Source organism: Lampris incognitus, chromosome 2 (genome assembly GCF_029633865.1).
Source record: "Lampris incognitus isolate fLamInc1 chromosome 2, fLamInc1.hap2, whole genome shotgun sequence".
Lineage (NCBI taxonomy): Eukaryota > Metazoa > Chordata > Actinopteri > Lampriformes > Lampridae > Lampris > Lampris incognitus.
Window position 1 is genome coordinate 14,738,273 of NC_079212.1, and position 117,540 is coordinate 14,855,812.

At 44.2% G+C, this 117,540-nt stretch overlaps 3 protein-coding genes across 3 annotated transcripts; all 3 read right to left on the bottom strand.

The window, feature by feature from the left end:
- Positions 1 to 8,517: 8,517 nt before the first annotated feature.
- On the bottom strand, positions 8,518 to 21,661 carry rbm39b (RNA binding motif protein 39b). Its single transcript, XM_056273236.1, has 15 exons — positions 21,514 to 21,661; positions 20,642 to 20,696; positions 19,083 to 19,129; positions 18,788 to 18,973; positions 14,159 to 14,212; positions 13,900 to 14,017; positions 13,651 to 13,803; positions 12,094 to 12,231; positions 11,909 to 11,974; positions 11,592 to 11,796; positions 11,237 to 11,323; positions 9,622 to 9,718; positions 9,365 to 9,470; positions 9,125 to 9,203; positions 8,518 to 8,985 (listed from the first exon to the last, which is right to left on the bottom strand). The coding sequence occupies exons 2-15, from the start codon at positions 20,690 to 20,692 to the stop codon at positions 8,885 to 8,887; spliced, it is 1,488 nt and encodes a 495-aa protein (XP_056129211.1). The 5' UTR covers positions 20,693 to 20,696; positions 21,514 to 21,661; the 3' UTR covers positions 8,518 to 8,884.
- Positions 21,662 to 23,370: 1,709 nt separating this feature from the next.
- Positions 23,371 to 25,213, bottom strand: rh50 (Rh50-like protein). The gene has a single exon (XM_056275075.1). It carries the CDS (start codon positions 25,211 to 25,213, stop codon positions 23,789 to 23,791), a length of 1,425 nt encoding a protein of 474 aa, XP_056131050.1. The 3' UTR covers positions 23,371 to 23,788.
- Positions 25,214 to 47,298: 22,085 nt separating this feature from the next.
- On the bottom strand, positions 47,299 to 101,634 carry slc12a5b (solute carrier family 12 member 5b). The gene is made up of 26 exons (XM_056275332.1): positions 101,562 to 101,634; positions 98,498 to 98,598; positions 96,945 to 97,085; positions 91,058 to 91,204; positions 75,902 to 75,956; positions 71,945 to 72,075; positions 67,187 to 67,434; positions 66,791 to 67,002; positions 66,455 to 66,622; positions 65,415 to 65,513; positions 65,114 to 65,171; positions 64,711 to 64,885; positions 62,120 to 62,238; positions 60,892 to 60,990; positions 60,158 to 60,277; positions 59,756 to 59,860; positions 58,155 to 58,323; positions 55,679 to 55,874; positions 55,272 to 55,441; positions 54,333 to 54,464; positions 54,019 to 54,126; positions 52,868 to 52,984; positions 50,923 to 51,155; positions 50,702 to 50,716; positions 50,458 to 50,591; positions 47,299 to 47,390 (listed from the first exon to the last, which is right to left on the bottom strand). The coding sequence occupies exons 1-26, from the start codon at positions 101,632 to 101,634 to the stop codon at positions 47,299 to 47,301; spliced, it is 3,417 nt and encodes a 1,138-aa protein (XP_056131307.1).
- Positions 101,635 to 117,540: the final 15,906 nt, after the last annotated feature.

Below are 117,540 nucleotides of genomic sequence, written 5' to 3' on the forward strand. Positions count from 1 at the left end.
AGAGGGAAGTCAAACAGATGCTGTACAAAGAGTCCAGAGCTTTTGCTCATGATGAGGGGGACATTGGGTCCATCCCGAGTCTCCAAATGACCATCAACCTCAGGGATAATGTCCCAGTTCAGCGCTCGTATGCCTCGGTGCTGACACCACTCTACCAGGAGGTCAAAGAGTATATCCAAGACCGGCTTGTTAGAGGATGGATAGTGAAGTCCAAGTTGCCATTCGCTGCGCCTGTGGTTTGCGTCAGAAAACGGGATGGATCTTTAAGACTGTGCATCGACTACAGACTGTTAAGTCAAAAGACCGTGCTGGACCGCCACCCACTGCCTTGCATCCAGGACCTTATAGACACTGTAGGAGGCCAGAGCTGGTTCAGCATTCTAGACCAAGGGAAGGCCTATCCCCAGGGTTATATGGCTGAAGGGTCCCGACATATGACAGCTTTCATCACCCCTTGGGGGCTGTATGAATGGGTGAGGATCCCATTCGGTCTCTCCAATGCTCCTGCTGCTTTTCAGCGCAGCATGGAGGAGATGCCCAACTCCCTGCGTGATAACTGCTTCATCCCTTATCTGGATGACGTCCTATGCTACGCCATATCCTTTGCTGACCATGTTAAGGGAGTATGCCAAGTCCTGAAGGCGCTATAATGGCATGGTGTCAAGCTGCGACCCACAAAATGTGAGTTCTTCAAACAGGAGGTCAGGTACGTGGGGAGGCTAGTCTCGGCTAATGGCTTGAGGATTGACCCAAAAGACATCGAAGCTGTCCTGTCACTGAGGGAGAAGAGGCCCAGCACCATCGGGAAGTCCACAGGCTGGTCGGGTTCCTAAGCTATTATAGAGCGTATATTCAGGACTTCTCCCGCATAGCAAAACCCATCTACGAGCTGCTGCAGGTGAAGGGGAGGCCCGAGGAGACGCTGAAAAGGTCTAAGAAGGGGAAAGGAGCTCAGCTGCCCTCTAAGACCCCTGTCCAGTGGGACGATGGACACCAGAGAATTCTTGAGCAGCTTATCGACATCCTTTCACATCCACCAGTGCTGGCTTACCCAGATTTTGAGCTACCCTTCGTGCTTCACACAGACGCATCTGAGCAGGGGCTGGGCGTGGTGCTCTATCAGCGGCAGGAGGGGAAACTGCGAGTCACCGCTTATGGTTCCAGAACTCTGTCCCCCACTGAGAAGAATTACAACCTTCACTCTGGGAAGTTGGAATTCCTTGCCCTGAAGTGGTAGGTATGTGAAGAATTCAGGGATTATCTGTTCTATGCACCTCACTTCACCGTGTATACGGACAATAACCCCCTGACCTACATAACCAGTACTGCAAAGTTGAATGCGGTGAGCCACCGATGGGTTGGGGAACTCACCGACTTTCAATTTGACGTCAAATATAGGCCCGGAAAGAGCAACGTGGACGCTGACACCCTCTCTTGCCTCCCTCTCAACATGGACAGCTACGTCGCTGAGTGCACTGAGGAGCTTACCAGAGACACCGTACAAGCCGCATGGGACGGTAGTGAGGCTGCCGAAAAACGAGACGTCACTTACATCGCTGTCCTTAATCTGGCGCAAAGCCCAGAGCCACCCGTAACTACATCACTACCCACCATTGACCACCATGAACTAGTCAGAGCTCAGAAGGAAGACAATGCTATCAGTGCGTTGGTCAAGCTGAAAGAGTCCAAGCCTGTGTTGATGAACGAGGACAGGCGAGGAGTGAATGGTGCTGTGAAGAGATTTATGCATGAGTGGGATAAACTGTATGTCGAGGATGGATTGCTGTACAGGAGATCTGGCCAGCGACGACAACTGGTCCTGCCAGCGGAATACCAGCCTCTTGTGCTCAAGTGTCTCCATGATGACATGGGTCATGTGGGCATGGAGAGAGTAACCAACCTGACATGCGATCGCTTCTACTGGCCCTTCATGAAACGACACATTGAGACCTATTTCACTCAAAAGTGCTCTTGCATTAAACAGAAAAAGCCAGTGACCCACATCAGGGCGCCAATGGGAAGTATCCCAAGCAGTGCGCCACTTGAACTCGTGTCGATCGATTACATGCTTTTGGAACACAGCAAGGGTGGTTATGAGTATATTTTAGTCATCATTGACCACTTCACGAGATTTGCTCAAGTGTACCCAATGAAAAATAAATCTGGTCGAACCGCTGCCGAAAGAATATTCAACGATTTCGTTCCTCGTTTTGGGCACCCTGCCAGATTGCACCATGACCAAGGCAGTGAATTTGAGAATTCCTTGTTCAAGACTCTACAACAGCTGGCTTGAGTGGGTCGCTACAGAATGACCCCATACCATCCACAGAGAAACCCGGCTGAAAGGTTCAACCGGATGTTACTCCAAATGTTAAGAACCCTGGAAGAGAAGGAGAAGAGTTACTGGAAGGAGCACTTACCTCAGGTTATACATGCATATAACTGCACTAAACACAAGGCAACAGGCTTCTCTCACCCAACTATCTCATGTTCGGTCGTCAACCCCGTCTGCCAGTAGACCGGGGAAGCTAAGGTCCTTTTGGGAACAGACAGTATATATCATCACAGAATGAGTTAAAGACAGTCCCATTTACAAAGTGTCTCCAGAAACAGGTGGTAACAAAGTCCGTATTCTCCACCGAAACCTTCTGCACCTTGTAAACGACTTAACTGTGAACTTACCTCAACAGCAAAAGAATCTGACACCACCTGGAGAGAAACAAAGGACAAAGGTCAAGGCAGACAACACAGACAGGTTGAGTTGTCTCAAAGCAGTGAGTCCTCAGACTCTGACGATGAAGTGCCCAGAGTACAATACTGGTTAAGAGCACCGACACAGACTGAGCCTCAAATACCAAGTGTGAGACCGACCTGTGAACCCCAAATGAGCAAAGTGAGTTTCCCAGATCCAAGACCATTTGGACAGTCAAGGCCTACAGCACCTGCAAGAGAGGCCAGACCGGTGCCTAGTATAATCATTACAGCTGAAAGAGCAACCACTCCAGAACTACCAGAGAGACAACCCAACTATGAATCCGTGCCTGTGGAACCTGATAATACTGGAGAACATGAAGACGAACAGGTCGGATGTGAAGATAACAGTAATGACAGGCGTGTGACTCCTCCGAATTAATCAGTTAGGAGATCCACGTGTGACAGAAGACCCCCCCCCCCAGACACTGACATATGAGTCTCTGGGTCAGCCGTCTTACCAGGCACACTCATTCAATCCCGCCAGACTCTATGGAGTACAAGCCTTACCAGTCTGGGGAATGCAGCCAGTCCCCATGCCACACTACGCACCTTATCAAACAGCACCATACCAGCCACTTCCATAGACTACCCCATACACTACCATGATGCAATATGCTTTCCCTACCCTTGTGTATTAAGATGCTCACACACTTAAACAGCCACACCTTCTTCATACTGTAATGCAGTGATACTCAAAGTGTGATCCGCGGGCGAGCGCCCCCAAGTGGTCCGCGGGAGGATTGCAAAAAAATCGTGTTTCTCAAATCACCTTCATCTGCGTTCCAATGCAAAGTTACGAGTACAGCTGTTTTCTAAATGTTTTCTAAATTAAAAGTGAATCAAAATGTAGCCTAAATAACCCTAAGAATTTTGTTCAATTTGTCTAATGCAAACCTGCGTTTTGAGTCATGCCTCTTCAGTTAGCCTGTGTTACCTAGGTTACCTAGTTAGCTTCCATTCCAATAACAGGATTTTCATATCAAAGACCTCCTGACTATTGTGAAAATTAAGTAGAATCTAACAAAGAGTGAAGTGAACCGTTCAAAATACAAACATCATGGATCGGTGGCTGAAGAGAAAATCCGGAGGAATGACGAACAATGTAAGCAACAAGGTGCGAAGACTTCCTTCTCACATTGAGCGCGTCAGTGTTAGCATGGAGTCCCATAGTGCTAACAGTTTGCAGCAGGAGCTAGCTAGCACAACACTCTGAAAAAGCCACTGCAAAAGTGAAACGTAAATACAGTAGCGATTACATTCAATTTGGATTTTTCTGGACTGGAGATGCTGAGGATCCAAAACCTCATTGTGTTGTGTGCTCTGACATATTAGCTAATGAAGCAATGAAACCTGCCAAACTCAAGCGTCACTTCGAGTCAAAACACAAGGAATACACCTCGAAACCTGTGCAATGTTTTGAGAGAAAACGTGAAGAGCTTGAGCGACACACGAGAAAGGAAGCCACACAGTTTTTTATGCCGCAGGGGAAAACGCGAAAGCCACCGAAGCCTCATACAAGGTCTCCCTACTCATTGCGAAAGCTGGCAAACCTCACTCAATCGGCGAGACCTTGGTTAAGCCAGCTGCAAAGGTTATGGCCAACATAATGCTAGGGGAGAAAGCGAGTGAGGAACTTTACAAAGTACCTCTGTCCAATGATACAGTCAAGCGGCGAATAACATCCATGGCTGCAAATGTCCAAGATCAGCTGGTGACACGTCTGCGTCAGAGTCTTTCTTTCTCTCTCCAACTGGACGAGTCCACGGACATCGGTAACGAGACTATTCTCCTCTGCTTTGTGCGGTACATACATGCGGGTGCTGTTCACGATGATTTTCTTTTCTGTCAATCCCCACCAACCTACACCACAGGAGAGGCGATATTTGAGTCCCTAAATAACTTCATTGTGCAGAATAACATTGATTGGAAGAGGTGTGCTGGCGTGTGCACTGACGGTGCCACGGCGATGACAGCCAAACGCAAGGGCCTGGTGACGCGTGACCGCGCTGTCGCTCCCTCTGCCGCATCGACGCACTGCTGTATCCACAGAGAGCAGTTGGCAGTAAAAAAAAAAAAGCCACCCTGTCTTAAACAGGTTTTGGACGAGGCCGTAAAAATTGTCAACTTAATTGAAAGCAAGGCACTGAACTCACGTCTTTTTAAAGTTCTGTGTGAAGAAATGGGGAGTGAGCACACAAGACTTCTTTTCCACACAGAAGTTCGCTGGCTATCGCGTGGTAAAGTTCTCACCCGCCTCTTTGAACTGCGCGATGAAGTCAAGCTGTTTTTGCATCAAACTAATGAACTTTATGGCAGAATGCATGACTTTCAATGGCTCGCAAAACTAGCCTTTCTTGCTGATGTGTTCAGCACACTTAATAACCGGAATTTAGCACTGCAAGGAAAAGCGGTCACGGTTTTTACAGTGCAGGACAAAGTTAAAGCCACTCGCATCAAAATGGATCTGTGGTGCGCGCGTCTTGATCGCCAGGAGTTTGACTGTTTCCCAACTCTAGCCGATTTTGTCCTCGAAGCTGAAGAGGTTCTGGATAGCAACACGCTTGCAGCCTTCAAGGAACATTTGCAAGGCATTCACACGCAACTGGGAAGATACTTCCCAGAATTGGATGTGGACCTTGAATGGATCAGAAATCCATTTGGAGACCAACCTCACATTGAGCGCGTCAGTTCCAAACTATCAGCACGGAAGGCGGATAGTCTTGTGGACGTTGCATCAGATGGAACACTGAGAATGGCGTTCAGAGAAAAATGCTTGACAGACTTCTGGGTTCTCGTCCAACCTGAACATCCTGAGCTGGCTGAGTCTGCTTTGCAAGTGTTAATGCCGTTTTCAACCACCTACAACTGTGAAGTTGGGTTCTCCACACTGGTTGGTTTGAAAACCAAGCAGAGGAACAAGATCGATGTAGCCCCCTGTATGAGACTGAAACTCTCTAGTGTGGAGCCAGATATTGAGTCAGTGATGCAACAGCAAAAGCAACAGCATTCCTCCCATTAGTTGTTGACTGCTGCTACCTGTATAGCTGTTATGCTTATTTGAAATGTGTAATTTCATAGCTTCACAAGAGCCAGTACAAAGATTTGATTCCTATTAAAACGAATTTTTGTTAAATTAACATTAATAGTTCACTCTTTTAATGATGAATTCACATTGAGTTCACCCTGACAGTGGTATTTCAAATAAATTCCCATGTTTTATTCATCACATCACAACCAAAGGCAATAGCTCTGAACAAAATTAATATGAAACAGTAATTACACATACGTACATCTCACAAAAATCAAGGTCAAGGTATATGGTAGAAGCCTAGCCTAATTTTGCTAGTAGCCTATTTATTATATATTTTGTATTGTAATATTCTGCAGACATAATTTGTAATATAAAACATATGCTATTGTAAGCCTAATATAGACTGTTTTAAAAGGTTTTTTGGGGCGGGGGAGGGGGTGGGGTGTTGGCCGGCTGGTTAGGTGGTCCACGGAAAAAAAATTATGATCAAGTGGTCCTTGGTGTGAAAAAGTTTGAGAACCCCTGCTGTAATGGATTCAGTGAGTGTCAAACTGACATTTCAAAGGTTTTCTGAATGTCGGGAGCCATTTTATTTTGTCAGGGAGCGTGTGACGCAAACAATATGTGGTCACATTTTGTATGTGTCTTATTAAATTCCATTCATGGGAGAATAATAATAAGTTGGTTAATATTGATTCACTGTCCCTCCCAGCCAGTAGGGGGCCCTGACTTTGGAACGTACGCAGCATTGGAGTGAATGGTTGTTGCTCGGCCATCGCTAGCTAGGGTTCGTCATTCTATTGAGAGCAACGTCTGAAAAGCAGTATACGTTTCTCACAACTAATTTCTCCCGTATTACAGGTCAGTGGTTTGCACAAACATACTGTAACGTGCATGGATAAGTAAACGCGTTGACCCTTGACTAACGGGTCGGACCCTTTAGTCGACTGGTTAACGTCGCTTGCGGAGTGGGAGACACAGGTTCGCGTCCCGGCTGTGGCGGTTCCTGGACTTCCCTCCGAATTCGCTACATTGGTGTCAGAAGTGGGATGGTGAGACCGTGAGGTCATCGGAAGCAGGTGCGCCCAGAGGCGTGAGGGAGCCGATATGCTGAAGCGCTTCGCGAAAGAGGGGGGTAGCGTGGGTGATTGCTCGTTGCAAGAGGTAGACAATAGCTGTTAGGAGGAAGGAATTACAAATAACCACCAGGCTTTGCTGCGGACTGTCAGACCATCTAGAGGGCTAAAAAATTCCATGGGTGTGTATGCACAAATTTGTCCATAGTAACGATTGATACATGAGGCCCCAGGTGCTTTAACTGTTCAAATCCAGTCTATTTCTTGTCCGCATTTTTATTTCATGGCATTCAATCTATTTCCACGAAGGCAAGGCATTGTATTTTAATTCTAAAGGCCTTTTGGCAATCTATTACAAGTTGGCTTCATTTTGGGTTTCATCCTCTCGTTAGGCAATCGACCCACTACAAATGATTATGATGCAGTCCTACTCAACCATCACTGTAGCCTTACCTTTTCCATAACGGGTTCATTAAACAGGACAAAGTAAAGAGTACATCCATTTATCTGGTCAAAGGAGAAGACCATCAGCTGCTACCTGCTCCTTCTGGATCTGACTTGATTCAGGATAAACATGGACAATCAAAGCATCTCTCCACCTTGGGCACCTCATAGTCCAAGAAAAAAACGATTAAAATAACCAGGCATTGGGGGATGTTTAATATTGGACAGATTACAAGGAAAATCCCAGTAATGTTTGTGAGGCCTAGGTGCATAGCAGTCCCATTTTAATTAAAACTACCCGTTTTATGAAAATATTACCGTTAAAATATTGAAGGCTTGAGCACAGAGCAGAAGATAATTGGGGATGAAATTTTTGAACCAACATTCAAACGGACTTTTGGTCTTTAGACATACATGATAGGGTTAAAACTCGTCTGTGCCCCTGACCAAGGCAACTGGAGTTGGTCCCTGGGTGCTTCAGCTGCTCCCTGTTCCTACACAATAGGATGGGTTAAATGCAGAGAACAAATGTCATTGTAACCTACAGTGGCAAAATAAAGTGGCTTTTCCGGCTTGGTCGGACGTCCCTACAAACACAATTAGCCATGTCTGCGGGTGGAAAGCCGGGTGTGTCCTGGTCTAGCGCCAGCAGTAGCTAGTCTCACACTAGCGCCTCCTCTGGTCGGTTGGGTGCCTGTTCGAGAGGGGGGGAAGGGTAAACTGGGGGGAACAGCGTGATCCTCCCACACGCCACGTTCCCCTGGCGAAACTCCTCACTGTCGTGAAAAGAAGTGACTAGCAACTACACATGTATCGGAGGAGGCATGTGGTAGTCTGTAGCCCTCCCCGGCTCGGCAGAGGGAGGGGAGCAGCGACCGGGGCAGCTTGGAAGAGTGAGGTAACTGGCCGGATACAATTGGGGGGGAAAAGGAGGGAAAATAATACAAAAAATAAATAAAGTGGATCTTTTTTTGTGGGCAATATTTGCTTTTCCTAAACTAATATTTTTGCATTGTACATGTGAGCTATCGTTCCTACCTCCCCTCCTTCCATTAATGTTATGTTGCTTGTTAAACACACCAATCAGGTATTTGTCGGTCTTGTCAGCTGAGTATTAACTTGCAAAGTAAGAGGGCCAAGTGTAGTAAATAGGGCTGAGTAAATACAAATGCATAGAGTGATAACCCAAACGTTAAAAAGAGGACAGAAGGCTTAATTATACAAGTTTTATTTGCAAACAGAAGTATTAACTCTTTACATAGTTAACAAAAAACTGCTTTTGGTACTTGAATGCCTATTTGTCCAGATTATACCTATGCCATCGTGTTTATATATCTAAAACAAAATGGACAAACAAATTTAGACTGCTAAAGAAACGGCCATTAACAATTGCATTTAAAAACATGGAAATTAAGTGTCTGCAAATTGGTGGTCGATTGTTACCAAGAAAGTTTAGGTTCAACAAGGAGCTGCATCATTCTCTTGTTTATAAACAATTCACAATCAACCAATGGTTAACATGTCCATTTCAGTTTATGAAAAATGTACTGTATATACAGTCAGACAATGTTGTATTGACCTATCGACGTGTTGGCATTAATAGCTGCTTTGCTGTTACTGAGTCAGGGAAAAGGTTATGGTAGGTTGGTAAAGGAACGTAGGCAGCTGTGATCATTTTGCCTAGGAGTGAAGAAACAAGACATTAATTTAAGTTATGTTCAGCCAGTATGCATGCCAGTAATTTCCACTAGTTTTTATTAAGACTGAAAAATACATGTATTTGAAATATTTAGACATTAGCTAACAATTGTGTATATACCTGCAAACCAACGTCCATGAAGGGCATTTACAGTAGCCATCGCTGCTGGTATTGAGGGACATTTCACATACACATTACCCTGTATTTGGAAAGACAGTTAACATGGAGGAATTTATTTATTTTGGGATGTTTTTATTATTTTGGGAGTAATATTGGTCTGCTTTATGAGCCAACTTTCTTGTTACAGAAAGATCTAACCATATCCAAAGAAAACAAATAGTTTGTAAAACCCCAACGCACCTGAGTGGAGTTCTTGTCAACATAAATGTGAACAACTCCTCCGTGTTTGTTGCATTCCTCAATCACATCATCTTTGATCTCATTATCCCATCCGGGATCATTTTCCCTAGAAAACAAAGGCGATGTTGAGTAATGCTAGAAGCCAAGTTGTTTCAGGAACTAAAAAGACTGTCAGTCTCATGGAACACGGGGAGATCTAAAGCAGTGGTGCCAAATTAAAAAAAAAAAAGGTCTCAAACTACCAAAATGAAACTTACGACTGTGGGTTGAACAAGTTGGACAGCTGAAGGCAGTGTGTGGCCAGTGGTTGAGATGGGAGGTTTGCAGCTGGGTTCTGCACAGGAGTCGGAACAGCTTTGAAAAAAGAAAATAAAAGGTTGTTGATAATGATGTAAGTCTATTAGGCGTACATGAAGGCTGTGGAGCTGAGGATAACCAAGGGAGTAGGGCTGGGCAATAGTGACAAAATCGTATATCGCCATCTCATTTCGATAATGTGATGATATTTTGGGGATGACTATTGGTGTCAAGATATTTACAATCAAGATTCTGAGAAGTGATATTAACAGCAATAGAGCAAGTACAGGTATTAATTGTTCATTTCAATCAACTAAAACAGCAGTAAGTTCATAAAATTGTACTGCTTTATTCTTAACACAGCCTTTAAGAGCACAGAGAATCAATGTCTTTATGCATACTCAATAATCCAGGTAAGAAAATCATGGAAGGTTGAATTAGTTCATCGTCACACGTTTATTGGGAGAAACATTTCATCACTCGCATCCAAAGCCCTTTCACACAGGCCAAAAAACCCACTAACACCCGCTAACATCCGCCTTTGGTGGTCATTGTAAATGTGTACAATCTGCATTCACTCCCAGGTCAAATGACTCTGCAGTAGTCACGGGTATTTATCGGCTCCACCTCCGATCGGCATTGATGTAAACACGAAACCCGGGTGGACACGCTAATTTGCTCAATGACGTAGTGCCATTGTCCGCGTGTCATAAAATCGCGCCGGCAACTGAGGAAAAACCTGTTTGTGGGTACTGCGTCTTTGTTCAAACAGCGCCCGAACATCGTTCAGTCTGCGTAGTTTGTATGGTTTGAAAGAGAGACTAAAGTACAAGATATAAAAAAAGTAACATTAACCACCATCTCTGGCTTCCATGCTGCTTTCTACTGTTTGCTTCCCTGATTTCCGGCGCGTTCGTGATATCACGAATGTCATGACGTCAAAGACGACGCTACAGGAGAAAAAAAAAGAAAGGCAAACTCGTCTGCTGGCAGTCAGACCTGGGTCTGCTGGCACTGTGAAAGGAGTCAATTGCCTATCTTTAGCGGGTTTACCTGCATTTAAGAAACCCGCTTATACATACTATTTTGGTGTAAAAAAGGGTTCAAGTGACCTCAGCCTCAACTAATAGCAGGTATGCCCACCCTTATAAACACCACAGTTGCATCACAGTTTGCATTTGTATGCAAATTGCCATGACCATTAACTAAAGTTACAATGGCAATGTGTAATATTCAAAGGGGGATTGGGGAATAGTTGCAATCAACATTGTAAGATGGTGACTCTCAGAGGTCGCTTAGAGCTGAGTGATGAAACATTTCATTCAATAAACATGTCCAGTTGAACTGATTCAACTTTTTGTGATTTTCTTACCTGGGGATACCTGCAGTCAGTTGAGACTAAGGTGGTCATTTGGATGCGTGATAAAATATTTCTCCCAATAAACACTGTGTCCAGATGAACTGATTCAACCTTCTGGGATCATAACATCTAGTCTCATGATGGATATATATGACTATACTAGCCAGCTCTGTAAGGGACCACAAACGGATGTTGTATAGCATCTAAAGGCAGACCTGTTGTAGCTGGCATATTTCCAAAGGGGATGGTTCCACTCATTTGTAAGGCCTGCTGTGCAGCAGGAGGAATCTTCAGACCAGTGCCTGTATTAAGAGAAAAGCAACAGATTTACCACTGTTGTCATTATATAAAATAGAATATCAGTGAATTGGAAAAATAAAATGTTGAAAATCTGGCACTTCCGGGCTATGTGACACAACTGCAAAATTTTCCGATACTGACATTGATCTTCACACAGTCAGAACTGCAGAAACTAACAGAACATAAACATATATTTTGAAAAAAAAAAGAAAAGAAAAACGGAGGCACATTTGTTTTTCATAAATTGTGAGAAGTTATAACGCATGTAACCTTCTGCTAGTCTGGCCATGAGTTGCAGACGCCCTGTAGTGCCAAGGTCAATGCCTGTCCTTTCTAGCTCATCGTTGTCCAGGAAGGAACTAGCCGTGGATGCATCAGAGCGCTCTGTAACATGTCCTACTTTCATTGGCCGCCCAGCTAGTTCAAAGCCATTCAGTTGCTCCAAGGCCTTTTTGGCACACTCTGCATCTGCAAACTTCAAAAAAAAGGAAAAGATGTTTCTGTCAAGAAGGGACTTTTCTATGCCAGAAATGCAATACTGTCATCAGATGTAGCTAAGCTGTACACATTTAACATGTGACATTTACCGATATAAAGCCATATCCTTTGGATCGCCCAGTTTCACTGTCCATCATGAGCTGTATGCCCTCAATCTGTTGGGAACAAAACACCCCCGTGCAGAGGATTTTATCATGAATGCATTTGAATGTAATGAAAGTTCTAAAAAGTTAAATTTGCAGTTTGCTCATCACATTTGGTTTCTGATACTCACCCTTCCAAAAGGTTCAAAGATTCCACGCAGCATGTCCTCAGTAATATTGAAGTGCAGTGAGCCAACATAGAGACGCATTGGTCCGGCACTGCCTTTTTGTAGGCTACTGGCAGCGGCTGCAGCCCTGTTCTTCTCTGCCTGCAATTATAAATACACAACAGTACTGGCTGAAAAGAGGTTTCCACTATGAATGATCTGCTTTACATAATGTTAAGTGGGTAAATTATGTGTCCTCTCTAATCAAAGTGGGGGGGGGGCAATCAGACTTTATTTGTATAGCACTTCTCATAAACAAATGTAACACAAAGTGCTTCACACAATAAATAAACCCCCCACCCCCACTCACAAAAAGAACAAAAACAATTAACTCTGAGAAACTCTTACATTTGAATAGCAAAAAAACTCTATACTTGTTTTTTTATATTTAGTAGTTTTCTTAAGACAATACAACACTTCCCTCTAAAACTGAAATTAAAGAAAAGATGCATCTCCAAATGGAATAACATCTACAAAGTTCCACAGCGCATTCAGTGCTACGACATATAGTTCTGACAATGGGAAGGAAATAGGGTGGAGTTTCAGACAATCTACAACCAACTAGTTAGTGACTAAGGGGTCCAAGGATAGGGAAGATTGTATATTGCACTGATTGTAAAGCCCTTTGGGACTACCTTGCAATTCACTTACTATTCAGCATTAAAAAAAAAAACCCAAAAGGTGTATTGCAAAATGTTGACTGATCAGATAATGCCGAATAATATGCGTCTCAACTCTTCCGACACACCCGCTTGACACGTTATGTAACATGTTCCTTCTGTTTAAGCGTTCTAGCACCCCCTATATGCCATTAAGTATAATGCAGCCCATTCCTGTTATTTTAGATGTTTGTGGTCTAATTGGTTGTTTAGAGTCACGTTATTGTTGGTAAGATGATCGGTTAAGAGTTTAGCAGCCATTTCATGTAGCAAGCTAGAGAACGGCATAGTATAAAATCTCTGTTTTCATCTGGCTAATGACTGCTGAGATAGGCTCCAGCATCCCTGCGACCCTGAGTAAGGATAAGCAGGTTGGATAATGGATGGATGGACGGACGGGTTTGAAAAATAATATGTTCCGAAAAAAAAAAAAAAAAACTAGTCCCCAGTCCTCTGAATAGTACACATGGCCATTGCAACTTTAGTTAAGCTCACGGCAATTTGCATATGAAACCGATTGTTGTTTTTGATCATTATGCAACTGTGCTGTTTACAAGGTTGGGGATACCTGAAGTCAGTTGAAGTCACTTAGATGAGTGATGAAAAGTTTCTCCCCCTAAGCTTTGCGTCCAGATGAACTGATTCAATTTTCTGATATTTCTACAATTGGATTATTGCGCATTCATCGAGACAAATCAAAAGTATCTCTGTGACTTCTCCATTTAGGAATTGAGAGGATAAACCAATCTCATCAAGGTTTTGTTTTATCACTGTATATTCCTGGATGAGTGACATGAATCTAGCGACAAATTACAATAATCCAGTTTCACTTTACATTTTGATGCAAATTATGGCCACTCACCTGAGAGGCCTGGACAATGATGGGCACTCCTAAGAGCCTCTGGCCAGTTAAACCAATGGCCAATGGTACAGAACTAGCATCAACAAATTCAATGTAGGCAATCCCTTTTGACCTCCTGGAATTTCTGTCTGAGATCATTCTCACATCTCTCACCTAGAGACAAAAAGAAAGTTAGCCAATAAAATGATCATTCCTGAGTAAATAAGACATTAAGCCATGGTTATGATATAATGTTGAAAATCAACTGACTTTTCCCACAGCTGAGAAAAAATCCTCAAGATCTCGTGCTCTTATTCTTGCGGCGAGCTGCATGCAGAAAACTGTGCGAGCATCCCTCTCCTCTGGCGTCAAGTTGTCAATTGGTTGCCTTAAAATGAGAGCACAGCATGTTCAATAATTGTAGAGATAACAGAAGAGACAGGCAATATCAGAAGTGATAGGCAGAGCTGATTATGTTTGTGGTCATGTTTGGACCCAAAAAGTAGTGTCAGTAAATTGCGTTTCTCACCTAACAGGACTCCTCTCTTTTTTGTGAGGGCTGTGGGTTCTGGAACGTTTTCGGCTGAAATGACAGAGCAATTGTCTTTATGAATACTCAATAATCCAGGTAAGAAAATCAAATAAGGCTGAATCAGTGCCAGTAGGATTGCCATGACTTATACATCGGGGAAACTAAACAAGACACTGGACAAGAGAATGGCACAACACAGGAGAGCTAATGCGTCAGACCAGGACTCTGCAGTCTACACCCATCTACAGGCCAGTGGCCACTCTTTCAAGGACGATCCTAAGAGGGAGGAACGCTGGGCCCATCTATGTTAAGAGGGAACGACCATCCCTGAACCGGGGGGGGGGGGGGGGCTAAGAGTACATCTGCCGCCATCTTACAATGCTGTGATTGCAAACATTCCCAAATCCTCTGAGTAGTACACATGGCCATTGAAACTGTAGTTAATGGTCACGCCCATAGTTGCATATGAAACTGGTCGTTGGTTTCAGTCGTTATGCAACTGTATTGTTTATAAGGGTGGGGATACCTGCAGTCACTTTAGACTGAAGATGTCACTTAGATGAGTGATGAAACGTATGTCAATAAACATTGTATCCAGATGAACTGATTCAACCTTCTTTGGCAGAGCAATCGTTTTAATATTTCAACCTGACACAAGTACAAGTTAGTTATTTTGGTAAAAAACTTTGGTGGGTCCCATACTGGCCTCTCACGCTACTATCCTTACAACAGTCAACCTGTGTTTAGCGACAGCCTTTTTGCTGTCAGATTGTCATTGTGCAATTTCCTAAATCAAGGTCTTTTCACTCACTGTTAATAACTATAGATAAGGTGGCCAGCTAAATGCCTAGATCTAAACTACTTGCATACAAAAACAACCGATTCCAACAAAGTGAAATTCTCAGCATTAAATAGGTGTTCCATACTCGACCTTCAGTAACTGCAAAACGACATCTTAATCACAGAAAGTTGAATCAGTTGATCTGGACAACGCTTATTGAGAGAGAAACGGTTCATCACTCAGTGTGTTTACATGCACAGTTAAGTCGAGGTATGGTTATAGCTCGATTAGGCCATGTAACTGGACTACTGTCATCGTTCCAGTATACAAGAACCAGGGGAGAATTGTTTTTTTGACGGAAGTATGTCCGACCCCGGTACAGTAGGTGGTGATATGCCCCCTTTCAGCTGGTTGCCATTGGACCTTCTTCCGGTTGACCTATTGCGTCACATACCAAACAAGCGACAAACAAGTTAGCAAGAAGATTTGCTTGGGGGTTCTTTTAAATCCCGCTTTGTCCAACTGTTCCGCCACTGTCTTAAATAGTTCGTCATTCCGTGTTCTCCTTCCATCCATGTACTTTAAGATATGCAACTCCTTCAGCTGACACAACAAAGTATGTCTCCTGGTCTGTCCAGAAATGCGTGGTTCTCGCTCTAGCACTCGCCATGTTGATACTACGCCGTTCAACTTCCAGGTGAAAGACCGCCGTAGGAACTATGGATCATGCACAGAACTCCTAGGTCAGTTCGGGGACGATTGAAGCGTATACATGCCAGAGTAAATCGATCCGCATTATCCAGGTGTGTTAGTCCAACTTTGATAAATTCCATTTAGTACGATTTCAATAGGGCTAACACATTTACATGTATTCTAAAAGTCCAGTTTTAGTCGGACTAATGCAATAAATCAACTTTTTCTAACATCATATAAACGTAGTCACTCATCTAAATGACCTCTTCAGTCTCAACTGACTGCAGGTATCCCCACCCTTATAAACAATACAGTGGCTTAATGACAAAAAACGATTGGTTTCATATGCAAATTGCCATGAGCATTAACTAGAGTTTCAATGGCAATGTGTACTGTTCAGAGGATTGTAAGATCAGGGATCAGGAACCAGTACGTTTACATGCACAGTTTAGTCGAGCTATGGTTATAGCTCGATTAGTTCATTAGTCCGACTACTGACTTTGGTCCCAGTATACATGCGCGGGAAGGAAATCGATTTACTAAGGAAGTCATGTGGGCTCCGATACGATAGGTGGCGATATGCACTCTTTCAGCTTGTTTGTATTGGGCCATTACCGGTTGACCTATTACGCCACACACAATCGTCGTAGTGAACTAGGAAGTTAGCAACCCCTCTGAAGACGAAGAAGTTAGCGACCCAGAGCTAAACTGGCACAAAGATGTACGTGTTGCACGCTCTACTTTTTGCGTAGATGAAAAGCACCTTATCCCTCCTGGTTATGGTGTTATCCAAAGGCAGACGTCATCGTCGTATGCTCTTGGTCTACAGCAACAACGCCACCGCACGTCTTTTCTATTGTGTGCCCTTTCTACTATCCACGACTTAAGGTGCTTCCACTGAACGCGGATCTGCGCCGGCGTCCTTTTAAACCCTGCCCCGACCATCTGCTCGGCTACTTTTTTTGATTAAGTCGCCATTTCTTGTCTTCCTCCTGTCCATGTATTTTAAAAAGTTCAGCTCTCTCAACTGAGTAAGCATATACTCCGTCTCTTCATCCGTCCAAAAATGAGCTCTCGGTGTTTTCGCCATGTTTGCAGTTACTGGCTTCCTCTTCTTCCGTTTACGCTGTTCGACTTCCGGGCCAGACTTGGCGCGCGAAAAGTTAGCACGTGCGCAGATCGCCTCGACCAGCTCCAGTCCGACTAAGGTGTATACATGCAGAAGTAAATCGACTTCCAATCGCATTATCTGGGTGTGTTAGTCCGGCTATTACAACTTCGATTTCAGTCGAGCTAACATGTTTACATGCATTTTAAAAGTCCGCAATAATTCGATTTTTTAATTGTCATGTCATTTCATGAAATATCATTTCCCCCAGCCCACAGCATTACAACACAAAGACAAAAGCACATATGCAAAAATTACAAGAACATATATAAAACTACAAAAAAACAATCACTTTCCAAGAGAACAAACGCGGGTTGACTGTCAAAACTGCTGGTGTGCATGGGCTAACAGTTAGTTTAGCCTGCCCCGCTTCCGCGACCTGTCAGACCGCCCTCAAGGCCCAAACATATTCGGGCGGAACGTTCGCGGAGCGGACTCCGCCGGACTAAAAGCGGACCTCCGCAAGCCCTGTGCGCGCAAAGCTCAGATTTTACGACCGCGATGAGTCCGCGCCGCGCACCAGTGTCACACAAAAGACTGCTCGGCATGTATTTTTCACATCGACCTCCAATAAATGTCACACTGATCTGCATTTTGGATTTGCCGCCATCGCGGAAGTGCGCTCGACTATGGAAGCCCAAATGACTGCGGACATTCTTCGCGGAGTCCGCTCAGACCAGGCTCCCCCTGCCAGACACCCTTGAAACACCTCCCTGCACTCCACACGACGACACCAAAAACACCAGTCAACGTTAGGCGAGGCTGCTGTCAGACCGCCACGGGAACTGCCGGTCTGCACGGGCCAGTCCAGCCTGCCCCACCTCCACCAGACCGCCCTCAGTGCTCCCCCGGACAGGGCCGCAGTCCCTGGACCCACAGGACGCAGCAGACCAAGCTCTCCCAGCCGATACAGCACCGGCTCCCCCAGCCATCAAATGAGGACACAAACCCAGAAGTACACAAAGACACTTGGATGGACAGCACTGGGTGAGGCTGCCGCAAACGTAAGTTCACACCACCATCTTCCCACACCGGAAATGGACCTGGTGATGGCGACAGATGTACTCTTAGTGGAGGATATCTGGGAGCTGAAGTCCACAAACAGGGCCCTTGCCTATGTCCCTGGGGAATCGAGGTGTTGGAAGAGGGAGTGCAATTCCATGTTAAATACATCCTCCCTTGACCCGTTTGCTCGGTAAGCAAACTGTAGGGGGGTGGTCAAGCAGGGGTCCTGTGATTTCCTTCAGGTGGGCCAACACGAGTCTCTTGAAGGATTTCATGACCACAGATGTTCGGGCAATGGGCATGTATTCATTTAATCCTGAGATATGGGGATTCCTGGGGACCCGGATGATAACGATGGCACCAACGCTGTGATTGATGAAACATTTCTCTCAATAAATCAATTTCTCTCAGAGTCCAGATGAACTGATTTAACTTTCTTCGATTTCCTTACCTGGATTATTGAGCATGCATAAAAAGATATCCCAAATTATGAAATCTTTGTCCTTCATGCTAGAAAACAATGGAGAACCTATCTCAAGACTAAACGGACTGCATTTATATGGCGCTTTTCTAGTTTACTGAACACTCAAAAGCACTTAACAGTTTATGCCTCACATTCACCCATTCATACGCTGATGGCAGAGGCTGCCATGCAAGGCGCCAACCTGCTCATCAAGAGCAGTTAGGGGTTCAGTGTCTTGCTCAAGGACACTTCAACGTGCTCTCTGGAGGAGCCGGGGATCAAACCAGGAACCTTCCAATTACCAGATGAACCGCTCTACCTCCACCCCATAAATGTTAAATGTTTGATGAGTATTAATGTTAAATATTTGATGAGTATAATTAGCACTGGCCAAGCAAGTTAGGGAGTAGAAAATCAACAACCACAATGTGTCAACATTACATTCCTTAATAAATAAAAACAGTAATTGATTTAAACCCTCTTATGATATGCCATTATTTTTAAGTGATCACATACAAGGGACTCTTGCGTGCTTTGTACCGCCCAGGACGTTCCTTGCTACGGGAGCGACTGTGACGACGTTCTTTGCTGCGGCTTTTTTTTCTCTCACGGCTCTTGCTTCTTCTTTTGGTCTTCTTCCGGTCCCGGCTTCTGCTTCTTTTTTTGGTAGAGCCTGGGCTCCGACTCCGACTCCTCTTTTTCCTGGAACAAATCATGACACTACTGTAGACATTAAACAAAGCATTAAAAAAAAAAAGACCACATGTGCTTCATTATTTCAAGGCAGGTATATCAGAAATTCCAATCTTACTTTTTGCTGTGCTCGTGTCCATTTGCATGAGGGGACTTGATCTCATCCTAAGCAAGGTTGATAGAAGAACATCATGAGGACGTAGATGAAACATTTCAAGTCGTCATGGTAAAGGGAATGGGGTGGGACAAGAGAAAATGAAAAATGCAGAATACATTAATACTACTTGCAACTTCATACTGTCATGTGAGGAGATAGTGCCACAAAAGTGGCACAAACCCAATAGATTCCCACCCCAGAAGGTAAACTAGATTGTTCTGTGCTCAATGCATCCATATAGTAAGATTTACGGGAAAGTATCCAACATTTAAGCACAATTCAGTAGGTTTTGACAACAACTTTGCCAGCACCACTCCTCTCCATCCATTAAGTCGTACCAATGCCACTATCTGTGCCTAAGCCTCATGAGGCCATGCATGGCCCACAGCAACTAAAAGAGATCCTGTGTGGTTGGTGTCAGTCCTGTGATCTTCACCCATTTTCGTTCTTGGACTGTAAGAGCTCGATGCCACCTCTGTCACACATCTCGCCCTGAAGCAAACAGGGATTTACACTGCTTAGTAATATCGACGCCAAAAAAAAAAAAATATTGGAAAGATAGAAATCCACTATTTCAGCCACATGTTGACTAATTATATCTTTTGCTTGTTAAGTGAACTGACGTTATCCTTTTAGGCTCTTGATACAAAAGAGATAACTTGATGTCGAAAAGTTATTGATCTAATGATAAATTGAAGCTGAATAGCCTTATCAATTTGGTTAGCTGTCAGCTAAATGCCTTATGTGAACTTATATCTTACTGTCAGCCTAGTAATATATCATCTGTCATGTAGCATGCAAAGTCAAGATGCTGATTCACAATCTGACAGAAATGAAAGAGGACTATGGCAAAGAGGCAGTATTCATATTTCAGTTTAAGTGGAATTTTACTTCCTAGGACTTTCATGCCTGCAGGATGAAACAACAATAACTATGCCTAAATTTCTGCATGTGTGAGTACACAACTTCCAAACTAAGAGAGAGAGAGAGAGGGGAAATTGCATTAAACGATGCGCATTTGGGAGACAGATCGTCTAGAGCATATCACATTTCTAAATAGATGCAGATTCTGATTTTGAAAGGCATTCCATTTATGAATGATGAAACGATACAGATTGTAAATCTGAATACTGCCTCCTTTGCAGGACAGGTAAAATGCGCTTATAAACCATTGGCATTCACCTTGTTGCAACCGAACAGGGTATCGAATGTTCTAAGTTGAGCCTCTTTTTAGTCCTATGGGAACCACAGTACATCAGTACATTGCACAATAACTACCTTATTTTTTCACAGTTCACAGTGGAATCAAAGATGAATTCATGGAAGTAGAGGTGAGATATCATTAGGCAAGTCTATAAAAAGAGATAGATTGGGATTTATTCATAATTCTGTATTTTGTTCGAAAGACTATACCACACAGTATTTAAATATTATCCGTAATAAAATAAGAGCAAATACAAAGTTCGCAAGTTTAAGAGGTAACAGTGAAACCGGATTCATCGATTTAGTCTGCAACTCACCTTTCTGTATGGGGCCTCCAGCATAGCCTCGATATCAAAGTCGTCAGCCATGATCCTTTGAAAAGGAAGTTCAAAACAAGATCAGCTACAGTATGACGGTTGGCTAAGGAAGCTGTGCTCCTGTCATGTTTGTTCTCAGCCTTGGCTTGACTTTCACTCCAATAACTTAGCGCTGTTCCACTGCAAACATTCGCAGACGTCAAGTTTATTTATAAGTGCATTTCACAGAACTGTCTGACTATATTGAACAAAGAATATATATATTTTTATAACAAAATCCCAAATCGAAAACACGACAAACCACACAAAACAATAACAAGACATCACGACATTAACTATGATAGTAAAATATATTCAGACAATGGCGGCAAGACTGGTAAACAGGGCAAGTCGGGGTAAGCCGTGAGGATAGGTTTTTAGTCTTGGTTTGTAAGTACGGGTTAAATGTACTTTTAAGGTGGACGCAGAAAGAGCATTGCAGAGGTCAACCGATAGATAGCCTGATAGCAGCATAGTCTGAAGGAGCGAGTGTTGAGTCCGCCTCCAGCATTTAATATTATTAAATGAGCAGTAAGCTAGCGTTAGCTAAGGTATCGAGGGATTCATTTCACATCACCGTCGACTGCACGCACACTAACGCTTGTCACAAACACTTTAGAGAACTTAACCAACTGCGTTGACGTTATAAAACCGAGCAGGATCGCCAGACACAAATAAATCCAAACTCTGAGTTAAAAGGAGCTCGTTTAATGGCTGCTAGCAATAGCTATAACGCTAATTAGCCGAGGCACGCTAGCGCTAGCAGCTCACCGCCTGATGCTAACGTTAGTTTGCATCGTTTTTCCCGTTCACAAATGAGTTAAATTAGGTACCTTTTGGAAATGATGAATGTGTCAAGTTAGATATTTTGGAAATGATGTTTCCGAAGCACCTCTTCCCTCCGCTTCGTTCTTGACCGACGAGCTGCTAGTTTGGTTTGACGACTTGCAAACCTCCTCTGTTCCGCTAGCAAGTAGGTCGTGCGAGCTCCGTTCCAGGAAACCTCGTTTAGCCATGAAATGGCGCTTTGTTCACGCGAGAACACAGTCAGCGCGTGTCAAACTTGGTGACGTCTGCAAAACGCCCATTTACTGTCACCTAGTGGGCATTTAATAGAATTGCTCAACCTGCAGTAAAGAGCATACAATGTTCCTGTGCTCTACAGTCTACAGTATTCTAGTCTGTTCACACATGACTATGTTGTCAAATATCATAACAGTGATATTCGCAGATGCCCATAGGAAGGAGGTGAGGGACCTATCCATATGGTCTGAGTGTTTGAAAAAACAAAGGAGTTAATTGTTGATTTTAGAAAGTCCAAAAGGTTCAGACACCAGTTTACATCAACGGTGTCCCTGTTGCAACTGTGAAGAATTTCAGATATTTGGGCATTCAGATCTCAGACTCCCTCTCCTGATCGCCAACCCGTTGTGTCATTATGAAGGCACAACAGAGATTACTGTCTGAGATGTCTTTTTCAGAATGTCTATCAAAAACCCTGGTCAACTTCTATCAGACTACAATAGACAGCCTCCTCACTGGAAGCATACTGGTGTGGTTTGGCAACCTGACTGAACAGGACCACAAACAACTGAGAAGGATGGTAAAATCGGCTTCAAAAATCATAGGAACAACACTGCCACAGGTTCAGGATATGTACACCACCTGTTGTAGAAGGAAGGCCCTAAGTACCATGGAGGACACCATATAATTGTATAATATAATTGTATTATATTAATATCAATTAAGTATATCAATTAATATTAATTAATAACTATTATTATATTATATTATATATTACCAGAATCAGAATCATGTTTATTGGCCATGTAGGTTTCCACTACATGGAATTTGACTCCTGTTTCATGGCTCTCTCAGTGTACTTAACATAGAATAACAACACTACAACACAACAATCTTCAGATACACAAGGACTGACTATATACAGGCGAAATAAAAGGTGATAAAGTGCAATGGTGCAGAGAATATATCAGAGATGCTGAAATAAATGTTAGCAGGTTACAGAGAGAGGTTATAGAGAGAGAGAGAGAGAGAGAGAGAGAGAGAGAGAGAGAGAGAGAGAGAGAGAGAGAGAGAGATTATTATGAGATCCACTAAACCGGAGTCAAATTACTTGTATGTGTAAGCATACTTGGCCAATAAAGATGATTCTGAGTCTGACAGCATCCACCCAGCACATGGTCTGTTCTGACTCCTTCCCTTAGGTCAACACTTACACAGCATCAGAGCTCAGACCAGCCGCCTCAAAGACAGTTTTTACCTCCAGGCGGTCCATATAATTAACAGTAGGCACCTTACATAACTTTGTGATTTATTATTTTGTGGGATTTCTGATTTCTTATTTACTTATATGTAGTTTTAAGGGCTGAGAGAGACAGTGCATATGCATTTCATTGCATTTGAAGGTACATAGTATTTTTTAAGTATATATATGACAATAAAGTGAAACTTGAACCTTAACTCTGCCCTAATTCGGTGGTTTACCAGTGCCATTTAAAACTGGCCAAATTATGAACTTTTTTTATAAGCAAAGCCATTAGACATTGTTACCAGTGTGAGCTCAGATATAATCTCTTCAGCAATTCTGGTGCTGACATCTTAAAAAATAGTATTTATTTCACAATAGAAGCTGTGGACATAGAAAACAGTAATACACGATGAAATAAACTTGCAAGTACAGTAACGGCAATTGTGCTAGCTATCTGCCGGTGCTCCCATCAAAGATAAGGAAACATAACTTTTCCACATGTGATAGTCATTGCCATCAAGTTCAGCCAGGTCAAGTCAATTCACATTTTATTAATCACAAAGTAAATATGCATATTATTTATTTAATTTGATGAGATACTCACAAAAAGACCCCACAACAGACATAATGCAACATTTCCTAGGTGGGAAAAGGAACTTTTATTATGGTATCAATTCATTCCCTGTGATAATAAATACATTACAAAATATCCTGATTTGATCTTGATTAGATAACTCATTTTCAAACTGGTGGTCAATTCTTTATCCATAAAGAAGGAGATATTTACGTTTTACTTTGTGCCAATGACAATTGACTGAATAGGCAGTTATTGTAGCATATCAAGCAGCTGAGCTTTCTGTTAGAAGTGTATTATGGACTTTAATCGGTGAATCGTAGTCATGGGGAACATTGAAAAACAGCTCATCGTCAAAACAAAGCTCATCCGATGGTGATGCAAGATATGGTAGCTTTAACACAAAGCCTGTAAAGACACCCCCCAGTGTCGACACTGTTATGGTAGAGAATACAGCGGCTACCTGGTAGAGAGCCTGCTCCCGGGCAGTCCTTCCCAACCCTGCACGTAAACCAGGGACCAGTTTTTGGAGCTCCAGTAGCTTAGGGTCTCCCATCATTGGTGCTCTGTGGGTAAAGATCTCATACATACTAGGGCCATAAACCTCCTCCGTGGCTGTCAGTATGGCAACAATCCCAGCAGTACATGATATAAGTCCTGTCAGGCCATGTAAGTTGTGTATTCCACACTGATCCTGAATCTTTAAGCGGTGAGCCAGGAAGGGGCTCAGGTATTTATAGCCCAGCATACAAGCAGAGCAGCCCATCATACCCAGTGCATATGCTGCTGCAGGTGATATCATCATGTCTACAGATGCCCCCACCGTCACTCCTCCGGCCAGGGTCACATTCTGAACGTCAGCCATGGTGAGCTTACCATTTTTGTTGAGCATTGCAGAGAGAGCAAAGGCTGTGAGCGTGGAGGCGCTGAGGCCGATGAAGGTGTGCAATATGGCTCTGTGCTGATCATCTCCCTTCAGGGTCAACGCTGAGTTGAAGGAGGGCCAAAAAACCCACAGGAACAAGGTGCCCATCATGGCCAAGATGTCTGACTGGTAGCTGGTGTTCTCCTTTGCATGGCCCTCATTCAGATGAGGCCTGTACAGCACAAATGTGACACCCAAGCCAAAGTAGCATGCAAACAGGTGGATCAGAATGGAGCCCCCCGCATCGTTGATCTTTAGGTACTTCAACACGGCCCATTCTGTGACTGCAAAGACTGGCACCTCGAGTACAGCCATCACGAGCAGCTGGACTGGGCTGGTCTTCCCCAGCACGGCCCCAAAAGAGATCAAAACCACAGCACAGGCAAACTCTGCATTTATGAGATTAACCACCCCAAGGTGGATTTTACCATCGTGACTGAACTGGAAGTACCCTTGCACTAAAATGGCCCACTGGATAGCAAATGTAGCTGTGAGGAAGTTGAAGACCATCCCTCCGAAGCCATAGAGTCGAAAGAAAGCCAGAAGACACCCAAAGCCAAGAAATATCATAACCTGGATATCCGTAAAAAAAGGGTAGTCTCTGTACATTGAATTGTCCATGGGGTTGGTCTCATTGGTCTGCAGTTTTGCATCTGAATGGTCATCATAGGTGACAAAAGCAACATAGAGGGCTAGTATGATCACCTCTGCAACAACCACAAGAACAGGTAATCTCACTCGAAGGCTGGTTGAATGCTTCCTCATCTTGAGGGCTCTTTGTAGCAAACAGCCGGTATTCCTTTTTCCAGCCTTTATATTATCTCTGCTAAGATAAGGAACACACACCGCATTGGTTGACGCAGCTCTCTCCCCCGATGGACATGGGCCGCCTTTGCTGAGACTGATTCTTGTACTTTGGCCACCATAATAAGCCATTTCAGAGTTCTGAGGGATCAGCATTTTCATCACAGTTTCACAACACAATGCATGCACCAATAAAATAATAATAATGTCACGTGAACAAAGACTGTGTACATGCCTGACACCATAGCTGTGTTGTTAAGGGGTCATATTGTTTGCATGTGTCTTGGTGTATGTACTAGTACCAAACAGTACAAAGATGTGTAAGCTCCCTACCAACAAGGTGCAATATCTTCATGAGGAAAACACACACTGGAATCATTTACATTACTATGTTAACATGAAAACTGTGATTTTGTGGATGCTGTATATATTCTTATAAGACTGGAATTAAAAAAAAAGAAAAAGACTGGAATTCAGTTGTGGAGTACATGGAGTAAATACATCAGAATACCCTGTACATGAGTAAGTGCAAATGTAAACCTTAATGCACCATGTCTAAGATACAGCCTAGCTGTTTTGTCAGCTGCCATTCGCCTTTGATTTCCTTTTGATAAACACCTTGTGAAATGATAATCAATATGTTTGCTGACACTTACATAGGCCTTTGATTTACTTGGTCTGGACAAGCTCTCTCCTGAAACCACAAGGCCAGACAGCGGTGGCAGTGACACATGGCCCTGGCCAGCATGAGGCGGCTTTTCTCTGAGCAACATGCAGCCGCTACGTCACAATCAATAAAGATCAACATGTCTGGTCCACATCCAAGTTTACTCACCCCGGTTAATGCATTCTTGAGCAACGAGGCGTGTTTGTCTCTGGCATAGTCACGGACTCACGGGGTCACTGTTTCACAACATTTTTGCTTAATCTAATCATCTGTGTCATCCTCACCGCGGCCATTGCATTTTTCAGAGAGGGATTAGTGATACAACCTGCGGTGAAAATGGGATTATCACAGCGCACAATGCACATTTAAGTAGAGAGGCGTTTCAGAAAAGGATTAGTGATACACTCCTAAACACGTTCATCACCTAATTTTGTTGATAAGACTGAAACACCCGTCTACTTAAATATGTATTGTGTGCTGTGATAATCACATTTTCACCACAGGTTAAATATTCGAATCCCAACTAAACAGAAACACAGTTAAACCAAACTGTCTGTTAGGTTTAACTGTCGTTCACCTCCATATGTCTTGAGTATACCTTGAGAAAATGCTGAGCATGAAAGATTTTTGGATCTGGCCCAGAATAAGTCTGTCATAAAACACAAATAAATGCGCCGACCTGCATGCGGACATGGGGAAAGAAAATTAAGAAACTAATGTTTTGGCGTCAGGGTAGCGTGGCGGTCTATGCCTACCAACACGGGGATCGCCGGTTCGAATCCCCGTGCCCGTGTTACCTCGTGCCCCGGAGTACATGATCGTAAGCCTTCTCTAAGTCCACAAAACACATGTAGACTGGCTGGTCAAACTCCCATGCCCCCCTCAGCACTAACGCAAGGGTAAAGAGTCGGTCCGTTGTTCCACCGCCAGGACGGAATCCGCATTGTTCCTCCTGGATCTGAGGTTCGACAATCAGTCGGAGCCTCCTTTCGAGCACCCTAGACTTTCCCTGGGAGGCTGAGCAATGTGATGCCCTGATAATTGGAGCGCACCCTCCGGTCCCCCTTTTTGAATATGGGAACCACCACCCCAGTCTGCCCCTCCACAGGTACTGTCCCCGACCTCCACGCGACACTGAAGAGGCGTGTCAAACAAGACAGCCCAACAATATCCAGAGCCTTCAGCATCTCAGGGCGAATCTCGTCCACACCCGGCGCCTTGCCACCGAGGAACATTTTAACTACCTCAGAGACCTCTGCCAGGGATATGGGTGGGGCTTCCCCTGAGTCTTCAGACTCTACCTCCTCCACTGAAGACGTGTTAGTGGGGTTCAGGAGCTCCTCAAAGTGTTCTTTCCACTGCTCGACAACATCCCCAGTATGGGTCAACAGTTCCCCTCCCCGGCTGGACACAGCCTGAGACAAGCCCCGCTTCCCCTTCCTGAGTCGCCGGATGGTTTACCAGAACTTCCTTGAGGCCAACTGAAAGTCCTCCTACATAGCCTCGCCGAACTCCTCCCACACCCGAGTTTTTGCTTTCGCGACCGCCGAGGCGGCAGCCCTTCTGGCCTCCCGGTACCTGTCTGCTGTTTCAGGAGACCCCTGGGCAGGGGCGCGGGAAGGGGGGTGCTGAGGGTGCTGCAGCACCCCCTAGCTGCTGGGGGAAGGCGCTGCAGGCAGGAGGAGCACATCTACTGGTCCCTGCCATTTTTTTTCAATTATATATATTGGAAAGATATAATAAATAATTTTGCTTTGGGGAAGAAAACATGTTAAAAATCAAAATGTGTTTGTTAGTGTAAACTACTAATAAAACACGTTAGTCCCTAGCTAACGGGACTGACCCTTTAGCCGAGCGGTTAGTGATGTCGCCTTGTGGTGCAGGACACCCGTATCGAATCCCGCACCGGGCAAGAAAATAACCGGTTACATTGGTGGCAGCGGTGGCAGCGGTGGGATCCGGAAGTGTGCGGATCCTCAGAAGTCTCTTCGAAGCGCGGGAATAACAAAGCGCGAGGGCGCGCTTCCGGGAGAGGGTGACGACTGTAAACCACTAATAACACACGTTAGCCCCTAGCTAAGGGGTCTGACCCTTTAGCCGAGCGGTTAGTGATGTCGCCTTGTGGTGCAGTACACCCCGTATCGAATCCCGCACCGGGCGAGAAAATAACCGGTTACATTAGTTTTTAGTGATCACAGACCTGCGGGTTCACGGCGGTGTCACTTTGATGTTGATACAGCTGCTCAGTCACGACGCATTGATTGGCAAACGGCCGTCGGACGAGGTAACTTAACAACATGGCGCAAAAACGAATCTTAGACTTTTTCAATTCTAAAAATGCGAAAACAGCAAGGACGACCGCGTTAGAAGATGCAGCACCTAGGCCTACTTCTACTGTCCCCACTGACGATCACCAGGAGGATATTAGCAGTGCGGACAGTGTAGCTAGCGGGTCAGCGGCTGCTAACACCCAAGAGCTAACGTTAGCAAACACAGACTGGCAGGACTCAGCAGGCTCAGCAGCTACATGTTCCAGGCCAGGCCGCCCAGCTAACGCGAGTGTGAGAGGATCTGACGAGCCTTGTCGACCAGACATGCGTTTTCCTGGGAGGAGATTTGGAACAGAGACCTTAGAGCGGTCATTTAAAAAAAGCCGGTTTAACAGGTGGAAATGGTTGCAATATGTCACGGAGAGAGACACCGTTCTTTGCTTTACCTGCTGCAAAGCTGTAGAGAAGGGATTAAGACATCACGACAGAAAGACAAGTTCATTCACAGTAGGAGGCTTTTGTAACTGGCGTAAAGCAACCACAAAGTTTAGCCAGTACGAGATGTCAGACATACATACAGAATCAGTGAGGATGCTTGCTTCGCTCAACAACACTCCAGTTAATGCTCTACTGACGGACAGTGTTGAGAAAGAGCAACAAACTGCCAGAACTGTCTTAGAACTGATATTTAGATCAATAAGACTCCTCTGCAGTTAAGGGCTTCCGTTAAGAGGCCATACTAATCGAGATGGAGTGCTTTGGAAACTAATGATGGAGAGGACACATGATTTGCTTAAATCCCGCGAGTGGCTACAGCGAAGAGACAACTGGATGTCAGACACAATTCAAAATGAAATACTGGAAATATTTGCCCATGCTCTTCAAAGAGAAATCGTGTCCATAGCGAGAGAGCATTATTTCTATGGGTTAACTGCAGATGCGACCACCGATGTATAAGTACAACAGAGCAATTTTCCTGTAGTCTGCAATATGTGGATTCAAAACTCGAGGCAGTGAATGTTTTCCTCAGGTTTTATAATGCGCCTGATTCAACTGGAGAAACACTTTTTTTTCCTGCATTAAAGATGTTTTTGTGCGCTTGTATTTGCCACTGGAACGTCTACAGGGATCTTGCTTCGATGGTGCTGCTAATATGTCAGGCCGCATCTCAGGCGTGCAAGCAAAAGTGTAAGAGCAGTGTCCAAATGCACTCCATGTGCACTGCAGTAACCAAACTTTGTATGGAATGTCTCAGTGGTGATAGGGGAGTCCTCAAAGCATAAGACGCTGTTCCAGTCTATATTTGGTAGTGATGAGGTGGTCTACAACTTGCTGTCGTTAGGCCCGATTCGATGGGTTGTGCGCACAAGGGCTATTTCACGGTTTTGCTCCTTATATACAGCCCTTTTGGAGACACTGAAGGTGCTAGAGCAAGACAAGACAGTAAGGGGAGATATTCGGGCGAAAATATCTGGTCAATACAAACAAGCTGCAAAAGCAAGAACATACTTTGGCCTTTTGAGCTGTGAGGCTCTTTTTGGACCATGCGAGACCGTAGCCAGAACTCTCCAAAGTGAGAAGGCAAGTGCGAAGGGCGCACTGGAGTGTGTGACTGCGCTACGATAGCGCATGCATGCACTGCGAGAAGATGGAGTTGTTCAGGAGATGACTGCCAAAGTGGAGGCTTGTGCAGGAAAAAACAATGTTCAAATGCCCCTTCCTCCACGAACCAGCAGAACCACCCTTGCCCGTCTAAGGGATACAGAGAAGGCCGAGGCCATCGTGACTGATGTAGGAGAGTAGCAATGGTGGCGTGAGTTCTATGAGGCCTTGGCTCTTGTGACAACTGAACTAGATCGCCGATTCGACCAAGAAAGACTGCAAGTCGCTGCCCTTAGAGAGCAGACTCTTATCAATGCCGCAAATGGAGCCTACTCTGGGTGGAATGAGATCAATGCTGCGCAGCTCCCCAATCAGATTGAAAAAATCTCGTCTACATATGCAGCTCACATGGATGGGTGAGCTCTCCAAGACAAAAGGACTCACTCAAGTCAGCTCAAGATGTTGCTGGATTTGTCAGAGCACTTCATCCTCAAACAAGGGAACTACTGACAGAGGGGGAAAAGTTTATTGAACGTTGCCTATGTCTACCTGTCTCTGCCGCTTCCTCTGAGTGGTCATTCTCCACCCTTTACCACCTCAAAACGTGGCTACGGAACAATATGACCCAGAGACGACTCACACACCTGACTTTACTGCACGTCCACAGTGACATTCTTGATCGGATGGACATTCAGCCACTGATGAAGCGATTTATCGACATCACACCAGAACGGAAGTCAACATTTGGAGTCTTTAAATAGGTAAGACTGACATGTAGTATTATTCGTTTTTGGTTATTGCTGCCACCTTGCAGAATGTGTGTAATAGTCAATACCATGTTTGTAGTAGGCTATGTATGTAGCCAGGAATTGGCAATGCTATGAGCTGAGTGGCATACTTTAAAATGACATTCATAATAACTAGCAGAAAAGGCACTTTAACATTATTGATATTGCTCCAGTTGATTGATATCCTGTATCTGTGTTAATGGCATGTTTTTGACTAGCAGTGTTGTCGTGAAAAAGAGGTGTTTGTGTGCGTAACCGATATGGGCCTATTAGAACTTTGGTGTGTCAAATGATGGGTGTGTGTGTGTGTGTCATTTGATTGACAGTGTAGCTGTTTACGTTACTGCATCCATCCCAGAGCGCTAACATTAGATCTGAACAGCTTCCCTTCCTTTTACCTCTCATTTGATTGTAAATTCCAACACATGGTTGGTAAAATAATTAACGTTACGTCTTTGTATGTGTGTGTGTGTGTGTGTGTGTGTGGCGTGCGTGCGTGCTTAGTTATACTGTACAAGTGCACTGGGGTCTGTTGTTGTGCCACCATGTTTGTGTGAGTGTAAGTGAGCGAGAGACTGAGAGAGGGAGGGATATTTCCTTGGCAAATAAATACTAGCCTAGATAGAGAGCACCTCAGCGCCCCCACTCAAAATACCTTTCCGCGCCCCTGCCCCTGGGCCAACCAAGTCCGAAAGGCCTCCTTCTTCAGCCTGACAGCTCCCTCACCACTGATGTCCACCAGCGGGTTCTTGGGTTGCCGCCTCGACAGGCACTGATGACCTTTTGACCACAGCTCCTGCCTGCCGCATCTACAATAGAGGCTTTGAACATGGCCCACTCAGACTCCATGTCCCCAGCCTCCCTCGGGATACACGAGAACTTCTTCTGGAGGTGGGAGTTGAAGACCTCATGGACAGGGGCCTCCGCCAGACATTCCCAGTTCACCCTAACTACATGTTTGAGTTTGCTAGGTCTGTCCGGCAGCCTTCACCGCCATCTGATCCAACTCACCACCAGATGGTGATCAGTTGACAGCTCTGCTCCTCTCTTCACCCGAGTGTCCAAAACATACGGCTGCAGATCTGATGATATGAGCACAAAGTCTATCATCGATCTTCGGCCTAAGGTGTTCTGGTACCAAGTACACTTATGAACTACCTTATGTTCGAACATGGTGTTTGTTATTGCCAATCCATGACTCGCACAGAAGTCCAATAACAAGGCACCGCTCGGGTTCAGATCGGGGAGGCCGTTCCTCCCAATCATGCCCCTCCAGGTTTCTCCAGCATTGCCCACGTGAGCGTTGAAGTCCCCCAGCAGAACTACCGAGGCGGAGCCCTATCCACGACACCACCCAGAGACTCCAAGAAGGCCGGATACTCCGAACTGCTATTTGGTGCATAAGCACACACAACAGTCAGATCCTTTCCCCCAGCGACTCGCGGTCGTATAGAGGCAACCCTCTCATTCGCCGGAGAGAACACCAACATGGCGGCGCTCAACCGGGGACTTGTGAGTATCCCCACACCCACCCAGCGCCTGTCACCTTGGCCAACTCTGGAAAAGTAATGAGTCCAGCCCCTCTCCAGCTGTTTGGTACCAGAGCCCATGCTATGTGTGGAGGTGAGCCCAACTATATCTAGTTGGTACCACTCCACCTCCCGCACCAGCTCAGGCTCCTTCCCTGCCAGAGAGGTGACATCCCACAACCTGAGGACCAATCTGTGATGCCGGAAGTTGGCACGCCCCGGTCCCCGCCTTTGTCTGCCACCCGGCCTACATTGCACCCTACCCCAATGCTCATCCCCGTGTGTGGTGGGTCCATGGGATGGTGGCTCCATGTTGTGTTTTTCAGGCTGGGCCCGACCGGGCCCCATGGGCCAAGGCCCAGCCACCAGATGCTTGCCGGCGAGCTCCCCTCCCAGGTCTGGCTCCAGGAGGGGGCCCCGGTTTCCCTTTTCCGGGCGGGGTGCTGTAACTTTGCTGGTGTAAATTCATTGTTTTTTTTGGGATTCGCTCTTAGTCTGGCCCCTCCCCTGGGACCAATTTGCCTTGGGAGACCCCACAAGGGGTTATTGCCCCTGACAACACAGCTCCCAGGATCATCGGGACACACAAACCCCTCCACCACGTTAAGGTGACGATTCTCGGAGGAGCATTTTGTTCTGACATATGTATAAAATGGTTTCATTAAACCATTAGTCATAGTTGTATGAGAATTTGATATTGTAAAACATTAAACAATATTTAGCATCTAGAAGACAATAGAGAATACACATATCACATTTTAAGATCTGTAACATTTTCAACCTGGTGACATACATAAATTAAATATTTTAACATCTTAACTTTGAGTTTATAATTACTGATATATTTACAGGTGTCTCATCTTTCTCATACCTTTACACAAAAGTGCACAATATAGTAATAATAATAATAATAATAATAATCCATCCATCCATTATCCTAACCACTTATCCTGCTCTCAGGTTCACGGGGATGCTGGAGCCTATTCCAGCAATAATAATAGTAATAATAATCATAATTATCATAATCATAATGATAATAAATCAATCTTATATAGCGCTTTTCTAACACTCAAAGTCGCTTTACAATAAACGGGGTGAAACAAGACAACAGATAAACATAGGTGGATGAGAAGTGGGGGCTACGAGAGGGAGAAGCGGCAGCCGCACACGACGCCAGCAGTACTCTCCAACTTACAGGCAAGAAAAACAAAACACAACAGCACTGTAAATGTTGGTTTGCTGTAGTGGTTGACTCCCGTAGCCTCGTCCTCCCCCGAGGTATCTACTAGGCAGTGGCACTATTTAACCCATAACTGGGGGCTGGTTCGTGGGCATCGGGGAATAGCCACACACCGGTGGGCCTGCGTACCGCACGTCTAGGGGCCAGACCTCCCCCGAGTCACTTGTAGTTCAGCCAGGGTCCAAGGTGTACCCAATTACTGTGTGTCGCCACGAGGAGGCGCTACATAGGGCTTGCTGTTGGAGAGGCTATGTACTGGCAGGGAGAGACTTACGTGCTCAGCTCTCCTGTTCGCATTTCTGCTAGCCAGCGGTGAAGGCTGAGAGTGAGACGTGACAGGCACAGAACACTACACCAACACACTAGAGGCTTCACAACAACCCCACTTCTTATAGAAGAACGTCAGACGATGTGTCCTTACTCCAACAAGCATGCATATGTATGCACATACAGGGGCGTAACTACCGTATATGCAGGGTATGCAGCTGCATAGGGGCCCGCGATGATTTGGGGCCCCTATGCATGGCCGAATATGGCCAAGGCAGGCAGCGCGGCTGCACTGGGCCCCGCCCACAGAGGTGAATGTGCCCGTGGAGCAAGCCATATACCCCGCAAAAGACATCCTCCGTTATGGTTTCTACATAAAGTACTATGTAGCCATCTATAAACTATGAAACACGATAAATAAACAATTTAAAATTAAACAGTGACTGTTGCAACTGCAGAACGATCATTTTCAAAACTGAAGCTCATCAAGTCGTATCTGAGGAGCGCAATGACTCGCCACCCTCTCAATTGAGAATGCTCGTGCCTGCCAGCTGGATCTTAAGGGTTTAATTAACGACTTCGCACAGCAAAAAGCCAAGAGTGCACCTATGATGTAAGTAGAACTTATTTATTATTTATTTGACTTGTCAATGTGCAGTGCTTATATAGGTGTTGGTGCGCTGTCACCATAATGTTTATGTAGGCCTATGTGTTGTTTTCATCTGTGTTTAGAGGTGCGCGTTATGGTGATCCGACCTATTACTATAGGGCCCGCGTTGACCATCTTGCATTAGGGCCTGGTGCGGATTCGTTATGCCCTTGTATATCATCATGTTCACACAGTTCACAAGAATGTTATCGTGTACAATTAACACACACACACACACACACATTCCTACTTTCCAACATGGGATTTTATTCAACCTTATATTATCCTGATTGGAAAAGGGGGTTTGGGAAAATGTCACCGCAGAACTACAAAAGATCATCGAGTTATCATCAACCAAGATATTGACCAATAGCCTGGGTGTATCGGATGGCGTCGTTCGACTTCCCACTTACGAGTACTTGCACAAGAACTTCCGGTCTGGTTTGTCGAGAGAAGAGATGGCTTTGTTTTACACTCGCTGTTTCAGGACCTCCCTAAAACCACCGTCAATGATGTACATCGCATCGTGAGTGCTTCCTTGGTAGCTCAGACGAGCAAAAAATAAAACGGGTTTAAGATGTATATTTCAGGCTACATCGACAACTACGAGGCTACATATAATGGAACTTGAGTGAGTGAGTGATTGAGGGTGAGTAACGGCATCATTAGAACTATGCTAGCGCTAGCTAGCTGGCAGAGGCGATTAAATGAAATGATACAAATCAGGCATACCTGGTGTAAAACCGAATGTCCTCATCGGAACCTGCAAATTGTTACGGGTCTAGATAGATCGATGCCATCGGCTATCCACTAGTTTACCTTAGATACACATGACCCGCGCTCAGGAACATGCCACAACACTTTGATTATAATTGGCTGCACTGAGCAACTCGTGTGTGTGTCCTTCTTTATAAGATAGCCTACTGAAACATGGTGCCAGAAGTCGGAGAACTTATTTCTTATTTTACTAGCTCGCATGTTTAAGTTTGTAGGCCTGAGTAGGTCACATTTCAGAGCAAAGTACTTCTGCTGAAGACGTTGTCACAGAGGAGCTAACGCTAGCATTACCGGCGCCGATAGCGTCACATACAATGGCAGCTAACGTGAATATTCCACCACCGTCCCCGATGAGCTTCACAGGCGATTGGAGTGTCAATTGGGACATTTTTCGGGCCGAATATGAAGACTACGTCCTCGTTACGGGCATACTTGGCAAGGACAAGAAAATACAAGCGGCTACTCTAAGGAGTGTGATGGGAAGTGAATGCAGGCATATTTACCGCCACAATCTGAACCTCTCAGAAGATGATCAAGGGGATCCTGACGCCATACTGAGAGAGTTGGGGAAATACTTCAAGCCAGCAAAAAACACAATATACGAGAGGTACATTTTCGGGAGTTGCAAGCAGGAGGAAGGAGAATCGTTTGATACCTTTGTGACGAGACTGAGAGAGAGGGCAGCAACCTGTGAGTATGGACAGTTGAAAGATGAAATGATCCGTGATAAGATAGTCCTGGGAGTTGCAAGCGAGGCCGTTAGGTGCAGGCTGTTGAGAGAGAAGGATTTGAACATGGTCACAGCTATTGACATGTGTCGCGCAGCAGAGCAAACTGACATCCGTATGAGAGCAATGGAGTTTGCAACAACACCGCAGCCGGAGGCAGTGCATGCCGTTGCTAGGCAACCCAGACAAAACCAATGGAAACAGAGCAATCCACCCAGAACAGCAGGAGATGCAGGCAATTGCAAATATTGTGGCAGCTCGCATTCAAGGGGCAGAGAGCATTGCCCGGCCTTCGGGAAACAATGTAGGTCATGTGGGACACTTAATCACTTTTCTAAAGTGTGCTTAAAGAGCAAAAAGGGGCATGCTGAGGGCAAGGTAAACTGTGTGGAATACACAGAAGAACCCCCAGAGCATAGTAATGATACAGATGATCTGTACATGTTTGAGTCAATCGGCGCCGTGCACACCAAAGGAAAGAAGTGGTTTGTGACTCTGAAACTCCACGACAAGCCACAACAACGTCAGCTGGACTCTGGAGCCACCTGCAATGTAATGAGCTTTCAAGACAAGAAAAGGCTGGCCCCAAACACACCTCTCCGCCCGAGTGACACCAGACTGAAGCTGTATTTGGGGGAAACACTGAGCTCTATGGGCACCTTTGAGACTGACTGTACTGTGAGAGGCCAAACACACAAGCTCTCATTCGAAATAGTGAGGACCAGCCAACATCCTCTTCTGTCAGGCTCCACCTGTGAACGCTTAGGGCTCATGCATTTCACAATTCCAGAGGATGTGCTCAAAATGGAACACACACAACCAGGAGCCCTAACTAAAGAACAGCTTATCAACAGATACAGTGACGTGTTCAACTCCCCTGTGGAATCCGTGCCTGGGGAGGTCCATTTTGACCTTGATCCTAGTGTTGCTGCAGTACAGAGTGCCCCTCGCAATGTCCCAATCGCAATGAAAGCAGCAGTCAAAGCCCAGCTGGACAAGTACGAGGCTGACGGCCACCTTGCGCCTGTCACAGATCCTACAGATTGGATCAGCAACATGGTGATTATTAAAAAACCGGAGAAGCTGAGAATATGCATTGACCCTAAACCATTGAACAAAGCCCTAAAGCGCTCTCACTACATCATGCCTACCTTGGAGGACATTTTGTATAAATTGCCCAAGGCCAGAGTCTTCACGTTAGTGGACGCTCGGGATGCATTCCTGCAATGCAAACTGGACTATGAGAGTAGCCTCATGACCACGTTCTGGACCCCCTGGGGGAGGAAGCGGTGGCTCAAGTTACCATTTGGAGTATCGGTGGCGCCCGAGGTATATCAGCGCAAGCAGCACGAGCTCCTCGCCGGTCTGAAGGGCGTTGAGCCCATTGCAGACGATATCCTGGTCGTCGGCTGCGGGGACACAGACAAGGAGGCTGGGGACGACCACGACGTCAAGCTTGCGGCGTTGATGGAACGCTGCCGCGAGGTCAAGCTACGCCTCGGCCTGAAGAAGTTGCAGTTCAAGGTGGCTGAGGTGCAGTTTCATGGCCACATTCTCTCATCTGCTGGACTGAAGCCCGATCCAGAGAAGGTGAGAGCCATTATTGACATGCCGAACCCAACAGATGCCAAGGGCGTGCAGCGTCTCATTGGCTTCGCTAACTATTTAGCCAAGTTCATGCCTCATCTATCTACTGTCTGCGAGCCGTTGCGACGCCTGTGGACACACCCTGGCACTGGCTGCCTAAGCACGAGGCGGCGGTTCATGAGCTTAAGGCGCTGGCGACAGCCATGCCCGTCCTGCGCTACTATGATGTAACTAAGCCAATCGCAATCCAGAGCGACGCCAGCCAGAGCGGTCTCGGATGTTGTCTCATGCAGGAAGGTCAGCCCATCGCATTTGCCTCGAGGGCTCTTACCCCCACCGAAAAAAACTATGCACAAATTGAGAAGGAGTGTCTCAGTATCATCTTCGCCTGCCAGAGGTTTCACCATTACCTATATGGCCGCGACCCAATCACAGCAGAGACGGACCATAAGCCTCTGATCTCTATTTTCAGCAAGCCACTTCTCAATGCGCCCAAGAGACTCCAGAGCATGCTCATGACTCTGCAGAACTACGACCTGAGGGTAATCTACAAACCAGGCCCAGAGATGTTCATAAGCGACACGCTCAGCAGAGCTACGGCTGGATGCTCCGGCAGAGGGACTGCATATCAGCGACACGCTATCTGCTCTCTGCAACAAGAGCAAGAAGACATACAACACGTGAACCAGGCAGAGTACGTGAATGTGACTAACCAGCGGCTGGAACAGATCAGACGACACACCGACAGAGATGAATGCTTACAGGCACTGAAGAACACTGTTCTCGTGGGCTAGCCAGATGTAAAGGAGGAAGCGCCCCTCATCGCTAGGGAGTACTGGCCCTTCAGGCATGAAATCAGTGTGCAGAACGGAGTTCTGTTCCGGGGGCAAAAAGTCATCATCCCAAAGTCACTCCGCCCAGAAATGTTGACGCGCATACATTCAAGTCACATAGGGGGTGATGCATGCTACCGACACGCTCAAGAGACATTGTACTGGCCCAACATGCAGTCAGAGATAAAGGACTTTGTAAGCAGCTGCTCGACCTGCAATGTGTACGCCCACAATCAGCAAAAGGAGACCATGCTCTCTCACGAAGTACCAACCAGGCCATGGCAGGTCTTGAGCATGGACCTATTCAGCTTCAGACAGAAAGACTATCTCCTAATAGTCGACCACTATTCCGATTTTTGGGAGATTGAGCTTCTACCCGACATGTCTGCAGAGACAGTCATCAAGCGATGTAAGGCACAGTTCGCCCGACATGGTCAGCCAGAGAAGGTTATTACAGACAACGGCCCTCAGTTCACAGCTCAGTTCACACGGTTCGCTTCTGGGTGGGAATTTGAGCACGTGACCTCCTCTCCCAGACACCCGAAAGCGAATGGCAAGGCCGAGTCGGCCGTGAAGATTGTAAAAAATCTTCTGCGTAAGGCCGCGCATGATGGTGAAGACCCCTGGAAAGCCGTGCTTCACTGGAGGAATACACCTACGGAAAACATGGGCAGCAGCCCAGCACAACGCCTCATGTCCCGCCGGTTGAAGACGTCCATCCCGGCGGCAAGCAAGCTCCTGGAACCAGCTGTTGTCGTGGGCGTCATTGAAAAGCTGCGCCACAGGAAGCAACTCGCCAAATTCTTCTATGACAGATCTGCCCGTGAATTGCCGGTACTTGAAATTGGGGAAGTCGTACGGATGAAGCCCCTGCCAGGTGATAACACTGGCCGCTGGAGAGTCGGAACTTGTCTCCGCAGGGTTGCGCCGAGGTCTTATCTTGTGGACATTGATGGCTCCCTGTACCGTCGTAACAGGATCGATCTCAGAGTGGCTGAGCCAACTGCACGAGCCGCGCACGATCCTGTTGAACCCGCTGCGGCACACACACCGGACGGGGATCCAGCTACAGAAACTGTCATTGAGACCCCTCAGGCTGTGTTCGAGCCGAGCCCCATCAGGTCCATGCCCAAGGCGCCATCTACTCCTGTTGGCGCTCCGCGTTCGGATGGACACACTTACACAAGGGTTGGGCGGCTGTCTAAACCGCCACTGAAACTCACTATGTAATCTGAATAATGTTGATGGTTGCTATGTGGGAGAGAGGGGGAAAAGAGGAGAAATGTTATCATACGCTACTGTGGTTATTACACTGGTATGGGATATGAAGAGATTTACTGCTGTTGCACTGTTATTGGTTGTTCGTATATGAAAGTAATTTTATTTTGCACTAACTTCATGTGTATGTGTTTATACTTGGAAAAGGAGGATGTTACGGGTCTAGATAGATCGATGCCATCGGCTATCCACTAGTTTTACCTTAGATACACATGACCCGCGCTCAGGAACATGTCACAACACTTTGATTATACTTGGCTGCACTGAGCAACTCGTGTGTGTGTCATTCTTTATAAGATAGCCTACTGAAACACAAATCGCCGGAGGCTGAATTTGGACTGTAGCTGGACGGCCTCTAGTTGTTTCTGGAGCACTTGTATTTGTTTCCTCGTTGACTCGTTTTGGGCCAGTGCATCATCTAAAGCGGCAGGATTAGGAGCCACGCAATAGTCATGCTCTTATAGGCAGCTGCTGACATCCGTCTCATTATCAGAGGAGTCCAGAGCTGGCAGAGGGGCGACAACAGGATGCTCCCGGCATACGCCTAGCCTGGGTGCAGGTTTGGAGCACTCATTCCATGCAGAGTGTGGAGATAGCGCCTTTCTTGAGCCTCCTTAACGCACCTGTAGCTGGCACAGTGAAATCACCTGGTTCAAAATGCCGACTACACACTTTTGTACTTTTGATGATGGTAAATGCATCCCTCTGAATCTTCGCTGGCCACTTATCTTTTTCCTCACAGTTACTAGGGAATGAATGGAAACTTAAGAGAATTATAGCGCGCCGAATTTACACACTGTGGCACACAACAGTGCTCAGTGGAGCCTGATTCACGGCGTTGATACTTGAACGCTCCTTTTGCCCTGTTTGATTCATTGATTTTTCGGACGAAATTAAGATTTCGGACGGATAAATTAGCAGCTAACTAATGATTCAGTAGGACGTATGCATCCGGTTGTACCGGAAGTTCTTATGCAAACAGACCCACTCGGAAGTTCCGCAGCGCGACATTAATGCACTGAGCCTATTAAGGTAAACTATTTTGTAGAACAGAAGGATTTCAGTATCAATATAATTCATACAATTTTGAAAAATTACTGCTTGTTTCTGTTCATTACAGTTTTGAACTTGCCTCTGTTCTGTGCTGTTGGTTCTCAGATCTATGTGAGACACTTTGAAAGATGCACATATATTCACTTTTCAATGGACAAGTATCAAAATGATTCCCATGAGATTAGGTATAATATCCCTTATTAATATACTAATTATTAATATACTAATTAAGCATATTATACCTTATACATTAGCATAAGGTATAATATGCTACTGCAATGAAAACAAGGCACTCAGATACATCCACTAATTTAAAGGGAATCATAATTGCTACACATGAATTCAGTAATTGAAAAAGCTAGAGAGGGCCAAAGACACACACACACACACACACACACACATTTTATATATAATGTATATAAAATGCCGGCTTTCCCGCCAGACACCGAGACGAGTCTCCAGTGAGAGTCCATGGCTTAGACGCCTACTACTAATACTATCCAAGCCAACAACCTCAGATATAAGTGAGAGTAACATGAATAGAGTCATACTAGCTTGCCGGACATTGCCGAGGGTAACAAGGTCCGCATCAGGTGTTGAGGAACTGGGACAACCTGTTGAGGGATGAGCTACTGTAATAATACATTCGTGAATGAGGGCCGAGAACCTGGAACTGATGGAATGCTACTATAACTGCCGACCCCAGGAGAGGGGCTATATGAAGTTTATGTAGGAACTGTTGACCAGTAGGAGACCTACTTCCACACTGACTCAGAAGCAGCTAGTGGCTCAATGCTCGAACATCAATAGAAGGAAACTGCTGTCACAACTTGAAATGGAGAGGCTCCAACAGGTTGACCATACAATTCAGCACCCTGAAGGGCTGCCCAGTTAGCCAGAGATATGAAGACAGACTCCAACCAGCTGAAACAATCCTATCAGTCATGACAGCTGAAGCTACTGACGTGCAAATGAGAATCATAGCCAGACTAAAGACAATCAATCCCCGGGCTCGGCTTCCATGACTCAGTGACAAAGTACCTTCACAAAGCCTGCTTGTGGATATGAACACAGCCATACGCAATATCTCAACTGCCACCATAACAGAGACCAACGAGCTTGTATATGCCACTGCAACCGTAATCCGGGAGATGCTTGGGTAAAGGATTAAGACACAGGTCATTAACAGTACCCTCCATGAAAGAGAAGGCTGGAAGCCAAGATCAAAGCAGCATGGAGAGATGTTATCCAGTTAACAGAGATGCAGAAAGGTGTGATGAAAGACAGACTCTGGTTTAAGAAGTACCGCAAGATGTCCATATGTGAGGTCCTGAAAACTGCCAAACAAATGCTCACAGCTCTGGCTGCCAGGTTGAAGAGACACACTAAAGAAGCCGAGCTAAAAGAGTAAATGGCCTCTTCCTTAAAGAACCATCCAAAGTGTACTCCCAGTTGCAGAGTAACAAGGGAACATCATAAGACCCACCCAGAGTTGAGACCGAGTGATACTGGAAGGATATATGGGAAAAGGAGGCATCACACAACCCTAATGCCCAGTGGCTGGTGGACCTAAGAGCAGACCACAGTAAAATTCCAGAACAAGAACCATTTGTCATTACATTGGCTGACATCCAATGACACGCTCAAGCATGAAGAGCTGGACTGCACCAGACCCTGACATGATTTATGCTTACTGGCTGAAGAAGCTAACGCCACTCCATGAATGCCTGGCAACACAGATGAACCAGCTGCTAACATTAGGGTCTCATCCAGACTGGCTAACACAGAGAAGAACAATGCTGATCATGGAGGATCCCCACAAGGGTACAACAACTTCAAACTGCTGGGCAATAACCTGCCTCTCCACAACATGGAAAATCCTGTCAGGCATAATAGCAGCTAAATTGAATTGGCACATGATTCAATACATGAGTGAAACTCAAAAGGGGATTGGGAACAACACCCGATGGTCAAAGCATCACCTACTCGTTGATAGAGCAGTCACCCAAGACTCTAAGATCAGACAGACCAACCTGAGCACAGCCTCGATTAACTACAAGAAAGCCTATGATTCAGTGCCCCACACATGGTTACTGGAATGCTTACCACTATACATAGCTAACAAGACACTAATAGTCTTCATCAAGAACTCAGTGTGGCAGTGGAAAAAAATACTAGCAGCAGACTCAAAGACAATCACATAGATAACCATCAAATGTGGCATATACTAAGGTGATGCACTATCCCAGCTGCTGTTCTGCATAGGCATGAACCCCCTTAGTCAGATAATCACAAATAGTGGATATGGATACGGGTTCAGAATTGGACCACAGAAAGTTGAATCAACATCTGGACACAGCGTCTATTGAGAGAAACGTTTCATCACTCATCTAAGTGAGCTTTCCACTCTCAACTGACTACAAGTATACCCACCCTTATAAACAATACAGTTGCATAACGACCAAAAGCAACAATCGGTTTCATATGCAGATTGCCGTGGCAATTAACTAGATTTACAATGGCTATGTGTACTATTCACAGAGGATTGGGTAATAGCTTCAATCACAGCATTGTAAGATGGTGACAGATGTACTCTTAGCCCCCCCCCCCCACAGTTCAGGGATGGTCATTCCCTCTTCACATAGATGGCCTCTTTGACTCCCCGTTCAAGCCAGCGTTCCTCCCTATCAAGGATGTGCACATCCTCATCCTTGGAAGAGTGAAAGAAGGACAACAGCTGCCTAACCATAAACCAGTGCTGATTCCGGATGTGGCAGGAGTGTTGGAACAGCTGCGACGTGTATTTTCCAAACACCGCGTCTCAATTACTTTCAAATCCCAAAACATGCTGTGCCAAAAATTAGTGTACCCCAAGGATCGGGTCCCCCGGCACAAACAGAGTAAGATAGTGTATGCTGTTAAGTGCCAGGAAGATTGCCCTGGCTTGTACATCGGGGAAACTAAACAGATGCTGGCCAAGAGGATGGCACAACACAGAAAACCTACCTCGTCAGGCCAGGACTCTGCAGTCTACACCCATTTACAGGTCAGAGGCCATGCTTTCAAGGATGAGGACGTGCACATCTTTGATAAGGAGGAACGCTGGTTTGAATGGGGAGTCAAAGAGGCCATCTATGTGACAAGGGAATGACCACCCCTGAACTGAGGGGGATGGTGAATAGTTCACATGGCCATTGTAACTCTAGTTAATGGTCATGGCAATTTGCATATGAAACCGATCGTTGGTTTTGGTCATTAAGCAACTGTATCGTTTATAAGGCTGGGGATGCCTGCAGTCAGTTGAGAGTGAAGAGGTCCCTTAGATGAGTGATGAAACGTTTCTCCCAGTAGACGTTGTGTCCAGATGAACTGATTCAACTTTCTGTGATTTCCTTACCTGAATTATTGAGCATGCATCAAGACACAAAGTAAAAAGTCATAAAGGTACTCTCTGGGATAATTTGACTTCATGGATTTTGATGAAAACTGTATTGTGCACATATCATAGGAGCAAGAGAACGCACAAACCTACGGTGATCTGAAGTGACACAGTAGTGTTACCAAAGGGTAAAGCAGAGGTCTGACAGAATTGGCCAGGCTCAGTTCAGCTATCTGGCGGGGTTGTAAACATAGGTGTCCTCCAGATAACAACAGTCTAGAAGTACTTTACTCAAGGCAAGGTCCAATAGAACAGGATAAGGATGAATATGTCGAAGAGCCCTTTTCACATCCTGGTTAAACTACATAGATCAGCTGTCATCCTGTTTGCAAATGCAAAAATTATCTCACACCTAAGAGACGTCTTGTTGATTATAGTCCTTCATATCCCTTTCATTTCTGGAGAGTTGGACACCAAAACCTTTAAGATTTCCATTTACATCTGCCTTTGGTGGAAGGAACCGTCAGCATCAACCACAGAATCATAAAAGAAAAAGAAAAGTCAGCAGTGCAATGTGAAGTGAGTTGTTGGGAGGAAGATAGGGCAGATATTTATTTCTAGTTTTATCTAAGACTTGTTGGCTAAACAAGCCAATACATTTGAATGATTTTTCCCCCATCTCCCTTTGACGGTTTTGACAACAGCAAAAAATAAAAATAAAAAAATCAACTCATTGAAAATGTTGCTCTCAAGAAAGATGTGTGTAGCAGATTTATCACCAAGTTTTCCGAATCCAGCTCCTTTTACAGACATTATATGGTGAGGAATGGCTCGATTTGCTTACTAAATATTCTCTATCCCTCTTCAAATGAAATTATAGCAAAGGCATGAACGCTAACCATTCAGATAACTGAAAGCCTGTCTGCCTTGTCTACATTCACATCTAATTCCTTTATATTTGTGTTTAGTTCATCATAGAAAGACATATTATATAACCTTACAGCAACATTTTAGAATATCACATTTCTTTGTATTTAATTATATTTTTCACACTAACATTCAAACGTGTTTTTCCTAGAAAACATAAAAAAAAATCTCCTACATACAGTTCCATGTCATATAATGTATCCCCCCCCCCCTGTTTATCCCACTCTTCCGAGCCGTTCCGGTTGCTGCTGCACCCCCTCTGCTGATCCGGGGTGGGCTGCAGACTACCACATGTCTCCCCTGATACACGTGGAGTCACCAGCTGCTTCTTTTCATCTGACAGTGAGGAGTTTCGCCAGGGGGACGTAGCGCGTGGGAGGATCATGCTATTCCCCCCAGTTCCCCCTCCTCCCCCGAACAGGCGCCCCGACCGACCGACCAGAGGAGGCGCTAGTGCAGCTACCAGGACACATACCCACATCCAGCTTCCCACCCGCAGACACGGCCAATTGTGTCTGTAAGGCCGCCCGACCAAGCCGGAGGTAACAGATATAATGTGTTTCTAACTGATGAATAACAATGTCTTCAACACGTGAGGCACCTGTAAATACGTTCATTTATTTTTTTCTGTTTACAAAAAAAGATAAAGTCAACGAAATGAACTATGATTTGAATATTTTGAAAGCCTGTGCCAAAGTAAAATAAATACATTTTACCCGTATGAACATGTTTAGTTAGCTGTAATGGTGCCGGGTCCACGATGAGTTGCAATTTCACTTTTCTGATGCTTGTTTCCATTTTAACTTCTCTGATGTTACTTAAAATTGCTTTGTATCAAAAATCTTTTTCTATTCATATGGCACATTCTGGATGGACTTCTTTTTTTGACAATAAAAATTGCACAGAAATTATTTCAAAACAAACATGAAAAACAAAAACAACAGTATTCAATACTAATGTATACTATCCACTGCTTTTGATGCAAAGCTTTTTTTTCTCTTTTTTGTGACATGATAAAATTACAGCAATTTGCAGTGTTTGTTGAAGTAATCTATTAAGATCAATATTGGTCTTTTTTTTTTTAGTATTCCTTATCCACTTAACATTACATCATCTGAGGGACTCACAATATTCTATGTTAATAAATATGGGAGAGGATAAAATACATAATGTCCAGACCAGAAGATACTGGTTGAACTGGTGGGTCTACATATCAGGTGAGTGGGCAGTGCATATTATTTACAATGGGAAAACCGACAGATCAAATTGCACTGCAGCACATACTTCATTTATTCTATTTCTCACCAAACCGTAAGTCTTCAAAAGTTAAACAGTCGTATCGGGATAGTAACATGCCGATTTGTATCCGATAGGCTTTTGAAAGCCTTATTTAAATATAATTTCAGCTGAAGGTGATGAATGAGACAAACTGATATGATTAAGAGATAAATCCCCTGCTGACAGGCTGAGGAGATCCCCGTCCCGATAATGTTGCACAGCCTCAAAACATCTAATGGCCACACGGGCTTCACATGAAGAAAAAAAAAAAGCAACTACCTCTGAACGCCGCTAACCTCAAATGATGCAACTCATTAGTGACGTTATGACCCGATACATTAGAATGACTGACAAGAAACTCCACAGTACACTTACCAGCCTTGCACACCAAGGCACAGATAATCACAATCATCTGATTCCCCGCATACCATTGTTTTGTTTGGTCCATGCAGTTGCTTCCTACAGATGAATATATATACACTAGTATTCACACAGGACCCCTGATGTGACCCTTTCCCCCATTGCGAGCGTTTCAAGGAACGTGAATACCGGTTCTCTTGCTACCAGGTGAAATACTGACCAAATATTGTCCAAATGTACTCCACAAGACATGACAACGGACACTGACAAAGACAGAAATAAATAGAAGAATAAATAAATTAATCAATACGCGTGAAGAACAAATAAATAATAGAAAATGAGAACAAATTACGCTAAAGAACAATCCCTCTTTTTTCAAGTGAACCTCATCCATTAGAAAACTAAATCTAAATGACTGAATGATGCTAAAACTGTTAAACGAGGGAGAAAATGGAAAAACCCATCAAAGTGACAAAGGGAATTGCGAAGTAGGACACGTGCATTTGAAATATGCGCTCCTCGGTGTGGAGACAGAATATCGACTCATCTGCTTATCATCAACTGACAAATGAACAACAAAAATGTGAATTACATAATTCTCCATGTAACAGTAGAAACGACAGCTACAGCTAGGCTCACGGTATTAAACGTATGGTACTGTTGGGACACCAGAGGGTAGACAGTCTGGGGAAAGCTGCTGTTTGAGTGACAGGTGTGGTAAGGATGACTGGGTGGATGTAAAACAGGTTTCTGAAGGTGAAGGAGGGCAGAGGGTACAGTCCATCTGGATGTCAGCTGGGGTGAATCCAGCGGCATTAATAAAAGACCGATGTCTCAGGAGTAGATGGTGATGACCTCACGTCCTCCTCCGCGCACCAGTAGGACTCGATTCAGTCCTTCAGTGAGGACCTCAAGGAACTCCATATCTGAGAGAGAGAGAGAGAGAGAGAGAGAGAGAGAGAGAGAGAGAGAGAGAGAGAGAGAGAGTTTAGAAATGGAGCTGGGCAGACGGATGGCCGGATTCATCTATCTCGATCAGATATACCATGATACGGCTGAAAACATATTTCTACAGCTATTGCACTGACATGTTCATACAATACATCAATACTGATACAACAGGATGATGTTTAAAATATGTTAAGCTTAAAGTCGGGATTGGAGACTTCAAGGTGGTGTCAGGGGAGAATGTAGCTAGGAAGCATCGGCTGGTGGTCTGTAGGATGACTTTGGAGACCAAGAAGAGGAAGCGAGTGAAGGCAGAGCCGAAGATCAAATGGTGGAAGTTGAAGAAGGAAGACTGTTGTGTGGAGTTCAGGCAGGAGTTAAGACAGGCACTGGGTGGTAGTGAAAGAGTTGCCGAATGGCTGGGCAACCACTGCAGAAATAGTGAGGGAGACAGCTAGGAAGGTACTTGGTGTGACATCAGGACAGAGGAAGGAAGACAAGGAGACTTGGTGGTGGACTGAGGAAGTACAGCAGAGTATACAGAGGAAGAGGTTGGCGAAGAAGTGGGATAGTCAGACAGATGAAGAGAGTAGACAGGAGTACAAGGAGATGCAGTGTAAAGCAAAGAGAGAGGTGGCAAAGGAAAAGGCGTAGGTGAGTTGTATAAGAGGTTAGACACTAAGGAAGGAGAAAATTACTTATACCGATTGGCTAGACAGAGGGACGGATGTGCAACAGGTTAGGGCGATCAAGAATAGAGATGAAAATGTGCTGACAAGCAAGGAGAGTGTGTTGAGAAGGAGGAAGGAGTACTTTGAGGGGCTGATGAAGAAAATGAGAGAAAAAGTTGGCTGATATGGGGATAGTGAATCAGCACGTGCGGTGGATTAGCAAGGTGGAAGTGAGGGCAGCTATGAAGAGGATGAAGAGTGGAAAGGCAGTTGGTCCTGATGACATACCTGTGGAGGCATGGAGATGTTTAGGAGAGATGGTGGTGGGGTTTTTAACTAGATTGTTTAACACAATCTTGGAAAGTGAGAGGATGCCTGAGGAGTGGAGAAGAAGCATACTGGTACCGATTTTCAAGAATAAGGGCGATGTGCAGAACTGTAGCAACTACAGAGGTATAAAGTTGATCAGCCACAGCATGAAGATTTGGGAAAGAGTAATAGAAGTTAGGTTAAGAGGAGAGGTGACGATTGGCGAGCAGCAGTATGGTTTCATGCCACGAAAGAGCACCACAGATGTGATGTTTGCTTTGGGAATGTTGATTGAGAAGTATAGAGAAGGCCAGAAGGCATTACATTGTGTCTTTGTGGATTTAGAGAAAGCACACGACAGGGTGCCGAGAGAGGAGGTGTGGTATTGTATGAGGAAGTCATAGGGAGTTGCAGAGAAGTATGTAGGAGTGGTGCAGGATATGTATGAGGGAAGTGTGACAGTGGTGAGGTGTGTGGTTGGAATGACAGATGGGTTCAAGGTGGAGGTGGGATTACATCAAGGATCGGCTCTGAGCCCTTTCTTGTTTGCAATGGTGACGGACAGGTTGACAGACAAGATCGGGCAGGAGTCTCCATGGACGATGATGTTCGCGGATGACATTGTGATCTGTAGCGAGAGTAGGGTGCAGGATGAGGAGAGCCTGGAGAGGTGGAGGTATGCACTGGAGAGAAGAGGAATGAAAGTCAGTAGGAGCAAGACGGAATATATATGCATGAATGAGAGGGAGGACAGTGGAATGGTGAGGATGCAAGGAGTGGAGGTGACGAAGGCATATGACTTTAAATACTTGGGGGTCAACTGTCCAAAGTAACAGGGAGTGCAGGAGAGGTGAAGAAGAGAGTGCAGGCAGGGTGGAGTGGGTGGAGAAGAGTGTCAGGAGTGATTTGCGACAGAAGGGTACCAGCAAGAGTTGAAGGGAAGGTTTACAAGATGGTTGTGAGAGTAGCTATGTTATATGGTTTGGAGACAGTGGCACTGACGAAAAGACAGGAGGCGGAGCTGGAGGTGGCAGAGTTGAAGATACTACGATTTTCATTGGGAGTGACGAAGAAGGACAGGATTAGGAACGGTTGTATTAGAGGGACAGCTCAAGTTGGACGGTTTGGAGACAAAGCAAGAGAGGCAAGATTGAGATGGTTTGGACATGTGTGGAAGAGAGGTGCTGGGTATATTGGGAGAAGGATGCTGAATATGGAGCTGCCAGGGAAAAGGAAAAGAGGAAGGCCAAAGAGGAGGTTTATGGATGTGGTGAGGGAAGATATGCAGGTGGCTGGTGTGACAGAGGAAGATGCAGAAGACAGGAAGAAATGAAAACGAATGAGCCGCTGTGGCGACCCCTAACGGGAGCAGCCAAAAGTAGTAGTAGTAGTAGTTACCTGGCCAATTACCCCACTTTTCTGAGCCATCCCGGTCACTGCTCCACCCCCTCTGCCAATCCGGGGAGGGCTGCAAACTACCACATGCCTCCTCCAATACATGTGGAGTCACCAGCCACTTCTTTTCACCTGACAGTGAGGAGTTTCACCAGGGGGATGTAGCACGTGGGAGGATCACACTATTACCCCCAGTCCCCCCCCCACGGAACAGGCACCCTGACTGACCAGAGGAGGCGCTAGTGCAGTGACCAGGACACATAGCCACATCCGGCTTCCCACCCACAGACATGGTCAATTGTGTCTGTAGGGATGGCCGATCAAGCTGGAGGTAATACGGGGATTCGAACCGGCGATCCCCATGTTGGTATGCAACGGAATAGACCACTACGCTACCCGGATGCCCCTCACCAGCAACCCTTGCTTGTACTTGTCACGCAAAGCTCATCTCATGAATATTAATGAAGACTAAACCACTCCCTCATAGTGCTTGAGAAAATTGAGAACAGTTATGAGTAAAAGTTTAAAAACACACTAGTCATGTACAAACGGGAAAAGAAATAGTTGCACAATGTTTTATTTTGCCGTCTTTGAGGTTTTTAGACGTGAAAAGTTAAATCTGATGACTGATTTTGGTCCAAATATAAGGCATAATAGGGCATTGACATACAGTTCTCATCGCCCATGCGGTTCTTCGGTGGTCCAGGCATGTTGAGTAGAACCAGTTTTGCCTCCTTGGACTTCTTCACAATGACCTCATTCAGTCGTAGCGCTGTGTGCATGCGCCTCAAATTGGACTGGTTCCTGATAAGAAAACACAATTGGGCCAGGGCGTTTTATTCACTTTATGAAAACACCTTTCACTGTTCAGGTCACACACTACATCTCGGTACAAGCCGCTGAACTGTACTTACAAATTTTCCCATTCTCTGCAGCATGGTGGGAAGAAAACGACAATCATAAAACACAGGAAAGATGTAATTTTATTACCTCGTAACCTTAAATGTGGGCTGAGACAAGACACGTAAATGTTTTCCATATACTCATGTTCTTGTTCTATGTTTATGTGGTGTCAAGTCCATTGCCCAGGCTTTAAGAGTAAGGCGGAGCTGAGTGAAAGTGACGGGACACTCACGGCTTCATGTTGAAGATGTCTTTGCCCGCCTCTGTGTGTGCCGTCGCTGTTGCCGCCGCCTGATTCTTCCCCTTATCTGTGCCTTTGTTGTCTGTCCAGGTCCTCTGCACCTCGACGTCAAGGCTGGAGGTGTCCCCTGCAGGGGCAGTGGGTGACGTGGGGCTGGTGGGGGTGGGGGCAGCATTCTTACTATGAATCAGCTGGACCTGTTTTGGGTGGGAGACAGCAACAGCCTAAGAGAGGAACACCGTGACATGACAACACGACGGAGTGAAAGAAAGAGACACGTGTCAGCTCAAGTGAACCTCCAATGCAGGGTGACTAGACCGTAGCCATCGGGACAAAAATGTGTAGATACAGAAAAAGGAAACATCTTCTGTAATCCCTGTGTCTGTGCTGAGGTGGTACGTGCTCTCAGATAATACTTCTTCTTCGTTCGGCTAGGTCCCTGTTTCCCGGGGGTCGCCACAGTGGATTTGATAGTTTCCACCGGTACCCTGTGAGGGCACAGCACCGATGGCGGTTGCAGGGCCGGATCTAGGCATAGGCAAACTAGGCAGCTGCCTAGGGTCTAATTGCCACAGGGGGGCCCAGACAGACGGAAAAAACATCAGCTTTTGGTCTAAATTAAAAATATTTAACATAAAATATTTTAAACTATAAATAGATAATAATAAACAAAAATATATACCCAACTAATTAACCATAATAACTATGTGGCAGTTAAAAGTAATATTGTTTGTTTACAAAGTATCAAAATGTACTTGTTTAGGGGTGGGTGGGGAGGGGGAGGGGGACTAGACCGTAGCCACCGGGACAAAAATGTATAGATACAGATATTTACTGTTATTTTAAAACAAGTCCTCTACTGGATGTTTTCTTAGTATTATAGATAATAATAAACAAAAATATATACCCAACTAATTAACCATAATAACTATGTGGCAGTTAAAAGTAATATTGTTTGTTTACAGAGTATCAAAATGTACTTGTTTGGGGGTGGGTGGGGAGGGGGAGGGGGGCCCAAGAAAAATGCTCGGTTTAGTGTAATCTATCCATTTAATCCGGCCCTGGGTGGTCGTTGTTAACCCAGGCCTTGACCGATCTGGTATGGTCTTCTCAATCCGTATAATGATTTTACATCATATGAAATCTGACGGCGGATGCCCTTCCTGACACAACCACTAACCCTGTGGAGGGGTTAGTGGTTGTGGTATTCATGGACTTGCGCCCATGCCTGTCACCATACATGCTCTCAGATAATACTACAGCTGAAAAATGTTATCCAAGTCAGAGCATGGACAGACAGTAGACAAACATAAGACAGAATTCAACTGATGAGCCACATCAGAGGTGATGGATAGAGAGCTCAGGTATGAGTGAAGTCACTGGCAGAGAGTGGAGGAGAGCATGAGGTGAGTACAGATAATATACTGGATTTTTTTTTTTTTTTGGATTTTCCTTGCATTTTCTCTCCAATTACACTGGGCCAATTACCCTATTTTCCAAGCCATCCCAATCACAGCTTCACCCCCTCCGCCAATCCGGGGAACCCTGCAGACCACCACATGCTTCCTATGATACATGTGGAGTCACCAGCCGCTTCTTTTCACCTGACAGTAAGGAGTTTCGCCAGGGGGATGTAGTGCGTGGGAGGATCATGCTATTCCCTCAGTTCCCCCTCCCATCTGGACAGGCGCGCCGACTGATCATAGGAGGCGCTAGTGCAGCGACCAGGACACATACCCACATCCGGCTTCCCACCCGCAGACACGGCAAATTGTGTCTGTAGGGACGCCCGACCAAGCCGGAGATAACACGGGGATTCGATCTGGCGGTCCCCTGTGTTGGTAGGCAACGGAATAGAACGCCACGCCACCCGGACGCCCAGTACACTGGAATTTGAATGGAATATCGTTATGAGGGAGAAAATAATGGCCCATACCTCTTCTTCTGGTTTCTCCGCCACACTTGCTCCCTCCTCAGTGCTCTGCTGAGAGCGCAGGGTGGGCGGGTTTTTACGGCGGATGGAGCCCCGGGAGAAATCTGTAATACTCTGGATCTATTGTGATCAAAACCAAAAGAATATGTTGTCATAAATAAAGAGCTGAAAGCAGAAATTCCCTCCCACGGTGAAATAGCCACCCGTTTGACACTGAACAGAACCTACTGTTTTTGACCACAACAGACAGGTGATTCTGAGGTTAAACTAACAATAAATGCAAAACAAGGGAACAAGTAACGTATATCTATAAACCTGCAACCTGCAGGATCAGTTTTCATTGTAATGCGGAGGCTGCTGATCTCAACCATCATCCTTAACATTTACTTTATCTATAGCCTTTTAATCATACTTTCGTTCTGATGAATGAGACAGACAATTCAGCGCAGGCCCAGACAAAGATCTAATTTACAGCACTGATTAAAAATTTAATTCAAAATCCATCTCTTGCCATGTACAACATTTAGAACTGAGTGGGTGATGGATGCGCAGTCTGGATAAGCATAATTTTCTGCAAGAGCCAATATTGACTTAGAATATCAGGATAACTCGTGCAGCTCAGCAGTTAATGTGGTTATAGGCGATTAGCCAGGAACACTTTGTCATTTCGCTTCATGCACTTGCATACATCAGAATCAGAATTAGAATACTTTATTTATCCCCAAGGGGAAATTGAGTTCTATTACAGACACTCACGCTCTAATAACTAAAAACTAACAAGATAAGAAAATAGAAACAGAAACAAACAGAAATAAAAGATAAACAAGAAATAGAAATAACAACAAAATATTTCAACAAGCATGGTGCACATAACACCCTATCTAAACTGCACTACCGCAGCACACAACAAGCAGCACAAACAAAACTCGACAGGGCCAATCCAATGACCATTAACTCAGAGTCTCAGACAGTCTGAGTCTGAGGGAGGAGTTGTAAAGTTTGATGGCCACAGGCAGGAATGACCTCCTGTGGCGCTCCTGTGGTGCTTTTCGGCAGAATGAGTCTACATGAAATGAAACGAAATGCCATGAAGCCTTTTTGAGGTTAGTCCATCATGCAGTTGGTTCCATAGAAAACACACCATCTTGACTCACCTCTCTCTCCATCTCATTCTTGGTCAGATGCATTTGTTTGAGGATCTGCGAGCGTTGCTCCATCACCAAAGTCTTTTCATAGGTGTAGGCCGAGACGTCACCGTCGAGCTTTCGAAGGCAAAGGATCAGATTATACACTGGTCTTCTATGAAATGCTCACCAACCATACTGCAAATGCAACACTTTACTCATCATGATATTTATTTACTGTTATTTTAAAACAAGTCCTCTACTGGATGTTTTCTTAGGAAACGCCACAGAAACACCGTCTCCTGATGGGAATAACAGATGAACCAGACAGACATGTTTCTCACCATCTCCACTACCTCCACCTCGGCGTCAATGCGCAAGTGATAGAGGAAGGTGATCAGGTCTTTCTTCATCTGGATGCTGTTGTCGTCCATCTGTGCCACAGTGAAAATGCGCATCTTGCATTTCCTCCACACCTGTCAGCACAACGCAGGAAACCAAACACTATCAGATACTGAATGTGCCGTTGGGCGATTTTTCAGTGTGTCGAAACAGGCACTGTTTCTATCTACCTTGAAGGGTTGTGTACTCTTTGTGGAATATCTTCCTACATACACACTCAGCTATCAACATGTGACTCTATCATTACATTATAATACGTTCACCGTGAAAACAGGTTAATGTCACTCTTTTGCAGAGGGACAGACCCCCCCCCTTTCCCCCCAGTTGTATCCAGCCAATTACCCCACTCTTCCAAGCCATCCCAGTCGCTGCGACACCCCCTCTGTCGATCCGGGGAGGGCTGCAGACTACCACATGTCTCCTCCGATACATGTGGAGTCACCAGCCGCTTCTTTTCACCTGACAATGAGGAGTTTCACCAGGGGGACGTAGTGCATGGGAGGATCACGCTATTCCCTCCAGTTCCCCCTCCCCCCCAAACAGGCACCCTGACCGACCAAAGGAGGCGCTAGTGCAGCAACCAGGACACACACCCACATCCGGCTTCCCACCCACAGACACAGCCAATTGTGTCTGTAGAGATGCCCGACCAAACTGGAGGACACACGGGGATTCAAACCGGCGATCCCCATGTTGGTAGGCAACAGAATAGACACCCAGACACCCGTTTCTATCTAACTTAAAGAGTTGTGTACTCTTTGTGGAATATCTTCCTACATACACACTCAGCTATCATCATGTGACTCTATCATTACGTTATAAAACCTTTACCGTGAAAACAGGTTAATGTCACTCTTTTGCAGAGGGACATAGCTCCCTACCTTGTGCTGGCGCAGCAGGAAGGGCAGGAGCATCAGCATGCCTCCATCATGGACGATCCACCAAACGTCTATGTGGCCTTCAGTGAAGCGCTCTCCATTGGATGGGTAGCTTGCAATGTTCTTAGGAACCAGCAAGGCCAGGCTGGCCACAGTCGTCTCTCTTACCACCTCTGCACAGAGATGGAAGCAATACCTTTGCTATGAAAGATAAAAGAATCCCTGAGGAGGAAAAAAACCTCCATTTGCCCATTTGAGGAAAGTCATCCTGGTAGTAGTTTGGAGGGGAGATATTGATTTGTTAAAGAAAAAAAAAGGGCCCATTTTGCTTCCCCGGTAAAGGTTCAACCCACTTAGTTCGAACCTGACACCCGAAAGAGCCGTTATTTCACCAGTTACTTAAAACTTACCAATAAAATTCCTACAGCGCTGATGGTCCTCGGCCCGTTTCCAGTTGCGGGGCCAGCTGATCAGTACAGTGTTGTGTTTGAGGCCACCCAGTCCTCCCACCTGGATGAGGTGGGATGTGCCATCTCTCAGATTGGAGGAGATGACCACCTGGGAGAAGCCCTTCACCTTCTCTGTCTCCATCAGCTTACGCAAAGACTGGAAGCATAGCAAGAGAAAAGAGTAATGGTAGAGTGATACAAAACCACTGATTACATGCATTGTACTGTATATGATGATGTACTCTATAAATGTACAGTGTGCATATAGTGTATTGTTCCTCTTCATCATTAACATGTGTGTGAACTATACCGTGGCTTTTCTGGGGAGCTCACTTGTTGCATTGGGTTCCATAGAGAGGACTTAAAATGAGTAATTGGAAACAAAACCTCCATGATGCAAGCCTACATAAGATTAAGTTAGATTACGTTTCCTTTATTATTCCCCTTGGGGAAATTCATTTCCTGCAAATTAACCCATCCTAGCTGTGATCTGTGTAGCAGCAGTGGGCTGCCACCTTCATGCAGTGCCTGGGGACCATTGCCTTGGTCAGGGAACAGACAGGAGTATTAACCCTAACATGCATGTTTCTTTTGAAGGTGGGGGAAACCGGAGCACCCGGAGGAAACCCACCACAGACATGGGGAGAACATGCAAATTCCACACAGAAAGGACCTGGGATGACCTCCAAGGTTGGACAACCCCAGGGTTCGAACCCAGGACCCTCTTGCTGTGAGGCGACAGCGCTAACCACTGGGCCACCGTGCCATCCTAATATACTTTTACCTAATATTTTGTTGTCTGAATTAATGATAATCAGAATCTATTACCTAACATCTCTAAAAAAAAAAAAGAGGTCTGGAATGTCTGAGGGAGTATTATTTGAAAGCTAGTTTTGGTTTAATGTCATTCTTTACATAAGCAAATCGTTCAATGCGATGAACCTCAAATGGATCTTAAATATTCTATTTCTTCCTATGTAAACAGATGATACAGATGAGTGACAAATTCAAGGAAAAACCAACATGAAGTGCCTTAGTAAGGTGTTGGTCCACCTACAGCCTCCAGAACAGCTTCATTGCTCCTTGTCATAGATTCAACAAGTCTCTGAACTCTAGGGATGGACACCCTTCATATTCCCTCGTTTGGTGTTTTTATGATGGTGGTGATAGCGCTGTCTAACACGTCGGTCCAAAATCTCCCATGGGTGTTCAACTGGGTTGAGATCTGGTGACTGAAGGCCATAGCATATGATTTACATCATGTTCATCCTCATCAAACCATTCAGTGACCCCTCGTGCCCTGTGGATGGGGGCATTGTCATCCTGAAAGAGACCACTCCCATCAGGATAGAGATGTTTCATCATAGGATAAAGGTGACCACTCAGAATAACTTTATATTGATTTGCAGTGGCCCTTCCCTCTAAGGGGACAAGTGGACCCAAACCATGCCAGGAAAATGCCCCCCACAGCATAACAGAGCCCCCGGACCTCCTCACTTTAGGGGTCAAGCATTCAGGTTTTTCCTTTTATTCATCACCCATCTGTATATTGATAAAGTGTAAAATTCACTTTCATTATTGAGATAACGATAGCTTCCATATTGTCCAGTACTTTGTTGTTATTCGTCCGTCGCAGCGACGAGGACCATCTAGTCACCCTGTGATGGATGATTGATGACTTGCGCAATGATTAAAGTGAGGAAGAGTTCCGCATCATCAACCCCACTCTCTCGTCCGAGACCACCTACTACCAGTGGCAAGACTAGCAAGACAACTGGCAATGGAGACGGATGCAGGTTTTTCCTCAGGGTTTCTTCCCGAAGCCTTTTTCCATAGATGAGTATACGCGTAAGGCAGCGGGGGTTATAAATCAGAGTTTGCCTTCTCCTAGATGAACTGCCCGACAGGCTAACAAGCTTCATCTACCCAGGTTTGAAATCAGAGTTGTCCTTCTCCTAGACTGGCTGCCAACCAAGGCTAACGAGTCCAATCGACCGACCCAGTTATACCACTGGGAACCCGGTCGCCCCCACAGCAGACTTTGTGAAAACAGGAGGTACCACGAGAAGGTGCTGCTGCGGACACATGTGCGTAGGAGTGGCCATATGCTAAGGTCCTGATGGACCCGCAGCGATCACTACACCAGGAAGCGAGAGGCCACTGCACCGCTTCGTATTCCTTTTGGCAAGTAGGACATCTGGACGTCCCACTACATCAAGTAGGACTCCCAATCTGGCCCAATACTCACCACGTCCAGTACTTAATGCATGCACAACACAATTCACTGCGATAGAAAACAATACAGAAATGTACATAGCAAAATGTTCCAAACCATTTTTTTCAGGAGAGCTCCTCGCTGGGCTCCCCTGTAGTTCACACCCTGAGTTAACCCAAAATATTTGTGAGTATTTTGGTGAGAGAGCAGCACAGCACCGACCTGGTCTGCCCGCTGGGCCTCGCCATAGCTGTTGAGGAAGGTTCCCTCCACTGCGGTGCCAACAATGGTCAGGCCTTTTCCTGCCTTTAGTTGGTTGGTGAGGGACAACAGACGAGGCTGCTCGACGTTCTGCTCGGCGTCTACGCTCACCAGGACTAGGATCTGAGGCCTGACAGAGAGAGAACAGCAGCAACAGAAAAAAGTGGCTCATATTAAAGCTGCTACTAGGATTTCTGTTGGTTTTGCACATCCCTGTAAACCAAATCAGTAGTGTTTCACAGACTTCAGTTTGTATAAGCATTGCTTCTTGCACAAAGATATATATACTATATATAGTATATATATATCCCCCTTCTATTTCCTCCAATTGTATCTGGCGAATTACTCCACTTTTCTGAGCCGTCCCGGTTGTTGCTCCACCCCTTCTGCCGATCTGGGGAGGGCTGCAGACTACCACATGCCTCCTCCGATACATGTGGAGTCGCCAGCTGCTTCTTTTCACCTGACAGTGAGGAGTTTCACCAGGGGGACATAGCGCATGGGAGGATCACGCTATTCCCCCCAGTTCCCCTCCCCCTCAAACAGGTGCCCTGACCAACCAGAGGAGGCGCTAGTGCAGCGACCAGGACACATACCCACATCCGGCTTCCCACCCGCAGACACGGCTAATTGTATCTGTAGGGGCGCCTGACTAAGCTGGAGATAACAAAGGGATTCAAACCGGCAATCCCAGTGTTGGTAGGCAACGGAATAGACTGCTACACTACCCGCATGCCCCACAAAGATCTATATTCACTCTCTGGTAACAAACACCTGCATTTGTTTTGAAGAGGAGAGTTAGAAGATGTCAAGTCAAGTCAAACTTTATTTATATTGCACATTTAGTAAGAGCACATTTAGTAGTTATGTTTTGGAAAAAATACGTGTTTTCATGATTTACAGTAATGAGGTAGCACATCTCTTAATGTGGCTGTGTTTCCTGTCTGTCTGCCATAAATCATTTCATCCGATTTGATGGGGAAACCTTCCACTGTTACCAACTGCAGAATCTGCCATTTGAACAAGTTTACTGTTTACAACACCATTGCATATGTTACCTTCCTATTGTGCAGACATTCTCTATTGCAGCACACTGTCAAACAAAGAACATTCCAAATTCTGCACTGACTGTTTTGCACATTCTTGCACTGTGATTTCTCAAAGTACTTTCATAAGTACTTTTACTTTCCATTTGTGTTGAGCCAGCAAAACAAGCATCTCATTATGAGAATAAGTGTAAATTTACTTTTCGTATATGACAAATAAACTTGAAACTTAACAAGTATTTGTAATCATTATTTAGCAATATCTAATTTTCTTGCTAATGGTCTCATTCATATAGAGGTATCAATATGAAATTGAGGCTGATAAATAATCAGTGAAAAACTTATTGTACCAGCTTTAACAAAGGAATGTGATGTGATGACATGATGAAGATGAGCTCTGTATGAAAAATATACTGACCAAGAAATACAATTGGGTTATTGATTTTATGATTATGACTTTAAATTAGTATCTAATGATGGTTTAGTTCTGACGTGTCCAAGACTGTGCGGACTGACCTCCAGTTCTTGGTGTGCGGTGGTCCCTCCTCCAGCCTCATGAGGGCAAAGCGAGCGGCACTGAGAGAGATGCCGCGTATCCCGTCGCCCCACTCCTTTTCAGCTCTGTCACACGACACATTTATAGTATGGCACATGAGCACGTTAGAAAAAAGTATTCAGTGTTGCTTTCTTTTCTATTAAAGCTTCTTTTCTCCATGACCTCCATTAAGGTGAGAGAACCTGATCACTACTGACAGAGGAATAAAGATTTGTTGTGGCAACGATAAAGAGACCGTTTTTTTAAAGACTCAGACATTCAGACGTTCAGCTGGAGGCCGAGATGTGATCCTTATTTTTGCCTCTCATCAACAGCTTCCTCTGAGAAGGGCAAGGTGAAGTGCTGGCACAATTATCACTTACCCACAGAACTCAATGTATTTGTAGATGCAGGATGCAATCCCCATGGCAACAATGGCGTAGTACCAAGAGCAGATGAACATGAGCGACAGACAAAGGCTCATGCCCAGGAAGGAGAGAGCCCTGTAGAGGACAGGAAGTAGACTGATCTACTGCTAAGTGCAGCTAACTCACACCACCAGTTGGGAAAGTAACCACAGCTTATAAATAAGAAGTTTCATATTTGATCGGCTGCCACTGAGCTAGTGCCAGGGCCGATAAAGACGGACACAGACTATTTCAAGATCTTCCATGCTGATTATGGCACATGCAGCACTTGCAAATCATTACAAAAAAATACCTTTCAGGTTTTTGCTGGCTGAGATTGATGCTACACACTTTTTTACCCGCCAAGAATCTGTCAAACGAAGCCACGAGAGCACAGCTACGGAGCTAAGGGTGATGATGAGATCTTTCAATGAAGGTAGCCTGACTTATTGAGTAAAATCGAAGTTTCAGGACTAAGCAGTTATACAAACTTGACAGAAATGTACAGTTTACAAGGAGGTTTACGTTTACAAGTTGAGATGCATTACAATGAAACCCATGAAGTGTTATAAATCTTTGCTACTTAAGAGTCCTTTCTGAATAATGATAATGTAGATGTTGATTGTCGTGATGGAAACAAACGTTTTCCTTTTACAGAAATTCATGTCCTAAAAACTGTTTCTGGAAAAATAACTGACACAGCCACTCACCAGTGGTAGAATTTGAAGCGGGGCCTCCAGTTTGGTGTTCTTAGCAATGTCTGCAGTGCACAGGCGAGGTTGACAAACATGTAGCACATCAAGAAGAACCTGGGGGGAGAAGGACAGAGACAAGTTACCCCCTTTTTCTCCCTAATTGTACTTGGCAAATCACCCCACTCTCTAGATCCGTCCTGGTCGCTGCTCCACCCCCTCTGCTGATCCGGGAAGGGCTGCAGACTACCACATGCCTCCTCCGACACATGTGGAGTCGCCAGCTGCTTCTTTGCACCTGACAGTGAGGAGTTTCACCAGGGGGACATAGCGCGTGGGAGGATCACGCTATTCCCCCCGGTTCCCCCTCCCCCTGATCAGGCGCCCTGACCAACCAGAGGAGGCGCTAGTGCAGCGACCAGGACACATACTCACATCCGACTTCCCACCTGCAGACACAGCCAATTGTGTCTGTAGGGACGCCCGACAAAGTTGGAGGTAACACGGTGATTCAATCTGCCAATCCCCGTGTTGGTAGGCAATGGAATATAATGTTACACTACACAACGCCTTGACTTTATTTTTTAATCTAATTTTGTACATTTTGCACACAAGATTAGAAGGAACATAAATGAATATTAATAGCAGGTCACCAGTAGTAATATATTTTTTGTTGCTATCAAGTGTTTACCCTCAGAGCTACATTAAGGGTTACCAAAAACTTCTCATTCTCATGCAGAAATTAAGTATGTTAGTGTCTCCGATGTCTGCGTATCTACTTATAAACAGACTTCTGATCTTTAATATGTTTTATGAAATAGATAAAGTGAAATAAACAAAGACTTAAATGAAGTTAAACAACATTACTTAACTGTCAAAGTAAGAACTTAAAAACCCTCACAACCATTCACACCTGCAGTGCTAACCATATGCTCATACCCACATTATGTCAGATAACCCAAACATACAGAGAGGGAAAGATGGAGAGAATGAGACAGAACGATGGTGAGACAGCAGACCAAAAAAAAAAAAAAAAAAAAAATCTCCAATACAAGAGGGAAAGATAGAGAGAATAAGACAGAGACAGAATGATGGTGAGATAGCAGACAAAAAAACAAAACAAAACAAAAAACAGATGGATGGGCAGGAAGAGACAGCTGAGACACAGATGAGACACCTTATCCACAGTGGGCCTGTGCTGCTGAAATGTGTTCGATCTCTGTGTGGGATTACACATTACACTTACATGGACAGGATGGGTGCCACAGCATCCAGGGAGGCGATGATGATGCCAATCTCACAGATGCTAGCTGTGAGAAGGAGGGCCCAGGTGGGCTCTCCATTGGCTTTACCATGTCCAAACACCTACAGTGACACAAAAGGATATCTTACATGTCAGCCTGGGGACACACACATACAAACACATAAGAACGAAGTCAGCCGGGCGGGCTAGTCGCTCCATCTCTCTCATTCAGGTGACAGTGTTCATTCATGCAGTCATTCATCACGTTTGTCCCACACAGAGCTCCTGCTTAGCCCACGTCACCATTCCTCGTTTAATCAGTTCGACAGCAAGAAAACTGACATCCCAACAAGTGACCCAAAGTCAGGGTGGGGATAAGTAAACACCACTACCTCCACAATTAAGGCTTAAGATGAGAAACGTGCAATGGCCACAACACTGCTTTCTGCAGATGTGTTTAGGGTAACCCAACTGGGTGCAGCATGGGTAGCTTAGCAGTTAGCGCTGTTGCCTCAAAGCAAGTGGGTCCTGGGTTGAATCCATCTACGTAGAGATTGCTCATCCTCTCCTTATGTGCTCTGTTTCGCTTCAGTCCAAAGATATCTATTGCAGGTTATGTGTAAATTAGGTGTAACTCATAGGTGTGAGTGGGTGTATGTGTCTGGGCCCTGGGGACTTGTTCTGGATGCAGGGTTTAAACAGTCCAGCGGTGAGCTGTTGGGCCCTCTGACCACCCTTCCCTTGTCAGGAAAAGAAAAAAAAGAAGCAAACTACCAGCCTAGCTTACTGTGTCCTCTCCTGTATTACTGCAGAAGTTACCTATGAAAATTCCAGCTCTGAAACAAAAATGAAGATGCTAGTCCAGCCTTGTCAACGCAATGAACAAACGGCACGGAGAGACCGAGAGTTATCACCACAACAAAACACAGCTTGTTTGATGATGTGATTATTTGTAAGGAGGATTTGCATTTTGCTTTACAAATTAGCTGTGTGTGCACTTCAGCCGAATACGGTGACAACAGGCCGGGGTGCAAAACTATGTGCAAAACGCATGACAGCCACCCCCTCCTACCACACAAAACCAATAAAATGTCATGCGGCAATAGCAAGAACAAACATTTTCAAAGGCTTTTGAAGGTTTTTAACCACCAGAACCATGACAGGTTCTTCATCATATACTCAGTGGTCGGTCGGCATCATCAGCTATGATGCTGGCCGCCGAAAAACATGCTCAGCAACTGTCCGCCATTGCTCTCTCTCCTCAGTGCTCTGATGGCTTCCACTTTACCCATTTTCATCCAGTTTGAGATGTTGTCCATGAGATGGCTTGTCTGCCTTGGCGCCTTTTGCCTTCAGCTTTGCCTTGCAGCACATTTTTCATAATACTGCAGGTCTCATGACACATAGCATGGCCGAAATATTTTAGTTTTTGTCTCTGAATGGTCGACAGAAGGATCATATTTGTCCCAAGTTGCTGTAGCATACTTTAATTTGTACATTTTTTTTATCCAACCTATTCTCAGCAAACGGCAGTAAAACCACATTTTGGCCGCATTGATTTTCTTTTCATCTATTTTTCCATCCTTCACTTCCGTATATCATGACTGGCCATACAACTGTTTGTTGTATCTTCATTTTCAGATTGGTTGAGATACATACACTCATAACTGTGCACAAAAAAAAAAAAAAAAATTAGGCCGATACATTCAGTAGCTTGTGAGATTAGCTGCACACACACACACACACACACGCGTGCGTGCCTGCGACCAAACATATAATTCCCTCCAGGCTACCGCCTGGCAGAGATGATAAATTGCTGTAGGCAGGACCAATGATAAATAATGAGAGTGGTCTTTAACTCTACTATAGCTCCCTCTACAGTGTTATTTGACAGAAGAGTGTTGTTAATTTATGACCAATAAAACTCTGCAGTAGGGGAGAGAGGACACATCTAAGCAGAGAACATCACAGATTATTATTGAATAGTCATCAAAATTGATTGTTAAATGTTTAAACGGAGAAACATTTTTTCATAACTTTGCTTTATAATGCAGCTCATTGTCTTGGTATGTGGGACAGGGGACAAAAAGTCAAAATGCGGTGCAATGCAGTCTAAGGCGGGATGCCTGGTCTCCTTATTTGAATGTCTCCCTGCCTTCCACCCAAAGCCTTATGCCTCTACACTGTAAAAAACTGTTGTTTTTATGGTAAAAAAAAACCCCTGGTAGCTGTGGTTGCCAGAACTTTACCGTAATAACTACGGTAGAACTTTTTCTACTACTTTTCTACTCTATATTACGGTATATTTCCATTATAAAAACAATGCAAGGGCATTTAATGGTGGAGTAATGTATTTTTTCCAGAAAAGATGTAAAAATGATTGTTTTGGCTGATAAATATATGTATGTTTATGGTGTCTCACTGAGACAGAAACTGTATTCGACCTATTTAGAGTCTACTGTCTTTTACTGTCAGTTTGACAGTTTTTCACCATAAAATCTACAGACATTTTTTACAGTGTAGCAACTCACCACCTTGAATGAGAATATGGTGTCACAGACAACGAACTAATGAGTGAATGTTTTAACGCTCACCCTTAGGAAAGGGATGATGCCGTCTCGAGAAATGGCCTGCAGGAGACGTGGTGCTCCAGTCAAACTCTGAAGGCCGGCCCCGCAGGTGGAGAAGAAGGAGCCAAACACAATGACCCATGGAGATGGCCATGCCAGCGTACCAATGACTAAGTTCCCATTCACCCCTTCACCAAACCTGAGGCAAAGGTGACTGAGATGTAATTTTCAATTGGTGTTGGTAGAGCACACCACACTACATGTTGTGCAACCAATCCACAACATAGACAACCTACAGTGTTGTGTTCCTTGTCAGATGACATACACCTCTAGATTGGATAACTGATTTAAAGATAGATGCTGATAAAATGATCGCAGATATTATTGAGAAAATGATGGAGTTGGAATTTAAGTTGATGAGACTCACTTGTCTCTTAGTACCACCCCTTCTATACAGGCCCCAAACAGCACCACACACGACATGTCTGTTAAAAACAGTTGAGGAATGCATGCTGTTAATACTACCATCTGAACAACAACTTATGCCTCGACATCTCAGATTCAGCTGAACTACGTTGATACTGAGAGCTTAATGAAACCTAACCATAAATCCCAGCAACTGTAGCTCATTATATTTAGATTTATTAGGTCATTCAAGGCTTTGACTAGATACTATTTCCCTGCAGCACACAGTCTTTTTTATTGGGCTTCCGCTTGGTGAAGGATACACACAGTAGATGTGGTCGTGATGGCAGCAATGGTGCCGATGGGGATGGACTTCTGGGCATCACGCAGGTCCCCAGATCGGTTGGAGCCTGCCATAATACCTGTAAGACAAAAAATGCATAGGAGGGCAAAATAACTATAAGATTTCTGCTTTTAACCTCTTTCCCTAATGGTCACCTTTCATATCCTCAACTTGCTCTCTTCATTTTTCAATTTATCTCCGGCATATTCAGATTGCTGGAGTGGACATATTTGCATTGACAAAGAAAATTACGCTGTGGCTGCAAAACAAATGCAATTAAAAAGCAATTAGTTCAAACTTATCCTTTGATCCAGCAGCTTATTGTAAAGTTGAGCAATCTAAACTGACTTAATCTCAAGTTTGCTGGTAAAGCCTGTGGGACTTTATTCTGCACTTATGCTAGATAAAACCTTGTGGAGTTTGTCATATATACTCTGCAGAGAATAAAATGGACCTGCTGTCATTTTGCCCATTTCAGTTTGACTTATTTCAAGTGTTCCTGGCTGGCAATATAAATAATCCCATTTTGTCTTTTAGAAATTGAATTCATCCATCCATCCATTATCCAAACCGCTTATGAGCAGAAAAAAGTGTTTTCCTCATAGTAATTATAGCATGTCACAAACATAAACATGCAGAATACACCTGAATTGCATGGAAACTGTATGGACATCAGATGGAGGAAATCTACCATGAAAGTTTTATAAAACTAAAAACCGTGCCAGCAGAAATGCAGTTTTGATTCACAGGCAACAGTCATTCTTATTAACTGCTCCTTGTAGCAACTCTTAAGGGTTGTGCATGGTGTGCATTTGTAGGAGCAGTGTGCCGATGTGACTGTGCATATTTATTGACAAATAAAGGGGGGAAAGGGCAAATAATATCTAGCTGTCATCTATTTCAAATTTTCCCATTTCTGGGTTAGACCTATATAAAAGAGGGTGTGTGGAACGGTAGGGGTATGAGGCACGGCATCGAGCACTCTGCTTATTCTGGTTTTGATGAAACTGCGGTGCTGACCAGTGACAGAGGGGAAGTAGATCCCAACCAGCAGTGTAAAGAAGCTGGTGATATCAGCCAAGACGTAGCGGTTGGAGCTGGTGATTGGACTGTCCGGATCGACTACGGATGGAATTCCTCGCTTCTCCAAGATCATTCCTTTGTCGAGATAGTAACCAAACAGGTTCTCTAAAAGTAAAGTCGGGTAGAGAAACAGGAGACATGCAGAGAAAGTGAACATTTGAAATTGATTTATTTTCATCTTTGAGTAGTTGGTTTTGCCCCCATGTTATCTAGGTTGATATATAATAGAATGCATCAACAATAGACGAGTTATTGGAATACGTGAACTCCCACCTGCCAGGATGCCGCTGGTGACCCCTGGGATGCCCTGTATATCTGTGACATTGTTGTTGGTGAAGTATTCATCGCAAGTGGCATTCAGGAACTCAGAATCACAGAAATTCCTCCACAGCTTAGTGGTGACTGTGTCGTTGTCCTTTTCGATCACCTTGGCACACAAGTCATACCCTTTAGACATAAGGGTTCGATTTCCCAGGAGGCAGACCCTGCGAGGGAAATCAGGAGGCATCACTGTAACTTATCTAGAAACGACTGATTCACAACTCATACCTGACAGAGAACATAATCAAAAATGAATTTCCTACAAGCAAAATCAAATTTGCATCAACACAAAACCGGGGCATCACATCACATCAGACATGCAACAGCAAAAAGACAGCATTGACTCACGGGAAGACAGGGGGGTCGAGGGCGGTCTTGATGACCCCGGCATAAACAGCCAGGATGGAGAGGATGACACAGGCCAAGAATGCGAGAGCCAGCTTATTGACATATTTCACCCCCACAAACACAACCAGTGCCATTAAGCTCAGCACAATGGTGCCGTACACCCGCATGTTGTTGAGCAGAGCTGCCTCTGCCTCGGGCCCTTCCAGACCTTCAATCTTGAAGATGGCTGCCTGGGGGACAATGTAGATCTATAGGACGGATAGGTGGTGGGAAAGAGTTAGCGGAGAGGAAGAAAGATTATACAAAATGTCACAGGGTTGGGTTAAGGATGATGGAGCAGGGTGGGGAGGATAGCAAATGAAAATCAAGAGCCATAAAGCACCTCCCAGAGATATTGGAGATATACTACCGACAGTAAAAAGGAATTACATTGCCATTACAGAGCAGGCATCAGTAGCTGTTGGAGTACTAAATCAGAGGAGACAAGCAATTAATTACATCTTTGCTTCTTTACAACATGCCTAAAATTAACATTCTGGTAGATGGCAGTATGGATTAAAATGGCATCTGAGTGTTTTTATATTTATTCAGACTATTTGGATATCTGTAAATAGGCAGATTTATTTAGACTGCACAGTATTTGTGGCTGATAGCTGTTCCTATACAGCAGCTTCCAGTGATGCTTTATTACAAGCCATTCAGTGCATAGAAATAACCAAGTAGTATATAAATAAAACAGCTGTAATTGAGTTATGATGCTTGGTAATCACTGAGTATTTGATATATCTCTAGTTTGCTTCCTTGCCATTATAATTTGCTGTTAGATATAATCTACATCAAACACCATATGGGATAATGTCACTAATCACATTGTGCCAAATGCAAATATATTGAATCCTTTTTATCACAGGAAAGTGTGTTAAACTAGTTGTTAGCTGTTAAACATCTACTATATATATAAAACAAGCGTGTATGTTTGTATGTTCGCTTAAAACTCTAGAAATACTCATTGTAGAACAAAAACAAAGGTATCTTTAGAATCAGCACTTTCCAAGGATTGCACAGTTCGAAAAATATTTCAAAAACCAAGTAAAAAAATTTAATTTATTTGCAAAATTTAGTTTATTTTGTGGCGATTTGAGGTGGCGGCAGATCTGCGGTGATTAATACACACATTGGCAAAGAAGCACGATAAATGGATTGAAAATTATGACATTTGATCATTTTCGTTAATAAGATTCATTTATTCGACATTCGTTTATCACATGTCTCATATCATAAATTATCCTATATTTCATCATCGATTATATCGTAAAGATCAGATTATGTTGGTTGTTGTGGTGAGAACATTTTCCCCAGGCAACGCCGGGTACCTCTCCTAGTAAAATATAAGATAAATACAGAATGCCCTGCTGAGTAACATATCCATGGTAATGATAGTATGACATGCGATATTCACCTTATATGCAAGTTTAAGAGCTAATCCCTGCAACACAAAGGATTCAAAACACTTGTGTTTGGTACAATGTGATCTATGACTTTATCCCTTACAGCGTTTGACATAAATTATATTCAAAAGCACATTATGATAAGGAAACAAACTAGCGATACAGAAAAAGTCCTATTTTACTCATATTTTACTTAGTTATTTGCAGTCATCACAGTTCAATTCCATCTATTTTACTTGTAAGTAACTCAGTTATTTCTGTGTACCTGTAATTTAAACAGTTACCCAACTTCTCTGCTATCTAATATCTCAGTCCGCTATCTTGGGATTGGAGGATGATGTACTTTATGTAAAAGTAGGTACGATCATCAATCATGATTTTAGTTAAATAGGCTCAATTTAAATGGTCAGCGCAAAAGTGGTCTGCTCTGTGTTGTAGTGTTATCTCACGAGTCACAGAGAGCAGAATCGAGCACACGCTGCTGAGGGAGCATACAATGGCTTATTTCCCCCCCCCTTTTCTCCTCAATTGTACTTGGCCAATTACCCCACTCTTCCAAGCCATCCCAGTCATTGCTCCACCCCCTCTGCCGATCCGGGGAGGGCTGCAGACTACCACATGCCTCCTCCAATACATGTGGAGTCGCCAGCTGCTTCTTTTCACCTGACAGTGAGGAGTTTTACCAGGAGGATGTAGCGCGTGGGAGGATCACGCTATTCCCCCCAGTTCCCCCTCCCCCTGAACAGGTGCCCCGACCAACCAGAGGAGACGCTACTGCAGCAACCAGGACACATACTCACATCCAGCTTCCCACCCACAGACACGGCCAATTATGTCTGTAGGGACGGCCAACCAAGCTGGCGGTAACACGGGGATTTGAACCGGTGATCCCTGTGTTGGTAGGCAATGGAATAGACTGCCACGCCACCTGGACGCCCAATACAATGGCTTAGTATATACAGTGGTGCTCTTAGCAATAAATATGGCAACAGGCCTGATGCAACAAAAAATAAATAATAAGGGGAAAAAGATCAGCTGTGTAGTTATGAAATGTAAATGTGTTGCGTAGTTCTCATTCATGGCTTGCAAGGTTCAGAGTTCATAATAAGGCATTTAAGAGGTTTGCACCTTTATTTTAGTAAGAAAATCAAAGAAGGGTGAATCAGTTCATCTGGATACAATATTTATTGACAGATACGTTTCATCACTCAACTAAGTGACCTCTTCAGTCTAAACTGACTGCAGGTAATTAACAACTTCTATAAAATATTGGCTAATGTGGTATTGAGCTGTTATCTGTTTCGCTTTGTGTTTTTAAACGACATAGGCCGTTGAGTTTGTGTATGTGAGCAAGCTGCCCAGCCACTACACAAGAAAAAGTGGCACGTGGATACGACCGCAGTGTAATCAGTAAATTTAGGAGAAATAACCATTCGTATTGTTAAGATTAATACTCATCCCACATCTATTGTTACTAGAAAATCAAGCAGTTATGAATGATATAGTTGTAAAGTCACAGGATGTTAAATATCGTGTTAGGCCAATGGTAACGTTGATGGTAGCAAGTGCTGGTTGACAACACTGTTGTGGCTCACTAGTCAGCAACGTCATCCATTCATCAGTCTGTTTGACTTGTTGAGTGACAGCGGATTTTTATGCATGTGGTTAGCCTGGCATGCGCTGAAATTATTAAATCTATTCGAACAGTTAACATGGAGACCATCGGCCGTGTTAATGTGCAAAGCCTGTGTGCCATTCAGAGGCTCTGATTCATCCCCACGTGGTAATAATGGCAAATGTTAGGTGCAGGAAAATAACTCTGTACTTTCTGGTGACCATTCCACTGCTGTCGACAATCCATTATCTGCATACCGACTAAGGTCTGTCACTGGTCTGCTTAATGTCAGTAGTCTCAAACGGCCCATGTCAAATCTTTTTGTAATACACGTGTGAATAATTTAATCATTGTAAATCACATTTCGGTGGCCTTACGCAAATAGATAGCGATTGTAAAGAAAACGGCTTGTGTTCTATTATAACAGGCGTCTGAAATTCAGATTTGACCAGAAATGTAAAGCGCTTTGAGTGGCTGCTGCAGCTAGAAAAACGCTATATAAAAATCAACTTGATTGATTGATTGATTGATATTTTAAGTTTATTTATGTTGCCCTCAAACACACTTACAGTCTCAGAGGGCAGAAATTCTGGTCTATTACGAGTCGGAACTACAACTGGGTTGCACTGCATGTATGATATGCATGTATTTTGATAAGTTTCTTGCATTTTTTTTATGTTTTTCTTATTCTCAAAGGCAGTGAACAATGGACCCCCCCAAAAAAAAAGAAAAGAAAAAGAAAATGAAAAGATTATTCTGTTCAATGACTGAATAGTGTAATCATTTGCACGAGTCATCTCTGTCGGACAATAATTGACATGAGGGACAAAGCATTGTAAATTATAGTAACTATTAGAGGAAATTAAATATGATACGCTCATGTGTGAGACTGTTTCTTTAAGTCGGTTGCGTAAGTTTCTGAAGTTTTTCAGCTCAGTTCGATATACTACTATATAGTTCCCAAATATTCTGAGTCTGTCGTTATTTTTCATATCAAGCACATTTCAAACTCTGTCATGTCAACGGTACCGCTGCATCTCAGGGTAGAGCGTCAGGAGATCTTGTGACAGGTAGGGATTTGTTTTCTTTTACGGCCTGGTCAGCTGAGCAACGCGGGCCTTGTGCTGAGCTGTGCAGTGTCACTGACCTGCTGTAACTTTAGATAATGACTATACTGTACAAACACATCCAACGGCATTCACTCAGACATGTCCATGAGACAGGGTGAATCTGTGTCTGAACAGTTAAAGATGTTTTTTTTTTTGGCATCTCTGCTTTGTTTGACAGGAAAGGCGGGGGAGAGAGGGGGGATGACACACAGCAAAGGGCTGGAATCAAACCCAGGCCGCTGTGGTAAGGACTCAACCTTCACACGTGGCGCACACTCTACTAGGTGAGCTACCGGGGGTGCTCTGATGTCAGTTTTTTTGACCTGGTCACCATGTCTGTTGAATTTCTCAAGGCCTGGTGCGTGGGAGAAATCTTTAATCCATTTCTTCTCATAATTCATAAGTGCACCAGCATACTACTGGTACAAAACTGCTACTGTAGAGTCTTGTCCTGCACTCAAACACACTGCACATTGTCCTGACCCCATATTAACACTGACCAAAACATGCGGTGAGGTAAACCCTGGGATACGTATGTAAATAAAACTGCATTTGTTTTGTTTATTCAATAATTAGGTTTCTTTACCAGTAGAATTTCAATGCAGCCAAGAATGTACATGGCACCCGCAAAAGTGGTCCCCAGATAGAAACAGATCCCAACGGCGCCACCAAACTCAGGGCCCAGGGAACGGGAGATCATGTAATATGAACCTCCAGCTGCAGGACACAAAAAAAACAAAACAGTGTGTTTCTACGGATAGTGAGACAGATGGCTATACATGGACAAAGACAGAAATAAATACACACAGTCAGAGAATAACAGACAGATGCATCCACACGGTGACACACATGTACGCGCACACATTTATTTTTCTGTATTTGTGAGGACACTCATTGACTACAGCCCCTAAAACTAAATTTGCCACCACAACAACCTTTGCTGTAACCTTAACATAATCCTAATTCTAACCGTAAACCTAAACCCAAGTCCTAATCTTAAAATATATGCTTGAAGAGGCGAGGACCAGCCAAAATGTCCTCGTTACGCAAAATGCCCCATCTCACCCAAGTCCCTGTGTCATTGTCGCCTAGCTGTCACTTGCAGCCAGCTTGTGGGCAACACTAACATGGTTCTGAGGGCATGGCTGCAAATGTTTTGACAGGAGATACATCAATTTTCTAAAAATATGTATATATTATAAATATATATTACTCACTGCAACACTCACCAATGCGGCAAAGGTACTGAAAGCATTCACGGTCATGTTCGGGCATGTTGTGTTGTGGGCTGCCTGGTTTGTGTTTTTGCCTAATCAGGTCCAAATGAATGAGAGTGCTGATTGGAGTGATGGATAAATAGAGTGAGAAACAGACACACACACAGTTGTTATGGCCACGTCTCACGTCATCTTGGCAAAATTTGTCCTGTGGAGATCCATTATCGGGTGATGAGTCTGACAAGTCTGACAAGTTTTTCCTCCAGGTGGAAACCATCTAACTTAAAAAAAGAAGAAAAAACAACCCCCCCAACACACACATTCATGTGATGTTGATTGGTAGCCTATTCTCTGTACTGTTGAATATATCTTTCCTCTTACATCAAGTCACACTCTGACGCTTGTATTTCCAATTAAAATATTTCAGGCGAGTCACTGAACCCCATAGAGTTCCTTCGGTAAAATGATACAGGGAAAGAAATTGCACATGAACTTTGGGATGAGATTTTGAAATGGATACGTAGCTTTTCCATTTGTGCAAAACGCTGCTTTATGCAGTGTAAGTTCATACAGCGCTCTTACATTACTGAGGCTCGACTGTCTAAAATATATGATGATTTATCTCCCACCTGTGACGGCTGTCATCAGACTCCGGCTAAACTTATACACAATCAGTCAATCGATGTGAAACTTCATCCTAACGTGCTCGGTGCACCATTTGGTGTGTCACCCTCCTCATCTCCCCTCTCTTCATCTAAAACAATGTCACAGCTTTTACCACCATACTTGCACGAAGGTTAATACTGATGAAGTGGAATTCACGGGTACCTCCATCTCATTCACACCGGAGGCAAGATGGTCTTTATTTTCTTAAACTGGAGAAGATAAGGCTATCCCTGTGGGGCTCCTCTAATAAACTGAAAAAAGATTTGGGACCCTATATTTCCAGTATATCAGACACACTTCCTCTGCAGAAATTCCAGACTGAATTGTTCTTTATAATGTTGTAAAACAATAATGTGTGCTATAACGTGGGTTGTGTTTCGAATTTCACTATGTGGCTCCTTTTTTCCATTGATAATACTATGTGAACATATAAATATAAGGTATATTGTTTAAAATTATTAGTACAATTTTTTATCTGTGATGTAGGCTTAGGTATACATGGTTATATATGTGTGTACATTTGTATTAAGAGTGTATGTGTGTGTATTTTTTCTTTTTATAAATATATTTTTATAATTTTTATTGTGGTGTGACTTCCGGCTGCTTTGTCTCTTGTCGCTCACACCGGCAGTGACAAGAAGAGACAAAGCAGCCGGAAGTCATTCTTTTCCAATGGTCTCCGGGCTATGCTGAGCGACATGGCGCAGCGAGTCGTCTGGTGACAAAATTTCCGTGACTTGGCGACCAAAAAAGTTGAGCAAGGGCATCCAGATAGTGTAGCGGTCTATCCCGTTGCCTACCAACATGGGGATCACCAGTTCGAATCCACGTGTTACCTCCGGCTTGGTCGGGCGTCTCTACGGACACAATTGGCCATGTCTACAGGTGGGAAGCTGGATGTGGTTGCGTGTCCTGGTCGCTGCACTAGCGCCTCCTCTGGTCGGTTGGGGCACCTATTCAGCGTGATCCTCCCACATGCTATGTCCCCCGGTGAAACTCCTCACTGTCAGGTGAAAAGAAGCGGCTGGCGACTCCACATGTATTGGAGGAGACTTGTGGTAGTCTGCAGCCCTCCCCGGATTGGTAGAGGGGGTGGAGCAGAGACCGGGACGGCTTGGAAGAGTGGGGTAATCGGTTGGACACAATTGGGGAGAAAATAAAAAATAAAATAAAAAAGTTGAGCGATGTTCAACGTTATGCAAATGAGCTGCGACAGAGTCGAGTGACGGCCAGTCAGAGGGCAGATATGTTCCTCTTATATTCTTTCGTTGTGAAACGTTTTCTTAAACTTTAGCGTTTCATTTCCCGTAGCCGACATGGGGGAGAAACTGGCTGCAGCTGTTGCGGGCTTTCCTGTCACGATATGTTTCACGTCAACCTTTTCAACCATAGCTGGATCGCCTGAAATATTTTAACTGGAAATACATGCATCAGAGCGTGACTTGATGTAAGATGAAAGCTATATTCAAAAGTGCAGAGAATGGGCTACCAATCAACACTGCAAAAAAACCCGTGCATGCGTGGTGGTTTTTTGTTTTGTTTTAAAAGTTCAATAGTTTCCACCTGGAGGAAAAACTTGTCAGACTCATCACCCAATAATGGATTGCCACAGCACAGCATATGTTACTGAGATGGTGAGAGATGTGGCCATAATTATTGTGTGTGTGTCTATTTCTCACTTTATTTATCCCTCACTCCAATCGGCACACAAACCAGGCAGGTCACAACATGCCTGAATGCTTTCAGTACCTTTTTCTGCATTAGTGAGTGTTGCAGTGAGTAATATATATTTATAATATTTATCAGTGTGTGTATATACATATTAGAAAATTGATGCATCGCCTGTCAATACATTTGTAGCCCACTTTTTCAAAACTACGTTAGCAACGGCCACAAGCTGGCAGCAAGACAGCACACAACGACTTGGCAACATATGGCTACTAAGTTTCTGCCGGTGTGAGTGCAGGGTCGGTCCATTTGTAGCCAGCAGCCATATCAATATGTACCCTGGTCTGCTGACTGACAGAAGCTAAGCAGGTGTGGGTTTGGCTAGTACTTGGATGGGAGACTTCCTGGGAAAACTTAAGTTGCTGCTGGAAATGGTGTGGGATGGCCAGTAGGAGGCAGTCTTCCCTGTGGTCTTAATGAAAACGAATCCCAATGCCCCAGTGCAGTGATGGGAGCAGTGTGCTGTAGGAGATCTGTCCTTCGGATGAGACGTTAAAATCGAGGTCCTGACTCACTGTGGTCATTAAGGATTCCATGGCACGTATTGCAAAGAACGGGGGTTCCCTGGTGAAATCGTCAACCTGGCTGTCTCCATCTGGCCACCTAATCACCCTCCTGTGTAACTGGCTCGATGATTTCCTTCCTCTCCACACAAAGCTGATGTGTGGTGAGCGTTCTGGCACAAAATGCCTGCCGTGGATCACCCAGGTGGGTACGACACATTGGTGGTGGTTGAGGTGCGCCCCCCTGAGTTGCCCCCCCCTCCTCTGTGAAGTGCTCTGGGTATCAAGATAGTGTTATACAAATGTAATCCATTTTTATCATTATTATTAAAATCTGAAATTGGTCCTCACAAATATAGTTGAACAAGAACACACACACACACACACACACACACACACATGCACACACACACACACACACCGACTCACCTGGCACAACTCCATTTGTTGCAATGGCACTCATAGAGATGGCTGTCAGCATGGTCTGAAACAAAAAAAAACAAAACAAAAATATTTGGGCATTACATGGTTCTAAGAGGCAAAAGCTGGACACGTTGTGTGCTGTTGGGTTTCTCCAGTCAAAATCAATAAGGCTGACTGTGATAAGTTGGAGACCTCGATGAAATGTGAAACTTGGCAAACGAAAGCTTTGGGGAAGGGAGGAACGCTATCTTTTCATTGTTTATTCTTTAGTATGGCAGAGCGATTCAGCGTGGCTGGTTAAGAGACACCCCTGCTCTTTCAGGGGTGTCCTGCGTGACAGGGGACAAGGTCATTGGCTCAAAAGATATTGAATAATGGATCTGTAGGGTGATGGGGGTGGTGGCAGGGAGACAGTCTAGTCTGTACAGCTCAGTGGTGCATCACAGGTCTCACCTGCGGGTTACAGAGTGGGACAGAAAGGACAAACTGAATGGGATGTGGTGAGAGAAATCACAAGTTAGAACAGAATAGTACGTTTTTTCATTATTAGCTGATACATATTGAATTCGGTGAAAATAGGTGGTAAACAAATAAAAGAACTGCGGAGTGGAACCAGTAAAAATACATCATGAGATGACTGTAGTTGTTTGAAGGGGAGGACGGTGGAACAGAAGATAAAACTGAATCGTAGAAGCAGCCCAAACAGATCCCTGAAAGAGGATGTAACACTCACAAAGGGAGAATGGTAAAATGTGTACATATGCATGTGTGTTTGTGTGTATTAAGCAAGTATGTGGGACTTTTCCCTGCAGGCAGGTCTGCTGCTTCGTGTATCTCTACATGTAATCCAGTTAGTGTTCAAGCTCAGCCGTCGATGGCCAAAAGCCTAAGAGATGATGCTATGCGACTCTCTAATCAGGTCTTAATGAAGTGACCTTGCTCCCTTTTTGGATCAGAGACAGCGACCTGACACTTTCATTGCTATTTGAAACCACTTGGGATGAGTGAATGGTCGTGCTAACGTAGACTCAAGGCTCATAGGCATAGAGAACTTGGTATGGATGTGTCCTATCTGCCAGCTTTCAGGGTAGGAACTGGTTGTGGGACTGAGCTCAGTATGAACTGTTGCAGAGGCCTGAATTATCTTTAAAGCTAGCAGACAACCTGCAAGACTTTCACTTTAATTGAACCTATGACACTCTTAAGAGGTCTGAAGATGCAGCGAAACACGCTTTAAACACCTATTCCCTCCCGCGCTGGTTTAAAATGGGGTTGATTGTCACAAAAGTGTATTTGGAGTTTGCTATGTTCTTGTTTTTTTTTTTTTACCCCCCCTCCCAATTGTACTTGGTCAATTACCCCACTCTTCCGAGCCATCCCAATCGCTGCTCAACCCCCTCTGTCAATCCGGGGAGGGCTTCAGACTATCACATGCCTCCTCCGATACATGTGGAGTTATCAGCTGACAGTGAGGAATTTCGCCAGGGGGATGTAGCATGTGGGAGGATCATGGTATTCCCCCAATTTCCCCCTCCCTCCCCCTGAACAGGGGCCCTGACCGACCAGAGGAGGCGCTAGTGCAGCAATCAGGACACATACCCACATCCGGCTTCCTACCCGCAGACACGGCCAATTGTGTCTGTAGGGACGCCCGACTAAGCCGGAGGTACCATGGGGACTTGATCCGGCAATTCCCGTGTCGGTAGGCAACGGAATAGACCGCTATGCCACCTAGACACCCTGCTATATTCTTTTTAAACTGAACTCTTGGTGTAAAAAATGAGTCACATCATGTGCAGATGTAGAGAATTACACATAGGAGTGCAAAGAGCAGCAAGAAACTCTGGTCTCCCCCGTTTAGTCGAATGCATTCTTCTTGGTTGCAAAGAGCCCCCCCGCAGCTTGTGTTAATCCTAGTCTTTATAAATGTTCAGCTTCTATTATCTCTTCCAGTTATATCTACTGCGACCTACTATACAGTGCAGGGTCTGAAAGTTTAAGCACAGATAGTGTAGTTATTGGGATAACCTGTAATGGGGTAGCTACAGTATACATGGACAGTCGTGGAACTTGGGTTACCCAAGCCAGGGCCCATATCCAAGGTAAACTGAGGTAAAACCCAACCACACCCCCCTTCCCCTCTTACACTAACCCATATCCTGCCAAATGCACATAGCCACACATGCACATATACACATGCACTTGACCCTTACCCAAACATGGGATTTGTGTTCACCTTTTTGTGTGTGTACAAATATCTATTTCTGCATTTTATACATTTTTTTAAATTGTTTGCATACTTTTATTAATTTCTTTTATTCATTTACATGTTGAACGCATTGAAGAGGAAGATGCAGATGGCAGGAAGAAATGGAAATGGTTGATCCGCTGTGGGGACCCCCTAAAGTAGTAGCAGATTCTCATGTTGAGCGCATTGCATTGCACTTGTATGTAAGAAATGTTCCATATAAACAATGCTTGAGTGGTTTGTTGAGTGATTGATTGAAGTAGTCAAATGTCTTGATGCATGCTCAATAATCCAGGTAAGGAAATCACAGAAAGTTGAATCAGTTCATTTGGACACAACATTTATTGAGAGAAACATTTCATTACTCATCTAAGTGTAAACTGACTGCAGGTTTCCCCACCCTTATAAACAGTACAGTGGCATAACAACTGAAATCAGTGATCGGTTTCATATGCAAATTGCCGTGACCATTAACTAGAGATACAATGGCCATGTGCACTATTCAGAGAGGATTAGGGAATAGTTGCAGTCACAGCATTGTAAGATGGCGATAGATGTACTATTCCACCCCCCACCCCCCGTTCAAGGATGGTCGTTCCCTCTTTACTGAGATGGCCTCTTTGACTCCCCGTTCAAACCAGTGTTCCTCCCTATCAAGGATGTGCACATCCTCATCCTTGAAAGTGTGGCCACTGGCCTGTAGATGGGTGTAGACTGTGAAGTCCTGGCCTGATGAGGTGGCGCTTCTGTGTTGTGCCATCCTCTTTGCCAGTGTGTTTGGTTTTCCTGATGTACAAGTCACGGCAAGTAGAAGCAGTCAAATGTCATCTAATATACTGTATGATGTACTAATTATGCACATATAGGCCTCTCTGTTCAGTGTTGCTTCAAAAACAGATGTCCGCTCTTGACAAAAAGAAACTTTCTGTTGCCAGTCTTATTTAGTATAGTGAAAACTGTGTATTGTTGCATGGTCCACACTACTGCCCATTTATAGCTGAACAGCTGGCTGATATAGAAGTGGGTTTTATAGCTACACCAGATCCCAGGAGCTGGACATTGTAGTGTTGTCCCTGCATACTGATAAATAGGCATGGTAGTCACAATCTGAATATCATCTGCTCTTCTCTCTCCTTGGTCGACATAAATCCAGTTTAGCATATAAGGTTATCATTGAATACCAATGACAGCACTCTATCACTTGGGCGTTGGGGGTGGGGGTGGGGGATGGAGCATTTGGAGGGAGATTGGAGGTGTGGCCCGGGGTTTTGGCAACATCAAGAGAATATAAAAGCTGTTTAAATAACTACCGTTGTCCAAATTTTGGGGAGCACGACAACATCCACCCGGAAATCCAGAATATACATATACATGCACCTCTTGTATGTAAAAATGATGGGCTACCTCAGTAAGTAAAACGAATAACTGTAAAATGTATTCCAGAGGATTTAGTCTACCTCAGGACAAAACGGGATTTAAGTAGGATTTACTCGACAGGGAGAGCTTTCCACATCAAACAGAGTTAAAATGGAAGCAGTAGGCAGAATATCCTCGTTGGAGTAGCAAACGGCCCACTTGCCCCGGCTCTGGTTGGCATACAGCCCATTCTGACACCGACTGCTTTTACGTGAAGGCCGCAGTTGGATCACTTCTACTCAGTGGGAATGAAGGAAATCCCATATGCATGATGATCGCAGGGCTCCAGTTTATTTTTAGCATACGCCCTGCTGCCGTCCTAAAAACGATCCAAATTTTTACTGAGGTATTTCCACGTAGTTTGGTTGTACGGCTTAGAGAGAGAAGGCTGCACAGGCTGAGTGCTGGATTTAAATGTACAGCATCACAGTTTTGCTTACACTTGAGACTTTTAGCGGAAATTTTTACCCAAAGAGACAGTAGGATGAGATGAGCTTTATAAAATAAATAAAGGGGTATTCTGACCTGTAAACGATTGCTGTGTCACTGTCAGCTGCATTGACTGAATTAAATATTCTACTTGCCCTCAGTGAGATACTTGGGGTTGCTTCTGAGAAATTATCAGATCAAGCCGGGATGGGATGGGTGAGAGGCTGATTCGCACAGTAGCATTCAAAGTTACTTGCAGTCTGTTCCTAGCCTTTGATTTTGTAACAGTCACAATGGAAAACCCTGACTCACACAGGTATGTGGTGGTGAAAGGCAACAGAAATTTGATTGCCCATTGTGACAGAGAGCGACATTCATTGGCAGCCAATATCCAGAATGAAGCAAGGTCAACTTGTGCGAGTTGAAGCTTCAGGCTGCTGTCAGCTGATAGTTCCATCAGCTGGTTTTCCAACACAGTGGACAGGGTCATGTCTTCAGATGCAGGATCCACTGAGAACGGGTCTAAAACCTAAAGATTTCCATTCTGGGGGTCTTCTGGGAAGTAATCTGAAAATTTATTTGACAACTGAGTTAAATGCTGGGTGACAACATTGGAAATGTTAACAGGAGGAGAACCTTCCAAAGTTTCACTCAGGAGTGGGAACATAACCATTTGTCCCTCTTTGACTCTCATGTTCTAAAGGATGAGTTTTTTCCTGAACCCCTCAATTTTGTCTGAAACCAAAAACACGGTGCTGTTACTTCCTTGCATTGACATATTCAGCTGATCAAATGTCTGATAAATAGGCTAGTTTTGCACAAAAGTCATCATCGATGTAATGCTCTGTCAGAGGGGACTGCTTCTCATCAAGAAATGCATGCACTTCTTTTCTCAGTTCAAACAGGCGACCTCCGCGGCCCACTGGATGGTGCTCTGCAGCCCGCCAGTGGGCCACGGTCCAGCGGTTGAGAATGGCTGGTGTAGACTGCGGAGTCGTGGCCTGACGCCTTAGCTCTTCTGTGTTGTGCTATCTTCTTGGCCAGTGTCTGTTTATTTCCCCCAATGTACAAGTCACGGCAATCCTCCTGGCACTTAACAGTCTACAATGAAACTGCTCTGTTTGTGCCAGGGCACCCAATCCTTGGGGGTGGACCAAATTTCTGGCGCGAGTAAGAGTACATATCACCATCTTACAATGCTGTGATTGCAAACATTCCCAAATTCTCTGTGAATAACAAACATGACCATTGTAACTCTAGTTAATGGTCACACCCATATTTGCATATGGAACTGGTCGCTGGTTTCGGTCGTTGTGCAACTGTACTGTTTATACGGGTGGGGATACCTGCAGTCAGTTTAGACTGAAGAGGTCACTTATTTTTACACCAAAGTTAGCGTGTATACGCGGGTTTTTTAAACGCGGGTAAACCCGCTAAAAATAGCCAATTGACTCCTTTCACAGTGTCTGCAGACCCGGTCTGACTGCCAGCAGACGTTTTTTTTGCCAGCAGACGAGTTTGCCTTTCTTTTTTCCTTTTGCAGCGTCATATTTGACGTCATGACGTTCATGATGTCACGAACGCGCCGGAAAACAGGGAACTAAACGGTAGAACGCAGCATGGAAGCCAGGGAGACTGCGGTTAATGTTACTTTTTTATATCTTGTACTTCAGTCTCTTTCTCAAACATACAAACTCAACGCAGACTGAACGATGTTCGAGCGCTGCTCTCTCACTTCGCTCTCTTGCCAGTGTTGCATCTTGTTTAATGTGAAGATCGAAATCGCTGTTGCATGACGTTTTTCCTCAGTTGCCGGCGCGATTTTATGACGCACGGACAAAGGCGCTACGTCATCGCGCAAATTCGCGTGTCTACCTGGTGTCGCGTTTACGTCAATGCCGACAGGAGGTGAAGCCGATAAATAGCCGTGACTATTGCAGTTAATTGACCCGGGAGTGAATGCCGATTGTACACTTTTTTTTACATTGACCACCAACGGCGGATGTTAGCGGGTTTTTTGGCCAGTGTGAAAGGATGAGTGATGAAACATGTCTGTCAGTAAACGTTGTGCCCAGATGAACTGATTCAACCTTCTATAATTTTCTGTTCTATTTGTAAGGCTCAGCGTTTTCGGTTTTTATCGATTTTCACCGAAAAATACCCAGATTTCAAACTGATTTTCACCTGGATTTTATGTTTCCACGGATCCAAAAGTTGTTCGTGTGAGGTTATATAACAGTGTCCTCTAGTGGCGAAATTCGGCATGTTGGATAGCTTTGAAAAATAAAAACCGAAAACGCTTAGCCTTGACTATTTGTTATTATTGACACATCAGTCCTCACAAGGCCATGTTCACAGACATGCAAGCTGAAGAGTAATTAAAGGGTCTTTCATTCAGACTCAAATCCATTTACTGCCCTAACAGAACAAAAACAAATAAACCAACAAGGTCTTAGGTCAGACAGGAGACACTCACCGTAACTTATGAGACTTTATTAAACTGTCTGACTGGAAAGCTCTTGACTGAAAGAGACAAGAACTTGTTTCCGATAGATGTGCCAAAGGTGCTCTCAAACCGCTCTGATTTGTTTCATGAAGACTTTGGCACCTTGTCAGCTAATGTAAAAACAGCTGCCAGAAACTGGTGTATAACGTTTGGTGCTAATTTAAGTTTTGATGTAGTAACATTTATCTTTTAGGAGTCTGAAGAAAGGCATTACGTTTTTTTTTTCACATCACATTTAGATTACCACAGTCAGAGTCAGATTCATGTTTATTGGCCATGTAGGTTTGCACAACATGGAATTTGACTCTGGTTTCGTGGCTCTCTCGGTGTACTTAACATAGAATAACAACACTGCAACACAACAATCTTCAGATGTATACACAAGGATTGACTATATTCAGGCGACATAAGAGGTAACAAAGTGCAATGGTGCAGAAAATATATCAGACATGCTGAAATAGATGTTAGCAGGTTACTTACATACACACCTGAGGTAGATGGACATGACAGAGCGTACCAATTCTTACTGAAACTGTTTTACTTCACGACTCATCAAGATGGTAGCCATAATCACATCACCCTAATTCTGACATCTCATCACCGTTTACTTGTTGGGTGGCAAGTGTTTTACGAGTGTACCGATCTCTCTTGAGCCTGATTAGGTTCAGGTCCAGGCTATAGTTAATTAATTTCAACCCCATTCAAGTCAAGTGCATGGCCTCAAACCTTTGTGCAAGGACCCTCTAACAATCCTAAAACTCTCTCTCTTTCTCGCTCTCTCTGTCTCAAACAGAGAAAAGACTTAGATCTACATACTGTGAAGGGAAAAGTAATCTACAGATGTTGTATAAATGTTTTGAATAAGCTGAATGGTAAAATAGATTCAGTTTGGAGGGAAAAACCTAGCGTCAGCAACAATGTGAAGCCAGTTTGGAGAGTCCTAAACTATGGTGTTGCCTTTAAACAAGCGAACAGGTGCCTTACAGTAGAGAACATTACATGGAGCTGGTGCAGCGTATTCTTTTATCGCTATAATTAATCACACTGTTCTAATGAATGTCCTCTCTGTGGGTTGGTAGAAACTGTTTTTCATTGTTTTTTAGACTGCAGTAGACTTAGGGAACTTTTTGGTGTTTTAGATTGTTTGTTTACTTCCTTTAATGAAGTTTGGTCTAAAACTGCTTTTATTTTTGGAGCAGGATAACAAAACAAAAAAATACAACAAAGTGGCAACTTTTACACTGCCTTCCTGGTGAAGCTAAGCTGTCAATATACAGTGCATCCGGAAAGTATTCACACCCCTTCACTTTCCCCACATTTTGTTATGTTACAGCCTTATTCCAAAATGGATTAAATTCCTTTTTTTTCTCATCAATGTACACACAATACCCCATAATGACAAAGGGAAAAAGGTTTTGTAGACATTTTTGCAAATTTATTAAAAATAAAAAACTGAAATATTGCATGTACATAAGTATTCACACCCTTTGCTATGACACTCAAAATTGAGCTCAGGTTCATCCTGTTTCCACTGATCATCCTTGAGATGTTTCTACATCTTGATTGGAGTCCACCTCTAGTAAATTCAATGGATTGGACATGATTTGGAAAGGCACACACCTGTCTATATAAGGTCCCACTGTTGACAGTGCATGTCAGAGCAGAAACCAAGCCATGAAGTCAAAGGAATTGTCTGTGGACCTCCGAGACAGGATTGTATCGAGACACAGATCTGGGGAAGCGTACATAAAAATTTCTACAGCTTCTAAGGTCCGAAAGAGCACAGTGGTCTCCATCATTCGTAAATGGAAGAAGTTTGGATCCACCAGGACTCTTCCTAGAGCTGGCCGCCCAGCCAAACTGAGCAATCGGGGGAGAAGGGCCTTGGTCAGGGAGGTGACCAAGAACCCGATGGTCACTCTGAGAGAGCTCCAGCGTTCCTCTGTGGAGATGGGAGAACCTTCCAGAAGGACAACCATCTCTGCAGCACTCCACCAATCAGGCCTTTCTGGTAGAGTAGCCAGACGGAAGCCTCTGCTCAGTAAAAGGCACATGACAGCCCGCTTGGAGTTTGCCAGAAAGCACCTAAAGGACTCTCAGACCACGAGAAACAAGATTCTCTGGTCTGATGAAACCAAGATTGAACTCTTTGGCCTGAATGCCAAACGTTACGTCTGGAGGAAACCAGGCACCTCTCATCATCTTGCTAATACCATCCCTACAGTGAAGCATGGTGGTGGCAGCATCATGCTGTGGGGATGTTTTTCAGCGGCAGGAACAGGGAGACTAGTCAGGATCAAGGGAAAGATGAATGGAGCAAAGTACAGAGAGAGATCCTTGATGAAAACCTGCTCCAGAGTGCTCAGGACCTCAGACTGGGGCAAAGGTTTACCTTTCAGCACGACAACAACCCTAAGCACACAGCCAAGACAACAAAGGAGTGGCTTCGGGACAAGTCTGTGAATGTCCTTGAGTGGCCCAGCCAGAGCCCGGACTTGAACCCCATTGAACATCTCTGGAAAGACCTGAAAATAGCTGTGCAGCGACGCTCCCCATCTAACCTTACAGAGCTCGAGAGGATCTGCAGAGAAGAATGGGAGAATACCCCAAGACTTGAGGCTGTAATCGCTGCCAAGGGTGCCTCAACCAAGTACTGAGTAAAGGGTGTGAATAATTATGTACATGCAATATTTCGGTTTTTATTTTTAATAAATTTGCAAAAATTTCTACAAAACCTTTTTCACTTTGTCATTACGGGGTATTGCATGTAGATTGATGAGGAAAAAAAAGGAATTTAATCCATTTTGGAATAAGGCTGTAACATAACAAAATGTGAGGAAAGTGAAGGGGTGCGAGTACTTTCCGGATGCACTGTATATCACCAGAAAGAACAAGCTAGAAGGGAAACTGTGTGAAGAAATGGTTCCTGTGTTCACCTCTCTCATAAAAGCCAGTTTTGATTGATTTTAAATTTCATAAATGAATGAATAGCATGGTTGTGTTTGTAAATCGGTATTATTATAATGATGCCATTTGTTCAGTGATGAATGATGAATTAATGTTTAGTAATGTTTTCAGATAATGTTATTTCTGTCTGTTTCTATGAGTCTTAGTTCAAAACTGCTGTGAATGTGACATTGTATTAAAGTTTTTTTTTTAAAAGTAAAAAAAAAAGTCTCTCTCTGCACAAGTGGATGACAGCGGCTCAGGAGGTAGAGCAGATTGTGTGGTAACTGGGGGGCTGCTGGTTCAATCCACGGCTCCTCCTTGCAAAAATGTTGAGGTGTCCTTGAGCAAGACACCAAACCCCTAACTGCTCCCAATGAGCTGGTTGTCGCTTTGCATGGCTGACACTGCCGTCGGTGTATGAGTATTTGTGCGCGTGGGTGAATGTGAGGCACTCATTGATTGTAAAGAGCTTTGAGTGCCTGTTGCAGCTGGAAAAGCGCTATATAAATGTAATCCATTTACAAGAACTAAGGCCTCACCTAAATAAATATGAAAAGTCTGTGATCGATTCTGAGAACTTACAAAGTCAAAGCTGAGAGCCCAGAGGGTTCCTCTTGGGATCAGTGTTTATTGCATAATGGGAGGTGAGCCAGATGAACCAAACTATTCTGACGTAATGCCCAACTTCAGACAGGGCCATTTGCAGCCACGTGTGGCAACTGAGGAATGAACCGAGGCTATTGCAAGAGGGGGTAGTGTTGGATTCAGATCGGATGAGATCATTTACCACTACCCAAGGTTTAATTCTGGCCTAATACCCCCCCCCCCAGTTTGTGGCTTTTGCCGAACACTGAGATGCTGTCACAAGATCAAAAAGCCATTTAAAGACCCCCTCTGATAAAAATTAAGTTTTTAACCTTGTTAGCATGTACATGTGGTGTAAAGAAGTCAGCTGGTGGCGGGGCCTTTTCCTGTCGGGCCCCGTTCTTGTGGAACAACCTGCCTGCTGCCACCAGACAATCAGAGTCTGCTGAGCCCTTTAAATCCAAACTTAAAACTCATCTTTTTGCCTTAGCCTACATTTAGTTGCCTTTAAATTGAATACTTTCCAACCTGTACTGCATGGCGGGTCGGTTTCTGTCTCAATGAATTTACCAAGCACTGTTCTGCCAATGAGATCATAGCATATAGATTATTGACTATTGAAAACTGTTCTCTTCTCTCACATCTTTTCTCTCTCTCTGAACGATGTCTTCTCCTTTCTCTTCTTCTGTGTGTGTGAATGGTGTGATGTAATGTGAGTCTCCCGTGTGCACGTGCAGTCTGTCCTCCTCCCAGGTCTCCATGGTGATGGTGGTCGCCACCTGGAGACTACTTGGCATCCCCTTCATCACATTTTCTTTTAATATATCTTATAAAGCCATATAATAATATAATTTTGTTATCACGTTTCAATGTTTTATCCTTCTCTCACTCAGATGTGTGACTAATGGGGTTTTTGTTTTTTTTAGGTGGGGGCTGTCTACATGGCGCTGTTATTTGCATGGCTTGGGTCCTGGACTGTTCTGGTGGCATCTGGACACTGCTTGGCATCCTTCTCATCATATTCTTCATATATTTTATAATTCCATTATAATTCTGTTATCTTCTTTCAATGTTGTATTCTGTAAATTGTGTTTTATTCTGTACACACAACATCCATTGCATGTCTGTCTGTCTTGGGAGAGAGATCCCTCCTGTGTTGCTCTCCCTGAGGTTTCTCCCTGTTAAAGGTTTTTTTTTTTTTTAGGGAGTTGTTCTGATGCGAGGATCTCAGGACAGGATGTTGTGTTGCTATAAAGCCCACTGAGGCAAATTTGTGATTTGTGATAATGGGCTATACAAATAAAACTGACTTGACTTGTTTTAGTAATGTTACGAGACATATTAGGAGCTCGATGTTATACACCTGTGGCAAATGGGTCTGAATGAAACACCTGAATTCAGTGATTAAGAGGTGTGTCCCAATACTTTTGTCCATATATTGCAGCTGTGAAATGACTAAGTAACACCATTGCCTCACATCATTACATTACACAACATTACATCACTAAATCCCAAAAATGGCTCTTTAACTCCATTTTGACAGACATACCGCAATACAACAGATAGCTGAGCTTTGCTGGTTGTGTCAGTGGTCTCATCAACTTGTACGGACACGAAAGGGGCTGCATTTACCTCATCTTGAATGTTCTGTTGAAGAGTGTCAGGGAGAGCTGGTGTAGGCCTGCCTTGCTTGATGACAAGTAATTTTTTGCTGGTAATCGGGTTTATTAAAACTCTGAAGACATACGATGGTCGACATTACTGATTTCGCTCTTAAGTGTAGCTAAGCTGCTCAAATTCAAATGAGCTAGCCTGCTTTATTGATAGCACAGATATCTATGACATTGTAGCAGTTTAGCACCTTGATGGCTCCGATTGGCTCGCACTCCCGCCATAAGCAGTGGCTTTCCTCGTGTTGATTTCACCTTAAGCTACGCAATACGCAAACCGAAATTCACAACGTTAAAGGCAAGTCCTGAAAAAAGCAGAGCCTACCCTTCCCATCGCAAAAGTAGATGAGCTTGTGCGCTATATGGTGTTTCGCTCTTAGAAATTTAAGGACTTAAAAAGGACAAGGACATAAAATATTAGAAATACGTTATAACTAGGGCCCTACCAAATTCACGGTACATTTCGCTCAATTTCACGGACCTAGTTTCTCGAAAATCACAGATTTCACGGATTCTATAAGAAAAATGCGACATTTCACGGCAATGATTAAATTACACTTTTTATTCACACAGGGCCTTAATAGCCCAGCCTACTGTACACAGCATAACCGTACTAGTGGTTGAATGTAAGCATTGAGCATCCTGCGACGGTGCTTGGCTTCATGCTCTGTCTCTGCGATGAAAATACTTGTCCATGTTTTGACATGGCCCTCTCCGCGTCCACAGAGTTCGTCGGGATTGACAGACAGCGCCACGCTACTTTAGCAAGATGTGGTAGCCTAGATTCGGAGGATTTCCAAAAAGCTAGCACTGGTAAAGTTGTGTCCACCTCTTGTGCGATGTGTTTGTAGTTCGGCAATTCCAGCCTACAGTTTTTGTCAAATCCAGGAATGTCCGTGCTGAGTGAATTTAAATCCACCGTCAAAATAAGTATTTGTGCAGGGTCAAAAATGCGCACTGCTTTCAGGAATTCGGCCGCTGGTTGTTTAAATCTACTTTGCATAATGTTCTCGTTTGACTCGTCTCCGTAGCAGTAATACTGCCTGATCTTTTGTATCATGCCAGAAAACAAGTGATGAGCACTGGCATTTAAATCTGCACACTCGGAGTGAATTTCATTCGCCTGTGCTTCTGCCCAAAAGAGCAAATCCATGACCCTGTTGTGCGCCTTGTGAATTAATACATGTCGAGATTCAAACCAAGTGATCAAGTCCATTAGCTTAGTGGCATTTTTGGAAATGAATTTGACCTCCTCATTCAGGTGAGGATCGTGTAAAAGATTTAACAGTTCGGTCAATGCCTGTGTTCGGGGTGTCAGTGCGAGCTCCTGTTCCACAAAATCTGCGTGAAACTCCAGATGAGCTGCGTGATACTGTACAGCCCGAAACCACGAGTTCCATCTCGTAATCACTGGTTCAGGTGGAAGGGCAATTTTCCCCACCGTTTCCCCTGACTTCTCTGCAATGCTTTCCCGATAGTGTAGTTTGCGACTGGGACAATGCTTAAACACTTTTTTGACGTAGCTCACTAACTTATCTACTCTAGGAAACTCAGCTCTCCACAACTCACTCACCAGAGAAATAATGTGGGCATTGCAAGTGATATGCACCGAGATGGCATGAGACCCTGGAGAACAGATTTGTATGACTTCGTCATGTAGGTTGCATTGTCACTAATGAAAGCAGATACTTTGTTAAAGTCTGCACCATATTTTGTGAGGGTTTTAATTACGGCTTGTGAAACAGTGGTATAGTTTACAGCATCCAAGTAAGCACAGTCGGCCAGCACTGCTGTTAGAGTTCCAGTCTCAACATCTTCGGCCTTGTCCGACATGAAATCGAAAATAACATGCAAAACATAATTGTCCTGCTCGTCGGTGGACTCATCCGAAATAATTGAAAACGATTCACATGAATTTATGATAGATTTTACCTCTTCAAATTGTGCGTCAAACAGCTTAGGAAGGTAGTCTTGTCGGAGCTTATTTGCACTGGGTAAACCGCCCGCATGTCTCCCGTTACGTTGAAGGTAGTCCCTCAGTTTCGGGTGATCAAGCTTCTCCAGCGGTATGTTAGCACTAGCAAACGCCTCAACAAGCTCCATGGTCGCCAAATGTCGAGACTCAGTGCTCTCGGTTGTTTTCTTAAACATCGATGAAATTGTTTTTGCTTCTTGTTGGTTCCACCTTGTGGTTCTTTTTCGGCAGCCCTCTTTTTGTTGAGACGAGTTTCACTTTCCAAGTGACGCTGAATCGTTGCTCGTCGACTGTGATCTAAGGAGATATTACAACTCGTACAAAATAATTTCCCGCCATCAGCGTGTAAAATATGTTTTCCAAACTCAATTACTCTGTCGTCTGCAGTCGTGTTTTTTGAGGTTTTAGATTTCGACATCTTCAATACGTAAGGGCCTAAGCTAACATGCTGACGACAGCTAACTCAAACTATGCTAGTAACAAAAATGATCATTGCGACCACCCCGGATGCTCATTTAACGAATCAAAGTCTTAGACACGTGAATGCTTTTATTCGCGCATCCAAAATGTCAATCATGTCAGCACAGTATTTCCTCAAACTAGTTGCGCACTTAAATTCTGCATTTCACTGCATTTCACGGCAAATGGTCAATTACACGGGAAGAGGCTGATTTCACGGTCCGTGACGCGGTTTTCACGGCCGTGAATTTGGTAGGGCCCTAGTTATAACACAGCATACTTGAAACTAGAGTGAGATTTTGATATGCTGTATGGTTATTTTGATTAAGTTATCACAGGGTAGGCAGGGTGCCTGCCCTGATCGCATGTCATTGCTGTACAGTAGCAAGCAAAACAGAAAACAAGCAGAAGTTACTGTTTGATGAGCAGAGTCGACAAGATAATTGATTGAACCTATTTTGCAGAAAAAAACGCATCAGACAATTTATTATATATCAAGCAGAGCATTTCATACATCTTCAAACATGACTGGAGGGGGACTTTAAGTACATTAGCATATATATTTATTACGTATATACATATTATTGTCAGTGTTTCAAGTTGTGGCATTCCATGTATCACTGGTGTGACATGAGAATGCAATCATCCTTTGAAACACAAATGCAAATTAGAGGATAAATAGTTTTTGTTTTCGATTATGATAGGATGACTCAAGTTTGACGCTACTGTGAAATATTAATAAACTGAATTGCTTGTGAGCTAAATAGTGTCTAAATGTTCCCCTTTTCTCTTATTCCTTGATTCTGTGTAGTCTTCAAACCTTTGACAATGGAGTGAAGCGTCTATTGAAAACAGAGGTAACATAACCCAAAAGGTGGGATGTGCAGTAGTGGGGACGGCCCTGGTGCAATGTATTTTGACTCACCGTGGAGCAACACATAAAGACGATAATAAAAGAGCCGAAGACCCCTCCAATGCCCACCATCCAGGTCATCCGCAGGAAGAGGATCACCCCAAAAATATTCTGGATACAGGGCAGGTAGACACCCATGAGGGTCCCAAGCTGTGGTGCCTTAGAGAAAAAAAGACAGAACCATTAAATTGAAACTTAAAAGAAAAAAAAGCACTTTATATTTAGAGTATGCGGACAAAGCAATATCAAAATCAAGTGTGTGAAAATATCAGCAGCAAATGTAATGGTTATGAATGGTGATCTTTCTATGATTATGATTGCATGTTATTTTTAAACATCCAAATAATGTTTTAAAAGTAGAATTATAGTTCTAATATAGCACAATTATTGTAACTATAACATCACTAAATGCATGCCTGCTCTGATATCAGAGGATCGATGCAGAGCGACCTGGTTTGATGTCGGACTGGTTTTAGCCATTCGCAACACCGTGCATTTCCTTTGCAGGCTGGATGAGTGAAACGGTCAGCCAAGTTTTGTGTCTTCATAACTCATAATCTTTCACTAGTGTGGTTTGAAGTGAAGTGTACAACCTGATTAAGCAAGCATTTAGTTGCCAACACCCAAGTCTCCTAAACTAAATTCTGTATTTGAAACCCTTTGTGGATTCTGAGACTTGCGCTCGCCCTTTAATCAGAAGGTAAGGGTCCCTTTTGAGATGCTAATCTTGTAGAAGGAGGGTGACAAGTTCTTTGTTCGGTTAAAATGGGGATATGTCCTCTTTCATCATCCTCTCTGAATAGAAGTGGAGATATATGGTTTTCCATAAAGGGTGGTGCTGGCAGAATGAAGACCATATTTTCAATTTATCTTGTTGCTGAGGGGAGATGCTCTCTCATTAAATTCTTCAAGCGCCTGACAGGATGTGGTAAAAAAAATATAATTACACTCTCACAATATCAATACCATTATACAAGCTCCCTTTCAAACTATTATCTAACCATGTTCAGACTGAATGGTTAACATGGCTAATGTCAGTGGCTCATAAAATATGTTTGTTGTACCCGGACGGGACATTGCTGAACATCTTAAAAAGTAATCAAGTAAAAGGCACATGTAAGTTGTCCCCCAACTCCTTGCCTGTTTTTCTGACAACATGACCGTGGAGTTTCTGCAGAGCACAAGAAGTGTGCGATGAGAAAGAGACTAAAATATGTATGGGGAAAGGAGAGGCATTGCCTTGAAGCCTTGCCTCGCTTACACAGGAGAGCCGTCAAGATGTCACCGAGACTCTGACAAGCTGTCTGGCTTATGGATTGCAGGCTCCTTTGCGTGACTTGGCCTGAATAACGTCATTACAAGTGTACCGGCTGCTACTCGGCATTTTGTGACAAGCTCCCCCGTGTTTGTAGCTATTGCCGCACAGCTCATCATTCAAGTCAATGGCCATGGTGACCAGCTGGATGAAACTGAGAGACTCGGCTTCAAATGACCCGATGCCAACGATGAAAAAGTAACAAAGGAAAAACACACAAAAAAAGAAAACATGTCCTCATTGTACAAGAATATGCCAGATGATTTTTTTTTTTTTGGTATGCGATTATCTCATTGTACATCTGTCCTAATTCACTAGTGTGTTTTCTTTCCTCTCTCTCTTTTTGACTTTAGAGATATTAGTTAATCATAATACCAGCTAAGGTCAGTCATTAAGAGCATTGTAGTACAATAAGCAAACATGGGAAAGCAAAGGATGCATTCTCCACTGATATTTTCCTAAAGGCTTTTAATGTCAACATGCAGATGAAAACCTAAAGCTTGCTGTCTCCCAGAAATAAAACAAAAAGAAAATAAAAGATTCACATTCCCAAGTGACTATTCAGGTGGTCCATGTTTTTCCAAAAGGTAGCATCTAGCAGCTATGGTCAGTTTCCAAGTGTGTGACTTCAGGTTGGGATTTCTTGTATTGTTTTATGTTGTTCCCGGTGTGGAACTGACAAGCTGAAAAACAGGAACCCTCCACCAAATATGCTTCTGAGCAACTTGAAGTACATTAATATGACTACAAAAAACCTTCCAGATGCATTAACATGTTGTACCATGGGACCACGGTGAACAAGATGGGACATGGTGAATAACATTGTTGAGTAAAACACCAAAGTCCATCCCAAAAAAACCCAACCTCTTTAAATGTCTCCATTTCTGATGATTTTTTTTTTGTAATACTAATTAGATTTGGTCAGAATCACTAAATATAAAAATTACTGGGCATTACATTATGAACCAAGGCTTTTAATTTATGCTATGTTGAAAAGTGCCATGGATTGCTCTTTTGATTGAGATTACCCATCCAATGGGCACATTAAAGCGGCAGTAGACAACTTCTTTTTTTTTTGCTTTAACTTATCATTATGAAGTACATTTTGATAGCACAGATAGATAAAAAGATACACTTGTAATGGCTATGGAATAATGACACCATCGGTGTTTAGATTGGTTCCCTATAAGCCTCGCTTTCACTACACAATTCTGTCTGCCACCGGGTACGATCTCATGGGAAAATTAAGGCTCCATTTACGGCACAAAGGAAGTGCACCAACCATTGTGCAACCAAAATAGGAAGAGGATAGTGCTTTTGTTTCCCCCGGTAGCTATGCCCAGTAGCAGAAACGATGGACGGTGGACCAACCGAAGTGACAGTGACAACTCTACCCGGCAAGAGAAAAATAACCCTGTTGACAAAGGAGGCAAAGAAGGTGAACAGGGAGAGTGACAGAAACAAAGGTGAAACAAGAGTGAACCTCGGATGAGCATTCACCCGATGGAGCGAGCTCCGGTGTTGTATCGAACTCTGTTTTCCCATCAACATCTGTTCCCCCTAGCCAGACGAAAGCGTTGACATGGAAACAGGTTAGCTATCTGTTACAATTAGATTAAGGTAAGCGCTAGCTTAAAGCTTAAAGAGTTAGGCTGAGGTTAGGTTGAGATTAGGTTAATCAAGCATCCTGGTGTTGTGTCGAATTCTGGCTAGGGAGAAACAAATCTCGACAGGGAAACAGAGTTTGATACTACCCCTGGGACTTGAGAGGGTTCCAAATTGACATTCAGTTGGCCTTCTTTCTACTGGATCAGTAAGAAACACAAAGTGGCAGCTTATCAATACTACCGGATGTTTACTCCGCCTTTATTATAGCACCGAGAATGTGGTTTCTAGGTCAAATTGGGATTCGTATGGTTGTTTCTTGTCAGGCTGCTAATAAACAGAAAGCGATCCGGTTGTCTTTTTGACAGCGGCGCAAACAATGAAAACACCTGGAAATGCTCTTGGTTGAAAAGTTGTCTACAGCCACTTTGAAATAATTGTTCAAAACATCTTTCTGTAGTTCTTGTTTGGTGAATAATGTTTGGCCTTTGGGATTTCCAAGAGCTGAGAAACTAAGATAGTAAAATGAAATGAGAAGGAGTGGACAGGATAGAGTCATACCCCTCTGAGGAGCAACAATATGAGTCCGCCTTGTTGTGTGTGTCTCTATTATACTGATGCAGAATAAAACACTTACAATAACTTTGTAACTGTGTTTGGGGCCAGTAAATGGCTAATAGGCGAGGAGAGGGTCTTAACCTGAACTCAGCTCAACTGGAGAGGGCAAAAGTACATGTTTCACTTACACGAAAAGTGTCTATTTCAGCAAGTCATTAATTTTACATGGAAAGTCAGGATTTATTGACAGCATCTGGTAGCCAGGCAGTTGGTACATGCAAAAGGCCCACAGCGAGACATGAGAGAAATCTCTGCCATATGTATACAATATGATTATTTATTAGATCAGGTAGGAGAAGTCTCTTTTCGCTTGCCCACCTCCACTGTGAGTTAAAGGTGTAAGGTCAGCTGCACAGCAGCAACCCACAGCTGGTAAGGATTACGTGTAATACTCAAGGAACAGGGTGGCTGCCTGCCAAAAAGCATGAACCCTGCAACCTCCAACAGAAAGATAGCTGCTTAACTCAAATTGTCATGTTGTTGCTTCGGTCCCATAAAAGTGTGCAAACTTGGAACGCGGAACAGGAGAACAGAGGTTGTGCATGTCAGAGAAAGTAATGATGTCCTCGAAGTGACACATGAAAATGTAAAACAAAAGTAGGCTGCATAAGTGAGAGCTGGATGTTCTGTCTCATGAGTAAGTAGCCACAATGTGCGTAATTCAGAGGCCAGAGGACCCAGTGTAAAAGATCTGATAGTAATATATTTGACTGCCTTTCTCAGGCAAACAGCCAGGTCCACGTTGCTAAGTAAAGAACAGTTTTCTCATTTTTCACCCTTAAAAGTAAAACAAAAAAGAAGAAGATAATTCACATTTTATGTAACAAAACCTTGTTATGCATGTATGTTTAAAACCATCTACACCAATGTGTCTTGCAATACCTTAGCTGCAGTTCTACCAAGGACATGTTAATTTGGAACAATTTGTCTCAATAATTTTGGGGCCAGTCATCTCACAAGGTGTGACAACAACCAACACAGCCCTGCCATGCGTCCAGGTGGTGTGGTGGTCTATTCTGTTGCCTGCCAACATGGGGATCAGCAGTTCGAATCCCTGTGTTACCTCCGGCTTGGTCGGGCGTACCTACAGACAACTGGCCATGTCTGCGGGTGGAAAGCCGGATGTGGATGTGTCCTGGTTGCTGCACTAGCACCTCCTCTGGTTAGTTGGGGTGCCATAGTGTGATCCTCCAACGTGCTACAGCCCCCTGGTGAAACTCCTCACTGTCAGGTGAAAAGAAGCGGCTGGTGACTCCACATGTATCGGAGGAGGCATGTGGTAGTCTGTAGCCCTCCCCAGATCAGCAGAGGGGGTGGAGCAGCGACCGAGACGGCTCGGAAGAGTGGGGTAATTGGTTGGGGACAATTAGGGGGAAAAGGGGAAAAATCCCCCCCCCAAAAAAAACAAACAAACAAACAAACAAAAAATCCCACACCCCTGCCCTGTTTCTATTCCAGTAACGCCAGAACCACCAGTTCACTCTCGCCTGGAAATGGCAATGCTGATGGAGGAAATCCAACCCAGAGGATCATATATATATACCTTAAACCCACAAAAGACAGCTCTCCAAAGAAAACAGCCCAACAGAGCCATTCTCACTGAAATGCCAGCAAAGGAGGCAGTGGAAATCGAAACAAACAAGCAAAGAATAATCAAACAAACAACCCCTCCCCCCCAAATAAAGAGGGAAATTTTGCAAACAGCTTTTTAAGAAGAAAGAAACACAAGTGGGTTTCTCCTCAAAGCATTGTGAGGGTGCACCTAACATTTAAAAACTAAGTGCAATAGATGCAGAACACAACTGTTGTGACTTTGTTGCGAGCAGAACATACGGGATCATTGTCTTACGTCTGTAATTGATAGTTGGTCTTGTATTGACTGCACATTTTCAACTGAGTAGCTAATAACGGACCCAAAAGAGACTTGGGTAAAGTGTGTGATGCATCATCTGCACACGAGGCTCGTACTCCAGGTCACAGTTTGTAAGGTCAACTTGTTTAGTTTGTTATCAGTGACAGTTGCAAATAATAAACTCCCAGTAACGAATAGAAAATTGTATAAAATATTTTAAATTTTGGTCAGTTTAGTTATTCCAGTGACCCAGTTCAATCCAACTAAAGGCTGCTTTTTTTTAAATACCCGTCCATTAGCCTTGCTTATTAGTGACTGAAGACAACATTTGTGACTTTCCAGTGCCATTTTTTGGTTCATGTAAAAATCAAATCTGCAGAGGTAAAAAAAAAAAAGCATATATTTAGACTCTTGGTTATGGCGGCCAATTTCATGACTTTGTGATAATTAGAATACAGTTTCAGTCTTAGATGTTCCTGGGTAAGGGTGTATCACCAACAGCACTTTACCTTGATGGGCTTTTTGGACGGACGTGCCCCCTCTTCATTATTCTCAGCTTCTTCATGCTCTTTGCTGCCTGTGGGCAGGTTGGAGTAGTTGGCCAGACTGCTGAGCAGAGAGGAGACCATTGGGCTGGTGTCCATCTCCTCCTGTGGTGTACACAGAAATATGAACATGCAGTCAATAAGGAAACATCACCCTGTTAAGGAATATGTAAAATAACACAGTACCATACAATGGAATGATATGCGATATCACACTGCTTAAAGTCAAGAGCAAACATACATGGGCACTAATAGCACAATTTGTGTACAGATAGATTATCAATTTTAACATACAGAGAATATCACATTTCCAAACCAACAAGCCATTAAGTTATACATTTATTTCTACGAAGTTTACTATAATAATGTAAGGTGTGTGTGTGTGTTATCTATATCTATCTATCTATTTGTGTTTGGTATATTATTTCTTTGTTGTAACAATGCTTCTTGGCAAAACTCTTTTTCCGTTGGAAAGCTTGTTTATTTCCCTTTTAAATGGTGCCACATTTGTAAGGAACATGCATTTGTGGGATGAGCAGCAGAGCTGAGTATGTGGGTTGCACCCATGAAACATTTGCCAAATCTTCTCTGCCAATACCAAACAGCTTATTTTGCTGTTGCTATTGACTCTTGTTTTGAGTTTCTTGTACCCCAGGTGCTGACAATCAGGTGCCTGATATAAGATTTATTGCCAAGAAGCATTGTTACAACAAAGAAATAATCTGCCAAATACACATTTCCTTACTTTTTGTGCTAAGTTTATCGCTCTCTCTCTCTCTCTCTCTCTCTCTCTCTCTCTCTCTCTCTCTCTCTCTCTCTCTCTCTCTCTCTCTCTATATATATGTTTTTCCCCTTTCCCCCCTTTTTCTCTCTAATTGTATCTGGCCAATTACCCTACTCTTCTGAGCTGTCCCGGTCGCTGCTCCACCTTCTCTGCCAATCCAGGGAGGGCTGCAGACTACCACATGCCTCCTCCGATACATGTGGAGTCACCAGCCGCCTCTTTTCACCTGACAGTGAGGAGTTTCGCCACGGGGATGTAGCGCGTGGGAGGTTCATGCTATTCCCCCCAGTTCCTCCCCCCCCCCAAACAGGCCCCCCCGACCGACCAGAGGAGGCGCTAGTGTAGCAACCAGGACACATACCCACATCCTGCTTCCCACACACAGACACGGCCAATTGTGTCTGTAGAGATGCCCGACCAAGCTGGAGGTAACACAGGGATTCGAACCGCCGAGCCCCGTGTTGGTAGGCAACGGAATAGACCTCCGCGCCACCCGGACATCCCCTATATATATATTTAACCTGAACACATTATCGGCCTACGTTAATATAATCATGCAATTTCTGACATGTGTCCCATGTGAACAACCCACCAAGTCAAATTACTGGTATGGGAACCTTAACATAGGCAAACAAAACAGTTTTCAGTGACAGCTTTGCACCAATGAAGAAAAGCTTTTGCAACTAACTGTGAAGAAATCTGCAATGGTAGTAATGACGGAGTTTGCCCAAACCTCAAAAAGAGCCATGTTCTTGCCGTCATACTGCTGGCTCTTCTCCACATCACCTGCACTGCTGTTGATGAAAGGACTGCTCTCTTTAGGGTTCCCATCACCTGAAACACATCAAGAGAAACCAGCGCATTTAGCCACCCACACACACACACACACACACACACACACACACACACACACACACACACACACACACACACACACACACACACACACACACAGTTAACTAAGTAGCTCACACTTTAAGTGCTTATACTAGACGACTTGAAGTTTTGAGCATGTAGCTAATACCAGGTGAACAGTATCCTTAATAGTAATACAAACACGCCACCAAAGCAGCCAAAAGCTGCAGCCAGGGGCACCTGTATCAGAGAGTATACCAGGGCATGGACACCTACCGCTTCTTAATGATAGGTGTTATGATTATCATATAACCATAAAATTATAAGGGCTGTGTATTGGCAAGCATTTAGCAATATGATTCATATCATGATACAAAGGTCATGATTCAATGTACTGTAATATATTATGATACTACAAACACTGCAATATTTTGTCAACATTTTAGAAAAACACACACACACACGCACACACACAAATGCACACAGCTCACACACCAAATGCATAGTACATAGTATACTTAACACTTAGAATCAAACGCTGATTGTTCTGTAATCGAATTTCCAGAGAGAATTTGACAAGTGGTTTCTATTAAATTATGTTAACAGTGACATTTTTAATAAAATCTGGATCCTACACCGAGCATTGGAACAGCCGCTAGAGTGGACTATTTGTTCGTACCATGCTAAGAATATCATTGATATATTGATATTTAATGTTATTGATCCACTTCAAAATAATAAAAGTTGCTGTGAAGGGTGTAAAAGGTGTGTTTTCCTAATTTTTTAAAACACACACACACACACACATGCGTATGCACATGCACACACATCTCTCTGCCCGATAAATAATTTTTTATTACTTGGCCTGTTTTCTCTTCAACCTCACCGAGAGGTATGACTGTGTCAGCAGCTGCCCCACAGCTGTCAAGCTGTCTTGCCACTGACTCTTTTCACGGCCTATTTATAGCATGACGGTGTAGCAGACATGGGTACAGGTTGCCTCTCTTTTCCTCTATGTGAGTCCCTGCTTGTGACGCCGTCTGCAGAAAGCAGGGGAAGAATACTAAAGACCCACCGCAGTGCATCAGAACCAGGTGGCTACCAAAAACTAGACAACACAACCCAGAGTTTGAGACCTCAGCAAGGCTTGGCAGTGGTCTCCAAGCTTCAGCCTAATCGTCAGTGACAGGCTTCCCCAGACTTTTTCTTATGAGGGCCAGCTCACTCTGCCTGGCTCTTTGGGAGGACCAGAGTATGTCACTAACGGTAAATAGTACTGCGGACAACAACAAGTCCACCTTAATTGAATATTAACCCACTACATCCAATGATATATTACAATAAACCATTGTTGGCTGGGTTTATTTTACATTGCCACGGCACATTATCAAAGTTGTAACATAACAGGGGGGCAAGTAGAATTTAAAAATAAAATCAAGCTAATTCTTAAGGATTCCAACCATTGTCATCATTTTATTCAACCATTTTGATGCAAGTAGTGAAATACATAAGAGTGCAGTACGCACTCTGTAGGCTTTGCATGAACAATTCAACAAGTGAACAAGAAACAAGCGAAGGAAAAGACTTACAAGTCCCAAAATGAGTCCTTTAGAAATCTCATTAACTTATTAACAACTAATTAACGATTTGCATGAAGGAAAAGCTTCGCCTTCCTTCTCTTCTCTTACTGACACAGCATCAGTGCGCACAGTCATTTTTTTTTATCACATATGACAATTGAAAAAAAAAACAGAGTTTACTTCCCCATGTCTCTTAGTGTGAACTGTGGGCTTGCATCTTTCTGACGAGCAGGTTGATGTCAGGCTCCATTCTGGTCACTGCCAATCTCAGTGAATGGTGCAAATGTTCACCAGCGAGTCTTGATCCCGTCAGACTTTCCTGAAGCTTCATCCTTCAGAACGTTTGCTCGCATATATAAGTGCACGTCTTGATACTGTGCATTTTAATGTTCGGATAAGTGTCATTGGGTAGGGCAGCATAAAAGGCACTCAAACTGCCTGACTCGAATGCATCTCTCACTCACCTGCCGCAAAAGCAGCTGTAGTTTCACCTGGAAAGCCTTAATACGGGAGAACAGCTCACAGATTAGTTTCCCCCTTGCCTCTCAGCTGCAGACTGAGACCACTGAGACATTCTGTCACGTTAGTTTGAAAGGCAAGGAGCCATTTCCACTCTGGGCCTAACAGCTCCATGACAGTTCTGGCTTTTGACCGAAGAGACACGTCGACCTCGGGACGCAGCTGATAGAAGGGCTTCAAAACTGCCGCGACTTAGCCGTCGGATCGGATCTAGCTCAGACGGAACTGCCTATGGCTGAGTCCGTTCACCCGGATGGAAGTTCACACATGACACCACGACTTTCATACGAGTCCCACTTAACCACTTCACCACAGCGCCTACTGGTGGATAAGGCAGTGAATTTGCAATGGCCGTGCATGTCCCCGCTCATCCATCTCCCTGTTAACGTGGCCGACTAGTCCCCCTGTAGCGCCAGCCATTGTTACGGGTGGTATTATAGCACCACCCAGTGGATGTTAACTGTAGTTAATGTTACGTAAGGCACGCGGTCTCCTGCGTGCATCGGTTCATCTCTGTATTGTTGATACTTAACAGTTCGACACTAAAGCCCCCCTTAACTGTTAACTTGGAGTATGCCTCGTTTTTACACACCGCTAGCTCAAACATGGTGTCAGAAGCGGACCTTTGATTCGGCGATTTGGTGGCTGAAGGGACATTGAGCCGTCAAGCGAGTTTTGCAAGTTTTTTTGTTTTGCTAATGCTAGCTAGCCGTACCGCAGTGAAAGCAGTGAATAGCCATGGCCGCGGCCATACCCCCCGCCAGCTCCGATGAAGCTCAGTGGCAACCTGAGTGCGAATTGGAAAATCTTCCGATCAGATTATGAAGATTATGCTTTAGCCACAGGGCTGGTGGACAAGGACAAGATGGTCCAGCCGGCGACTCTGAGGAGTGTCATGGGAGTCGAATGTCGACATGTCCACAAACAACTTAAATCTGACCGACGCACAGCAAGAAGACGCGACCGTCATACTGGACTCATTGGAAAGGTATTTCAAACCCGCTAAAATTGTGCTACAGAGCAAACGCCCACAGAGCAAAACTGTGCGCAGATAGAGAAGGAATGCCTTAGCATAGTATTTGCCTGCCAGCGCTTCCATCATTATCTGTACAGTAGAGACAATATCACAGCGGAGACAGATCACAAGCCCCTCGTAGCAATCTTCAGCAAGCCTCTCCTCAATGCTCCCAAGCGCTTGCAGAGCATGCTACTGGCTCTTCAGAATTACAACCTGAGAGTGATCTACAAACCCGGACCGGACATGTTTGTGAGTGACACATTAAGCGGGGCTGTCACTTCCAAAACACACCCTGGCTCTGTGCATGCTGAGCACACAGTCTGCAGTATGGTGGACGAGCAGCTGGCGATTGAGCACATAAATATGGCCGACTATCTGAATGTCACAGACACGGTTAACTAAGTAGCTCTCACTTTACGCAAGTACATGTACGCAAGTACATGAAAATGAAATGACGAAGTCATTGTTGTCAAAGATATTTCGTATTTTTGAGTTGAAGTTGTTTGTGATGCCATGAACGGCGATAACTCATTTAGTTTTCTTAAAGATTTCAACTGTATTGTCAATTAAACGGTTTTCAAAAAATATATTATTATTCGAGTGCTCTTCTGTTGTACACGAAAAGCGGACTCACCAAATGACTTGAATATGTATGGTTTACCACGGAACCAAAATTGAAAGCACTATGCCCCTGTGGATGTCAATTAGTGACGGAACTATCTGCGCCTGTGTGCGGGTACCAAACGTTGTCCGTAGCACGAACACGAGAGCTGGAGCCAATGGAATGAAACGTTTGTAGCCAGCATTCGTGAGCCTGTTCGATTTGGATGGAGTCCGTCACGTTTAAAAACAGAAGAGCGCTCCCAGAACAGATTAAAATGGTCAATAAAACCAAAGTCAACTCAACGAGAGCACAGCGACTGAAGCCAGGCGTGAAGCTGTAAAAGTCTGTGTTGTGTTCCATGCGTACGCCAGTAGGTGGTACCAATGTTAGGAATGCCCTGTTTGCGTGTAACGTAAGTCAGAAGAGAAGAAGAGAATAAGAAACGATTGATCGTTACCACTCAATCAATCAAGTTACATTTTACTTACTTATACTTACTTATACATACACTGCTGACACAACACACATCCAAACATAACAGTCTGCTAAAACGACCAATGCCACGGCCGAAAGTGGGAAATGGGCCAGAGATAAAAACTTCCATTTTACTCAGTTTTAGAAAGTTGAAAAGATGCATGAAATCCGATTTTAAAAGCTCCGACTGCTGCTGTGGAATGTCATTTGTGCCAACGTAAATGACAACTGACAAACTGACAATGACAAACAAAACAAATAAGAGCAGTAAAAATGTCTGATTATATGCTGTAGGCTGCGTCTCAGTGAAGCAATTTTAGAATAAAATGTGCTGATTTGGTCAGGGTGGTTGTAATTGTAGGACTGCAGTTTGACAGCGATGACATGCTGGCCATCACTGACGTCTGTGTGTGCTTTGGCTGTGTGTCCATGTAGCGTAACTCCTTTGTCCTACTTTAGTCTGTTACATGATCCCCTCTGGTATACTATTCAGCGATGTTGTCGGGCCTTTGATGAGAAAAAGAAAAGAAAAACTCTAAATCCATTTTTATTACATGTGCCACTGAACTGGGATTATGAAACCAGACATGGATATGGGCAGTTAAGGACTATTGTCAGTCATTGGTTTGTAAAACGGTCAACTGCGGGTTGTGTTTATGTTTTATCTGTATAATGTCTAATGCGTGGATTATCACAGCACTAAAGGCAACCAGACGACCCATTACACGGGATCTTAATGCTCATGGCATTTTTTAAAAGATTATTTTTACCTTTATTAGATAGCTTCAATGGGAGGCAGACAGGAAAAGGGGGGGGGTGTGACACATGACAAAGGTCGCCAGCTGGAATTGAACCGGCAACAGTTGCGACCATGTTGCCATGTGGTATGCACATTCGGCTAGGGAGGTGCCCCTCTCATGGCATTTTAAAACTGAATTAAAATGCTTGCTTTAAACAACCTAAAGCACTTGTTGGAAAAAAATAGAATCAAAGGGTTTCCATCAAATACTAATAATAATAGTAATAAAAATAATAATAACAATGTCCGTAGAAGTTCAACCCCTCCTCCATGTGGCACGGACCGGGCAACGCAAGTATGGCAAGCCAGCAATACAAGCGACCAAAGGGGCTCTGAAAATTAAACTCAATGATGCAATTATGACTAACTAAATGACCATACCGCATCGGTCGTCGCCTGGGTCAACAAGGACCGCGATCCCCAGTGAGGAACCAGGCTGGGATCGAAGTCTGCTACTGGAACAAACTCTGCCGACCAAGTACTAGAGGAACACCCAACAAAAAGAACAAGACAGGAATGGTCTAGGGAAGAGTACAAAGATGTCATAGAAGCATTCTACACTGCTTCACTAAACCTGACAGTAACGTCAACGTCCAAAGCTGCCAAGAACATCTGGCGAGAAAAACACCCTACGGGCAGATTGATTCTGAATGCCGACAAACTCTTCACTGTCAGGCGCGACATCATTAAAAACCAAAGACTAACGGACCTGGAACTCATGAACATATGAAAAAAGATCAGAGAGAGCATCCCCAACACGAACATCGAGGAGCTGAACATCAACAAAGCAGACGAGACAGCAGCAACTGGTAAGAGGAAGAAGAATAAGCAGAAACCACCCCCAAGAAGTACAACACCAAGCAGAGGCAGTCCAGGAAGATAAAATGAGAAAGAAGCAGCGATGACAGTAAGCATCCGGCAGAGATGGGAAACCCCGAAAGAAATCCCTATCGAAGAATGACTAATAATCCCAAAGATCAAGAAAGACCACCACTCCAAACAAGCAATCAGACTCGCCAACGAAGCTATCCAAAACATCAAAGGCAAGATGACAAGACCGTTGAACCTAACAGAAATCAACCAGCTCATATATGCGGCTGCTCCAGCCATAACAGACACAGTAGGGAAAAGATCAAGACAACAACAGAAACGGAAGAGAAAACCACCAGTTTGGAAGGAGAAAATTGAGAAGGAGATTAGGAAACTGCGGAGACAGCTATCACTCCTGAGTGAAGTCGAGAAAAACTCCAACATCAAAGAGAGAAAAAGGAAACAACTGGAACGAAAGCTCAACATCAAACAGAAGAATGAAATACCAATAGTCAAAGAGATGCTGAAACAACAGATTCAAGCAAAGGCACAGAGACTCAGGAGATTCGACAAGAGGAGCAAGTTCTTTTGGCAAAACAAGATCTTCAAAGAAGATGCCAAAAAATTCTACCGTGAGCTGGGCAAGAAGAACATAGACATCAATGAACCACCTACAATCAAAGAGGTTGAGGAGTTCTGGGGTAAGATCAGGGAGAACAACAAAAGACACATTGAGGGCGCTACATGGATCCAGCAACAGCAGGATCAATACAAACACATAGAAAACCAAGAATGGTCAGACATCAACACCACTGAGACCACTGCTGCCATCAACAAGACCAACAACTGGAAGGCGCTAGGGATAGACAGAATTGCCAACTTCTGGATCAAGAACCTGCCCAGCATCCACAAAGACCTCGCATGGGCCTACAGTGACATCATCAAGAATCCAAAGAAATGTCCCTGCTCCCGAAGACAGAGGAGACACAGAACCCAAAGAATTACAGACTCATCACCTGCCTACCAACAATGTAAAAGATCATCACCTCCATCATCACAGAGAGGATCTATAGCTTCCTCGACAAAAACAACTTGTTACCAGCAGAACAGAAGGGATGTTAGAAAGGTAGCTACGGATGCAAGGGCCAGCTACTCATCAATAAAGCTATATTGCAAGAGGTCAAATCAATGAAAAATAACTTGTCAACAGCATGGATTGACTACAGGAAGACAGTTGACAGCATGCCACACTTCTAGATAGAGAAGAGTTTCAAGATCTACAGAGTCTGCCCAACAACTGTCAAATTCATCACGGAGAGCATGAAAACCTGGAAGACCACCCTGAATCGCCATCATGTAGAGGGGTCTTTAACATCTAGACCGATCAACATCAGAAGCGGAATCTTCCAAGGGGACTCACTATCACCACTGCTCTTCTGCCTTGCACTAGCGCCACTCAGCAATCATCTGAACAACAGCAGCTATAGGTACAAATCACAGAATGGCAAACTGACACACCTGTTCTACATTGACGACGACCTCAAGACGTTTACCAAGGACGACAGTCAGCAGAAGGGTCTACTCACCATCGTCAAGACCTTCAGCGACAACATCAAGATGGAATTCGGAATTGACAAGTGTGCCAAATCCACTTTCAAGAAAGGAAGACTTACCAAGACTGCAGACTTAGACCTTGACACTGACACCATAATCAAAGAGTTAGACCAAGATGGCACATACAAGTACTTGGGAGTAAACGAAGGAGACAGCATACAACACTTAACCATGAAGGAGAAGATCCGGAAAGAGTACCACAGGAGGGTGTATATGGTACTGAAGAGTGAACTCAATGCAGCTAACAGAATTGGAGCTAGCAACACCCTAGCGATACCTGTAATGACGTACAGCTTCAACATCATCAATTGGAAACTGAACAACATCAACAGACTAGATGCCAAGACAAGAAAGATGCTGACCATGGAGAAGATGCACCACCCGAAAGCAGATGTTGATAGGCTGTACCTACCAAGAGCTTCAGGAGGACAAGGCCTAGTCCAACTCGAACTGACCGTCAAGACTACCATCGGGCTGGATGCATACCTGACAAAAACAGATGACCCACTCCTCCAAATAGTAAAACATCAGATCTACTCCATCAATAAAGAAGCTACACAATTCAAGGAAGAGCCTGATGTCCAGAAACCCCACCAACAGAAAATGAGGCAACTACCATCTATGCCAAACGAATGAAGCAGAAGGTAAAACACTATGGCCAGCAGCAACTGCAAAAAACCTGGGAGGACAAAGCAATGCACAGGAAGTACCCAAAAAGAATGAGAGACGCAGACGTGGACCAACAAAAGACACACGAGTGGCTGAGGAGCACTGGATTGAAAGCAAAGATGGAGGGCCTGATAATTGCTGCACAAGACCAGAGCCTGGCAACCAGGTCTTCTCAATCACCATCGCATCATCATCACAGAGATAAAAGCCAGTAAGCCTGACATCGTTATCAAGGACAGGAAGGAAAAGAGGTGCATGCTCATCGACATGGCAATACCATCCGGAAAAAAAAAACACCTCAGTGAAAGTCACAGAGAAGCTGACCCAAGTTCAAAGACCTGCAGATTGAAATCAACAGGATGTGGGGTATGAAGACTGAAACAACACCAGTGGTCACCGGAGCTATAGGACTCATGAAGAAGGGAATGGAAAAGTTCACCAACCATATCCCAGGCAACATCAACATCCATGCAGTCCATAAGATTGCCCTACTCAGAACAGCCCACATATTACAACGAGTACTGTCAATCAAGTGACATCTGCTCTATGGTGCCTCAGGTTGGACCCGGCTCTACAGGATGTAAAACAGGAAACATGAAAGAAATAATAATAATAATAATAATGGATTAAATTTATATAACGCTTTATCTTGATACCCAGAGCACTTCACAATGAAGGGGAGAAACTCACCTCAACCACCACCAATATGTAGCACCCACCTGGGTGATGTACGGTAGCCATTTTGCACCAGAATGCTCACTACACATCAGCTTGAGGTGGAGGGAATCATTGAGCCAATTACACAGGGGATGATTAGGTGGCCAGATGGAGAGTGCCAGGTTGGGAATTTTGCCAGGACACCGGGGAACCCCCTACTGTTTGCGATAAGTGCCACGGGATCTTTAATGAACACAGTGAGTCAGGACCTTGGTTTAACATCTCATCCGAAGGACGACATCTCCTTACAGCAGTGTCCCTGTCACTGTGCTGGAGGCATTGGGATTTTTTTTTTTTAATTTTTCATTTTAGGACCAAAGGGAAGACTGCCCCCTACTAGCCCATCAATACCACTTCCAGCAGCAACTCATTTTCCTGAGAGGTCTCTCATCCAAGTACTAGCCAAGCCCATACCTGCTTAGCTTCTGTCATTTGGCAGAGCCAGGGTACATGTTGGTATGGCTGCTGGCGGTAGTATGAAAGTGGTAGTAAGATAGTGGGACTTTAAATTATTTTCTAGCCCCTTACCTTATCTCGCAAAATTCCATTTAGATATTGTGTCATGTAGAAAATATCTCCAGCGTGCCTGACCGTGTTCTCACTCATTGGCTTGACGGTTCAGCGATCACTCTCCACGTTGTTATTACGACATTATTCCCAACAATGCGAACACCCAAATAACGACTGACTTTTTGGAGATTTGTTGTACAAAATCTAGACAAAATCTACCTGAATTTAACATTAAAAACGAGCCCAAGGATAATAAAGCTAAATTGAGATTATGTACCTGTTAAAACAAGTTCATTTTTGTGGCGTCACCACTGATGCCAAGAGAGCTTCCACTTCCCTGGAATGCTGTATGACTTTACATTGGCCAGTACCTGAGCATTAACAAGGACCAGAAATTGCCACCTGAGAATATGAATTGCGCTTTAAGTTGGTATAATTAATTAAACAATTGAAAGCATAGGGAAGGAGTGTCAACTATGAGTGCCAGTTTACATCCCAAAATAACATGGTTAGGTGAGTGATCCATTCGCATAAATAAGAAATAAGTGTCCATGGGGCCAAGTCAAAACACTTGGTGCACATTTTATTCAGTGACACTAAAAGAGCCAAAAGAGGAGTTGCTGTGATAAGAGTATGCTTTCATTCTCTGGGACTATAATTGTTTTGAGAATCCCGTAATGGTGGTGAAGGTCATCACAGAGTGACAATAGCTCCCGGCTGGTCATAGAAAGACAATAAAGTTTCCACTTTGTGCTCTCAGAGCACCAGTGTATTAAGCACTAATCTTAAGAAGAAAAACTAAAGTCAAAATGCCAGCCAAATTGCTCTCAAATGCCGGCACATAAGCCTTTGACAGTTGGAGCATTTCCCTAAAGACGCATTACCTGTCAAATTGGATTAGCAAAACATTTCAATTTTGTGTCATTTGAGGTTGCGTGGAGGATTAGTGCGTTTATCAGCCTTACCAAACATGCATTCTGTCTATACGTGAATGCAATGCCCCTAGGATATACAGTCCCTAGCTACATGTCACTGATACTAAAATTGATAATTGAAATCAATACAGGTGAGGATCATTTAGGATGGTCAGTAGGTCCTTTGCAGAATGGTCTTCCCTGTTGAATGGTGAGAGGAACACGCTGGATAGCATATTCTTAGACCTCAAAGATTTTGTTTCAAAACATAGAAATAATGACACAGCATTTGTCCCCTGATGTGATAAAGACATAATCAGCAACATGCACTTCCATTGGGTCTCTGGTTTCTACTACCAGTTGTGGTTTATCTTGTGCTGAAGCCAACCACCTGAGTATTCCATAATCCACCACAATTTAAAATCTGCACTTAAACCCCATTTTAGCTTCTGGCTTAGAGCAAAATCAGCTTTTAAAAAAATTGCGATTTAACCAAGTTTGCCAAAATGCCTTTGTGTGTGTGCATACAGACAGTGCGTGTGTGTACATGCAAGTGTGAAACATTCTGCATGAGTAGGTTTTATTCCTCCGATTGTCATCATGGTTATCGTATTGGTCTTACTGTGGCTTTGGCTGGTGTGCTTTGAGCCGGTCTTCAGTTATGAGCGTCATAGAGCTAAAAAATGTCTCATCTTTGATTGGATGGCAGAGGAAGAGGATTATCTGAACCATGGGTCAAGCCAGACAAACATTCCACTGCTTGGCCATCAATTTAACCTCCACAGTCTGCATCCTGACCCAGCCTGAGCCCCGGCAGCCCGCTAAAACATCTCCTCACTTTGGCTGCCTGATGCAGCTTCCTGTCGATGCCAATGACTTAACAGTGATGTATCTATCCTTGCTGTGACCCTGACATATTACCCATGGGACTGTAGTGAACATCCTCAATACACTGCAACAGGCTTACACGGTAGCATAAGCTGTATTTTCCAAATAATACAGTCTGGAGGGAAATTGCCAGCTGATAATATCAAGATTGGTTTTGCAACAGCCATCTGATACAATGAGATAAACCAACAACCCTGTATCTTGTCATTTATAGTATCAGATAGGAGATGACTTCAACAACCCCCCCACCCCACACACACACACACACACACACACACACACACACACACACACACACACACACACACAAAATATCCTTTGGTCTTAATCATTAAGTGACCTTTAAATGCAACCAATGACTTTTGAACTGTTGGTTGGCCATGCAAGATACAAGATGTACCAATCACATCGTAAAGCAATATATAATTAAGACAACCTCTGCAGCTTGATGCTACAGTACGCCATGCGTTCGTTTATCAGTTATTGTAATAATTGATACCACCAGCCCCCTTCCAATGCCATGCAAAACCGGCCATGGTGACCCACCATGAAATAAACAAATGAAATAAAACAAAATTATTTTGAGTGTGCCTGTGCACAATGCAACATAACTAGTTTGTAATAAGCCCAAATGGGTGAAATTGACTTTTCTGAGTCCCACTTAGAAACCATCCAGTGAAACATGGTTTTTGCTCTTCTTCAGGTTCTTTTGCCCAGAGGGGAATAGCAGAGTGTCTCTGCAAACGCTCAGGTATGCGTGGCCCACTTGAATTTTTTTCTCCTCCTATGTTTAAACAGGGTAGAGATACACAAATCCGGTACCAAATGGATTACTCTCATGCACCATAAAACTGAAGCTTCAGATATCCCGAGACTAATTTTGCAACTTTAGTTATGGTGACAAGAGAGCCAATACAAAAGGTGACTAATTGTTTGCTTTGGCTTGTCTGCCACTATTCTGTGTAGGTCATTCAGTCTACTTCAGTACAAACTACTGTAGCGACCGGGGTAGTGGGTCCCTCTGACTGTCGGAGGTTCTTCGCTGGGGGAGCGCAAGGGCTAATGGGACTGTTAACGTTCATGTTAAAATTGTTTTGCAGGGCATCCGGGTAGTGTAGTGGCCTATTCTGTTGCATACCAACACGGGTACATGTTTAAACACACATGCACATGCACACAGAGACAAATAGACACACACACACACACATACACACACACAAACACTTTTTAAAATGCCAGTGAAAAACAACAATGCATGCCATTTAACATGGCTCATCTGGCACCCACTGCCTCACATTTGTGCCTAGTTTTGCTAAGATTACTACTTCCTACAATGACGTTGGAGGCAGCAAAGGCTATAAATATGTCACCATGTGTGGCTTTGTCTCTCCCAAGACATCTCAAACACACTGGTTTTCATAAAACCTAGATGAATGAGGCATCTTTCTTTTTTTGGGGGGGGGGGGGGGGGTTCTCCCTTTTTCTCCCCAGTTGTATCCAGCCAGTTTCCCACTCTTCCAGGCACTCCTGGTCACTGCTCCACCCCCTCTGCTGATCTGGCGAGGGCTGCAGACTACCACATGCCTCCTCCGATACATGTGGAGTCGCCAGCCGCTTCTTTTCACCTGACAGGAGTTTCGCCAGGGGACGTAGCGTGTGGGAGGATCATGCTATTCCCCCCAGTTCCCCCTCCCCCCCGAACGGGCACCCCGACCGACCAGAAGAGGCGCTAGTGCAGCGATCAGGACACATACTCACATCCTACTTCCCACCCGCAGACATGGCCAGTTGTGTCTGTAGGGACACCTGACCAAGCTGAAGGTAACATGGGGATTGGAACTGGCGATCCCCGCGTTGGTAGGCAATGGAATAGACCGCCACGCCACCTTGACGCCCCTTATGAGGCCTCTTTCTATTGAAATATGGCCATTTTTATTCACATTGAGTGTCAAAGGAAATCAGCATTTCGTGTTATGTTTAAATCATATGTACGGGCCTGCAGACTTTTCCCATTATATTTTCCACACACTGGGCTCTTTGTCTCCCACATAGTTAAAGGCCCGCTTTAGTGTGCCAATAGAATAAAGCATGTATGTTTTCTTTGGTTTATGTTTTTATGTTTTAATTTATGTGTTGGTTTTAGTCCAAAATTGCATATTTACTGAGTTTTTGAGTATTGGTCATGGAGCACAACCACACTATCACGTTTGACTTATGACATGATGCCAATTCGAAGTTGTGTGTGTGTTTGTGTGCGTGATATACATTGATTGCAGTCCTATTCTAATGTCATGTTGTGTGTTGCAGGAGAGGATATGAGCTTGGATCTTGCTGAGAGCATTGGCCCTAATTCTATATTCAAACTTGATTTGAAAGGCACCAGTCCAAAAAGTTGTCAGCTGACCCCAGCATGGTACCTAAGGGGCCACACACACACACACACACACACCATAATAGAGCTCTTTCACTCACTTAAACACACCAAGGTCAACAAAGATCTGCTACACTTACACCACAATTTCCTACCGGATGCAAAGTCCTTTATGTCTTTAAAGTCCATCTGTTTACAGTTCACACTCAATGTCAAGCCATTATCATTGCTTATGTTTAGGATGAATATGATTATTGCTTGCCTCCATGCCGCCCCCCCAGCGACCTGTCCCAAGACCGAAATCAGCTCTACATCATCAGGTCTGACAGGTCATAATGTAGTTTTGCTGCACAGATTGGATAAATATCACCTTGGTGCCTTTGAATCTTAAAACAGATGGTTAGCTACAGCTAGACCAGGCCGGGGAAAAGCTTGAGACTGTTCAGACATTGGATCACTTATCTGAGTGTCAGAGATGCAAAAGAAGTGTGAAACATGGCATCTGGGTGGTGTGGCGGTCTATTCCGTTGTTTACCAACATTGGGATCACCGGTTCGAATCCCCGCATTACCTCCGGCTTGGTCGGGCGTCCCTACAGACACAGTTGGCCGTGTCTGCAGGTGGGAAGCCGGATGTGGGTATGTGTCCTGGTCGCTGCACGAGCGCCTCCTCTGGTCGGGCGGGGTGCCTGTTCAGGGGGGAGGGGGAACTGGGGGGAATAGCGTGATCCTCCCACGCACTACGTCCCCCTGGTGAAGCTCCTCACTGACAGGTGAAAAGAAGCAGCTGGTGACTCCATATGTATGGGAGGAGGCATGTGGTAGTGTGCAACCCTCCCTGGATTGGCAGAGGGGGTGGAGCAGCAACCGGGACAGCGCAGAAGAGTGAGGTAATTGGTCAAGTACAATTGGGGAGAAAAAAAAGGGGGGGGGGAAGAAGTGTGAAACAGCATGTGGACTATATTGTAACCTGGGCTCTGAGACGAGGCACAAGAGTTCGCATTGGCGTATCCAGACAAACAGCACTGAAACATACAAAGGACCAAAACCTGAAAATCTTCTGCCCCCCCCCCCCAAATATTAGTGTTCATAGAACACTTGAGAGGAGGCGGATGAGAACGATAATTAGCATATTTGCTAATTTCAGTTCAGGGCATAGATTAAATCTATTTACAATTAACAAATTATACACGGCCTGTCAAGACAAACGTAAGAGGAAAAACCCCCTAGCAGACAGTTGTTAATCATGTGTACAGAGTTCCTTAGCTTGTGTGCTGGGGACATTTCTTTTGGGGCCTGTCAAACAGTGACATTTAGGGAAGAGGGGAGAGTACAATGCAAACAGCCCCCCCTTCTGTCTAATTGCTGAACAAGTCCCAGAGATTATCAAGTAGGTGTCATTCAGCGGCTCATCATGTCTAGTTGACATGTCCTTGTCAAGTTAATGATCTATCCTTAAAACAAAGAAGAAGAAAAGGACATAATCTGTCAGCCTAGAATTACAGAAAATATCTGTCTGAAGTGAGTCCCCCCTCCATTGCGCTAACAAATGAGCAACACAAATGTCTTTTTCTTGCATTAACTGAACCGCCAACATAAAAGTTGGGGCAAAGTCGATTCAGGTTAGTCGGGCAGATGGGACCGTTTTGTGTTTGAGTAAGACATGTCGGGCTAAAATGACTCAACCCCATAACCATGGCTCCACCAGCATTCAATTATTGGTGTGCCATTAAGAATTAATCCTTTCATCCCTGCCCTAGCGATACCGCGGTTTACGGAAAAACAGACGTGACACAATGATGAGAAACAGTCAGCAAACTGCAATTGATAAACGGTGTGGGTGCAGTGAGGCGATGCCGTAAAGTTGCGATACAGCAGCACCCTGAGCTCCGACTGCGGCTGGACTGAGGCCTCCAAATGAAAAGCAGAGGGAAGCGCAGATTGTATCCTTGATGTGACATGGCTATTACAAAATGGACAGTTTATACCGGCTTTTAAAAGCTTAATACAGCGCTGGCTCCAGGGGATTATCCAACAGCTGCTGGAGGCCATGGAGGAAGGCAGAAATTAACCAAGGCATGTGACAGAGCTCTACCACTCGGCTGCACAAAAACCCAGCAATTACTTTTACATACGCCGCACACGTGCAACACCTTTATCCAATCCTCCCTGGTCTGTTTTTGTTTAAGAAATAGAGCTAATTCCTTGACATCTGTGACTGTTCACCTTAATATGTCTCTTATCTTTCATTTTTCCGAGTACTGACGGCATCCAGGGCTTTGTTTTAAGCCCCCTGGATGCACCGTCATCCTCACTTTCTGGTTTACTCTCATCTCAAGAGCCGTTGCAGTGCTGCACACATCCTTGTTCCTTGTCAACAAGGATGACACTGAAATGTGATGCAGTGTGCCAAGAGCTCATCCAATTTAAATGCACATTACACTGCCACTTGTCATCAGAATAGATTCATTGCTGGGTAAAATGTAAGGGCCACTAACCGTAATGGTGAAGGGAGGCTGAGTGAAGGAATGACACCGCACTTTTTGCAATAAGGAAAAAATTCATGGTGTCATAGAGTGGGATGTGTAACCTTGACAAACTCCTATAGGGACTTGTTTTGAAAAACAATGAACACCTGGCCGCTACCCGGGCCTCCATCGTCGGACCCAGTAAGCATGTGGTGAATCTGACAGGTTAGAAATTGAGGACGGGGAGTGACTGTGCAAACCTTAACATTCCCTGTCTCATTGGTTTTACCAGAAGAATGTACTTGTAGCTATTATTTCAACGAAATGTTATACACACTGTTGATTTTCATCGTTTTCAGAGAGCTAAGGACTGCAATGCTGGCAGGGCGAAGTGTCACTTGAGACACTCTCCCTTGTGGGAAACAGCAATAAACATAAAATTCACCCAGCGCAGATACATGAAGTGGAGGTTAAGTTACATTTGCATGGTCATTCAAATTCTGAAAATATAGTGGAGGAGGTCAAATCCTGGGCAACCTCTCTGCCACCCACCCCCACCCAGGACAATCAGGTAACAGCAGCTGATGTGGGCTGAAATGATCAGGTGTTAATGATAATATAAGGAGGCGGATGGGTCTGATGAGAACTGGGTCAAACTTTGTTCCGAATGAAATCCCTGCTCCTTGTCATCTCAATTACAACTATTGACAGGTGTCTCACGGGGGATACTGGAGTCGTGGGTTGTTTAATAGGGTGACTGATGGAGATGTGAAGAGTCATTCACAGTACAAGCTTAGGGCCTCGCTTTCAGTATTCATTAATGTTCTGACTGGAATACAAATGTCATCAGATGTCTCTCCCTCGCTCTTCTCCATCCCTCTTTATTCCTCAATGGGCAGTGGGTGATCCACTCTCCAAACGAGTAACTATTTTTCTAACGGCAGCACCCTGTGAACAGTAACAGACATCTTTTGTGACCAATATCATTTGATTTTCTTTTTAAAATTGTCTTATAAATACAGGGAGTAGGAACAAATAGCAACATCTTGATCCATTAGTTTTCAAAACAACCAGAAAAGAGAAAAAACTGAAACTAAAGCGAGAAGTGTAAATATACAAATACTTAAAGGATACTTCCATACAAATATGTACTTGCAGTACATATGCATACACACGTCAACACTATTATGAGATGCTGATGTGTGGGATGTGTGTATTGCATATGCATATGACATAAATGCTTGTATCAAAACAAGTCAGAACATACATTATGTACCTGTGAGTTGTATATTATCCCTGCTAACTCTACTCCTTATCCCCACCCCCTATTACGCCTTAATTCTGCCGCTACGAGTAGTGAAATTGAAGATGAGAAATTTACGAGTCAAGGTTTTTGCTTCATGCAACCATTTGTCTTGATGCATGCTCAATAATCCAGGTAAGAAAACAAAAGAAGGTTGAATCAGATCATCTGGATACGTTTATTGACAGATACGTTTCATCACTCAACTAAGTGACCTCTTCAGTCTAAACTGACTGCAGGTATCCCCACCCCTTATAAACAACACAGTACAATACAGTGCCTAACAACAGAAACCAACGACCAGTTTCATATGCACATATGGGTGTGACCACTGATCATGTGTACTATTCACAGAGTTTTAGGGATTGTCTCAATCACAGCACTGTAAGATGGTGACAGAGGTATAACGACTGAAACCAATGACTAGCTTCATGATCAAATATGGGTGTGCCCATTAACTAGAGTTTTGATGGCCATGTGTACTGTTCACAGAGATTTGGAGGAATAGTTGCAATCACAGCATTTTAAGATGGTGACAGATGTACTCTTAGGTCCCCTCCTCAGTTCAGGGATGGTCATTCCCTCGTCACATAGATGGCCTCTTTGACTCCTCGTTCAAACCATTGTTCCTCCCTATCAAGGATGTGCACATCCTCATCCCTGAAAGAGTGGCCACTGGCATGTAGATGGGTGTAGACTGTGGAGTCCTGGCCTGACGTGTTAGCTCCTCTGTGTTGTGCCATTCTTTTGGCTAGCATCTGTTTAGTTTCCCCAATACACAAGTCACCGCAATCCTCCTGACACTTAACAGCATACACTATATTGCGCTGATTGTGCCAGGGGACCCGATCCTTGAGGTAGACCAACTTCTGGCGCAGCGTGTTTTGGGTTTTGAAAGCAATCGAGATGCGGTGTTTTGAAAATACGTGTCTCAGATTTTCCAACACCCCCGCCCCATTGGTTTTGTTGGCTTCATCAGAACACGACCTCCAGCACGCACTGGGGCGGTTTACAGCTGAGTGTGAAATAGTCAGGATGAGAGTCAGCACCTCCAAATCTGAGGCCATGGTTCTCTACTGGAAAATGGTGGATTTCTCGCTCTGGGTTGGGGATGAGTTGTTGCCTCAAGTGAAGGAGTTCATGTATCTCAGGGTCTTGTTCACAAGTGAGGGTAGGCTGGAGTGGGAGATTGACAGGTGGATTGGTGCACCATCAGCAGTAATGCGGACATTGTACAAGGCCGTTGTGGTGAAGAGGGAGCTGAGCTAGAAAGCAAAGCTCCCAATTTACCAGTCAATCTTCATTCCAACTCTCACCTATGGCCATGAGCTTTGGGTAGTGACTGAAAGGGTGAGATTGTGGATACAAGCAGCTGAAATTCAAAGAAGGTTGAATCAGTTCATCTGGATACAATGTTATTGGCAGATACATTTCATCACTCAACTAAGTGACATCTTCAGTCTAAACTGACCACAGGCTTTCAAACCCCAAAACATGCTGTGCCAGAAGTTGGTCCACCCCAAGGATCGGGTCCCCTGGCACAAACAGAGCAATATAGTGTATGCTGTTAAGTGCCAGGAGGATTGCAGTGACTTGTATATTGGGGAAACTAAACAGACGCTAGCCAAAAGAATGGCACAACACAGGAGAGCTAACACTTCAGG

Excerpts from the sequence above, each read along its gene's own strand:
- rbm39b (XM_056273236.1), bottom strand. The coding sequence starts at position 20,692 with ATGGCTGACGACTTTGATATCGAGGCTATGCTGGAGGCCCCATACAGA. Across the intron at positions 13,804-13,899 it reads TTTTCTCAGCTGTGGGAAAA|GTGAGAGATGTGAGAATGAT; the intron begins GTCAGTTGATTT and ends TTTTGTCTCTAG. Across the intron at positions 9,204-9,364 it reads TTGACAAGAACTCCACTCAG|GGTAATGTGTATGTGAAATG; the intron begins GTGCGTTGGGGT and ends TTCCAAATACAG.
- rh50 (XM_056275075.1), bottom strand. The coding sequence starts at position 25,213 with ATGAGGAAGCATTCAACCAGCCTTCGAGTGAGATTACCTGTTCTTGTG.
- slc12a5b (XM_056275332.1), bottom strand. The coding sequence starts at position 101,634 with ATGTCGACATTCGACTCCCATGACACTCCTCAGAGTCGCCGGCTGGAC. Across the intron at positions 67,003-67,186 it reads CTCGACCCCCCTGTCTTCCC|GGTCTGCCTCCTGGGAAATC; the intron begins GTGAGTCAATGC and ends TTTCCCTCGCAG. Across the intron at positions 65,172-65,414 it reads CACGACCACATCTACTGTGT|ACATGTCGTGTGTGGTGCTG; the intron begins GTATCCTTCACC and ends TGTTTTTAACAG.